The sequence below is a fragment of the Oncorhynchus nerka genome, linkage group LG3 (assembly GCF_034236695.1).
Source record: "Oncorhynchus nerka isolate Pitt River linkage group LG3, Oner_Uvic_2.0, whole genome shotgun sequence".
In the NCBI taxonomy this organism is placed as follows: Eukaryota; Metazoa; Chordata; class Actinopteri; order Salmoniformes; family Salmonidae; genus Oncorhynchus; species Oncorhynchus nerka.
In genome coordinates this window covers 69,500,794-69,644,972 of record NC_088398.1, presented here as the reverse complement: position 1 = coordinate 69,644,972, position 144,179 = coordinate 69,500,794, and the positions used below count along the sequence as shown (strand labels likewise).

At 43.8% G+C, this 144,179-nt stretch overlaps 4 protein-coding genes and 1 long non-coding RNA gene across 10 annotated transcripts; 2 read left to right on the top strand and 3 right to left on the bottom strand.

Annotated features, from left to right (window-relative positions):
• Positions 1–23,654: 23,654 nt before the first annotated feature.
• Positions 23,655–86,650, top strand: cmss1 (cms1 ribosomal small subunit homolog). Its single transcript, XM_029640079.2, has 10 exons — positions 23,655–23,935; positions 81,043–81,176; positions 81,272–81,349; positions 81,476–81,614; positions 84,219–84,278; positions 84,610–84,712; positions 84,823–84,883; positions 84,995–85,082; positions 85,218–85,306; positions 85,449–86,650. The coding sequence occupies exons 1-10, from the start codon at positions 23,887–23,889 to the stop codon at positions 85,530–85,532; spliced, it is 885 nt and encodes a 294-aa protein (XP_029495939.1). The 5' UTR covers positions 23,655–23,886; the 3' UTR covers positions 85,533–86,650.
• On the bottom strand, positions 40,574–71,855 carry LOC115112983 (filamin A-interacting protein 1-like). 2 transcript variants are annotated; one of them, XM_029640121.2, is made up of 5 exons: positions 71,580–71,855; positions 59,723–59,908; positions 58,891–59,067; positions 58,507–58,685; positions 40,574–43,714 (listed from the first exon to the last, which is right to left on the bottom strand). In XM_029640121.2, exons 2-5 carry the CDS (start codon positions 59,879–59,881, stop codon positions 40,912–40,914), a joined length of 3,318 nt encoding a protein of 1,105 aa, XP_029495981.2. In that variant the 5' UTR covers positions 59,882–59,908; positions 71,580–71,855; the 3' UTR covers positions 40,574–40,911. The 2 variants fall into 2 exon arrangements, 1 of the variants encoding a protein (XP_029495981.2); XR_003861057.2 differs by lacking the exons at positions 58,507–58,685; positions 58,891–59,067; positions 59,723–59,908; positions 71,580–71,855 and adding an exon at positions 45,446–45,581 and having other exon boundaries at positions 43,627–43,714.
• Positions 86,651–86,739: 89 nt separating the features above from the next.
• tmem30c (transmembrane protein 30C) lies at positions 86,740–91,517 on the top strand. Its single transcript, XM_029640064.2, has 8 exons — positions 86,740–86,821; positions 87,188–87,400; positions 89,094–89,210; positions 89,349–89,456; positions 89,562–89,652; positions 89,820–89,969; positions 90,472–90,684; positions 91,061–91,517. The coding sequence occupies exons 2-8, from the start codon at positions 87,203–87,205 to the stop codon at positions 91,246–91,248; spliced, it is 1,065 nt and encodes a 354-aa protein (XP_029495924.1). The 5' UTR covers positions 86,740–86,821; positions 87,188–87,202; the 3' UTR covers positions 91,249–91,517.
• A 389-nt stretch (positions 91,518–91,906) lies between these two features.
• LOC115112936 (discoidin, CUB and LCCL domain-containing protein 2-like) lies at positions 91,907–135,260 on the bottom strand. Of its 2 annotated transcripts, XM_029640020.2 has the most exons (13): positions 134,808–135,260; positions 123,314–123,538; positions 122,913–123,050; positions 111,283–111,407; positions 101,207–101,340; positions 101,080–101,120; positions 100,563–100,903; positions 99,109–99,256; positions 96,726–96,857; positions 96,545–96,638; positions 95,862–95,911; positions 95,660–95,794; positions 91,907–93,886 (listed from the first exon to the last, which is right to left on the bottom strand). In XM_029640020.2, the coding sequence occupies exons 1-13, from the start codon at positions 134,908–134,910 to the stop codon at positions 93,474–93,476; spliced, it is 2,079 nt and encodes a 692-aa protein (XP_029495880.2). In that variant the 5' UTR covers positions 134,911–135,260; the 3' UTR covers positions 91,907–93,473. The 2 variants fall into 2 exon arrangements, with proteins under 2 accessions (XP_029495880.2, XP_029495888.2); XM_029640028.2 differs by lacking the exon at positions 134,808–135,260 and having other exon boundaries at positions 122,913–123,001; positions 123,314–123,393.
• Positions 135,261–135,529: 269 nt separating this feature from the next.
• LOC115112989 (uncharacterized) lies at positions 135,530–136,732 on the bottom strand. Of its 4 annotated transcripts, none has more exons than XR_003861061.2 (4): positions 136,512–136,732; positions 136,098–136,372; positions 135,903–135,956; positions 135,530–135,794 (listed from the first exon to the last, which is right to left on the bottom strand). It is a non-coding gene; the product is annotated as an uncharacterized LOC115112989 (long non-coding RNA). The 4 variants fall into 4 exon arrangements; XR_010460344.1 differs by lacking the exon at positions 135,903–135,956 and having other exon boundaries at positions 136,098–136,196; positions 136,305–136,372; XR_003861058.2 differs by having other exon boundaries at positions 135,530–135,956.
• Between the last annotated feature and the right edge of the window lie 7,447 nt (positions 136,733–144,179).

Here is a 144,179-nt window from a genome sequence, read left to right as displayed (position 1 = left end):
CAACGTTAGGTATTTTTAACGTTAATAATCGATCAAATTGAAGACGGGACTTTCTGTGTTCAATAAAGGAAGACAACAAGCTGACGCTACTTTTCAAGTCATGAGCCTCTCTCAAAAAGTACACTTCAAATGACACTCATTCAAGATGGCCGTACTTCTTCATTACACAAAGGAATAACCTCAACCAATTTCTAAAGACTGGTGACATCCAGTGGAAGCGGTAGGAACAGCAAACAAGTCCCTTGGAAATCTAGTTTCCCAATGAAAAGCAATTGAATAGACAGTGACCTAAAAAACAACAAATCTGAATGGTTTGTCCTCGGGGTTTTGCCTGCTTCATAAGTTCTGTTATACTCACAGACATGATTCAAACAGTTTTAGAAACTTCAGAGTGTTTTCTATCCAAAACTACTAATACTATGTATATATCTTATATTCTGGGGATGAGTAGCAGGAAGTTGAAATTGGGCATGCTATTTATCCAAAAGTGAGAATGCTGCCCCCTATCCCAAAGTAGATTTATTAAGAACAAATTCTTATTTACAATGACAGCCTACCAGGGAACAGTGGGTTAACTGCCTTGTTCAGGCAGTTTTACCTTGTCAGCTATGGGATTCGATCCAGCAACCTTTCGGTTACTGGCCCAATGCTCTAACCCTTAAGCTACCTGTCTCCCTAAAGTTAGGTGAAAAAAATACAAAATTCCCTTTTTTCAAATCCAATCAGTTTTCCATGTTGATTCAACGTCATCAGATTGATGTTTTGTTGTTGAAATGACATGGAAACTATAATGACACAGGACGAGACCCAGATGCAGACACAGGAGGCAGATGGTTCAAGTCTCTGATATTTATTAGAATACAAGCGGCAGGCAATAGGCAGGTTGAGGACAGGCAGACGTTCATTAACCAGGACAGAGTCTGAAAGGTACAGGGGGTTAGGTAGGCTCGAAGTCAGGGCAGGCTGAATGGTCAGGCAGGTGGGCTCAGTGTCAGGGCTGGCAGCCTACCGGGGAACAGTGGGTTAACTGCCTTGTACACTGGCAGAACAGGTCGGAGCCGGGAGGGCTAAGGGGATAAAGAATATGTACATAAAGATATATGAATGAGTGATGGTACAGAGCGGCATAGGCAAGATGCAGTAGATGGTATCGAATACAGTATATACATATGAGATGAGTATGTAAACAAAGTGGCATAGTTTAAAGTGGCTAGTGATACATGTATTACATAAAGATGCAGTAGATGATATAGAGTACAGTATATACGTATACATATGAGATAAATAATGTAGGGTATGTAAACATTATATTAAGTAGCATTGTTTAAAGTGGCTAGTGATATATTTTACATCAATTCCCATAAATTCCCATTATTAAAGTGGCTGGAGTTGAGTCAGTTTGTTGCCAGCAGCCACTCAATGTTACTGGTGGCTGTTTAACAGTCTGATGGCCTTGAGATAGAAGCTGTTTTTCAGTCTCTCGTTCCCTGCTTTGATGCACCTGTACTGACCTTCTGGATGATAGCGGGGTGAACAGGCAGTGGCTTGGGTGGTTGTTGTCCTTGATGATCTTTATGGCCTTCCTGTGACATCGGGTGGTGTAGGTGTCCTGGAGGGCAGGTAGTTTGCCCCCGGTGATGCGTTGTGCAGACCTCACTACCCTCTGGAGAGCCTTACGGTTGCGGGCGGAGCAGTTGCCGTACCAGGCGGCAACTGTCAACTAAAACCCTCAAACTTTTACAGATGCACAATTGAGAGCATCCTGTCGGGCTGTACATATTCTTTATCCCCTTAGCCCTCCCGGCTCCGACCTGTTCTATATCATCTACTGCATCTTTATGTAATACATGTATCACTAGCCACTTTAAACTATGCCACTTTGTTTACATACTCATCTCATATGTATATACTGTACTCGATACCATCTACTGCATCTTGCCTATGCCGCTCTGTACCATCACTCATTCATATATCTTTATGTACATATTCTTTATCCCTTTACACTTGTGTGTATAAGGTAGTAGTTTTGGAATTGTTAGCTAGATTACTCGTTGGTTATTACTGTCGGAACTAGAAGCACAAGCATTTCGCTACACTCACATTAACATCTGCTAACCATGTGTATGTGACAAATAAAATTTGATTTGATTTGATTTAGAAAAACACGCTGGTTGGCTTGACAAGACAAACTGGCAACAGACTAACAGAGAACACAGGTATAAATACACTGGGGACAATGGGGAAGATGGGCGACACTTTAGAAGGGGTGGGGTCAAGCACAAAGACAGGTGAAACAGATCAGGGTGTGACAGGAAACTACTTTGATTCAACCAGTGTTTTCCCAGTGGGTACTGTTCTTACTGTAACTACTAGTTACAGTAATTTACATATTGTGCAATAGGTGAAAAATATTTACTTGTGTTCCTAGAATGAGAACATGATATACAGGCATAGAACAAAGTAGACAGATAGAGAGCGAGAGGAGATTCCTCTGTCTCACACAAGCATGTACCCACCCACCCACACACACACACACACACACACACACACACACACACACACACACACACACACACACACACACACACACACACACACACACACACACACACACACACACACACACACACACACACACACTGGCCCTGTGGTGGGGGGAAGGGGCTTAGAGCTTCTTTAAAGATGAAATCCAACATAATTTACACCGTGCTGCTCCCCCTTGTGCTCCAGCTATAGAGCTGTGAGCCAGCCATGACGAGGAACCCATACTAATGACAGATAAGCTGGGTTTTCTACTGCTTTCTAGAACTCCATCCATTGACAATTGATAAACATTTTCCCCTACTTTTCCCTGACCACAAACATGTCTCTCTGACATGGAAAAGGGGAGAGAGAGAGAGAGAACACAAACTCCTCTCTGTAGTAAAGGAGACAATGTGAGTGTGGTGAGTTGAAATGGCTTTTCTCTCTCTCTCTCTCAGAAAAGTACAAACATTTCCTTTTATGAACTCTAACTCAGCAAAATATTTGAAATGTTTGCATGTTGCATTGGTATCTTTGTTCAGTATAATAAAAGGGGTAATGTTTCTGTTATTTTGACAGGTAGCTACTGTAGGTCTTTGGGGATTCATTCATGCTTAGAAATGTTCTCTTTCTCTGGTAGGTGGTGAAAGGTGTGGGGAGTGTGTTTCTCTGGTAGGTGGTGAAAGGTGTGGGGAGTGTGTTTCTCTGGTAGGTGGTGAAAGGTGTGGGGAGTGTGTTTCAGGTTTTACTACTTGTACTGTAGTAACTACTCTACTCCAACAAAAATGCTAACTTGAAGGTTCCTTCTCGAAATGAAATAAGAAATAATAAAATATAAAAATTAAGTAAATGTCTTAGTATAATATAATAAACATTTTATTATAAATATAATACACTATTTACATGTTTTTTTTAACCTTTATTTAACTAGGCAAGTCAGTTAAGAACAAATTCTTATTTACAATGATGGCCTAGGAACAGTGGGTTAACTGCCTGTTCAGGGGCAGAACAACAGATTTGTACCTTGTCAGCTCAGGGATTTGAACTTGCAACCTTCCGGTTACTAGTCCAACACTCTAACCACTAGGCTACCCTGCCGCCCCACATGTGCTTTGGGGAACGAGGGATTGGGGCCAAGTGTTTGAATTGTGCATTATTTTGCAATCATTATACAAGTATGGTAGCAGCAGTTGGGATGTGTATGTAGTGTGTGTGTGGTGTGTGTTTGAAGGTGCAGAGAAGAGCAGGTGGTCAGACCAGTTCAAGTGTTCAGTCATCTGATGGCTTGTAGACAGAAATGGTCTCTGAGCCTGAGAACAGCTCATGGCTGGGGTGTGTGGTGTTCTTGATGATGCTTTGGGCCTTCCTGAGACAACGTTTCAAGTATATGTTCTGGATGGGTGGGAGGTGCAATAACCTGTACCAAGCTGTGGTGCAACCGGTCAGGACTCTCTCTATGGTGCAGCGGTAGTATTTGGAGAGGACCTGGGGTGGCATGCCAAATTTCTTCAGATGCCATAGGAAGTAGAGATGCTGTTGCGCCCTCTTGACAAGAGTGGTGTTGTTGTTGGTCCATGTCAAGTCCTTATGATGTAGATGCCCAGGAACTTAAAACTGCTGACTCTCCCTATCGCAGTCCAGTTGATGTGTTTTGGGTCATGTTCCCTCCTTGGCTTTCTGAAGTAAACAATCAACTCTTTTCTTTTGCTGACATTGAGGGAGAGGTTGTTGTCCTGGCATCAACATGTCAGTTCACTTATAAGAGATATTCCCTATTGGCTGACTCGTTGTTGTTGTTGGTTATCAGGCCTACAACCGCTGTGTCATCAGCAAACTTAATGATGGCGTTGGTGTTGTGCAAAGCCACACAGTCGTGGGTGAACAGGGAGTACAGCAGAGGGCTGAGGACACACTCCTGGGGGGCCCCTTTGTTAAGAGTCAGTGTGAAGGAGACGTTGTTGCCAATCATCAAAGCCTGTGGTCTGCCGTCAGGAAGTCCAGGATCCAGTTGCAGAGGGTGGTGTCCAGACCCAGGGCTCTGAGCTTGGTGTCGAGCTTGGAGTGTTGAATGCTGAACTGTAGTCAATAAACAGCATTCTCACATTCAGTTGAAGTCAGAAGTTTACATACACCTTAGCCAAATATATTTAAAAAATCAGTTTTTCACAATTCCTGACATTTAATCCAAGTAAAAATCCCCAGTCTTAGGTCAGTTAGGATCACCACTTTAGTTTAAGAATGTGAAATGCCATAATAATAGTTGAGAGAATGATTCATTTCAGCTTTAATTTCTTTCATCACATTTTCAGTTCTGTACACACATTTTCTATAGGATTGAGGTCAGGGCTTTGTGATGGCCTCTCCAATATCTTGACTTTTTTGTCCTGAAGCCGTTTTGCCACAACTTTGGAAGTATGCTTGGGGTCATTGTCCATTTGAAAGACCCATTTGCGACCAACTTTTAATTTCCTGACTTATGTCTTAACATAAATTTCCTCACTCATGATGCCATCTATTTTGTGAAGCGCACCAGTCTGTCCTTCACAGTTGGGATGGTGTTCTTCGGCTTGCAAGCCTCCCCCTTTTTCCTCCAAACATAACGATGGTCATTATGGCAAAACAGTTCTATTTTTGTTTCATCAGACCAGAGGACATTTCTCCAAAAAGTACGATTTTCTCCCCATGTGCAGTTGGAAACTGTAGTCTGGCTTTCTGATGGCGGTTTTGGAGCAGTGGCTTCTTCCTTGTTGAGCGGCCTTTCAGGTTATGTTGAAATAGGACTCATTTTACTGTGGGTATAGATACTTTCGTACCTGTTTCCTCCAGCATCTTCACAAGGTCATTTGCTGTTTTTCTGGGATTCATTTGCACTTTTCGCACCAAAGTCCGTTAATATTTAAGAGACAGAACGCGTCTCCTTCCTGAGCGGTATGACGGCTGCGTGGTCCCATGGTGTTTATACTTGCATACTATTGTTTGCACAGACGTACGTGGTACCTTCAGGTGTTTGGAAATTGCTCCCAAGGATGAACCAGACTTGTGGAGGTCTACAATTTTTTTTCCTGAGGTCTTGGCTGATTTCTTTTGATTTTCCCATGATGTCAAGCAAAGAGGAACTGAGTTTGAAGGAAGGCCTTGAAATACATCCACAGGTACACCTCCAATTGACTCAAAGGATGTCAATTAGCCTATCAGAAGCTTCTGAAACCATAACATAATTGTCTGGAATTTTCCAAGCTGTTTAAAGGCACAGTCAACTTAGTGTATGTACAATTCTGACCCACTGGAATTGTGATACAGTGAATTGTAAGTGAAATAATCTGTCTGTAAAAAATTGTTGGAAAAATTACTTGTGTCATGCACAAAGTAGATGTCCTAACCGACATGCCAAACTATAGTTTGTTAACAAGAAATGTGTGGTGGTTGAAAAGCTAGTTTTATTGACTCCAACCTAGGTGTATGTAAACTTCCGACTTCAACTGTAGGTGTTCCTCTTGTCCAGGTGTTTTGCTGCTCTGTGAATAGCGATGGAAATTGTATCTTCCGTAGTGGTTGGCAAATTGGAGTGGATCCAGTGTGCCTGGCATGCTGGCCTTGATGTGGGCCATGATCAGCCTCTCCAAGCACTTCATGATGACCGGAGTGAATGAGGCGGGCGATAGTAGGGCCCTATATAATCTGTTGTATTTTTAGGCAGGCGATAGTAGGGCCCTATAAAATCTGTTGTATTTTTAGGCAGGCGATAGTAGGGCCCTATAAAATCTGTTGTATTTTTAGGCAGGCGATAGTAGGGCCCTATAAAATCTGTTGTATTTTTAGGCAGGCGATAGTAGGGCCCTATAAAATCTGTTGTATTTTTAGGCAGGTGATAGTAGGGCCCTATAAAATCTGTTGTATTTTTAGGCAGGTGATAGTAGGGCCCTATAAAATCTGTTGTATTTTTAGGCAGGTGATAGTAGGGCCCTATAAAATCTGTTGTATTTTTTACCTGATTCTGTTTAGTTTTATCCCAAATTCCTATTTCTCCATTTTGTTTTTCCTGCTTTTGGTTTCCCCCTGTTTATTTATGCTTTTGCAAAAAAAATCTGTACAAAAAAAATGAAAAACAACTATAATGGATGTTCAAAGTCCACAACAATGCATAAACAACATCAGGAGACCACTTTTGAGGTCTGGGAAAATTTGGAAAAATGTCAATTTTTGGGTGTAGTTACCCTTTAATTCCAGTGTGCACCTAGCAAGAAGCTGTTTAGCGTGTTTTTGTAGCTCACGTGATAGTAGACATTGCAAAAGAAATACCCACTGGATTGATGCAAATAAGATCCTTCTGCCAGGTAGGCATAGGCTACTTTGTATTTAACATTTAATTGAGAAGGTTTTTGGGAAAGCCTTTCCATCTACCAGAAGACTTTTCATTAGCATTATCGCCAATAGCCACACAAAGTGGTAGACGTGCGTACCGCACGTACAGAGACAGGTAGAATTCTCATTGCCTCTTTAGAAAGTTTTAGGAAATACGAATCACTGATGCATTCTATTCTTGTCTTATGATAAACTTTGGAAAATGAATACATTTTCAATTCATTTAGTTGATTCCCTACTAAGTTCAATACATTTTTGAATATTGTTGAATTCTGTTTTAATGTCTGGATTCTGTGATTCCATCCATGTTCTCCGCATTGCGGATGTTATAGGGCCTTTTGTTAGTCATTTGGGCATGTCACCTTGTTTTTCTTGGGCACTGGGACAATGGTGGTCTCCTTGAAGCAGGTGGAGACTACAACTTGGGACAGGTTGAAGGTCCGAGAATACGCCCGCCAGCTGGTCAGCACAGATTCTGTGGACACGGCCAGAGTGCCATTTAGGCCTGCAACTTTGTGATTATTCACTCTTTTAAGAGTTTCATCAGTCTCGGAGAGCAACAACAGCTGGTTGTCCGAAAGCAGTGAGAGGCTTCCAGTATCGTGTGCCTCAAAGTGCTCGTCTGGCAGGGAGGCTTCGGTGGGCACCACACAGCTGGATTTACCTTTGTAGTCCACGATAGTCTGTCCTTGCCACATGCATCACGAGTCTGAGTTGCCAAACATCAATTCAAGTTTGAGTCTGTAAGGTCTTTTTTCATCCCTAATGAATTTGCAGAGCTCATACTTGCTAGCCTTGTACGCATCACGCATCACGCACCACCAAGCCCTCGGGTTTCGTTCTGCTGACACTGAATGCTGCACTACAGGCTCTCAGCAAGGTACGGATATGTCCGTTCATCCAGGGTTTTTGGTTAGGGAATGTCCGGTTTGATATTGTGGGTACAACATCATCAACACATTTCCTAATAAAGCATATGACTGACAATGTTTATTCCTCAATGTTGATGAATGAGTCCTGGGTGGATGAATCTTTGAACATATTCCAATCAGTATTCTCAAAAAAGTCATGCAGCATTGAGTGTGCGTTCTCTGTCCAGCGCCTCACTATTCTCTGTGTTGATGGCTCCCTCTTAAGTTGCTGCTTGTAGGCGGGGAGTAGGAACAGAGAGACATGATCTGATTGGCCGAAGTGGGGGCGGGGGATGTATCATGAATGTTTGTATATACATGGACTAGCACATTGCTTCCTCTTGTGGGGCAGGATACATGTTGGTGAAATTTTGAAAAAATTGTGTTTTAAACGTGATTGGTTGAAATCACCCATGACAATAGAGATTGCGATTGGGTTCGCAAATGAATGCTGGCTAATGATCTTGAACATTTCGCTCGGTGCCGACCTGGTGTTTGCTTGTGGTGGTATGTACACAGTTGTGATAATAACACATGAATTCCCTCGGCATATAGTGGGGTCGGATTTTAGCATCAGATACTCCAGTTCGGGTTTACAGGGGCTCGAGATGTTTTCAACTTCGGTACACTGAGAATTGTTGATGAGGAAACATGTGCCTCCATCACCAAAAAGTTTGGATGTCAAATATTTGCATGGAAAGAGAAGCCAACCACACAGCGCGGCTGAAACTTGTAATAATAACACAATTAACTTGAAACTTTATTGACCTCCGTCAAGCAAACACCCACAGTGCCAATCCCAATAACCTCCAGTCTGAATAGATGCCAGGGGATTGTTTTCCAAATGATATTTGATGGATTGCTGCAGAAATGTAGATTAATAAGGAAGATCATGAAGCTATTCTCTGTCTTGGTGTTGTACTGGGGGCAGGGGGTCCTGTGTTGCCATGGTATTATCATCCTCATTTGCATATGTCACTAAGGATGTTATTGCACGAGCTGTGAGAAGATGAAATGCCAATAGCACGGCTATTGTGTGTTCTTTCATATTTGAAGGTTTGGTAAGAAATAGAAACACCATGCTTTGAGGATATGGCAATATTGGATATAGAGAGGATAAGGAAAATAATACATTAAAAGTTGAGAAACCTTTACGGACACTATGGAAAATAGTTTTGAAACAGTGGCCAGTTGGTACACCAGTCCCATTCATTTCAACACCATCAGCAATTATTTACTTCCTGTTTATTTCCTGGCCTGTGGGTGTTGTGTCATTAAATGCCAGCTGAGATGAAGGCTCTTTGATCTTTAGCGATATCACTTCCTCATTTAATGATGGCCAGCGCTGTATTCTAATCAGGAAAGGGAACAAAATATCACTGGCACTCTGATCAGGTTTTTGAAAGGTCTTTGCTCACCTCTCTAAATTGCATTGTCAACAAGCAACCTTAGATACACCTGAACACTCACACACAAACATACTAGAGGTCGACCGATTAATCGGAATGGCCGATTAATTACGGACGATTTCAAGTTTTCATAACAATCGGTAATTGGCAATTTTGGACACCAATTATGGGTGATTACATTGCACTCCGCGAAGAGACTGCGTGGCAGGCTGACTACCTGTTATGCGAGTGCAGCAAGGAGTCAAGGTAAGTTGCTAGCTATCATTAAACTTATCTTATAAAAAACAATAAATCTTAACATAATCACTAGTTAACTACACATGGTTGATGATATTACTAGTTTATCTAGCTGGTCCTGTGTTGCATATAATCGATGCGGTGCCTGTTATTTTATCATTGAATCACAGCCTACTTCGCCAAATGGGTAATGATTTAAGCGCATTCGCGTTCGCGAAAAAAGCGTTGTTGCACCAATGTGTACCTAACCATTAACATCAATGCCTTTCTTAAAATCAATACACAAGTATATATTTTTAAACCTGCATATTTAGTTAATATTGCCTGCTGACATGAATTTCTTTTACCTAGGGAAATTGTGTCACTTCTCTTGCGTTCTGTGCAAGGAGAGACAGGGTACATGCAGCAGTTTGGGACGCCTGGCTCATTGCGAACTGTGTGAAGACCATTTCTTCCTAACAAAGACCGTAATTAACTTGCCAGAATTGTACATAATTATGACATAACATTGAAGGTTGTGCAATGTAACAGCAATATTTATTCTTAGGGATGCCACCTGTTAGATAAAATATGAAACAGTTCCGTATTTGAAAGAATGAAAGAAAGAATAAACATTTTGTTTTCGAAATGATAGTTTCCGGAGTTGACCATATTAATGACCTAAGGCTTGTATTTCTGTGTGTTATTATATTATAATTAAGGCTATGGTTTGATATTTGATAAAGCAGTCTGACTGAGTGGTGGTAGGCAGCAGCAGGCTTGTAAGCATTCATTCAGACAGCACTTTCCTGCATTTGCCAGCAGCTCTTCGCTGTGCTTCGAGCATTGCGCTGTTTATGACTTCAAGCCCATCAACTCCCAAGATTAGGCTGGCAATACAATAGTGCCTATAAGAACATCCAATAGTCAAAGGTATATGAAATACAAATGGTATTAGTCCTATAATTCCTATAATAACTACAACCTAAAACTTCTTACCTGAGAATATTGAAGACTCATGTTAAAAGGAACCACCAGCTTTCATATGGTCTCATGTTCTGAGCAAGGAACTTAAACGTTAGCTGTTTTACATGGCACATTGCACTTTTACTTTCTTCTCCAACACTTTGTTTTTGCATTATTTAAAACAAATTGAACATGTTCCATTATTTATTTGAGACTAAATAGATTTTATAGATGTATTATATTAAGTTAAAATAAATGTGTTCATTCAGTATTATTGTAATTGTCATTATTACAAATATATATATAAAAATCGGACGATTAATCAGTATCGTCTTTTTTTGGTCCTCCAATAATCGGCATCGGTATCGGCGTTGAAAAATCATAATCGGTCTCTAAAACATACACACACACACGGACACACACACACACACGCACTCTCACGCAAACACACACACGCACGCACGCACGCACACACACACACACACACACACACACTGTATGATAATGTGAATGGCTGGAATACCCATGGAAGATGGAACCTTTATTATAATACATTTATTCTACTCATTTCCCTTTATCTAATACCTTATCACATAGTGAATGTAGCCTCAAAGTAAATCCACCCAGTTTGCAGTGAACATATTGCAGTCAAAAAGCTGTAAGACCTGAAGTGTTGACCAATGAGTTCCAGCCCTGATTGCTGCGCTGATCTGAACCATGTGCTTAAACATTTGATGTGGCTGACAGGAACTGCACACAAATGCATACAGGCAAAACGCACATGCACACATGTAAGCATGCAAATACACACACACAGGTCAGGTACTGCAATCCATTGGAATAGCAGAATGATCGAACAGCAGAGTGCCACCGAGTCCCCCAAGACAAAAGAACATAAACTACAACACACGATGAATGAAACAACAATAAAGATCCCTGCCAAGTCTTTAAAATGCAGCTCGGCTCCTTGTGGGTTAAGCCCAACCAGATGCTCATGACTGCAGCTCGGCTACTTGTGGGTTAAGCCCAACCAGATGCTCATGACTGCAGCCCGGCTCCTTGTGGGTTAAGCCCAACCAGATGCTCATGACTGCAGCTCGGCTACTTGCGGGTTAAGCCCAACCAGATGCTCATGACTGCAGCCCGGCTCCTTGCGGGTTAAGCCCAACCAGATGCTCATGACTGCAGCCCGGCTCCTTGCGGGTTAAGCCCAACCAGATGCTCATGACTGCAGCCCGGCTACTTGCGGGTTAAGCCCAACCAGATGCTCATGACTGCAGCCCGGCTCCTTGCGGGTTAAGCCCAACCAGATGCTCATGACTGCAGCCCGGCTACATGCGGGTTAAGCCCAACCAGATGCTCATGACTGCAGCCCGGCTCCTTGTGGGTTAAGCCCAACCAGATGCTCATGACTGCAGCCCGGCTCCTTGCGGATTAAGCCCAACCAGATGCTCATGACTGCAGCTCGGCTACTTGCGGGTTAAGCCCAACCAGATGCTCATGACTGCACGGGTTAAGCCCAACCAGATGCTCATGACTGCAGCCCGGCTCCTTGCGGGTTAAGCCCAACCAGATGCTCATGACTGCAGCCCGGCTCCTTGCGGGTTAAGCCCAACCAGATGCTCATGACTGCAGCCCGGCTCCTTGCGGGTTAAGCCCAACCAGATGCTCATGACTGCAGCCCGGCTCCTTGCGGGTTAAGCCCAACCAGATGCTCATGACTGCAGCCCGGCTCCTTGTGGGTTAAGCCCAACCAGATGCTCATGACTGCAGCCCGGCTACTTGCGGGTTAAGCCCAACCAGATGCTCATGACTGCAGCCCGGCTCCTTGTGGGTTAAGCCCAACCAGATGCTCATGACTGCAGCCCGGCTCCTTGTGGGTTAAGCCCAACCAGATGCTCATGAATGCAGCTCAGCTACTTGCGGGTTAAGCCCAACCAGATGCTCATGAATGCAGCTCAGCTACTTGCGGGTTAAGCCCAACCAGATGCTCATGATTGCAGCCCGGCTCCTTGCGGGTTAAGCCCAACCAGATGCTCATGAATGCAGAGGGAAATTGGAGACACAGGAAGTTGTTTGTGGCAAAGTTTAGTGGAGCTCAAGGTCACTTCCAGTTTGTTTGTTCTTCCTCAGACACAGCTGTCCAATCAGAGATGTCACTGGTGACCCCTGACCTCTCCACAGCAAGATGTTCAAATGTTCATAAATGACCAGCATGGTCGAATAATAATAAGGCATAACAGTTGAAACTGGAGCAGCAGCACAGCCAGGTGGACTGGGGACAGCAAGGAGTCATCATGTCAGGTAGTCCTGGGGCATGGTCCTAGGGCTCAGGTCCTCCGAGAGAGAGAAAGAGAGAAGGAGAGAATTAGAGAACGCACACTTAGATTCACACAGGACACGGAATAGGACAGGAGAAGTACTCCAGATATAACAAACTAACCCTAGCCCCCCGACACGTAAACTACTGCAGCATAAATACTGGAGGCTGAGACAGGAGTGGTCAGGAGACACTGTGGCCCCATCCGAGGACACCCACGGACAGGGCCAAACAGGAAGGATATAACCCCACCTACTTTGCCAAAGCACAGCCCCCACACCACTAGAGGGATATCTTCAACCACCAACTTACCATCCTGAGACAAGGCTGAGTATAGCCCACAAAGATCTCCGCCATGGCACAACCCAAGGAGGGGCGCCAACCCAGACAGGATGACCACATCAGTGAATCAACCCACTCAGGTGACGCACCCCTTCCAGGGACCGCATGAGAGAGCCCCAGCAAGCCAGTGACTCAGCCCCTGTAATAGGGTTAGAGGCAGAGAATCCCAGTGGAAAGAGGGGAAGCGGCCAGGCAGAGACAGCAAGGGCGGTTTGTTGCTCCAGAGCCTTTCCGTTCACCTTCCCACTCCTGGGCCAGACTACACTCAAATCGTATGACCCACTGAAGAGATGAGTCTTCAGTAAAGACTTAAAGGTTGAGACCGAGTTTGCGTCTCTGACATGGGTAGGCAGACCGTTCCATAAAAATGGAGCTCTATAGGAGAAAGCCCTGCCTCCAGCTGTTTGCTTAGAAATTCTAGGGACAATTAGGAGGCCTGCGTCTTGTGACCGTAGCGTACGTGTAGGTATGTACGGCAGGACCAAATCAGAGAGATAGGTAGGAGCAAGCCCATGTAATGCTTTGTAGGTTAGCAGTAAAACCTTGAAATCAGCCCTTGCTTTGACAGGAAGCCAGTGTAGAGAGGCTAGCACTGGAGTAATATGTTCAAATTTTTTGGTTCTAGTCAGGATTCTAGCAGCCGTATTTAGCACTAACTGAAGTGCTATAAATATCAAACGAGAGAGCTAAGAGGTATGTATCAGATGCTCAACATGCTTTGCTCACACCTCCTGTAATGGTCCGGCCCTAAACCACACAGTAACAACACTAGACACTATGAAACAAAGCTTTTACTATCTCATCCTGGAATATATAAGGTCTTGTCATCTTACAAGAAACATGGTATAAAGGAGACCGACCTTTTTGGGGTCCGTCTAGGTTAGAGAGCTGGTAAGCCCATCCACCAAACTACCAGGTGTGAAACAGGGTAGAGACTCAGGGGGTATGCTAATTTGGTATAGAGCAGACCTAACCCACTCTATTAAATTAGTCAAAACAGGAACATTTTACATCTGGCTAGAAATTAATAAAGGAATTATCTCAACAGAGAAAAATGTCCTCATGTGTGCTACCTATACACCCCCAATAGAATCCCCAAACTTTAACGATGACAGCTTCTCCATCCTAGAGGGGGAGATCAACCATTTACAGGCCCAGGGACATGTACTAGTCTGTGGCGACCTAAATGCCAGAACTGGACAAGAACCTGACACCCTCAGCAAACAGGTGGACAAGCACCTACCTGGAAGTGATAGCATTCCCTCCCCCATATGCCCCCCTAGACACAACTACGACAACATAAACGGGTCACAACTCATGCAGCTCTGTCGGACGCTGGGTATGTACATAGTCAATGGTAGGCTTTGAGGGGACTCCTATGGTAGGTACACCTATAGTTCATCTCTTGGCAGAAGTACTGTAGACTACCTTATCACTGACCTCAACCCAGATTATCTTAGAGTGTTCACAGTCAGTCCACCGACACCCCTATCAGATCACAGCAAAATCACACTCAACTTGAACAGAGCTATGCCCAATCATGAGGCATCAAATACAAAGGAGCTGAACAACAAGAAATGCTAGTGTGAAAATAGTGTGGAAATCTACCAAAAAACAAATACATTTGTATACTTGGCAGTAGAAAACCTAAACAGTATATTGACCTCTCAGCTTTCCTACCAAATCTAAACAATTCAAACAGAAAATTTAGAACAATGACAAATGGTTCGATGAAGAATGAAAAAACCTAAGAAAGAAATTGAGAAACCTGTCCAATCAAAAACATAGACCCTGAAAACCTGATCCTGATTCACTATGGTGAATCACTAAAACAATACAGAAATACACTACGGAAAAAGAAGGAACAGCCTGCCCGAAATCAGCTCAATGTAATTCAAGAATCCATAGAATCTAACCACTTCTGGGAAAATTGGAACACACTTGTCATGACTTCCGCCGAAGTTGGTCCCTCTCCTTGTTCGGGCGCCGTTTGGCGGTCGAAGTCACCGACCTTCTAGCCATCGCCGATCCACTTTTCATTTTCCATTGGTTTTGTCTTGTCTTCCATCACTCCTGGTTCCAGTTCCATCAATTACATGTTGTGTATTTAACCCTCTGTTCCCCCTCATGTCCTTGTCTGTAATTGTTTGTTGTAGTGCTTGTATGTGCTGGGTTTTGTTTGACCAGTTTATTGTATTTATTCTGTTTACAGTGGTTTATGGTTATTAAACACAACTGGTGTAAATCAGTTTCCGCCCTCCTGCACCTGACTTCTCTGCCGCCAGTAGCATCACATTACAGAATTACGGACCCACTACTATGGAGTCAGCAGGAGCAGGTACCCCGGTATTAGGGGTGGAGGAGCGCATCCGGGAGCACGCAACAATGCTCCAACATCTTGGCACGGCCATGGACCGTGTTGTCCAGACAATGGACCGCTGGAAGAGACAGGGAGTTCTTCCAGCACCTCCACCAGCACAACCGGAGTCTCCATTGAGTGCACCTCTTCATCCTGGTCCCAGTGGGATTCGTCTCTCCCTGCCCCAGGAATACGATAGGAAGGCTCCGGACTGCCAGGGGTTTCTTCTCCAACTGGACATATACCTGGCCACCGTCCACCCGGCTCCTTCGGGCCCGTGAGAGGATGTCCGCTCTCGTCTCGTGCCTCACCGGGAAAGTCCTGGAGTGGGCCAACGCCGTATGGAGAGAGGGAGATGAGGCGTTGGACCAGTTTGAGGAGTTCACCCGCCCGAGGGTCGAGCGGCGGATGAGCGCCTCTTCCTTCTGAGGCAGGGAAATCTGGCGCCCAGGAGTTCGCCCTGGAGTTTAGGACCCTGTATGCCGGTGCAGGATGGAACGACAGGGCCCTGATCGACCATTACCACTGCAGTCTGCGCGATGACGTTCAGATCGAGGGTCTGGTGGTCTCACCCAGAGGTCTCTGTTGCTTCCCGCATTCCCAGCATATGTTGCTCGTCGAATCAGGCGAGGCTGGGAATTTTATAGACCGATTGTTTGCCCATAGTTTAGGGATCCCCATTGTTCCTGTGGCTGTGCCCTTCCCCGTTCACGCCTTAGATAGTCGACCGTTAGGGTCAGGTTTGATCAGTGAGGCCACCTCTCCTCTGGGCATGGTGACACAGGGGGGACACAAGGAGATAATTAGTCTCTTCCTTATTGACTCTCCTGCGTTTCCTGTGGTGCTAGGCCTACCCTGGTTAGTTTGTAATGAACCCACTGTTTCTTGGCCACAGTGGGCTCTCAAGGGGTGGTTGCGGGAGTACTCGGGGAGGTGTTTAGGGGTTTCCGTTGGTGCTACTACGGTGGAAAGTCCAGACCAGGTCTCAATTACCACCCCATCGACGGGGTGTTTGTGCGATAAATCTCCTGGTAGACGCTGCACTTCCCAGGAGTCACGTGTATCCCCTCTCACAGGCGGAGACGGAGGCTATGGAAACTTACTTGTCACAGAACAAACTAGAATGCCATTTGGCACTAAACATACAGTACACAGTGGCAGAACTGTTCCTGTTCCCAAGAAAGCTAAGGTAACTGAGCTAAACGACTACCGCCCCGTAGCACTCACTTCCGTCATCATGAAGTGCTTTGAGAGACTAGTCAAGGACCATATCACCTCCACCCTACCTGACACCCTAGACCCACTCCAATTTGCTTACCACCCAAATAGGTCCACAGACGATGCAATCTCAACCACACTGCACACTGCCCTAACCCATCTGGACAAGAGGAATACCTATGTGAGAATGCTGTTCATCGACTACAGCTCGGCATTCAACACCATAGTACCCTCCAAGCTCGTCATCAAGCTCGAGACCCTGGGTCTCGACCCCGCCCTGTGCAACTGGGTACTGGACTTCCTGACGGGCCGCCCCCAGGTGGTGAGGGTAGGCAACAACATCTCCACCCCGCTGATCCTCAACACTGGGGCCCCACAAAGGTGTGTTCTGAGCCCTCTCCTGTACTCCCTGTTCACCCACGACTGCGTGGCCACGCACGCCTCCAACTCAATCATCAAGTTTGCGGACGACACAACAGTGGTAGGCTTGATTACCAACAACGACGAGATGGCCTACAGGGAGGAGGTGAGGGCCCTCGGAGTGTGGTGTCAGGAAAATAACCTCACACTCAACGTCAACAAAACTAAGGAGATGACTGTGGACTGTGGAAACAGCAGAGGGAACACCCCCCTATCCACATCGATGGAACAGTAGTGGAGAGGGTAGTAAGTTTTAAGTTCCTCGGCATACACATCACAGACAAACTGAATTGGTCCACTCACACAGACAGCTTCGTGAAGAAGGCGCAGCAGCGCCTCTTCAACCTCAGGAGGCTGAGGAAATTCGGCTTGTCACCAAAAGCACTCACAAACTTCTACAGATGCACAATCGAGAGCATCCTGGCGGGCTGTATCACCGCCTGGTATGGCAACTGCTCTGCCCACAACCGTAAGGCTCTCCAGAGGGTAGTGAGGTCTGCACAACGCATCACCGGGGGCAAACTACCTGCCCTCCAGGACACCTACACCACCCGATGTTACAGGAAGGCCATAAAGATCATCAAGGACAACAACCACCCGAGCCACTGCCTGTTCACCCCGCTATCATCCAGAAGGCGAGGTCAGTACAGGTGCATCAAAGCTGGGACCGAGAGACTGAAAAACAGCTTCTATCTCAAGGCCATCAGACTGTTAAACAGCCACCACTAACATTGAGTGGCTGCTGCCAACACACTGACACTGACTCAACTCCAGCCACTTTAATAATGGGAATTGATGGGAAATGATGTAAAATATATCACTAGCCACTTTAAACAATGCTACCTAATATAATGTTACATACCCTACATTATTCATCTCATATGCATACGTATATACTGTACTCTATATCATCTACTGCATCCTTATGTAATACATGTGTCACTAGCCACTTTAACTATGCCACTTTGTTTACATACTCATCTCATATGTATATACTGTACTCGATACCATCTACTGTATCTTGCCTATGCTGCTCTGTACTATCACTCATTCATATATCTTTATGTACATATTCTTTATCCCCTTACACTGTGTATAAGACAGTAGTTTTGGAATTGTTAGTTAGATTACTTGTTGGTTATTACTGCATTGTCGGAACTAGAAGTACAAGCATTTCGCTACACTCGCATTAACATCTGCTAACCATGTGTATGTGACAAATGAAATTTGATTTGATTTGATTTGAATACGTGACCACTGTGACTGAACCAAAATTAAGTAAATCTTTGACTATGTACAGACTCAGTGAGCACAGTCATGCTATTGAGAAAGGCCGCCGAAGGCAGACATGGCTCTCAAGAGAAGATAGGCTATGTGCTCACTGCCCACAAAATGAGGTGGAAACTGAGCTGCACTTCCTAGCCTCCTGCCAAATGTATGACCATATTAGACACATATTTCCCTCAGATTACACAGACCCGCAAAGAATTTGAAAACAAATCCAATTTTGATCAACTCCCATATCTACTGGGTGAAATTCCAGTGTGCCATCACAGCAGCAAGATTTGTGACCTGTTGCCACAAGAAAAGGACAACCAGTGAAGAACAAACACCATTGTAAATTTTGTACTTTAACTATTTGCACATCATTACAACACTGTATATATATATACACACACATAATATGACATTTGGAACTTTTGTAAGTGTAATGTTTACTGTAAAATTTGTATTGTTTATTTCACAAAGTGTTTATTATCAATTTCCCTTGCTTTGGCAATGTAAACAAATATTTCCCATGCCAATAAAGCCCTTTGAATTGAGTGAGAGAAAGAGTGAGTGTGAACGAGTGTCACTTGGCTGAGTACGAGTGTCTCAATGCTACAGTCAGGAGAAACAAACAAAGAAAAACAAACAAGAGACAACAGTAAACACTAATCTACCTCATTAAAAACTTAGTGTGTGGTGCTACATACATGGAGATGGAACTGACATAGATTTAGTTGTGATTCTCATTCCATTTGTGAGGAGGGGATTAGAACTGTGTGTGTAGAGGCTCAGTGAAAGGAAGAAAATACTAAGGGAGGGAGGGTGAGGGACAGAAATGGAGTTGGAAGGTCAGAGAGAAAATCAGAATAGGGAGTGTTATAAGTTCTGGGAGAGGAAAAAGAGAGAGAGAGAGAGAGAGAGAGAGAGAGAGAGAGAGAGAGAGAGAGAGAGAGAGAGAGAGAGAGAGAGAGAGAGAGACATTTGTGGGCACACAGTAATTAGCACTGAACGATTTCAGTGCTAATTAGACTTCTCTCTCTCACTCCTTCTCCTCTGTTGTTCTCTCTTAGTGCTCAGTGAAGAAATGGCCAGCATCAGAGAGGACGATATTCCAAAAATGATCATTAAAAAGGGAAAGTGATGAACAGCTGCATCCAACTAAATCAACACATTAACACAGATGCACCGCAGTCTGCAATCACCCACAGATCCACAGACACAGCTGCTAAAGCACCTAGTCTTGAAGACTTTCATCCTTTATCTCTCCCTGACAAAACAAGCTTTCAGGAGAAAGTCTGGTGATCTTTTTGATTCCCACAGTTTCTTATTGATTTTCTCTGTATCAGGAGAGTCATCTGCTCATGTTTTGGTAAGAGTCTGTTTCTCTCTCTTCTCATATGAGTTAACAGATGTTTTCTTCAAAACTAATCATATTAGCTGTTGTGCCAAACAATAGGAATGGCTGATGAACTTTGAAAGAAAAGTAGATTTCCCTATTGTTCCCAGTGGCAGAGAGCCGGATTGTTCCTTTTCACACACACACAGTAACGAGAAGCTGTAGATTCATTGTACCTCACTAATTCACAGCCAACACTCCCAGAGAGGAGGAGAGCTGAGGCAGACGTCTGTCTCTTTCTGGGGATGATAGACCAGTTAATTACATGTGGAGCTGCCATTTACGGCCCATTGTCTCATCTGAATGTTGGCTGCACTCAGCGCAATGTGTTCACTTTGTCCTTCCTTTCTTTCCCTTACCTATTTTCTTTATCTCTGCTTTCTGGGGGTACCACAGCACAGCCATCCTGACTCTGTATAATTTCCTCAGTAATCAGCCTGTTCTCTCTACTTGGTGGCGAAGCTTTAATCAAATGTCTCGCAGCCTCTCCCAGCCAGAAAATGTGTTATTCTGACAGAAACACACAATTACTCCCGGAAGACTTGTCCCTCCCTCCACACCTCTCTTCCACAGCTGCAGAAAGGAGGGCACCATTCCAATCACATCCTCCTTTTTATTCTTGTCTTTCCCCCCCTTTCTTTCTTTCTCTCTGTGTGTAAAACTAATGAGAAGGCCCATCTCTGTGATGATGACAGAACAGAGTGTGTAATGTAAACTGCAGAGAAAGACACCCCAGGGAACAGGCCGCTGCAGCCCAACGCCCTGAGGAGGCATTACCTCTGATGATGATGACTAATGCATGTGTAGTGGTATTGTACTCTTCTGTAATTGCCTCTGTCATCTCCCAAAGGTCAGAAAGTGGAGCTGTATTATGCAAAGCCTCCCCTTTGCCTCTTGACGCATAATTAAATTGGAGTTTGAGATATAGTTCCACTGCATGTGAAACAAAAGCCACTATCTCTACTCAGTTTATGAAGTAGGCCTATAGGAGGCCACCCTGGGACAATGTGTTCTGATTAGGACAACCACCTTTTCAACTGGGCATTTTGCTCAAAACCTCCACTTAGAAAGTTAAAAAATTCAACCAGACATAGATTATACATTGATTGTACAAAACATTCTGAATTAAATACAGAATAGAATTGGTTTAGCAATATGGCCTATTTTAGAATCAGAGAGTGAAATAGTTATACACTTGTCTCCAACATGTAGGCTCAGCTTTCCCAAATAGTCCCATTACAAGTCAGAATGATGAACAAACTTAATTTCAATTTACCTGTTGTCCATCGATTTTGTCCCTGTCGGAGGTCATCTGGTACAGACTATACATAGGGAAGTGTTATCAACCTGACCTTCAGTATGCTGGCCTGTATATCAGTTTGTATTTGTGTTTATTTTGTCAATATCGATACAATTCGCATGTGACAAACACTTGCAAGATATGGCCGAGCCTAACCGAATCACAAACCAATTGACAAACACTTTCAGGTGATTGCAAGGAAATGTGTTACGGTCGACTTAGTTCGGTTTACATTAGGTTATTATTTACATATTGTGCATCGCATAACAGTGCAGCAAAAAAATGGAGTAAACAGCACTTTCCTGTGGATACCCCTTCTCCACTTCCTACCGCCAAAAGGACCAATAGCATGTAGCCAACAACCAGTAAAGTACGTGTAAATATCATGTTATTCAAATTCTGGCTTGTAGAGACTATTGCATCTTTTTAGGTCAACTTTGGTTAGACTGAAAAACGTAAGTCTGATGTTTAGGCAAGCCTAGATAGAGTGCGTTTCAAACTCTTAAAAAGACACCCCATCTCCCCAGCCCTCAAATTAAGTGGACACTTCTGATGACGTATCATGACGTCTGATGAGTATACACTTACAGGGCAAGGGGTGAGGGAGGAAGGAATGATTTAATGTTTTATTAGCAACAAATCAATACAGAAAGTACATGAGGGAACACAAGTATATAGATTATATAAAATGGACAATCGAGCTAGAGGGTACAATATCACATTACAATTACACAAGGACCTTAAGGGACATACATACATTTACAATTCTAACAGCTTTTTTGTAAGTAGAGTATTTAACTGTCTTAAAATACAGTTCAATTTATTTTTGTAGGGTAACTAAAATGTGATTTTTTGTTTGTAAATTTACATTTGTGTATATGAAATTTGGCCAAAAGAATAATGAAATTAATTACATAAAGATGTTTCAGCTTATTTCTATCGTATGTAAAGAATCCAAGCAGTACAATTTCAATTCAAGGGCTTTATTGGCATGGGAAACATGTTTTAACATTGCCAAAGCAAGTGAGGTAGACAACATACAAAGTGAATATATAAAGTGAAAAACAACAAAAATTAACAGTAAACATTACACATACAGAAGTTTCAAAACAGTAAAGACATTACAAATGTCATATTATATATATATATATATACAATGTACAAATAGTTAAAGGACACAAGATAAAATGAATAAGCATAAATATGGGTTGTATTTACAATGGTGTTTGTTCTTCACTGGTTGCCCTTTTCTCGTGGCAACAGGTCACAAATCTTGCTGCTGTGATGGCACACTGTGGAATTTCACCCAAAAGATATGGGAGTTTTTCAAAATTGGATTTGTTTTCGAATTCTTTGTGGATCTGTGTAATCTGGGGGAAATATGTCTCTCTAATATGGTCATACATTGGGCAGGAGGTTAGGAAGTGCAGCTCAGTTTCCACCTCATTTTGTGGGCAGTGAGCACATAGCCTGTCTTCTCTTGAGAGCCATGTCTGCCTACGGCGGCCTTTCTCAATAGCAAGGCTATGCTCACTGAGTCTGTACATAGTCAAAGTTTTCCTTAATTTTGGGTCAGTCACAGTGGTCAGGTATCTTTCCACAATAGTGTAAAAACTTCATAAATGTGTTGAATTATAAATCTACTGATGTCTTGCCACAGTTTTCTTACACAAATACAATGCCAAAAAAGAGGCTACACTGTTTCTGGGTGGTCATTACAAAAGGAGCAATTTGAGTTGATGTTTTCCTTAAACTTTTTCATATAGTGGTTGACAGGATAATATTTCTGAATCATTTTAAAGGAAACTTCCTTAATTTGGTTAACAAGTAGGTATGTGTGTGGCAACATCCAAACTTTTTCCCAACAGATATTATCAATAAATCCATTCCAATAAGGCATGACATAAGGTAGAGAACATCCTGCTGAAACAAGGGTGGTATCACTCTGTTGTTGAATGGACCAAAAGAGAAACACATCTTTCCAACTGATGAGTCAACAGGGTCAATAGAAGGTAGGCTCTGAGGGTCAGGTCTTGACACGTTCCTGAATAACAGAGCAACACCTGAGGAAATGGCATCTAAAACAATTGCAAAATCTTTAGGTGTTACAGGAACCTTGTAAAGTGCTAAGAATTCGGAAGGAATTATTTTTAAATGGACCGCCCTTGCCAGGAAATTCGTCCCTCGTTCATCCCGCGATGATTGTGTTTTCAGCCACCGGTAGGTAGCTTGTGGCTGCTTTATATGAGCTACAGTCAATTGTGATTTCATGTCTACTTATATTAACAATATAATTATTAATATACCCCTACTCTATGATAGCTATCAAATTAATTAGCTAACTAACATTAGCCTGCCTAGCTACTTCTGAAGGAGGAATTTTTTTCTTCTACAATTTCCAAAAACATTACTTTTATGAGACGTGTTTGTGCATTAGTTGCACAATTTAACTTATTTACATTCGTTTTTACTTACACTTGTATGTTGACTTCATATTGACATTTTAATTTATACATAAACTTGTCATGACATGCCCTGCGTTAATTATGCACATTTATCTTGAATCTGTAGATGTTAATGTTAAAATACAAATATTTGAGTTACGTTATACCGCAATGTCACATACCGTTTCTCAGCGGTTTAGCAATTATTTATTGTAGCCCTTCTTGAAACATTTACAACATAACAGATGCCACTTTCGTGACTGTTTCTTTTGCAGGGGCTTTGCCAGTGTAGACTCAACCTAATGTAGTAAGTGTAGAGTTGATGGCTTGTCCATAATATCCCGGTAACACTTCCGTTTAAACTGTTCACAAATGTCATGCGATTGTGAACAACCAGAAGCCACAGCGCAGCGGTAGTTTTGGATTTGAAGATGGGGGACGATTTAGGTGATGACTGGTGGGAACAAAAGGGCAATTCGGGTAAGTTATAATATTTCTAACAGCTGGAAGTATGTGTGCCTTTGGCTGAGCAAGATACCGTCTCATATATGTCATTGCACTGGGTGTTTTTAAAAATATCTGTAGGACAGCTAACAGATAGCTAGTAGCTAGCTAACGAGACTCCCATGCTTGGCTATTCTGTCCATGTTTAGCTGAAGGCCTTCAAAGCAATTGCTCAACTGTCCTCTTCCGAGCACGTTTCGTGTATTTTAATATTATGCCTGCGCTGTGTTCGTCCAGAAAGTTGAGCTAGTTAGCCATAGCAACATGCGTGTATGTTCTGTTTTACACGTGTGTCTAGTTGATGGAGCTCACACAGAGGTGTATTGTGGTAGTTGATGTTCGACGCGTTTTTAGACCTGTACCACAGATCTCGATAGTTTAATATTTCCAAAATGTAAATATGTTACGAACAGAGTGGACTATGTTTTGTAGACTCTACCCTTTGCAAAAGTAAAAATAAATGCGTTTATGAGTACAAGGGCGAATTATTATTACACACGCGCAGTTCAAAGAAGGCGTTCCCTAACAGAAAAATGCAAATAATGGTAGGACTTGCCAATATCAAAGATTTTTATAACTAAACCAAGGTAGACCACAGCCTGTCGTTTCCAATGGGAACAAATGAGCCATAGTGGGCAGAGCCAAGCACGCAAGGAGGGAAGCAGAGCCAAGAGATCCTATTGGTGCGTTCTAGCGTCATCTGCATATCTTATTTATGGAACAACTACTCTTTGATGTGTGTGTGTAACTCAATTCGCTTTTGCACTCCTTCTAAACAATGCAATAGTGGGGGGGTTTTATCGCCAAGGTTAAAGTTTACAAACCTTAGTACACTGCTCATAACATATTCTAGTTCTGGAAACAGAACTGTATTGAGATCAAATGTTTCATCGATGAGAACATTTACGGAATGTCGGCCAAAATCCATCTAGTTCAATCTTCTCCCACTGCCCGCCAGTGGGTTTGTGGAAACACCAAGCGGATGCTTCACATTTAAATATCCAGTGAAATATCTGTTTCAATTGTTCTACAGTTCATATCTGTGCCAATGTCATGCTTGGCTCTGCCCACCTCCTTGCTTGCATTGCGGACTATGATTAATTTGCTCCCATCGGAAACAACAGGCTGTGGTCAATCTTGGGTTAGTTATACAAATCTTTGCCTGAAGCAGAGAGAACTCTAATCCACTCTCTGTACAGGATATAATGTGCCGAAGAGACCGGCCTTTCTGCCATCTTTAAATATGAATATTCTATCATGAATGTTAATGCGCTTGAAGAGAACAGAGGATTTGCTCCTGATTATATCACCTTCACAGCTGTCCTCCAATCACAATAATTATTCAAATATTTGAACTTTTTTCTCCACAAAACATGTTGGTATCCGGTTGCTAAGCAACCATATTGTTTGTCCAGATGAAACCAGTATGTCAAAGGTTTCTAGCTCACATCTACATTCTCAAACTAAATACACACTGCAGTTCCAACCACAAAACGTCAAAATACAACAGCTTGTCTAACTAACAGCAACATTATTGTTTTTGACTTTGTTATAAATTCTAATTCTACTTTTGAGGCTCCACATGTTGTCATGGAAAATATGAACGCTATTTCCAAAACCAATGAGCATCCAGCACATATTGAATGTTGAGATTGATGAAAGGCCAGTCTCTTTGGCAATGACAGAGAGGTAAAGAATGGAATTTTAGCTAAAGAGACTGGTACTCGGACTATAGTCATTAGTTGGTAGTAATAAGGAATTCCTCTCGACTACGCCTACAAATTGGGGAAAACCAACATTCTTTCCCGTTGACCTCCTGTTGTAAAAGAGGCAACTTTTTCGTAGATTTTTTGTTATACAGAAATAACTAAACATCCCGAAAAGCTGCTGTGGTGTTCAATGTACATGTAGCCAGGTCAATTCCCAACCCATGATTGCAGTTCCTAGGGCTTCCACTAGTTGTCAACAGTCTTTAGAAAGAGTGTTAGGCTGGTTTTTGAAAAAATGAGACCGAAATTGTAGCTTTTTCTAGGTGGCTGTAGTGTTTCCAAGCGTGTGGAAGAGAGCACGTTCTTTGGTATTTTTCACCGGTAAAGACAATAACTATTCTGTCTCAAATTGTATAGTTTATTTGCGTATTAGGGTACCTAAGGTTTGATTATAAATGTAGTTTGGAGAAGTTTATTAGTTTTGTATGAATTTTGATGGAGGGAAACTGGGTTACATTGTTGACTGAAGTGCCAGCTAAACTGAGTTTTTATGGATATAAAGAAGGACATTATCGGACAAAAGGACCATTTGTGATGTAACTGGGACCTTTTGTAGTGCCAACAGAAGAAGATCATCAAAGGTTAGGCATTTTTTACATCGCTATTTCTGACTTTCGTGTCGCCCCTTCCTGGTTGAAATGTTTTTCATGTGTTTGTATGCGGGGCGCTGTCCTCAGATAATCACATGGTCTGCTTCGCCGTAAAGCCTTTTTGAAATCTGACACAGCGGCTGGATTAACAAGAAGTTAAGCTTTATTTTGATGTATTACACTTGTGATTTTATGAAAGTTAAATATTTATAATACTCTAGTTTGAATTTCGCACTCTGCAGTGCGTCCCACCTGCCCATAAGAAGTTAATTGTAGCTGTATAGTCTTTGTTTGTGTTGTTGTTCTTGGCTAGCTTAACCTTTTCACATGTGAGTTCCAAATATCTCTAACGATCGCCCCAGCGTGAGTTGTTTAAGAATATAGGACAAAACAAACATCATGACGAGACACCACAACACTACATAAAGAGAGACCTAAGACAACAACATAGCAGCAACGCATGACAACACAGCATGGTAGAAACACAGCATGGTAAAAACACAGCATGGTAAAAACACAGCATGGTAGAAACACAGCATGGTAGAAACACAGCATGGTAGAAACACAGCATGGTAGAAACACAGCATGGTAGAATCACAGCATGGTAGAAACACAACATGGTAGAAACACAACATGGTAGAAACACAACATGGTAGAAACACAACATGGTAGAAACACAACATGGTAGAAGAACAAAACATGGTACAAACATAATTGAGCACAGACAACAGCAAGAAGCTAGAGACAACAATGCATCACACAAAGCACCCACAACTGCCAGTAAGAGTGTTCATGATTGAGTCTTTGTCCAGTTTGAGTGTTTTTTTGCATCTTGTTCCAGTTGCTAGCTGCAGCGAACTGAAAGAGGAGCGACCCAGGCATGCGTGTGCTTTGGGGACCTTTATCAGAATGTGACTGGCAGAACGGATGTTGTATGTGGAGGATGAAGGCTGCAGTAGGTATGTCAGATAGAGGGGAGTGAGGCCTCAGAGGGTTTTATAAATAAGCATCAACCAGTGGGTCTTGTGACGGGAGATTACCAATTTACAGAGTAGAATAGAGTGCAGTGATGTGTCCTATCAAAGTAAGTATTTTCTGTATGTCGTGGTGATCCTACTGTAGCATACAGTATGTATGGATGGAGCATATTGTATTTACAGTTTTAGCCACATGTTTTCAAGCACTGGTGAAAACAATATTGCATAGATTGTAATGGACACCTATGATGTGTGAAAAAGGTTGTACTGATTTATATTGAGATAATGCTATTTGCCATGTGTGGCTCCATGTTTGTTGACATTATACAATTCATTCTGGGTGTCATTTGAACGTCTGTCAGACCAAAGATGTTATAATGAGGTGAAGGGTAACCCTCCGGAAGGGAAGTGAATGATCATAGATGACACACCCCCTTCAACATGCATACTGCAAACAGACCAAACTCATCTTGTCTCCTCTTATTATCTTTGGTTGACGGGAGAAAAAGAAAAAAAACATGGCGGAGCGCACAAACTACCCATCAGATTACTTTCAATTTCTAGAAAGTGTTTTACAAAATTATTTTTTATCAATTGTGAGCTCACCCATGATTAATTCTAAATAGTAATGGCTATTTGCTAATTCATATTGTGTTTTCTGACAGCCAGTTATCCAAATATGACTGCTTGTGTTACGTCAATCTTTCTTCAGTTAGAGCTAGGACTAATGTAGCCTACGTTTTCGGGTTTGGATGATTGTGTATGCTATCTCTACTTCTGTGAATGTCTGAACATCGCATCCCAAAATAAACTGGTCACATTCAGGACATAACTTCGTAAGGACTGTGTTTGTGCAAAATATTTCTATGAAAAAATAGTGTGGCAAGCTTAAATGCTGACTGTTGTGTCAATATAAACTGGATATTCTAAATAAGTGTTCTAATCACACCGGTTTGAGCGTACACTACCACGACTTACCGTTCTTTGTGCAGCTTCAATTGTCAAACAAAATTGGAAATTGTTACTCCTCCGTTGGTAATTTTCTTCCCGCATGTTTTGCAAGTTGAAATCCATTTTTTGTTGATACAGTGTCATCTTTATATCCGAAAATAATAATTTGGGGTATCATCTTTCCAAGGGCTCCATCTGAATTCACCTGCCAACTTTCCTCTGCACTGCCACGCACTTTTTCTCAGCTGGCACAATTTGATTGGTTGCTGTCCGATTCAAACTGTAATCCATGAAATTAAGAGTTGATGCACTGCACACGTTTTTTAATAGCATCATTTTTAATATTTGGACTTGCGGAGGGTGTCTGGTCGAGTCATAAGGTCCAAGTCAAGTCATGAGTCATTGGGGTCAAAGTCGAGTTGCAAGTCATCATATTTGTGACTCGAGCCCACACCTCCTGGTTATAAGTGAAATAATCTGTCTGTAAACAATTGTTGGAAAAATTACTTGTGTCATGCACAAAGTAGATGTCCTAACCGACTTGCCAAAACTATAGTTTGTTAACCTGTTGCTTCTACTCGGGACGCTTGCGTCCCAACTAGAGCTCTGGAAATGCAAATGCGCTACGCTAAATGCTAATAGTATTAGTTAAAACTCAAAAGTTCATTAAAATACACATGCAGGGTATCGAATTAAAGCTACACTCGTTGTGAATCCAGGCAACAAGTCAGATTTTTAAAATGCTTTTCGGCGAAAGCATGAGAAGCTATTATCTGATAGCATGCAACACCCCAAAAGACCCACAGGGGACGTAAACAAAATAATTAGCATTTCGGCGTTATACAAACCGCACAATAAAATAGAAAACATTCATTACCTTTCACCATCTTCTTTGTTGGCACTCCTAGATGTCCCATAAACACTATTTGGGTCTTTATTTCGATTAAATCGGTCCATATAAAGCCTAGATATCGTTATATGTAGACTGTGTGATAAACGAAAAAAACATCGTTTCAAAACGTAACGTCATTTTTTAAAATTCAAAAAGTCGACGATAAACTTTCACAAAACACTTCGAAATACGTTTGTAATGAAACTTTAGGTATTAGTAAACGTTAATAAGCGATAAAATTCATCAGGAGGCGATGTAAAGATCATTAGCTGTCCGTCTGGAAAAATGTCCGGCTAGAAACTCAACGAAAATATCCGGTCCTAGACCGGAGGAGATACGGTGTCCTGTATGTGTTTGACCAAGAAAAAACTCGAAGGGAAATGACAAGACTCTAGACACCGTGTGGAAGCTGTAGGTACTGCAACCTCAGTCAATTAATTGTGGTTCACGTTTATCAATGGGTTCAAGTAGAGCATGGATATATTTTCCCATTTTCAGTGATCAGTTTTTCCTGTGCTTTTCGATGTAAATGCCGTTCTGGTAAAGCCACAGCAGTGATTTAACCAGTTTTTTAAACGTCTGAGTGTTTTCTATCCACACAGACTAAGCAAATGCATATACTATATTCCTGGCATGAGTAGCAGGGCGCTGAAATGTTGCGCAATTTTTAACAGAATGTTCAAAAAAGTAGAGGGTCGACTTAAGAGGTTAACAAGAAATTTGTGGAGTGGTTGAAAAACGAGTTTTAATGACTCCAACCGAAGTGTGCAAACTTCCTACTTCAACTGTACTTGTCGAGTATGAACATGCTCCTACTTAGACAACTTTAAAGGTGCTAAATATTTAGGGTTGTGTCGACATACAGTATGATTACATTTAATATAGTGATATTTGACATTGACAATATATTGTGATGTGCAAGAATATACTCTATTTGAGCTTTACCAATCAATCTTGCAGTTGTATCAGTTGCGCTGTTTCAATATGTTGTACATTAATTAAATAAGCTTTATTTCTTCTTCCATACAAATATTATTTTAATGAGAATGCAACTATAATATTTTAAATAAGCACAAAAATTGCCCAGTCTGGAATGACTGTCATTAACGGCGCAAAACTATTATATCGGATATGGTGGTATTTGGAGTAACCTATCATAGAAGAGGTCTCCCCAAATATCTCCCAACCCTACTACACATAGGAGTTTTTTTTCTAGCATTGTATTTTTTTGCATAGTGTAGGGAATCATTGTACCATCAAATCACTGGGACATATCTTTTTACAGATGTTTGAAGCTGGTAGCCTAAAACTAAAGTTACTTTTGGTTCAACAACTTGAAACAGCTGTAAAAAATATATTTTTTGTCATTGAAAATATGTCACAGTGATTTAGATGGTACAATGATTCTGTACACTATTCAGTGCTTGTTTTCACATATAAACTGAAATTGAGCAAACAGTGTAGAATTTTATCTACCAGAGCAGTTTCCACTAGATATTACAGCCACAAAGTTTGATAACAGATGTTGCTCTGGCTGGAGAAATCAATAGGCGAATATCACAGCCAATCACAACACTGGCAGGTAAGTAAAACAGTGTGAAACACAATTAGCACCAGATATATTATGGACGTTTTCTGAAAATAAAAAGTAGCACCTATAAAAGAGATTTTTACATTTTAAATAGACCATCAGGAAATTGATAGATTGCGCCAATGGCATAATACATTCTTTATTGATTTACACAGCACTAGTGCAAGCATTTGGTTTCAAATATTATATCACCTGCACTGTTCGCTGCTCTGGCCCCCCAATGGTGGAACAAACTCCCTCACGACGCCAGGACAGCGGAGTCAATCACCACCTTCCGGAGACACCTGAAACCCCACCTCTTTCAGGAATACCTAGGATAGGATAAAGTAATCCTTCTCACCCCCCCCCCCCCCCCTTAAAAGATTTAGATGCACTATTGTAAAGTGGCTGTTCCACTGGATGTCTTAAGGTGAACGCACCAATTTGTAAGTCGCTCTGGATAAGAGCGTCTGCTAAATGACTTAAATGTAAATGTAATGTGTTATTTCCCTAGTTAGTAAAATAGGGAATTGTCTCAGATGTCGTTATATCTTTTCCATCTGCAATGTTCTGAACATTTCCCCTGAATTCACCCCAGCCGTGTCTATTGTGCTCAGGATGTGGTAGGTTAGTTTCTCATGTTGAACACAGTCTGACCGTTCAGTGTTTTCCCAGATTGCATGGCGGCGGCATGCGGCTGTCCTTTGCTCTGTCCAGTGTTAGTAGTGCTGTTTGTCCCTGTCGGCATACTGTAGCCTTTGGTTTGGGGATCCTGGTGGGGCCGGGCTTTAGAATTGCAGGAACCTGGCGAGTGGAAATAGAAACGTGTCAACAGGAGTCTTTCCTGATCAGGTCCTCACACACAACAGGGTTTCTGTTAGGACCGGCAATATTTTTCATTTACTGGACCCATGTGCGTTGGGTGCGTAGCCTGGTTAGGGTGTCCACCCACGGTGCTCAGAGTGACAGAAATCACATTTTAGAATATGGTAATTGATATGAACAGAACATGCAAGTCAAGGATGCAACGATGTGTGGTCCTTCTTACCGAATTCTGATGTGCTCTTTAAACATATAACTGTCCACATTTACGTTTCCTCAGCGAACAAGAGGAATAACAAACAGCAAGATTACTATGTCAATCTACTGTAGTAGAAAATATTAGGCTACATATTCTATTGGTCAGCTTGTTTGGTGAGTGCGAGCCTTTTCCAAACAGACTCTTTGACAGTTGTGGGATGATATACCAAATTCATAGGCTATTTTGAAGCAAGGCAAGACATGCATCATAACATATATTAAAATGTCCAGGCTTCGAACAATAATTATGTTTTCAAAATGCATACTTCCTCCAGCTCATTGCAAAGTGGTGTATGACGCGCTGATGAAGCCTGCCTTCCGTTCGTGTTTGATGCTGCGTTCAAAACAACTCAAATCTGAAATCTCCGACTTCCAACTTCAGTTCGTTCAAGGCAACTGGGAGAGAAACAAATTGCTACTGGGGGGGAAAACTGAGGGAAAAATAGTTTTGAACGGTCATCCAACTCGGAATTCCCACTCGGGAACTCGGGCCTCTTTCTAGAGCTCTGACTTTCCGACCTGAAGATCACGGAGGTCATGATTTGACCTCGTATTTTTCAGAGATCCCAGTTGTCTTGAAAGCACCACAAGATGCTGCAGCATCAGCTCTTGCTCTGTCTGACAGATTTTCCACTCAGACACTATGCTGTATGTGTGTGATACATAACGGATATACTGTACAGGTGTCAATTTTATTCCACTAAATTATGCAAAATAACCTGCAGACCGATAAGCATGACCAGTCAAATTTATTTCCAACTGCTATTTCCATCCACCAATAGGCTAAAAAGCATTATTTTGCAATGGGATGTTTTCTTGGCCAGAGTCTATTTTATTTATCTGCTCTATTTGTGCACCAAACCCTGACACGCATACACACAGTCATGATGGTTTTTGCACTGATTGAAAATAGAAAAAACCCAGAGTCTCTCATTTTTTCCATTGCTTGACTTTGACAGTCTGTCAGTAGGGGTGCAGCTGAACCATTCTGGCTGCCATAGCTCTGACATCACCCACTAGCGCTGCCATTGTAGGGCTTTGCATCATCACACACTGCCAAAGCAGAGTTCAATCAGTATTTGATCTGATGCTTCAAAGACACCCAATAACTGTCACATCAAAATGACTGAGTACCTGAGGAAGGTGCTCTTAAATTAGCTTCTTTGTCTATATCCATCTCCTTTACCCCCCCTCCATCTCCCTGTGTCTATATCCATCTCCTTTACCCCCCCCTCCATCTCCCTGTGTCTATATCCATCTCCTTTACCCCCCTCCATCTCCCTGTGTCATCTGCCATCTCCTTTAAATCAAATGTACGAAGGGCTGTATAAATACATCAGCTGATATCTCAAAGTGCTGTACAGAAACCCAGCCTAAAACCCCAAACAGCAAGCAATGCAGGTGTAGAAGCACGGTGGCTAGGAAAAACTCCCTAGAAAGGCCAAAACCTAGGAAGAAATCTAGAGAGGAACCAGGCTATGTGGGGAGGCCAGTCCTCTTCTGGCTGTGCCGGGTGGAGATTATAACAGAACATGGCCAAGATATTCAAATGTTCATAAATGACCAGCATGGTCCAATAATAATAAGGCAGAACAGTTGAAACTGGAGCAGCAGGATGGCCAGGTGGACTGGGGACAGCAAGGAGTCATGTCAGGTTTACCCCCCTCCATCTCCCTGTGTCTATATCCATCTCCTCTACCTCCCCATCTCCCTGTGTCTATATCCATCTCCTTTACCTCCCCATCTCCCTGTGTCTATATCAGTCTCCTTTACCTCCCCCCATCTCCCTGTGTCTATATCAGTCTCCTTTACCTCCCCCATCTCCCTGTGTCTAGATCAGTCTCCTTTACCTCCCCCATCTCCTGTGTCTAGATCAGTCTCCTTTACCTCCCCCATCTCCCTGTGTCTAGATCAGTCTCCTTTACCTCCCCCATCTCCCTGTGTCTAGATCAGTCTCCTTTACCTCCCCCCATCTCCCTGTGTCTAGATCAGTCTCCTTTACCTCCCCCCATCTCCCTGTGTCTAGATCAGTCTCCTTTACCTCCCCCCATCTCCCTGTGTCTAGATCAGTCTCCTTTACCTCCCCCCATCTCCCTGTGTCTATATCCGTCTCCTTTACCTCCCCCCATCTCCCTGTGTCTCTCCATTTCCCTGTGTCAATTCCAATTCAATTTAAGGGCTTTATTGGCATTGGGAACATATGTTAACATTGCCAAAGCAAGTGAAGTAAATAACAAACAATAATATTAACAGTAAACATTTCACTCACAGAAGTTTCAAAAGAATAAAGACATTTCAAATGTCATTATGTCTATATACAGTGTTGTAATGATGTGCAAATAAAGTACAAAAGGGAAAATAAATAAACATAAATATAGGTTGTATTTACAATGGAGTTTGTTCTTCACTGGTTGCCCTTTTCTTGTTGAAACAGGTCACAAATATTGCTGTTGTGATGGCACACCCAGTAGATATGGGAGTTATTCAAATTTGGTTGGTTTTCGAATTCTTTGTGGATCTGTGTAATCTAATATGATCATACATTTGACAGGAGGTTAGGGAGTGCAGCTCAGTTTACATCTCATTTTATGGGCAATGGGCACATAGCCTGTCTTCTCTTGAGAGCCAGGTCTGCCTACAGCATCCTTTCTAAATAGCAAGGCTATGTTCACTGAGTTTGTACATAGTCAAAGATGGTGATGCACCGATATGACATTTTTAGTCGATACCGATATCCAATATTTTCCTTGCCATAAAAAAACAACAATACCGATGACCAATATTTACAATTTTAGCAGCCTTTTTTAAGCATTCTAGTACAGTTAAATAGTTAACACACACAAATGGACGCAGCAGTCTAAGGCACATAGGGCGGCACACAATTGGCCCAGCTTCATCCGGGGTAGGCCGTCATTGTAACTAAGATATTGTTTTTAACTGACTTGCCTGGTTAAATAAAAGTTACACACCATACATACCACACTGACCAAAAATGTATTTTGTTGGTGTTTACTTATGTCCCCATTACCAGTAAAACACAATCAAAACCTATTTCTTTCACTTACTTGCTGTGCTGTTTCGTTGTTCATTTGTTCAGTCGTTTCATTCTCAACCAAGATTTCATCATACATGTCAAGCAGTGAAGATTCAGCTCTCTGTCCGTGGCCTCGGTGCGCACTATGTCCGTTTCCATTTTGTCTATGTAACATTTCACGTATAACCCTGTTTCTTGCGGTCCTTGTAACTAGCATCGAGCATGGTGGCGTCACAGTAAAGAGGCTCAGAGAGAGAACTTGTTCACAGCCTCGAGTACTTTTGTAAGTTTTAACCCCACGGTTTGTTGGCAGTTTTGTTGAGCAGGTGTTTCAATGCCATGACAGAGGGTGTCACATCTGCTGCAGACGCAGTTGATGAGCTTATTTCTCCAGTCAGTTGTTCGAATGGCACTAGGATTGTGTTCATGTTTCAAACATGTTCTCAAATGCCATTGAAATGGCAGCAGCGGTATGAGAACTAGCACATTCTTGAGCAACACGGCTTTCTTCTGTATGAAATCCTTCTCGACCCACTGTGCTGCCAGACTCCGCATGCTCATGGGGCTGACATCGCTGGTCCAAATATCAGTCGTGACGCCCATAGCAAGTAGCATAATGAATTCTATTATTTTGGCGCTAATGGATGTCACCTTTGAGTTGTCTCGCGGATCATTTCTTACTCTTTCAAATGACTGCTCAACTTGTTTAGTTGTTGGAAGTGTGCACTTAGTATTTTTCTGCTTTTGTTCTGTGTATCGATGTGTTTTCCGTGGGGTCGTTACGTTATATATGCACATCAGCTTTGTCATTGGTTTTGCACATCGGCGTTAAACTAGACATCGGGCCGAGGTTGGCATTTTTTGCGAATTTCGTCAGATTCCGATATGCTCACCGATATATTGTGCATCCCTAGTCAAAGATTTCTTTCTGCCACTGTGTACACTCTGTTTATGGCCAAATAGCATTCTAGTTTCCTATTTTTTTTTATTTTTTTTTTGTTAATTCCTTCCAATGTGTCAAGTAATTATTTTTCTTTTATCATGATTTTTGTTGGGTCTAATTGTGTTGTTGTCCTGGGGCTCTGTGGGTTCTGTTTGTGAACAGAGCCCCAGGACCAGCTTGCTTAGGAGACTCTTCTCCAGGTTCATCTCTCTGTAGGTGATGGCTTTGTTATGGAAGGTTTTGGAATCGTTACATTTTAGGTGGTTGTAGAATTTAACGTCTCTTTTCTGAATTTTGATAATTGACGGGCATCGGCCTAATTCTGCACTGCATGCATTATTTAGTGTTTTACGTAACGCGGAGGATATGTTTGGTGAATGCTTTGTCCCATTTTGTGAATTTTTGGTTGGTGAGCAGACCCCAGACCTCACAACAATAAAGGGCAATGGGTTCTATAACTGATTTGAAGTATTTTTAGCTTGACTTCAGATTCAGATGTTTTTCCCCCAACACCACTTTCCATCAATTTGTATAGCAGACCCTCATTCCAAATGGATTCAAATGCTTTTTTGAATTCATCAAAGCATGAGAATACTTTGCGTTTGTTTGTCAATTTGGATATGCATGGTGAATACGTGGTCTGTTTGATAAAAAGCCAATTTGACATTTGCTCAGTACATTGTTTTCACTGAGGAAATGTATGAGTCTGCTATTAATGATAATGCAGAGGATTTTTCGAAGGTTGCCGTTGATGCATATCCCACTGTTATTGGGGTCATTCGTCTCCACTTTTGTGGATTGGGGTGATCAGAGTGTGGTTCTAAAATATTGGGGAAGATGCCAGAGCTAAGGATGATGTTAAAGAGTTTTAGTATAGCCAATTGGAATTTGTGGTCTGTGTATTTTATCAATTCATTGAGGATACCATCAACATCCAGTCCTTTTTGGGTTGGAAGGTTTGTATTTAGTCCTGTAGTTCATTCAATATAAAGAGAATCCAGTGGGTTCTGGTTAGAAGTCGACCGACTATGATTTTCCACCGCCGATACGATTATTGGAAGACCAAAAACAGCCGATACCGATTTAAAATAAATATATATTTTAAAATAAATATTTGTAATAATGACAATTACAACAATACTGAATGAACACTTATTTTAACGCAATATAATACATCAATAAAATCAATTTAGCCTCAAATATATATTTTTTATAATGGATAAAAAATAACGGATAAAATAATGAAACATGTTCAATTTGGTTTAAACAATGCAAAAACACAGTGTTGGAGAAGAAAGTAAAAGTGCAATATGTGCCATGTATAAAAGTTTACGTTCCTTGCTCAGAACATGAGAACATATGAAAGCTGGTGGTTCCTTTTAACATGAGTCCTTAACATTCTGACTGACTGACTGAGTTTGTGGCTGTAAGGCCTCTGATGTATGGCCTGAGTTAAGCCATAATCGTTCCAAAATGTCATCAGGCCTGGTGACGGCCTCGCCAAGTGATATCATAGGCACTGGAAACGCTCCATCTATGTCAGGTTCTGTCTGTCTGCTCCTGATGGCTCCCAGCTAGTCTTCTCTCCTCTGGTGTTATAATGGTGTAGGATTCAGCTTGTCACCATAGATACAGGATACTGCATTAGTCTGTTTCTCTGTTCTTCAGCCGAGTCTTTCTTTTTCTTTTAGATTTTTTACCTTTATTTAACTAGACAAGTCAGTTAAGAACAAATAGAGTAGAGTACGTATGCTCTGTGTCTGTCTCCGTCACAACTTTGTGTGTGCTTCTTATCCTTGACTATCTCTGCTTAGGCGATATGTTTGTTTGTGGTTGAATTGCTTGCCCAAATAAGGCTACAGATTCAGTTTATTTATTTTCACATTGGAACACTGATCCTCGAAATAGATCACGTTTGGGAAAAAATGTTACCATATAAAGTAGGCCTAACCTCCCCGGGTGTGACACCCCTTCCCTTTGCTCTAGTCTACTTCACAGTGCTGCTCCCCTTTGCTCTAGTTTACTTCACAGTGCTGCCCCCCTTTGCTCTAGTCTACTACACAGTGCTGTCCCCCTTTGCTCTAGTCTACTTCACAGTGCTGTTCCCCTTTGCTCTAGTCTACTTCACAGTGCTGTTCCCCTTTGCTCTAGTCTACTTCACAGTGCTGTTCCCCTTTGCTCTAGTCTACTACACAGTGCTGCTCCCCTTTGCTCTAGTCTACTACACAGTGCTGCCCCCCTTTGCTCTAGTCTACTACACAGTGCTGCTCCCCTTTGCTCTAGTCTACTACACAGTGCTGCCCCCCTTTGCTCTAGTCTACTACACAGTGCTGCCCCCCTTTGCTCTAGTCTACTACACAGTGGTGCCCCCCTTTGCTCTAGTCTACTACACAGTGTTGCCCTTTGCTCTAGTCTACTTCACAGTGCTGTTCCCCTTTGCTCTAGTCTACTACACAGTGCTTTTTATCTGAGCTGAGATTTCCTGTGTTTCATTGGATATGACTGCAGCCGCCACACTTACACAAGGGCCTACAGAGAATACACGCATATGCTCATGCTGGGGTTGTGGTGTGGTAGAGATGAATTGGTGATGACATCAGCCTGTGAATCTCACTGATCCAAGTGCACACATGTTGTAATTCACTGCAGTTTTTTTCTGTCCCATTAATCCCTATTGGTTTGTGAGCATCTTAACACAGAGGATGGTGAAATCCTCTGTGTTAAAAATCAATTCTGACACTTTTCAACCTCATTCATCATGTCTAGCACCAAACCATTGTCTACGTATGTGAAAACAGTACATTTATATGATCTGTGGTTAAAAAGATGATAAGAAAGTCCTAAAAAAATGCTTCTGTGACGTCACCGGGTAGGATTAAAAGTAAAAGACGGTGATTTTCAAAACCTGGAAGTTGTTTCTAGCCCAAGGGAGGGGATTTTCTTGCTCCCTACGCCATCTCTAATGTCAGTGTTTGAAAATAACAGTATAAAAAATGTCATCGGGTAGAACTTTTTAGTGAATTTTTTTCCTACAAAATGTACTGTTATCACATTTATTGACACCGGTATTGTGCTGTAGATAATGCAAAAATTAGGTTGAAAAGTTGCGGAGTTGATCTTTTAGGTCTCAGTGAGTATTAAAATGGAGAGCATTAAAAACAATATCCAACTTCCAACTGCTATTTTCAACCATTTCGGAGTTATAAGGACCACGTTTACATGCGCTCAGTATTCTTATTAGTAATATCACTCATATCACTCTTCAGGTCTTATTCAGGATAAGCTGTTTACATGCACCTTTTGATATCCCACCCGCAAGTATCCCTATAGCCATGAATAAACAGAATATTCCTCATTTAAGTTCATATGAGTTAAATGGAATAGTAACTGAAATATGGAGGCCTATAACCTCTCACATGAAGCATAATATAATATGAACTCCTGCAGAATATTGCATTTCTTGCAGTAACATTATAGAATAAATGTTCATTTTGTCTTGGGAACAGGAGTGGAGAAATTATTTCTTTCAGCGTCTCTTGAGAAAATGTCAATGTGTCTGTAATGTGTTGTCTTTGACAGTAATGCAAGTAGACATTATTTCAACAGCACAAACAACCTGGTCTCAGAGCATTTTGTATTATTCTGTAAGTAAATCGGAGACATTTCATATGATATGTTACAAATTACAATTCATTAGGTGTTAGGGTTAAGTTTAGGAGTTGAAGGGGAAGGGTTTCCTAAAAGGGTTAGCTAACATGCAAAGTAGCTATAAAGTAGGTAAAGTTGCTAATTAACTAAAATGCTAAAGTTGTCCGTGATGAGATTCAAAACAGAACTTTACCGGTGTTGAACTACATTACTAATGCATTCATTCTATCAATTAAGACGTTCTGGTGAGCATCACTTTATTTAGTCTCAAAGGGCAACCGGTTGTGACAGAAGAGAAGCTGCATGTATCTAACTATAGTTGACAAACAATAGTCTACCAAATGTCAGAAATCATAAATTTCCCTACCAAATATCCAAAATGGTTAGCAGAAAGTTGTCTAAATTATGGGTGAAAGTAGCCAGTAGTCTATACGGTCCAGTATGGAGGATCAGCAAAATACATGATTATGGAATTATAATGGTGGATGGAACTATGCAGGTAGCCTAGTTTTGAAGTGATTTGTTTGTCATCCATGATATGCAAAACTGAGCCTGCGTAGACCGCAGTAAATGGGATAAGATGTTTACATGCCACAGTATCCCGTCTAAGATCCGCATATCCCAGGCATCTTATCCGGGTTTAATAACTAATCAAAAGGGAACCATTGTCCTCTCCCAGAAGCTTAGCTGGTGCGTGAAACCCGCACCGCGGGTTTCTCATAACCCGTTTTCTCCCCAATTCCAATCTTGTCTCATCGTTGCAACTCCCCAAAGGGCTTGGGAGGTGAACCCTATGGTACTCCCGATCACGGCTGGTTGTGATACAGCCCGGGATTGAATCCGGGTCTGTAGTGACGCCTCTAGCACTTCAATGCAGTGCTTTAACTGCGCCACTCGGGATAGCCCAAGGATATGATGATTTTTATATGCGTCAACTCAAAATCGGGATACTTAAGTATCCCGATTTAATAGTGGGATATTGGTGCACATGTAAACATTGTCATTGTTTAAGTATTTCACAGTGAATGAGACTCATCAGAAAAATATATAGGCTAACCACGTTTGTTAATTAGGCTAAGTAATATAAATGTATCCTAGACTTATAGTCACATATTAATTAGGAAATGGCCTTTAGTAAATGGACAACAGGGGAAACAACAAAAGAAACCAAACTGTTTTTAATGGTTAAATGTAACAAGGTATAGGGAATTATTAAATGCACATATCAGAAATGTGGGAGGCTATATTTGTAAGTAGTAGTCTTGAATAGATTTAGGTGACCATTTCACATTCAGTGCAGGTGTGAGTCCAGACAGGATTAGATAAGTGCTTTCTCATGCACACAGTTATGTAACAATACACTTATTATGATGATGATGATGATGTGGCTGTTCAGACAGGCTGGTTAGGGCTGATGCTCTGTTGCTTTTCTGGTGAAAGGGACTCAGGGTTGGGTAAGGGAAGCTAGGTCACTAGAGGCTGGATGGAGGTGGGCGTTTCAATTATAAGGGCAACTTACTGTAATGTATGAGGGTCGTGCGACAGGGGTGTTGGCAGGGGTTATGGTGACGCTACTGGTGATCTTGCTGCCGCCTTTGATGTGGCAGCCATTGGTCAGTACTGGCGTCCTTGGTTCCTGTCCGGGGGTGTGGTACGGTCCCCCAGACTGGCTCTGAGTTATACCGTTAATCGACTGGATATAGGGGCTCCCAAGATGGATGTGGATCTTGTTGTCCTCTGTGGTGATGACGCTGGGACCAGTGCTGTTAGACCTCTGGAGCTGCCAACCGTTCCGCCTCTCCGGGCTCACACGAAACATGGCTTGACCTATGACCTCACTGGATTCAAGCGATCCAGTACTGACTGTTACCATCTGGATGGGAGAGCCGGTGTAGTCAGGTGACGCTGACCTGGAGGAGTCTGGGGAGTTTACAGTGATGGGGGTCATGGTGAGAGGGGAGAGGGCTCTTTCAGGGCTGCCAAATCCCTCTGGGGGCAGGGAGCTCTTTGTTCTGGCCACTGGGGAGATGGTAGCGTTTGGGATGATGGTGAATCTCTGTTTTGGTGGGGCTCCGCTGGTGGGGATAACTGCGGTGCTGGTATAGGATGTGGTATTGTCGGCGGTGGGGCTGCTGATCTCCAGTGTGGCCGTGTTATGCCCATGGTCTGGTGTTACCTTGATGTGTAAGGACTGCCCCGGGGTGTGTGCAAGCGTCACATCTCCTTTCTGGACAAAGTTACCCTGTAACAATTTGCCGTTAATGGTATGGGGGTTGTCCTTGTCGTTAGGTGAAAGTTTGCTGAATGGCCTCACATTACTGTTTTGGTGGTTCAAGCTTTCAATGCTTGTTAGCGGAGGCGAGTTGCACTGAAGGTCAAGATCCTCATTTTGATTTGGGTCCTCTCCATCGATCTCCTCATACAGTTTACAGCTGAGCGCCAGCGGAGTCAGGCTCTTGTAGTCAGGTGGCAGGGTGTCTGCGGGCTCCGTCTGCACCTCCTTGGTGGACAGGTGGAGGTCTAAGAAGCGTCTACCAGTCATGCCGGGCCGGAGGCTCTTGCTGACTCGCCGGTACCTGTCCAGCTCATGGGTCAGTCCCTCCATCTCTCTGGCCAGCTCCCTGTTCCTGACCTCCTGCTGGGTCAGCCTCTTCTGCAGGGTAGAGCTGTCCATCTGCACCCGACAGATGGAATCCTCTGTCCCCATCAGCCACTGGACCTTCTCCTTGAGAGCCTCCACCTCCCTTTTGAGGAGGACAGACCTGACCTGCTCCTCCTGAAGTCGACTGAGGAGGAGGTGCTCCTGGTTTTTCTCCTTCTTCTCTGCCAACTGGTACTTAGAGACCTCCTTCCTGGACTCCTCCAGCTCCACTGCCAGGGCCCTGGCTCTCTCCTGCTCCTTGAACCACCTCATCTCCAGGGAATCAAAGTCCTCCTCGGCCTTCATCAGCTCACCCTCCACCACTCCCTTCTGCATGAGTCTCCTGCTCAGTCTGTCTACCTCCTGGGTGAGTTCTTTGACTTTATTCTCTTCTTGTTGGTAGCAGTGGTTAGTGTTGTCCAGCAGGGGGATATTGACTTCTCTACAGAGCTCCCCCCCTTTGACCTCCAGGACCTGAATGATCTTTTTCATGGTGCTAACTTTGCTCTGCAGACCCCCGCTCCTGTCCTCCTCTGCCCTCAGCCTCAACCGCAGCTCGTCCCGGTCTTTTGCCACTCTCTGAATCCTCTCCTCTAGCTCTGCTTTAGACCTCAGTGCCTTGCGGCTCTCCTCAATTAGTTTATCTGTGGCTGTCGACACGCTGTCACGCTCAGCCTGCAGTTTCCCATCCTTCTTCTCCTGGAGTTTCTCTTCTGTTTGCTTGGCTCTCTCGACCATGTTCTTCCTCTCTTCAACCAACACCACTGTGAGTGTTCTCAACTTGGCAAAGTCTAGTCTCAACGCCCCCTCTGATCTTTCCAGCTGGCCCTCGATGACTTCCAGTTCCCTCACCCGCACCTTGAGGGTATTCAGCTCTCCAGACAGCTGCTTTGTGCTGGCCCTCTCCTTCTCCAGGCTTCCCTTCAGTGCACTGCACTCCTGCCTGCTTTTTCCCAGAGCCTCCTCCAGTCTGTCCAAGTCACTGATCCGATCATTCAGCTTGTCCACTTCGGCCTTCAGGCTTCGGCTCTCACTGGACTCCCTCCCCAGTTTGCGGTCTAGGTCCCGGCATTGGTCTCCCATGCGGATCAGCTCCTCGTCGTTTCCTTCCATCTCCACCACTCTCCTCCTCAGCTGTTCCACTTCTGAGAGCAAGCCAGAGGTTGTTGTGCACCCTTCTCCCCTATGGCTTAGCCTATCCCTCAGCTCCTGCAGCTCCTCCTCTGCCCTCTTGAGGGCGCTCCTTGTCCCCTCCAGCTGATCCAGCTGTCGGCTGAGGGCGGCCAACCGCTGACGCAGCTGTCGGTTCTGGGCATCCTCATTGGCCAGTTTGGCCATCATGGCTTCCTGGTTGAGGTGGGAGTGGGAAGCTTGTTCGCGTAACTCTGCTTCCAAGCGAATTACTTTAAGCTCCTGCTCTTTTGCCCTGGAATGGATGGAGTTTAGCTCCTGTTGGGCGTGGCCGTCAATGTCCGTCAGTTCCTGGACACGTTTGCTCTGCTGTGAAAGCTGATCTGTAAGGTGTTGCTGCTCATCAATGACCAACAATGCAAAAGACTTGAGTTTAGTCAGCTCTTCCTTTAAAGCAGAGACTTCTTTCTGGCTCTTTTCCTCCTTTCTTTCCCTATAGGCTTTCTCCTGGATGAGCAGCAGCTTCAGCCTGTAGAAGAGGGAGACAAACAAAATGTAGTTTATATTGAAAGGTGTGGTTTAACTTAGTGATGTAGGCTAACATATTTAAACATCTACAACTAGACTTCTGTTCAAGGTTTACGAGCCTTTACATTCAATTAAGACAATGGCTGCCTGCATTTGTCTCTGAATGCAATGTTTTCCAATGTGGAAGTCCTCCCACACTCTTTTCCCTCTGTCTACTACAGTACACTACTGAGCTGGTGAGCTAACGTTCAGACAGGAAATGTACCATGTCCTTGACGGAGACATAATTTCCTCCCTGTTCCCTGGCCCTCCGTGCTCTCTCTAGGATCAAACTTTGTTCCTAGATGGACAACTGCGTGTTATCCATCTAATTTTCCTCCGGCCTCCATGGCCCTGTGTTTACAAGGATGTTTTGACTGGTGTCACAGATGGTGCTTGGTCAGGGAGCTGTTGGTTAATTAAGGGGTTCCTCTACCCCTTAGTACCCTCTACTGCATCTTGTCCTGCCCGTGTGTGTACCTACTCTGATAGGAATTCTCCCTTGTTCCACAGGCAATTACAGACTGGCTACATTTACAAAGTCCTCCAGGTTTCACCATACACATCGGCATAAACATGTTAGACATAAATACACGCACTTTACACATGCATGCACAGACACACACACTGACATTAGCATGCACAAAGCTGATGCAAGTTGACATATTTTTTAACTTTAATTTCATATTAATTTTTTGTCTTGTGGTTACGGATGCCTATAGTGTTTCTATAGGGCTAGCGTGCAGAGTTACATCATTGAGGAGTTCTGACGTTTTCTGTGAGGTCTTGCATTGATGTATTATGTTTGATTAATTTGCAATGCAATTTAGTAGTTTATTTTCTATAAATATTTGGTTGTTTTTATGAGCATTTTCTTGGCATGTCATAAGTTTTACGACAGTACAGAAATGCTAATGAGCTTGATAACTGTCAGTACTCAATGGGGATTTTCTTACACACACACAAGCCCAAAACACAGCCTAATTCTACAGTAGCTAGACAAACTGGTCACAAAGTTTACCCTTCATTTTGAACTTTTCCATGATTCCTTCATGGAAAAACTGAATGCTGTTCTCTATTAGTGCTATTTAACTTAATACGTTTCAACTTGGCACATCTTCTCACTGAAAATTCCCAAATGATTTATCCCCAACATGGTTCGGAATGCTGTAAAATCCATGCCGGGAGCGTTGTGGGATATGTGAACTGAGTTTGGGATTAGCTCATCGCTCTACCGGTAAATGTGATTAGTGATAGTAACCATACTCAACATTTTGTGTGTCTGTGTGTGAATATGTAGGCTAATGTAGCCTATCATTTCTAGTAATATCAATGAAGAGGAATATTTGATCATGATTTAGCAGCTGTATTACTGTTATAGGCTACCTTTTTCTCTAGACTGGTTGTCTTTTTTCCTAGACTTGTCTGATAAGTCAAATGTATGGGTGCAATTTAATTTGTGTGTTTGACAAATACTTTAAGCCTAATTTAGCATGTTACCATTATTTTGTGTCATAAATCTAGGCTATGTGTAGGCTAATAAGAGCAGAACTAAATCCATCACTGGATAGCTAAATAATTACTTGTAATTTTAGGAGGAATTTGCGGAACCTAAAAGAAGGCTAAACCATTTCACACACTCATACACACTATTCTGTAGCATTTTCCTTAGTTCATCTGGGTTTCTTCCTACCTTATCTGTAACGTCTCGGATCAATTCCTATTCCCTCAGCTCACCCACCTCTCCTTCCCGGCGTTACTCGCAATGTGGGCATTCCAGGCAGAAAACTAACATTATGAGATGTGTTCTCAACACACTCCCAGCCAGACAGCACAGCCCTACAGCACATTACATCATCAACAAGACCTTATAAGGGGCTCTGACAGCCTGTGTGTGTGTGTCTGTGAATGCATTTTGAAAGATGTGTGTTTGTCATGTTTGTTACTTTTTTATCTCTGTATTCAAACATATATATTTGTGTGTTGGATATCAGCCCATTCCAGATGAGGTCATGTTGCAGCCATGCCAGAGGCTGAAGGGAAGGACCGAGGTAGAGAGTGTACTCCGAGAGAGAATGAATGATAGAAGAGGGACCTCACACTCCATCTCAGTTCTAACAAGTTCTTACTTGGCAATGCTCACATTAGTGTAGAGTACAGTAAGGACAGTGCTGTGTGTGTGGAGCTACACGTTTGTGCTAGCCGCTGAGCCTGATAACCTGACTGAGGAATGACATCATCATAGGTCTGCAATCACGTGTGTGTGTGTGTGTGTGGAGCTACACGTTTGTGCTAGCCGCTGAGCCTGATAACCTGACTGAGGAATGACATCATCATAGGTCTGCAATCACGTGTGTGTGTGTGTGTGTGTGTGTGTGTATATGTATGGTCTCTTTCTCTCCATCACCCTCTCTTTCTAATATATGGGACAGATGCATTGTGAGGCCTATGGCAGCTCTAATCCAAAAAAGGTGTTCTATAGGTGTACAGAAATGCTTTCTCCTCAGGAACCCTGGCCGAGGAACAACACGCACGTGTACAAAAAAATACACTGTGCACCACACACAGTACCAGTCAAAAGTTTGGACACTTACTCATTCAAGGGTTTTTCTTTATTTTTACCATTTTTGACATTGTAGAATAATAGCGAAGACATTAAAACAAAGAAATAACACACATGGAATTATGTAGTAACCAAAGAAGTGTTAACCAAATCAAAATATATTTGAGATTCTTCAAGAAGCCACCCTTTGCCTTGATGACAGCTTTGCACACTATTGGAATTCTCTCAACCAGCGTCACCTGGAATGCTTTTCCAACAGTCTTGAAGAAGTTCCCACATATGCTGAGCACTTGTTGGCTGCTTTTCCTTCACTCTACAGTCCAACTCATCCCAAACCATCTCAATTGGGTTGAAGTCGGGTGATTCTGGAGGCCAGGTCATCTGATGGAGCACTCCATCACTCTTCTTCTTGGTAAAATACCCCTTACACAGCCTGGAGGTGTGTTGGGTCATTGTCCTGTTGAAAACAAATGATAGTCCCACTAAACGCAAACCAGGTGAGATGGCGTATCGCTGCAGAATGCTGTGGTAGCCATGCTGGTTAAATGTGTCTTGAATTCTAAATAAATCATAGACAGTGTCACCAGTAAAGCACCATCACACCTCCTCCTCAATGCTTCACAGTGGGAACCATACATGCGGAGATCATCAGTTCACCTACTCTGCGTCTCACAAAGACACAGCAGTTGGAACCAAAAATCTCACATTTGGACTAGCCAGACCAAAGGACAGATTTCCACTGATCTAATGTTCGTTGCTCGTGTTTTTTTGGCCCAAGCAAGTCTCTTCTTCTTATTGGTGTCCTTTAGTAGTGATTTCTTTGCAGCAATTCAACCATGAATGGTCTGCCTAACCACTAGGCAGGGTAGCCTAGTGGTTAGAGCATTGGACTAGTAACCGAAAGATTGCAAGTTCAAATCCCCGAGCTGACAAGGTACAAATCTGTCGTTCTGCCCCTGAACAGGCAGTTACCCCACTCTTCCTAGAAAATAACAATTTGTTCTTAACTGACTTGCCTAGTTAAATAAAGGTAAAATAAGAGATGTCTGTTACTTGAAGTCTGAAGCATTTATTTGGGCTGCAATTTGTGTGGCTGGTAACTCTAATGAACTTATCCTCTGCAGCAGAGGTAACTTCCTTTTCCTGTGTCGGTCCTCATGAGAGCCAGTTTCATCATGGCACTTGATGGTAATTGCAAATGCACTTGAAGAAACTTACGAAGGAACATTTCAAGAACTTTGAGTCTTAAAGTAATGATGGACTGTCGTTTCTCTTTGCTTATTTGAGCTGTTCTTGCCATAATACGGACTTGGTCTTTTATCGAATAAGGCTATCTTCTGTATACCACCCCTACCATGTCACAACAAAACTGATTGGCTCAAATACAAATGAACTTTTATGAATGCACACCTGTTAATTGAAATGCATTCCAAGTGACTACCTTATGAAGCTGGTTGAGAGAATGCCAAGTTTGCAAAGCTGTCACCAAGGCAAGGGGTGGCTACTGTGAAGAACCCCATATAAAATATATTTTGGTTAAACTTTTTTTTTTGTGGTTATTACACGATTCCATATGTGTTATTTCATTGTTTTGACGTCTTCACTATTATTCTATAATGTAGGAAGTTTTTAAAAAAAATAAAGAAAACCCTTGAATAAGTGTGTCCAAACTTTTGACTGGTACTGTACATGTGGTTACATGTTCTCAAAAACACATACTCTTACATACACTGAGTGTACAAAACATTAGGAACACCTTCCTAATATTGAGTTGCACCCCACCCCCCTTTTGCCCTCAGAACAGCCTCAATTCGTCAGTTCATGGACTACAAGGTGTCAAAAGCATTCCACAGGGATACTGGCCCATGTTGACTCCAAACCTTTTCACAGTTGTCAAGTTGGCAGGATGTCCTTTGGGTGGTGGACCATTCTTGATACACATGGGAAACTGTTGAGCATGTAATACCCAGCAGCGTTGCAGTTCTTGACACAATCCAACTGGTGCTCCTGGCACCTATTACCATACCCCTTTCAAACGCACTTAAGTATTTTTTTTGTCTTGCCCATTCACCCTCTGAATGGCACACACGAACAATCCATTTCTCAAGGCTTCTCCATGTTCACTGATTCGAAGTGGATTTAACAATAAAGGATCATAGCTTTCACCTGGTCGACCCTTGTCATGGATAGAGCAGGTATTTTGTACACTCTGTTGTATACTGAGACACGCACTCAAACACACACTTACATATACTGACACATACATATACTGATATCTCCCCCTTATTCACTCACAGAAAGATGCATTAGGAGCGCTCTCTGTTCCTCATGGGAACTGTTGCTCTAGAGGAATACAGCATTGTGGCTAAACACTCAATCTACTCTGAAGAGGAAATGGATGTTTCTCCCTTTTGTTTTTACAGGGGGGGGGGGGTGAAATATGTCCCCTGTGACATGCCGTCATCACACAAGCATTTCCAAAACCGCCTGAAGGCCCCCAGTTCCCTGGAGATGTCACTATTTATAGAAGGGACTGTTGGTGAGTGTGTATGTTTGCGAATTCGTCAACATAGGACTAAAACTCTGGCCATTGACCCCCCCACACACACACACACACACACACACGAGGAAGTCGCTCATGTGACATCCATTAAACGTGGACCAATCTGATTAGCAGCATGTGGCTCCAATTCCAGTATGCTACAACGCTGTAATAGCCATGATTCTTTCAGGTTGTAGTTTAGTCTGACGGTAGGAACTACTGGATGTTGTGTTACTACTGTTGCTTCCTAAGTGTGTTCGCTAGAGACGGAGCTTTTTACATTTGATTTCTATAACCCGTTGCTGCAAAACTTTGCCTGGACCATTAGCCTAGGCGTTTTACCTGTTCAGGCCCCATGGTCAGGGAAACACTCCTGTTCCTACCTAAAGAGTACTGTAAAACTTTGCCCTGGACCATTAGCCTAGGCGTTTTACCTGTTCAGGCCCCATGGTCAGGGAAACACTCCTGTTCCTACCTAAAGAGTACTGTAAAACTTTGCCCTGGACCATTAGCCTAGGCGTTTTACCTGTTCAGGCCCCATGGTCAGGGAAACACTCCTGTTCCTACCTAAAGAGTACTGTAAAACTTTGCCCTGGACCATTAGCCTAGGCGTTTTACCTGTTCAGGCCCCATGGTCAGGGAAACACTCCTGTTCCTACCTAAAGAGTACTGTAAAACTTTGCCCTGGACCATTAGCCTAGGCGTTTTACCTGTTCAGGCCCCATGGTCAGGGAAACACTCCTGTTCCTACCTAAAGAGTACTGTAGAACTTTGCCTGGACCATTAGCCTAGGCGTTTTACCTGTTCAGGCCCCATGGTCAGGGAAACACTCCTGTTCCTAAAGAGTACTGCATAATAAATTATTTGGAAACGGAAGGATTTAGGTGCGGATCAGACAGTGCTCCTCATTCAATCCACAGCCCTGTAAATACTTCAGGAAGACGTTGTTCCTTCCTTGAAGTAGCCTATACGCCCTGACATCACTGGATAGGAGAAAGCTATGTAATTGAAGCCTTGCCGATCGAGACACATATAAATCCTAGGAAGGGAGGAAGAGGGAAGGGAGGAAGTATTTTTGAAAGTATTCAGAGGACCACTAACTCTAAGCACAGGGTTTAATGGGATCCTGTTTCCCTTCAAGGAGGGTCTGGCTGCGTCATTGCCTGTCCACAATTACACGGATGATTGGAGCCCTCAAAGGCATTTCCAGGAAAGCCCTCAAACATGGCTTCCTCGTAGTAGGCCTGTTATGAGAAGAGCTCTCGCTCTCAATTCAATTTACTTTATTGGCTTGACGTAACAATGAACATATTGCCAAAGCTTACTTTGGATATTTACAATATGAAAATAATAAGAATCTAAATTGTCAACGGGACGACAGTAACAACAATAACCAAGGGCCAAAATAACCATACATTCAACAATAAGTATACAGTAGAGGACATGTGCAGGTTGGTTGGTCTGTCAGACACTGTCCCTCATCTTATGCCAGGCAGCAATGTAGTGTGCTGCCAACCCACAACCTGTCCTCCCCCATCAGGACGGGCAGCCTACTCTTATCAGAGAGGTCTTTGAAACCTTGAATAAGGGTTTCAAATTTGGATAAATGACACTCAATTGTTTTTATATTTTTTACATTTTGTCATGTTGTTTCTCTCTTTCTGTCTCTCTTTCTCTTCTTTCTCTTGGTCTCTCTTTCTGTCTTCCTCTCTCCCTCTTCTTTGTCTCTCTCTTGGTCTCTCGCCTTCTCTCTCAATTCAAGGGCTTTATTGGCATGGGAAACATATGTTAACATTGCCAAAGCAAGTGAAGTAAATAATAAACACAAGTGAAATGAACAATACAAATGAACAGTAAACATTACACTCAGAAGTTCCAAAAGAATAAAGACATTTCAAATGTCATATTATGTCTATACACAGTGTTGTAACGATGTGCAAATAGTTAAAGTACAAAATGGAAAATAAGTAAACATATATTTACAATGGTGTTTGTTCTTCACTGGTTGACCTTTTCTTGTGGTAACAGGTCACAAATCTTGCTGCTGTGATGGCACACTATGGTATTTCACCCAGTAGATATGGGAGTTTATCAAAATTGGATTTGTTTTCGAATACTTTGTAGATCTCTCGCCTTCTTTCCACTGTTTGAGAGGTAGAATTTGTAGACATTTAGAGAATTGTTTTGAACCACGGTTGATGAGTTCACCAGTTGGCCAGCACTTGATCCCGTTCCAGGGTCATTTAGAAGGCTGAGCAGATATGCACAGTGAACCGCTGTTCACTAGTTATCGTACACTGCCGTAGCTGTGTGTTTTCCACTCTACTTAACATAATACTAGAACTCAGGCGATTGGACAGAATGCTTTTTAAACAACACTTGTGACTTTAATGAAACCGATAGATGTTTGTACAATGCAGTATCTGTTTGTAATTATCTATATGTACGTGTCTTTTGTCCCTGCCAGTGGTAGTAGTCCTTAGTCAGCAGTGGGTGTGTATCTGGGCTTTTACTCCATCAGTGTTGCGCCTGTCAAGGGCTCCCTGTAGTCCTAAATGCCTCTAATCTGCTCTCTTCCTAATTAGATCCAACTCTCCATCGAGTCATGTCATGCCAAACTTCTCCACAGGGTGTTCACTTGTGATTTAGAACTGCTCTGTGTTTGTGACTAAACTATTGCGTGGTTTGGGACTGTGTATTTTGAGCTTGGTACGGTCCAGAGCCTGTCCTCAGAGTCCTCTACGCAAGGCAACTGAATGAGCCCAGCAGTTCAGACTATGGATGCACATGTTTTTGCCTGTATCAAGTCATTAACCAATATCTTAGACCATACTAGTAGTAATCTGAATGAACCAAGCAGTTTAGACCGACAGAGTGAGTTTGCAGTGAGAGATCCCCACATCCCGTACACATTACATCCCGTACACATTACTGGCTGGGCTGATGGATGCATAAGCATGTTGGACGGACAGAACAGCTGGCTGTTTCCATGACGACTCGGCCAAGTTTACAGTGTCCAGTCTCTCGGGACGAGCAAGCAAAACATTTTGTTCGGTGTCTAACCCAGCACTGATTTAAGAGGGGGAAATCCTTTCTCACTCACTCATCTTTCCCTCTGCCTTGGGGACTTGGAGTGCCCATCGGTTGTTAGGTGATGATGCCATGCTTTGATGAGATCATCTGATCAATAACTATCATCATTTTGGGGACAGGCGTTTGAGATCACGAAAGAGTTGGGGACGTTTGGGGTGTGACCGAGTCCTGTAGAATGCACGTGTGTGTGCGCTGAACATCTGTGTGTGACAGACCCTACTGTCTAACACGGTCCAGTTCAGAGTGAATGACAGGTCCTACTGTCTGTAACACAGTCCAGTTCCGAGTGAATGATGACAGGCCCGTGTGCCAAATGGCTTATTTGCATATAGCCCTACTGTAGCTCTGATTGGCTATGGTGTAACGGTCTGTGTAGAGTCTGGTGCTGGACAAGACTGACACAATCTTTCCCACTCTATACTGATATAGAATTTTCACTTGCCTTACTCTACATCATTTCCAAACAGTTCATGAAAGTGTGAAAATGACCATATCTAAGTGCTTGCTTCTCAAATGTAAGAAATTAGTCCTATTCTTTCTGGGGGTGTATATGAACAGATTTTGATAAGATTTCATGTCCCTAAAATGCTGTCAATTTGAAGTATAACTATAAGAAATCTAAGATGTGCCAAATATATTCTATCCAGTTTAAAGCTCCAGCATTTGGTTAGCAAGGTTAAGATCAAGCTTCTTGGTTGCAAAAGAGACATTCTAGCCTGAGGACCAGTCTCTTTAACTAACAGTTGATCCTGATTCAATGACCCTCACAGCTATCCTCCAATCACAACGATTTTCCAAATATTTGGAACTATATCACTTTTTTTTTCCTCCATAGAACATGCTGGTATCCGGTTGCTAAGCAATTGTTTTGTTTGTCCAGATGAAACCAGCTAGCTCATGCCTTAATTCTCAAACTAAATACATACTGCAATTCCAACCACAAAACCTCTTTGCTTTGATTTTAAGCATCAAAATACTATCCTAGCTAACAGCTAAAGGTTTATTTTTTACTTTATGTTGATGTTATTTCCAACAACCAATTCCTCCATAAATCCTGAGATTTGCCAAAAGACCAGTCACTTAGGCAATGAAATGGAGTGGCAAGGAATGTACTGTTAGCCAAAAAGACTGGTACCCAGAATAGAGACATTCAATCCCCTCCTGGATCAATATCCCTGTTGCCTAAATAGTTTTTATTTATAAAATAAAGTGAAATATCGGCCCTTGTGTGGGCTTCAGGTATTACTGTGCTATGCCCCCCACCCCTATCCTTTCGACCAATCGATTGGTTGATATTTTTAAATGTGTATTTTTCCATATTTAAACACACCGTGTTTTAATAAAATCAACTATATGCACTGAGCTTGTCTGATACTTTAAGCACACTGTTTGAAATAATGAAGACACACAATTTACTCGAGGTAGCCCGGCGGGAATTGATTTGGGCCGGGCTTGGACTTGCAGAGCAGTGTAAAAAAAGAAATCAAACATTTATTTAAAAAAGGACAGCGGGTGCCTGTGTGACTGGCACATGTTGTCTCTCTGTCCTCCCTCCTGCAGTGACCAGGGACCACAGCACATCAGCAGTGTTTGTGTGATTGTCTCTCTGTCCTCCCTGTTGCAGTGACCAGGGACCACAGCACAGCAGCAGTGTTTGTGTGATTGTCTCTCTGTCCTCCCTCCTGCAGTGACCAGGGACCACAGCACATCAGCAGTGTTTGTGTGATTGTCTCTCTGTCCTCCCTCCTGCAGTGACCAGGGACCACAGCACAGCAGCAGTGTTTGTGTGATTGTCTCTCTGTCCTCCCTCCTGCAGGGACCACAGCACAGCAGCAGTGTTTGTGTGATTGTCTCTCTGTCCCCCCTCCTGCAGCGACCAGGGACCACAGCACAGCAGCAGTGTTTGTGTGATTGTCTCGCTGTCCTCCCTCCTGCAGCGACCAGGGACCACAGCACAGCAGCAGTGTTTGTGTGATTGTCTCTCTGTCCTCCCTCCTGCAGTGACCAGGGACCACAGCACAGCAGCAGTGTTTGTGTGATTGTCTCTCTGTCCTCCCTGTTGCAGTGACCAGGGACCACAGCACAGCAGCAGTGTTTGTGTGATTGTCTCTCTGTCCCCCTCCTGCAGCGACCAGGGACCACAGCACAGCAGCAGTGTTTGTGTGATTGTCTCTCTGTCCTCCCTCCTGCAGCGACCAGGGACCACAGCACAGCAGCAGTGTTTGTGTGATTGTCTCGCTGTCCTCCCTCCTGCAGCGACCAGGGACCACAGCACAGCAGCAGTGTTTGTGTGATTGTCTCTCTGTCCTCCCTCCTGCAGTGACCAGGGACCACAGCACAGCAGCAGTGTTTGTGTGATTGTCTCTCTGTCCTCCCTCCTGCAGCGACCAGGGACCACAGCACAGCAGCAGTGTTTGTGTGATTGTCTCTCTGTCCTCCCTCCTGCAGTGACCACAGCACAGCAGCAGTGTTTGTGTGATTGTCTCTCTGTCCTCCCTCCTGCAGTGACCAGGGACCACAGCACAGCAGCAGTGTTTGTGTGATTGTCTCTCTGTCCTCCCTCCTGCAGTGACCACAGCACAGCAGCAGTGTTTGTGTGATTGTCTCTCTGTCCTCCCTCCTGCAGTGACCAGGGACCACAGCACAGCAGCAGTGTTTGTGGCCACAGTCTGTGTTGCTGAAGCTGCAACATGATTACAACCATTTCTAGTTTCTTGTGTTTTTTTCTCTGACTGAAAAGTTAACTTAGCGAAATCCCTAGTTTGTTTAGTCAAAACATTCCCTATTCCCTATTCCCTCAGCCCTTGCTCTCTTTAGGTGACACATGTATGCATCACATGCCCGTGGCCAATAGGGCCTGACCTATAGCATATCATAATCACATCAATAAATTGGTTATAAACAAACTCCAACACCATAATATGTGACAGCTTAATAGATATGAAGGATGTGAAAAAAACTGGTTGCTCAGGAGGGAAAGGGGAAGTCTGATGTGTGGAAGACATTTTACTTAGTTGTGGAGGATGGTTTTAGGAGGAAACGTTACATAGGTGCTGTTAAATTACAATATAAAAACACAATTCTGACTGTTTGGAACAATGTAAACAACACTAAAGTGGGTGTTCTAACAAAAAAAAAGTTTTATTTGGGAATGCAATTGCTGACATGTTGCAGTTTATTTATTATTTAGGCTAATTGTTCAAGGATCGTTTCATTTTAAAACTAAAATGCTTTATTGCATTTCAAAGCATGAGTGACTCATATTTTGAAATATAGGCCTAAGTAAGTTACGGTATTAAGACGGCTAAACAGGATGTGCTCTTAGTCCTACTGTATAGCTCGATTTTGGCTCTACAAGTCTACTATACTAAACCTACTTATGACGATGAAGAAGGAAAGAAATTCCACAAATCAACTTTTAACAAGGCACACCTGTTAATTGAAATGCATTCCAGGTGACTACCTCATGAGGCTGGTTGAGAGAATGCAAAGCTGTCAAGGCAAAGGGTGGCTACTACTTGATTCCATCTGTGTTATTTCATAGTTTTGATGTCTTCACTATTATTCTACATTGTAGAAAATAGTAAAAAAATAAAGAAAAACCTGGAATGAGTAGGTGTTCCAAACTTTTGACTGGTACTGTATATGTGGATGATTTCTAAAGCCAGGCACATTTAACAGCTAGGCTATTGATTACAGACCTAATTCAATTGGTTTCCCCTCTCCTCACTTTTCTTATACAAAAAGTCAGTCTGTTTTCTCCTCTCCTCACTAAACTATTCGCGACTATAGAAGTCTGTCAACCAACAGCCTTATTGACCGGTGGGGGGGGTCAGGATACCCCGGTATGGTACAGAAACTACCGGTGGGGGGCCTCAGGATACCCCGGTATGGTACAGAAACTACCGGTGGGGGGCCTCAGGATACCCCGGTATGGTACAGAAACTACCGGTGGGGGGCCTCAGGATACCCCGGTATGGTACAGAAACTACCGGTGGGGGGCCTCAGGATACCCCGGTATGGTACAGAAACTACCGGTGGGGGGCCTCAGGATACCCCGGGATGGTACAGAAACTACCGGTGGGGGGCCTCAGGATACCCCGGGATGGTACAGAAACTACCGGTGGGGGGGCCTCAGGATACCCCGGGATGGTACAGAAACTACCGGTGGGGGGGCCTCAGGATACCCCGGGATGGTACAGAAACTACCGGTGGGGGGGCCTCAGGATACCCCGGGATGGTACAGAAACTACCGGTGGGGGGGCCTCAGGATACCCCGGGATGGTACAGAAACTACCGGTGGGGGGGCCTCAGGATACCCCCGTATGGTACAGAAACGGTATGAACATCTGGATCCCGCCCAACACTAGATCATGCTATAACGCGCTGAGATTACATCATCCATCTCTTTCATTTTCCAGAGGATGGGGAAAGAGGGAGGGAAGGGGGGACCGATATTAAGTGGATGTCTTTGAACCCCCGAGTGGATGAATTGAGAGAATGAGGAAGAGAGATTTAAGAGGAGATGAGTGGGAGACATTCCTCACTGAGGCACTGAATATTATGAGAGGGAGAGAGAGACTTAAGATCAGTGTGTTAATTACGCAGAAGATGGGATTGAGTGATGATTAAAGAGAGCAAGAGAGATGAAGGGCAGATTAAATTTGAGATACGTTCCCTGCTCAGTGTCATCTCCTACTTCCAGTATTTACTTTTCCACCTCCAGCACTAACAACCATGTGTAGTCTCTTGTCAAGGTGTAGACATTTTGTCTCTTGCTGTAATGTTTGAGAGTGCCACAGACCCGATGTCCAACCTTCTCTCTGTCAAGCTCCAGGGAGTAGCCTGTTTATTTTTAGAAAGGGAGAGAAGCCGAGAGGATAAGTAATGCAGTAAAGATGGTCTGATTGAAGGAGTGTCTAATATCAAAGATAAACATGTGAGGCTTAGAAGTGCCTGTGTGGGGCCTCCCGGGTGGCGCAGTGGTCTAGGGCACCGCATCGCAGTGCTAGCTGTTCCACGAGAGACTCTGGGTTCGAACCCAGGCTCTGTCGCAGCCGGCCGCGACCGGGGGGTCCATTGGGCAACGCACAATTGGCCTAGCGTCGTCCGGGTTAGGGAGGGATATCCTTGTCTCATTGCGCACTAGCTTCTCCTGTGGTGGTCCGGGCGCAGTGCATGCTAACCAGTTGCCAGTTGCACGGTGTTTCCTCCGACACATTGGTGCGACTGGCTTCCGGGTTGGATGCGCACTGTGTTAAGAAGCAGTGCGGCTTGGTTGGGTTGTGTATCGGAGGATGGCATGGCTTTCGACCTTTTTCTCTCCCGAGCCCATACGGGAGTTGTAGCGATGAGACAAGATACTACTAAAAACTATTGGATACCACGAAAGGGGGGTAAAATGTAGAAATAAATAAAGAAGAGTGTGTGATCTCACTCTTTTAGAATGTTCTCAGTTCACCTGCATATGAGGGAGAGAGAGATAAGCACTTTATACCTCAGGGGTCAAGTTATAGTTCAGAAATCTGCATTTTCAAAGCGCAAATCTGCATTTAGACAGTTTCACCTATATTTATATTTATATTATATTTTTTTATTCAATAGAGTGATCAGGGGCAACTAGTGTTCATTCACAGAAAATACATTAGTGCAACACATCAGGAAGACAAAGCTTCATTTTCATCAGATGATCATAGAAGTGCAACACTATTTGGCTAGCAGCCACAAGTGAACAAGCTGAACATGGTCATCATATTTATAGTGTTTATCATAGGAAATGTAGCAGGTTACATTCTTCCTAATGTTTAGTTTGAAGTTAATCTTGCATTTTACCAGAGAAAAGTGTACAGCTCAGTCAGAGCACTGTCTGCTGGTAGAATAACCATTCATTAAGTTATGTGAGCAGAGAAGTGCGACAAGCACAAAATTAGTTAATGCTGAGGAGAAATTACAATAAGAAGCATTTTAGAGCTGTGTTTACAAAACGCAGCAAGGTATTTTTTTACGTGTGAAAAAGGCATAATTCTGCATTAACACAACCCCTGTCCTCTTGCCTGTCCTATGCCTACAATGAGCTCTTGGAAGAGATCAAGTAGAGAAATGATAGACTGGTTAGCTGACGACAACGCCAGGAAAACGATGCATGCACTTCAAAGGGTCAGAAGACTGTGTGTAGTGACTCTGTGTGTAGTGACTATGTGTGTAGTGACTCTGTGTGTAGTGACTCTGTGTGTAGTGACTCTGTGTGTAGTGACTCTGTGTGTAGTGACTCTGTGTGTAGTGACTCTGCGTGTAGTGACTCTGCGTGTAGTGACTCTGCTTGTAGTGACTCTGCGTGTAGTGACTCTGCGTGTAGTGACTCTGCGTGTAGTGACTCTGCGTGTAGTGACTCTGCGTGTAGTGACTCTGGATGGCCAGATAGCTAGCAACAAATGACAAGATGCCATGTGGGGAATCCTAAGTGCCTTGTTTGAACTTGCTCTTGATACCATGTCTTGTTTTGACTTAATATGACTAAAATGTGCTAGTTAGCGAGGGGCTGGTCAGTGTCACTGACCTCTCTCGGTCCTGCTCCAGTAGGCAGGTCAGGTCGTCGCTGCGCTGCATGAAGGCGTGGTGCTGCTCGTCCTGCTCCTCCAGCCTGCAGAGGGCGCCACCATGGGAACGCTCCACCTGCAGCAGCTGCTCCAGCATCCGCCTGTAGCTCTGGTTCCCAGTCTCCACCAACCGGTCCAGCTAACTCAGAGCGAGAGACGGACATGAAGACTAGGCTAAACTTAAAACACTGTGGTTCTCATTGTGTCGTTTGAAACTGTCAATGGGTTAAATATGTTGGTTGGTTTATCATTCGCTATCTCTACTACAAACCCATGGCTCAAAGCATACACACTCCTAAGTTTGACTGATGGCTTTAATAGAAATAGGGTTTATAGCCTGTTACCTCAGCCATGGGTTTCTCATAGACATCCTGCTGTTGGGCCTCAGAAGCCTGGTCCTGGAGTGAGTCTCTCTGCAGGGCTCGAAGCACCTCTCCTGTGGTGACAAAGCCATACTGGGCCTCCAGCAGAGCCAGATCCATTTTCTCTGCTTTCAGGACCGTGATCACCTCATCTCTTGCCTGGTGAGATGGATAGATATAATAAAAATGGAGGGATGAAGAATGAAAGAGATGAAGAGATTGGACTCCCAACAGAAGGAGAAAATCTGTCCTATACAGCTGTGGTGTAGGCTGTGTTTGTCATGCTCTGTGAGGCATGTCTCAGAGTGTTTTTCCCATGGTTTTAGACAGTCACAATAGGCTCCTCTGTTAGTCTGAATCATTCTGTCTCTACAGCTCAAATACAGCTGAGCTCAAAGTTTAGAACAAATGTCCCAGTGATGACGTCAATGCGTGATGTATGACGGTTACCACAGCCACAATCATAAACCTTGCCTATTTCTACATTTTCTCTTATTAAAATGGGATTTGAAACCTAACCTTAACCACACTGCTAACCTTATTCCTAACCTTAAATTAAGACCAAAAAGCAAATTTGTACGCCATAGCCAATTCTGACTTTGCGGCTGTTGTATCTAGTGGAAACAATGTACGTCTCGCATTTTTACTTATACGGATTTGACCAAATTGTGGTTTTGTCTGAGCTATAGCCTCGTACGACCATCCTGATCTGGTGAGCTTACAGAGCGCAGCGGTCATGACTGGATCAGGCTAATAGGTTAACTCCACTTCTATAAACCTAGGTCCAGATACACTAGGACTGGTCTGTCCTCACCTGCAGCTCTCCCTCCATTATACCGAGGAGGAACACAAGGTCATCCCTGGACAGGTCTTTCCCCCTCTCTCCTCCCATGCTGTCCCTCAGGACAGTGCCCTTGAGAGGGTCTAGGTGGGCCACGGAGTTCTGTGAACCATAGCTGTTCCGGGCAGCCATGTTATAGCTGTTGCTATGGGGACGCACCTGCGAGGGAGAGAGGGGTAGTGAGAGATTTAGGGACATGGAGAGGAAGTGTGAGAGGGAGAGAGTAAAGGGAGGTTATTGCAGTGACGGGGACAGAGGTTTCATTTGAAGCTGTGCACTCAAGTAGGCCTTGTTTGAATGAACTAGTGCCTGTGTGTATCAGTTACAGCTTTAATGACTTTTTATTACAGCTGATGTAAACAGTGAGGTACGTAGTCATAACCAGCCGCCCAGGGCTTAAAAGATAGGCAAGCATGCTTGCTTATGTTTCTCAGGCCATCTATAGTTTCTCTGTTAGCACATAATTGACTGGGGGGGCTGGCTGTCTGCTTGACCAAGGGCTTAATTACAGACCATATGAACTGCCGGTCTGTCTCTCTGTGTGTGGATGTGTGTCCTCAACAGGTTACAGCAACGGCAAACAATGCTGGTCCAACCGCAGAATATCCTTTTAATCAAGTAGGCCCAACAGTATGTCTGTACATACTCATTTAGAAGGAGTAACATTAAAGCATCTGAGAGAATCATACTAATACCCAGCCAAAGCATTCTATGTTTAGAATTTAAGGGTCACGCACATCACGAGCCAGTAGGTGAGCTCATACACAGAACACACACGCATGCACACAGTTAGGCCTGGTAACACACGCTAACGCACGTACACAAATACACTATAAACAGGACAAGAGTTTCCAGAGTTACACAGCAGTGAAAGATTAGTCTGATGTCCTAACAACACAAGAATGGGGGAGTAGGAATGTAGGCTACGGCTGCTGTCATCAAAACAGTCCAATAAGGTCGTTTGAAAGAGGAAGCCAAAGTAGACAGATTATTAAAGGGGGTTTTGTGTGTGTGTCTTGTGTGTGTGTGTCTTGTGTGTGTGTGTCTTGTGTGATTTGTCAAATCAAAGTTTATTGGTGCATACACAGTTTAGCAGATGTTCTAGCAGGTGCAGCATAATGCCAATGTTACTAGCTCATAACAATGTCGTAAAATGTCAAACAAGTACACAAATAATTACAATGTAAAAAGGTATAGCAAAAACAAGTCGTGACATCCAATTTTGTGTGTGTGTGTCAGAGCTGTCTGTCTAAGTTGTTATCCTCTCCTTATCGACTACTAAGACAGATGGAGATATCTGGCCTTCATTTCCTCTGGCCTCCCTCGCTCCACTCGTTTACTGGGATGGAAGGAATGATAAAGTAAGCCTTTAATGAGGTCCCATTCTAACAGCAAGTACTTCCAACCTAGGACTCACAGCCGCAAATGCCAGTACACACACACACACACACACACACACAGAGCACACACACACACACACAGGACACACACACACACACAGGGCACACAAACACACACAGGGCACACAAACACACACACACAGGGCACACAAACACACACACACACACACAGGGCACACAAACACACACACACACACACACAGGGCACACACACACACACACAGGGCAGGCACACACAGGGCACACACACACACACACAGGGCACACACACACACACAGGGCACACACACACAGGGCACACACACACACACACACACACACAGGCGCGCACACACACACACACAGGACACACACACACACACACAGGACACACACACACACACAGGACACACACACACAGGGCTGTGACGGAAATGGGAAACCATGCGTTGACGGTTTTGGATGGAGACCGGCATGAGAATGACAAAAAACTGTCAAAACCATTGATTAAAAAAATACGTGTAATACAACGTTTTATTAATGTTATTTTTTTGTAGGTATACTTTACCCATAGCGGGAGGGTTAACTATTGATTATATGGTATTGTTTTTCTAACTTAGTCTGTCTATTAAACTGTATACATCTTTTGATCAGCAAATCCCTGAAAAAATACAAATTTGAAGGTCAATTCAGTTCATTGGGTGGGGTGAAACGTGGGGCCCTGGGGGTAACTATAGCACCTATTAGAGAACTACCGATAGGGATTTTGTTGGGTCCGATGCCAATACCACATTTGGGGGGGGGTCAAGGATGCCAATGGCCAATGTTGATGACATTTCCCAGAGACAGCCATATATGTATTAATGCATCAAATTTAAAATCAAACAATACATTTTACTTTGATTTTACCAATCTAACAACATAATGGTAATCGTTTTATTTAAATGGGAAATCTCTTGATAAACTGGGTCAATCAAGATGGCATAGGCATACTCACAATACAGGTGAATGCATATTCAATAGAACTGTGTGCATGCATGACTTTATTAAGCTTGTTTTAGCTGATCAGTGGAGACTATGGTGCTACAGATGACAGTCTGTTTGCTTTCCATTTGGGGCATTAGCCTACTGATCAACAACATTTGAATAGAAGCGTCACTCCAGCATGTCATGCCTGTATGGAAGGACATCATCTGGTTAGAGCCAGTTTGCGCTGTTCTGTGAAGGGAGTAGTACACAGCGTTGTACGAGATACGCCAAACACCGACACCTGACATTCCATGACCGTCACAGCTCTACACACACACTCCATCTCTGTTACCAAGGGAATGGACTGAGTGAACAGGTACCATCTAGGAGGATACACAAACCAGGCTGAGGCCTGCACAAGCAACCGTCACATACACAGGCCTACATTGTCAGTAGATTTGTGTGGGGTTTTTGAGCTGAATATTTTAACAGGGTATGTTAATAGAAATGATGTTCTATCTGCTGGCCTGGTCTGTGTTTCACGTGGACTAGTTCATGTTCTCTTGTCCATCCTGCTTTCCATTACACGTGCACTTCTGTGTTCCCTGTGCCCAATGATGAGCGACACAGCTGAGTTCTGCACGCACGCACACACAGGACACACACACAGATATGCACTCCGGCTTATAGCCTTGCCTATACGCTTAATCTCTAGACAAATGCAGACTCATTTGCTCATACACAACAAACGCCTAAGTGTAAGTTCAGCCCAATACATGTCCAGTGTCTGTGTTCGTCACAGACCCAGTTGAGGGCTTTCCCCTGGCAGACAGAACGGCAACGCCACATGCCCATTGGCTCCTTGGTTTATTTTCTTAACCACGGAGAGCTGCCCGCGTCGACCCGGTCTTCCCCTTCTACAGGCTGCCCCGCGATCCAAAATCATTAACACTTTGAAATAAAAACATGGTCACGTGTACACACCCTTTCAGCACCCAACCCTTAAATAACTCTAATATTGTACATGGTGAAACACACACACTTTCACCACTCGCCTGCCATCTTAAATACCATCTTAAAGCTTGATTAATATAAACATGACTTCAGTCTATGAATGCACATTTATTCACTGACGTTCTGAACCCTGTTATGTAACCATTTAAACTAATTAACCATGGAAAGGTCTAGTACATGTTTAATAAACCATTAATAAAAGGCTGAGAGAAGGCCTGGCTTGTCCAGCCTGTCGCTACCAATTCCCTCCCAATACCCCGATTTAATACCCACCTGTTATGGGAGGCTTGGGTTCAGGTTAAGGTTCTGTCCCGCTCCTCTCGTGCCAAGGTTAAGATGGCACCAATCAACTTTCCTTAAATCAGTGTTTTATAAAAGCTGACGTGTAGGTGACGGCGTGCCCGGTTGTAAGACTTATCACAATAAGTTCTACCTCTGCTTCCTCAGTCCTACCAAGCTGGTGCATGAGTTAAAAAACAAACTGAATGTGCAAACATTCAAGACAACCTTAGAGTTAAATGGAAGAGTGTTATCGATCCTCGAGTAGATGCTGGTAGATGGTCAGGATTATGCCCTGGCGTACACGTTGGGGGATAGGAGTTTTGGGGTGTAGGTGGCTACTTGTAGCTGTCATGGTCAAGATTATGCCCTACTGTGGTCACTGTTGAGGGAGGATGGACGAGTTGGTTCCCTCTGTCAGTTTTCTGCTCAGCTCCCTAAAAATGGAACAAGGATGTCATCACCTTCCCCTAACCTCTCATCTGTTAGAAAATGTCTCAGTTACCTCTTTCTCAGCAGGAGAGTCCTTCACTTCTCTCTTGGTGTCTCAGTTTTCTGCTTTTATAGAGAGCTAGTAAACGTGTCAGACATATTGGAACTGTGTGCAGTAGATCACCTGTTTGGAGCAGAAGTTCTAGAACCCAACAACACATTTGATTTCTGGAACCCAACAACTCCTTTGGTTCCAGGAGCAGGAGTTCTAAAACCCAACGGTCTTGGTTCCAGCTGCAATTGTAGAACCCAACAACATTATTGGTTCCAGGAGCAGGATTTCTAGAACCCAACAGTCTTTGTTCCAGGAGCTCGCTTACCCACAACCAACACAACAAAGGGAAAATAATGGCTCTCCCAACAATTCCATCATTCTTGCTTGTTTAGTAAACATTTGCTGCAGTCATGCAGATTAGGAAACGTTCATCCTGCATGACTTGTTTACATGACATTGTTTGAATCAACTTCAAATAAGTTGGTGTACAATTATTTAGGCAACGTTTCTGTGCCATAGATATAGCACAATATAGATTACATCACAACTTATCTTAAGGTTTTCTACTGATCGTAAAACACTTATATTAGTGACATGAGTCCGAGTTACGTTTCAGACAGCCAACCATTACCACTGAGATCAAAGCCGTAAAGCTGAGCTCTGATGGAAAAACACAGCACATGAATTAGCTGAACCCTGTTGGCCTTTTATGAAGTCATGTGTTGAAGAGCTGTTAATGCCTATTAATGTGGTTAATCAATAGGATGCAGGGGAGTCTCGGGTTGTGTCTTTGCCTTGACTGCAATGCATGAATTACTGAAGCTATGTTCACTCATGTTAGCTGACAAGTTCGTATTCAGCGGCCCCCAGAGAAGTAAGGTTTTATGGAATCTCGGGGGTGAGGCAGTTTTCAAAGATATGAAGTTTTACAATATCCTCTTCATGGAATTGGACCAGAGGAACAAGTCATGAGCAATACAGTTTTCCCAAATATTTAACATTAAACAGTGGGTTTGCACCGGTGATAGCTGTTTGCATCTAATGACACGCCCACCAGAGAATCCTTTTTTAAACATCCTCTTCCTCTCCGTCTTCTGAGGCGTTTGTTTTTGAACTGCTGTCAGAAAGTTCCATATTTCACTTGGCCATCCTCGTCCCCCTCCCTTCATGGCCACTGATAGGTCTACTCCATCATATCCCCCGCAGCATTCCAATTCTTTCAGATCAGCGTGCATGAAGGAAAAGTGAGGAGGAAATGGATCTATTGGGTACAGTCCAGGAATTGTCTATGGTGAATGTTGTGAACCACCTTCTACCTTTTTAGAAACAGTATGAGAGAGCAATCACAATTCATGGGAATGAACTAAATTGCTGCCATTGCGATGAGTCGCCTTGCACAACAGATTTGCTGTGTAGGTTTTACTAGTCTCATACTGCTAGAATGGTTAGACGTTCTATAGGCTTTACCGTTTATGAAACAGTTCTTTCTTTGTGGGGTTTGTCTCCCTGTTTCTTGTCTTGGAGCATTCCAACTACTGGCCTCTGTTTCACACATGCATGGCTAGTGCTACACTCACATACTCTCATGACTGATGCATACCAAACTTCCCATCGGCTTAATGTGCGTTATTTATTGTTCTTATTTTGGCAGAACTGCCCTCTCAGTGGGTAATATATTTTTACAATTTGAGTGGTTATTTTCTTGGCTGGGTGTAGTCTCTTGGCTTTTAACAGACCTAAAACCACTCTTTCAGACTGTAGAAATACAGGATATAAGCCTGTCAACCACAACACTGTAACATGGAAAAGCAGAGTCCATTTGAAGGTCATTGTGATGTAATGACATGTCGTTTACATTCTGGACTGAGGATATAAAATGGGGTGTGTCCTCTGCTGCAAAATAAAGACTGACTTTCTGTCAAGAGAGCTTAGTACAATCTCTGGGTAGGGGAACCATGTGAAAGTCTCTGTGTGTGTGTGTGTGTGTGAGATGGATGGATGGATGGATGGATGGATGGATGGATGGATACAGTATGCTTGCAAGGTAGTCAGGTTTGCACATTCACACACACTTGCTGTCCATCCATAGCCATCAGATTAGATTCTACTGGCATTGCATCAGAGTGCTACAGAGATGATTGATAGAGACAGGCTGGAGTGATATTAAACATCACACACTATCTGTCAGGGGGAAAGAGAGCACTCAGAGATGTGCTTTGGCCCTCATAGACACATGGATATCACATGCAACCGCTCTGACATCACAGGTCAACCCCAAGGCTAACTATCCTGGATGTTACATCACGAGAGGGGGCAAGAGAACCAAATGACGCTACACACACACACTTTGTGCACTAAAGTATGTGTTACTGTCTTACTAAGAAAATATAAGTAAATCAAATCAAATGTTTGTCAAATGATTTGTAATCAACAGGTGTAGTAGACGAACACTAAAATGCTGACTGACGGGCCCTTCCCAACAATGCAGAGAGACAAAAATGAGAAACGATAGAAAAATAATAACGTTAGGAATAAATCAAATCACATTTGGTTAACAGATGTTAATGTGAGTGTAGCAAAATGCTTGTGCTTCTAGTTCCGACAGTGCAGTAATATCTAACAAGTAATCTAACAATTTCACAACAACTACCTAATACACACAAATCTAAGTAAAGGAATGGAATGAGAATATATACATATAAATATATGGATGAGCAATGACAGAGCAGCATAGGCAAGATGCAATAGATGGTATAAAATACAGTAAATACATATGAGATGAGTAATGTGAGATATGTAAACATTATTAAAGTGTTATTAATGAAGTGACTATTGATCCATTTATTAAAGTGGCAAGTGATTTCAAGCCTGTATGTAGGCAGCAGCCTCTGAGTAACAATAACTATATACACTAAGTACCATCAGTCGATATGCAGTACTGGTACCCCGTGTATATTTCTTATTCATTTTAAATCATTGGGATGTTTTGACACTTGCCTGAATTAAAAGGCTTGCTCCAGTTCATTACCATCTGTCTCATGTGAGAGCTAATGTGTTGGTCAATCCAATAGGGGGCAGCATTTGGCCTGTTCTGCTGGGATGACACTCGTGATGAGGGAACTTTTATCATCCATTGTACTAAATAGACTGTAGGTTAGTGGTTGATCCATTTCACAGTCTACAACCTGTGCCTATCCCCTTTCCTGAACTTGTCAGTTCCTAACATTCCATTTAACATTAGATTTATACCCTTAAACTACATAAAAAGAGTCATGGTTTACCCTTTTTCAAATGGGGAGGAAAATGTCTCCTGACCTCATGAGCAGAGAATCTCTCCAAACACGTTTCCTCAATCTCGGACATCTCTCACTGACACTTAAAAGGGTTGTTTACATTGCCTGTAGGGCGCTAAATTCACTATTGATTTAACAATAACGGATGTTCAATACTGTCTAAAGGAGGAAGAAAGAACAGGCCTCAACGTCAATATATTCTCTGGACTGCATTTCTACTTGACCTGGGATGAAGTATAGATTTTTAACCACTTCAAATTGATTAAAAAAAGTAATCTAGAATTTCTGAAACACGGAAACGTGATTTTGCTGACCTGAAAGGTCAAAGTGAACATGATGAGAAATGGGCCTGGGATATCATAGTGCTCAGTGGTACTGTAGCATTAGGAAACAAATCCAGTTTACCTGGCAGCTGTGTACTTGTAGTCTAGCCAGGAGAGTGGAAGACGGAAAGATGCTTTAAAAGGAATTGTGTTGATGAGTTAGGCTTTATACACCTCTTTTGCAGGTGCTTAGGGTGATTTATATTGTATTAGGAGGTTACGCACCTCGTCCACTACTAATGGATGTTAAAGTTAAGCATATACCATCTCAAGTGAGATTAATCTTGTTGAAATTGCACACGCACAAGCACACAGCGGTTGATATCCTGCAGGCCTGAGTGGTATCTTTAATCAGACTAATAGTTAGCCCTGTTAGGCCTAAGTGCCCTGAGTAAAGCTCTTAATCACTATCTGCCCCGCAGGGATAATCACGCTGTGTGTGCATGTTTTTTTTGGTGTGTGTGCATGTTTTTTTTGGTGTGTGTGCATGTTTTTTTTGGTGTGTGTGCATGTTTTTTTTGGTGTGTGTGCATGTTTTTTTTGGTGTGTGTGCATGTTTTTTTTGGTGTGTGTGCATGTTTTTTTGGTGTGTGTGCACCTTTTTTTGGTGTGTGTGCATGTGTTTTTGGTGTGTGTCTATTTTCAAGAGCCCACCTGGTTTTTATACAGTACTCAAAACCAGCCTGTGATTTGACCATGACTTTACAAACAGTGCCCAGTGAACAACATGGTGCCTGTCTGGTTTCAGCTGATTTCTGCCTAAATCTATTGATCATCTCAAAAACCAATTAACATTATTGATTCCCATTTAAACCAGGCATCTCCATTGATCCCGGTCTCTCCCTCCTGTGAACTCATTTACCTGTTAGCCTTATCTGTGACCAGAACAGCCTATAACCATCTGGTCTGACCAGAGAGGATCGGGGGGTTAGGAAATGAGGGCATTAATGTGGTCCCGTGTGGCTGCATATGGCTCTTGCAACGCCAGGGCTCCCACTGGGTACCAGTATGAAAAAAGTAAGAAAATGGATGCACTCACTACTGTACGTCTCTGGATGAGTGTCTGCTAAATTACTCAAATGCTGTGGGTCATTTTACCTACCCCTCAACTCTGTAGGATATTGTCTGGAAGGAACTTGTGCAGTGTGTCTCATTTTTCCCTGTCCACCAACTCTCTGCTCTCCATTCTCTTTCTCATACCACCTCCCTCCCCCTCTCTCCTCTATTCACCTCTCTCTGTCTCGGTCGATCTGTGTCTCTCTCTGGTGTTGTTGGGGTCAGAATGTGGTCCTGGGTGTAAAATAGGCTCTCTAACTCTGTGTCTCTAATGAGGGTGTTTAGGGCACTAAGCCCGTGTCATTTTGGGATGTCCCAATAAGCAACATGACATGGTAGAGAAGGATGCCAATTATCACCCCCCTCTGACCTTTCACCTTTCCAGCCTGGACGACCTGTGTGTGTTTGGTAGGACTGGCCTAGAAGTGTGTGTGTGTGTGTGTGGCGGGATGGGCCCAGGTTGCTCCCAAAATGGCAGTGACTTTTAGGAGCGACCTCTGTGTGATGCATCATTGGGGGTATTTTTACTGTTCACACGTCACTCTGTGTAAATGAGGGATTTAATGTGCCCAATGCCCGTCGGTACTTTTTGACAAGAACAGAACACAGACAGGCATACATACACACAGCCTAGCAGTGTTTCCCCTAGCTTGTTTCTCCCTTGGCGGGGCTTAAAGGGCCTCTGAAGCAATCTGAAGAAACATGTTTGCTTTTTATGGAAATGTTGGTCTTTCTGTGAGCTGTTATGTATTTTTATTAGCATATTTACATACTAGGCTACAGTAGTTGTGTAGGTATAGTATGTACTGCATGTATTTGATCATTGATAGCATCCTCGCTAGTGGCTTTAAATCAGTCCAGTTGCTCTAAGGGGTTTTTGTGCTAGCATTAGCATAGTGTGCTTGAGCGTTAGAATGTTGTATTAATAGAGCTCTTTTCCTAGAGTCACCTCCAGGTATTCTGGAGGGAAATTTGATCTCTCCGCTGTTCCATGGGGGAGAAATATATCCCTTGTACCGAGGCCCTCAGTTCCCCTACTGACCATACTACACACAAACATTCACACAGGTTCACATTTAAAACATGCACACACACAGACACACACACCTAGAGATTAGAGGTTGACCGATTTAATTAGGGCCAATTTCAAGTTTTCAGAACAATCGGAAATTGGTATTTTTGGGCGCCAATATGCCAATTTTTTTAAATTATTATTTTTTTTTATACCTTTTTATTTAACTTCTTACCTGGGAATATTGAAGACTCATGTTAAAAGGAACCACCAGCTTTCATATGTTCTCATGTTCTGAGCAAGGAACTGAAACGTTAGCTTTCTTACATAGCACATATTGCACTTTTACTTTCTTCTCCAACACTTTGTTTTTGCATTATTTAAACCAAATTGAACATGTTTCATTATTACCTTGAGGCTAAATAGATTTTATTGATGTATTATATTAAGTTAAAATAAGTGTTCATTCAGTATTGTTGTAATTGTCATTTTTACAAATAAATAAATAAAAACTTGTCCGATTTGAATCGGTATCAGCTTTTTTGGTCCTCCAATAATCGGTATCGGCGTTAAAAAATCATACTCGGTCGACCTCTACTAGAGATGGTCACAGTTATTCAAAGTCGAAATATTTGAACGGACATTAGTATTCAAATACTTGCAAGAGTATTCATTAAAAATATATATATATTCATAGGCCTATTTTAACAATGAAAAAGCATTGTCTAAATAAATTAAATCTATGCGACATTGGTACACACATTACATTTGGAAATTCAATAAAACAACATTTTTGAATGTAGTTTTGACATGCGCTGTCTATAGTCAGTGGCCCCATGTGTAGGCAGCAACACGGGAGATCTTTAATCAATGCAAGATGGAATTAAAATGACAGAATGAAGTTACATGAGGAGCTACAATGAGAAACCATCAGGTAGGCTGTTTCATCTAAATGGACTTGTTGTAGACTAGGATGGGAAGTGCATTAAACAATCAGTAACCATTTTTGCCTAGATGGCAAACTAGCTAGCTGGCTATCTTAACTAGCTTTTTTAACATTGATTTGATGCTGTCAAGGCAGGCACTACCAGCTGGAATGATAGATAACTTATGACATCTACAGGTTTGTCTAACTAACGTGAGTCTGTATGGCTACTCTCTCCCGTGTCAAACTCGACTATCCATTTATCTGAAAAATGTACATGTTATTTGAATAGTGAAATGATTTCAAATGCCCATCCCACCCACACCACACACACATACACACACACACACACACACATATGCCTTTCCTGTTTTTAGACCCCCGCCGTTATAGTGTTTGGTTTGTCAAGGTAAACCTGACCTCCAGCATAATCCTAAAATCAGTCAGACACTCGCTGAATTGGCTCAGCACACACACACACACACACACACACACACACACACACACACACACACACACATGCACTGATACTGCTTGACCGGTTGTCAGGGGGGTCTTTGTGGCTTAGAGTTTGGGTTTGTCTCTCTGCACTCATTAGACATACAGTTCTTGGTTCATTGTTTATTCTACATTCCCTTGGCACGCACACAGTCTGGGTTATTCAAAGTCAACCAGGGACTGGTGTTTGGTGAGTGTTTCCCAGCACCAGACAGAAGAAAGGGCATAACTTCAGTTTCACACACTCAGTCACACACTCGGATCCTCATACATGGACTGTGTTAAGAGTATGAAGGCAGTCAAACTTAAGAAGCAGACAATCACAATTTTTAGAACTGAGAATAAAACGGCAGCTAAAATGAGCTCTATCCAAACCGGCTCAGGGCAACCGCAGACCGGCCCAGGGCAACCGCAGACCGGCCCAGGGCAACCGCAGACCGGCCCAGGGCAACCGCAGACCGGCCCAGAGGAGGTTCTATTTCTATGAGAGCAACTCTGTCTACAAAGCCAGTGTTCAGACAGACCATTTAACTGGTCTAACTTTGTCTGTCATCCTGGGTTAACACCAGACCAGTTAATAGACAGGCCGACGTACCTGCAGGATTGATGGACCAGACAGGTGAGGCCTTGGCTGTGCTACTCCGTCTGGTACTCCTTCTCCTTCACTGTCATTCAATAAAGTGATCCCCCTCCTTTCCCCCCTTATGCGCTCTTCTGGTCCGCGTTTTGTCTTCCCCTTTATTCTCTTTTCTCTCTTTGTGTCCTCACATTTCCTCAAAGATGTCCAGATAGAAGGAAAGAGAGGGGCATGTGTGTGTCTGTGTGAGACGGAGAGTGTGTAGTTTGGTCCTTAAAGACTGGATGGGGAGGGTGGACGGATGGAGAGAGGGAGCGATTGCCCTGACAGATGACTAAAGAAGGATAGAGTGAAGGGGTGGGGCCAGGGAGGAGTGGATAGGATCAGACCTACCATGTGGAAATGAGTTGGCCCTGCACGCGCGCACACACACCCAGACCCTCTTTCCTGCTATGACTAGGGCTGTGGCAGTCATGAAATTTAGTCAGCCGGTGATTGTCAAGCAAATAACTGTCGGTCTCACGGTAATTGGTCATTAATTAACATAAACACGTTTAGCATCTCCTGGCTCCCACACACTGATGCAGACATTTGGAACATCTACATATTAAAAAGTATAATAAATCCATGTAATATCACTTACACCTCCACAATAAGTCCATGATTTATTTTAGACAGGTCTAAAGAAGCACACTATGAAGAAAATGTAGTCTATTTCAGAAGAACAGAATAGCATAATCTGAGTTGTCTTTATGTTAGGTCCTGATCTGGCTATGCCAAATGGCTGTGGGCTACACTAGTTCATTTAGCAGACAAGATTTGCTTAGAATTCTGTGGCATTATTTTATGGTAAGAAGAATACAATTGAACAAAGCTGAATAAAATAGAAAGGATATTTTCTCCAAACGATTTGAGGGAGTGCGCACATGTGGCTATTCTTTGTTGAGCAGTTAACAAAGATGGCTATTCCTATATGCTTAATTTAGAGTTATTAATGTAACTTCTGTTGTTCTACAAACGTTGGGCTATATGTTTTGATATTTAGTACATTGTAAGGCTGCGTGATGCTACTGATTTTGAATAAAGTTGCTTGAAAGGCATGATCTCTGCTTAGTTTTTTTTAGCATGCTGTACACTCCAATAGTCTCTCATTCACAATTTGACAAGCACTTGATAATGTCTAGAGTTTCACAGAGTGTGGCCGTAATGCACCCTAACAATTGATGCCTTTTGCGGCCAGTGGGCGTTGTGTCTGTCTCCCTGAGTGCTCTGTGCTCCATCACGTGATCGGTCTTTCTCACAGGCTACAAGTGAAGACCGACACATTGTGGATGCAACTGTGCGCGTCCTTATCCAATTCCGAGGTGGATATTGAAGGTATTGGAAGAACTCTCCACATTTACTTTTCGTCAGCCAACAAGATGAGTAGGCCTAACGAACAGCAAAACCACTAGCCTATGTCAATCTACTATCCCCATAGTACAAACGTCGACCTATTCTGTGCGAGAAATAAATATTCCAAACATAGTCTGGGACCGTTGTGAGATGCGATAGATGCCAAATTAATACAACCACTAGCATAAAAAAACTGACAGATCAGAACATTTAGCTTAAAATGTTGTCTATTTCTGCACATTATAAGCACAGTGATCATTACTTTTAGACATGAAGGTCAGTTAATCCGGAAAATTTCAAGTACTTTGAAAGTTTCTTCAAGTGCAGTCGCAAAAACCATCAAGCGCTATGATGAAACTGGCTCTCATGAGGACTGCCACAGGAATGGAAGACCCAGAGTTACCTCTGCTGCAGAAGATTAGTTCATTAGAGTTAACTGCACCTTAGATTGCAGCCCAAATAAATGCTTCACAGACTTCAAGTAACATACACATCTCAAATTCACGACTACGTGAATCAGGCCTGCATGGTCGGAAAAGAAACCACTACTAAAGGACACCAATAAGAAGAAGACTTGCTTGGGCCAAGAAACACAAGCAATTGACATTAGAGAGGTGGAAATCTGTCTTTTGGTCTGACGAGTCCAAATGTGAGATTTTTGGTTCCAAACACTGTGTCTTTGTGAGGCTCAGAGTAGGTGAACGGATCATTTCCGCATGTGTGGTTCCCACCGTGAAGCATGGAGGAGGAGGTGTGACGATGTTGGGGTGCTTTGCTCGTGACACTGTCTGTAATTTGTTAAGAATCCAAGACACATTTAACCAGCATGGCTACCACAGCATTCTGCAGCGATACGCCATCTCACCTGGTTTGCGCTTAGTCCCGCCATCATTTGTTTTCAACAGGACAATGACCCAACACACCTCCAGGCTGTGTAAGGGTTATTTGACCAAGAAGGAGAGTGATGGAGTGCTCCATCAGATGACCAGGCCTCCACAATCACCTGACCTCAACCCAATTGAGATGGTTTGGGATGAGCTGGACTGCAGAATGAAGGAAAAGCAGCCAACAAGTGCTCAGCATATGTGTAACTCCTTCAAGAATGTTGGTAAAACATTCCTTGTGAAGCTGGTTGAGAGAATGCCAAGAATGTGCAAAGCTGTCAAGGCAAAGGGTGGCTACTTTGAAGAATCTCAAATATATGATATATTTTTATTTATTTAACACTCTTTTGATTCCATATGTGTTATTTCATAGTTTTGATGTCTTCACTATTATTCTACAATGTAGAACATAGTTTTTAAAAATTAAGAAAAACCCTTGAATGAGTAGGTTTGACCAAACTTTTGACTGGTACTGTTTACTAAATAATATATGTGTGAAATTTGTTTTGATTTAGAATGGACCGTTATCATGCACCTGTATCAAAACCGGGGCAGCTGGAAAAAATGTAATCTATGAATTTAAATAGCAAATAGAGGATGCTTTTCCTCGTGGTTTATTTTCATGCCAGCCAGGTAGACTCTATTCCTGTTGTACATATAATTAATGACCTTAGTATTAGGAAAGTTGAGAAATAAATATAGTAGGCCTAGCCTATAGAAAGCTGATCTTCTTTTTTAGTGGAGGTCATGACTCTTCGCGCGCAATTGCATAGCCTATAGAAATATTGCGCAACATGAGCTCATGGGCTCTCATGAAGTGTTTGATTAGATTTTTGATCATATTTGCATTGATGTCAGATTGATTAGAGGGACAATAGAGTGCTGAGAACAAGCAGTTAACATGTTTGATAGACTACTTAATGAATATCAGCAGCATCAGAGTTTACTGTGACTAAACGGTCATGTGGAATTTGACTACTTTTGTGACTCTTGACCGGTGTGGCGGTAATACGGTCTCCGCAACAGCCCTAACTCCGACCCCCCCCCCCCCCAGTGCCTTAAATAAAATAAAAACTACCCTCTCTCCCTGGACAGATGGACTGACTGAAAAGTGATGGATGGAGAAAGAGGGACCGATCAAGATGGCGAGATGGGGGCAGAGAGGAAAAAACAGGGTGACCAATATGGAGAAAGTGGTTAACCTTCACTCACACTCTCTCCAGTCGGTCCGCAGTTGGTCGACGGTGTGTTGAGTGCAGTTTGTCATTGTAGTATTTTGAGCTGCATGTCTGACTAATGCACGTCACTGTCAGCTATGCTGGACACTCAGAGCATGAACCAACCATCTTGCAAAGTGTCCTGTGAGTGTACTAAAAAGATCAATGGACACCCATGTGTTACTCCAAATATATACTACTGCATTACTCTAAATCAGAGGTCTTCAACAGGTCGCTGGTGAGCTACCATAGTTCACCAATGAGGAGCTCGCCAAATAATTCTGTAAACCCATGCAATTTTGCAGGATGGTTGGTTCATGCTCTTGAGTGTTCCATCACACAGTGTCACAGTGTCAACAAATCTCACAAGTATCAGACACCGCAAGCTCCCAGCTACTATGTAATCAATGCAACGTTTACATTAACCTACCCCTGGTTGACCACTATTGGCTTAAAAAGCCAATCCTAACACAATGTCTGCTAATACGTTTCCAGCAATATTAAACCTGTCTGTCACTACGTGTGTAGCCAGTTGATGTGATAACTGTCTTGTGGGTTGAAATATTTTTTCTCAATTAAATGTTAACTGCAAAGTAGGCTTACCTGGCAGAAGTATATAATTCATATCTATTATTTGCCATGAGCAGCAGCAGTACAGAACCATCACTAGATGCACCATTAAAGGACCAGATATGCAGTTAAATGTGAATTACACTAAAAAAAGGGAACAGGGGGAGTAGGTAGCTGACTAGTGGATGTTCAGCAGCCTGATGGGGGAGTAGGTAGCTGACTAGTGGATGTTCAGCAGCCTGATGGGGGAGCAGGTAGCTGACTAGTGGATGTTCAGCAGCCTGATGGGGAGCAGGTAGCTGACTAGTGGATGTTCAGCAGCCTGATGGGGGAGCAGGTAGCTGACTAGTGGATGTTCAGCAGCCTGGTGGGGAGCAGGTAGCTGACTAGTGGATGTTCAGCAGCCTGATGGGGGAGCAGGTAGCTGACTAGTGGATGTTCAGCAGCCTGATGGGGAGCAGGTAGCTGACTAGTGGATGTTCAGCAGCCTGGGGGTGGATGTTCAGCAGCCTGGTGGGGGAGCAGGTAGCTGACTAGTGGATGTTCAGCAGCCTGATGGGGAGCAGGTAGCTGACTAGTGGATGTTCAGCAGCCTGATGGGGGAGTAGGTAGCTGACTAGTGGATGTTCAGCAGCCTGATGGGGGAGCAGGTAGCTGACTAGTGGATGTTCAGCAGCCTGATGGGGGAGCAGGTAGCTGACTAGTGGATGTTCAGCAGCCTGATGGGGGAGTAGGTAGCTGACTAGTGGATGTTCAGCAGCCAGCAGGTAGCTGACTAGTGATGGGGAGCAGGTAGCTGACTAGTGGATGTTCAGCAGCCTGATGGGGGAGCAGGTAGCTGACTAGTGGATGTTCAGCAGCCTGATGGGGGAGCAGGTAGCTGACTAGTGGATGTTCAGCAGCCTGATGGGGGAGCAGGTAGCTGACTAGTGGATGTTCAGCAGCCTGATGGGGGAGCAGGTAGCTGACTAGTGGATGTTCAGCAGCCTGATGGGGAGTAGGTAGCTGACTAGTGGATGTTCAGCAGCCTGATGGGGAGCAGGTAGCTGACTAGTGGATGTTCAGCAGCCTGGTGGGGGAGCAGGTAGCTGACTAGTGGATGTTCAGCAGCCTGGTGGGGAGCAGGTAGCTGACTAGTGGATGTTCAGCAGCCTGATGGGGAGCAGGTAGCTGACTAGTGGATGTTCAGCAGCCTGATGGGGAGCAGGTAGCTGACTAGTGGATGTTCAGCAGCCTGATGGGGAGCAGGTAGCTGACTAGTGGATGTTCAGCAGCCTGATGGGGAGCAGGTAGCTGATGATGTTCAGCAGCCTGATGGGGAGCAGGTAGCTGACTAGTGGATGTTCAGCAGCCTGGTGGGGAGCAGGTAGCTGACTAGTGGATGTTCAGCAGCCTGATGGGGAGCAGGTAGCTGACTAGTGGATGTTCAGCAGCCTGATGGGGGAGCAGGTAGCTGACTAGCGGATGTTCAGCAGCCTGATGGGGGAGCAGGTAGCTGACTAGTGGATGTTCAGCAGCCTGATGGGGGAGCAGGTAGCTGACTAGCGGATGTTCAGCAGCCTGGTGGGGGAGCAGGTAGCTGACTAGTGGATGTACAGCAGCCTGGTGGGGGAGCAGGTAGCTGACTAGCGGATGTTCAGCAGCCTGATGGGGGAGCAGGTAGCTGACTAGTGGATGTTCAGCAGCCTGGTGGGGGAGCAGGTAGCTGACTAGCGGATGTTCAGCAGCCTGGTGGGGGAGCAGGTAGCTGACTAGTGGATGTTCAGCAGCCTGATGGGGGAGCAGTAGCTGTAGCGGATGTTCAGCAGCCTGGTGGGGGAGCAGGTAGCTGACTAGCGGATGTTCAGCAGCCTGATGGGGGAGCCTGATAGCGGATGTTCAGCAGCCTGATGGGGGAGCAGGTAGCTGACTAGTGGATGTTCAGCAGCCTGATGGGGGAGCAGGTAGCTGACTAGCGGATGTTCAGCAGCCTGATGGGGGAGCAGGTAGCTGACTAGTGGATGTTCAGCAGCCTGGTGGGGGAGCAGGTAGCTGACTAGTGGATGTTCAGCAGCCTGATGGGGGAGCAGGTAGCTGACTAGTGGATGTTCAGCAGCCTGGTGGGGGAGCAGGTAGCTGACTAGTGGATGTTCAGCAGCCTGATGGGGGAGCAGGTAGCTGACTAGTGGATGTTCAGCAGCCTGATGGGGGAGCAGGTAGCTGACTAGTGGATGTTCAGCAGCCTGGTGGGGGAGTAGGTAGCTGACTAGTGGATGTTCAGCAGCCTGATGGGGGAGCAGGTAGCTGACTAGTGGATGTTCAGCAGCCTGGTGGGGGAGCAGGTAGCTGACTAGTGGATGTTCAGCAGCCTGATGTTCTGGGGTTAGAAGCTCTTGGCTCCAGTTTTTGTCATGGTGCTCTTGTACTGCCCGTTTCTTAGTGATGGAAGCGGGGGGAACGGGCTGTGGCTCGGGTTGCTGAGGTCTCTGATGATCTTGGCCTTCCTGCGACACCTGGTGTTGTCGGTGTTCTGGAGGGCAGGCAGTGTGCACCCAATGATTGGTTCGGCTAAGCATACCACTCTCTGTAGTGCCTTGCGGTCCACGGTGGTGGAGTACGTGTACCAGGCTGTGATGCAGCCAGACAATATGTTCTCAATGGGGCTCCTGTAGAACACTGTGAGGGACCTTTGGGACAGGCCACATCCTGAGGTTGAAGAGTTCGCCACGGTGGGCTGAAAATAGAATGTTTAATATTAATAGTATGCAACATTTTGAGAATCGATTATGGTTTAAAAGCCAGGACGTTATTTAGCTCTTCATTTGGTAGATTTCGATGCACACTTTTCCACAATCCATTCAAGCCGCCAAACAAAACAATCTGTCTTCTTAATTGGGAAGGTACCCAAAGCTTCTGCAGTGCTGTTCAAATGTAGGCAAAGTAGATTGTGTTCTCCTTAAAATGATAACGAGTATTGCATCGTCTTTAAAACAAAAGTCTTTCAACAAAATGTTTACCCGAAGCGTGTGTCTGTTTTCTCACTGTAAAAGGGTTTATTGTTCTCTTGGCCTTCGTCAGAGCTTTTAAACTAAATACTAAACCATCTTTTGATTTCAGAATGTGTGGGCACTGGGGACTCAGGATGTGGCTGTGTTGTTGATGTCATGTTAATCAGGCCGTTTGATTGGAACATATGGATTGTTTTAGTTTTGTAGGCGTGGCTACCTATTTAATGAATGGATTAAGCCTTAGCAGTCATTCTGATCTCGTTCCCAATGATCAGTGCTTTGGTTTACTATGTTGCTGTCCAGCAGTTCTGAATGTGTGATGCACCCGGCTGTCCACGTTCTTCTGTACAATAGTGTTTTGATTTGAACATCTGAAGTTACAGCACTTTGGTTTCACTAATAAATATGTTGAAATTGAACCAAATTCTGTTTCTGTCTTCAGTCCTTTTTATATAGGATTGAGGGGCGATATGGGCTACTAAGGTATATGTCTAATGTGATAGTCTGCCTATAACCAGCCTGAGTAGGTGTAACTCCATTTAGGTTGAATGTGATAGTCTGTCTATAACCAGCCTGAGTAGGCCTGTAACTCCATTAGGTTGAATGTGATAGTCTGCCTATAACCAGCCTGAGTAGGCCTATAACTCCATTAGGTTGAATGTGATAGTCTGCCTATAACCAGCCTGAGTAGGCTGTATTGTGTTGCTGCCGTGGCGTACTGCATACTTTTTACTAAACGCTAAATGGTATGTGACAACGAGTAAATAGTATGCAGTTTAAGTATGTATAGTATGGATATTCGGACATGGCCTCTGTCTATAAGGGCCCAGATACAGACACACAGTCACCTGTATTGTAGAGGGCCCAGATGCAGACACACAGTCACCTGTATTGTAGAGGGCCCAGATGCAGACACACAGTCACCTGTATTGTAGAGGGCCCAGATGCAGACACACAGGCACCTGTATTGTAGAGGGCCCAGATGCAGACACACAGGCACCTGTATTGTAGAGGGCCCAGATGCAGACACACAGTCACCTGTATTGTAGAGGGCCCAGATGCAGACACAGGGGGAATCAGGTGTTGGAGTCTTATAAACATATCAACTGATAAACTATTCAGCCTACACATTCAGTCTAGAAAACACCTCTACTCGTGTTGATCAATACCTTATGACAAAGAAAAAACAGGTTTTTAAAATGTTTACAAATGTATAAAAACTGAAATATCACATTTACATAAGTATAAGTATTCAGATCCTTTACTAAGTACTTTGTTGAAGCACCTTTGGCAGCGATTACAGCCTTGAGTCTTCTTGGGTATGACGCTACAAGCTTGGCACACGTGTATTTGGGGAGTTTCTCCCATTCCTCTCTTCAGATCCTCTCAATCACTGTCAGGTTGGATGGGGAGCGTTGCTGCACAGCTATTTTCAGGTCTCTCCAGAGATGTTCGTTCGGGTTCAAGTCCGGGCTCTGGCTGGGCCACTCAAGGACATTCAGAGACTTGTCCCGAAGCCACTCATGTTGTCTTTGCTGTGTGCTTCGTGTCGTTGTCCTGTTGGAAGGTGAACCTTCACCCCAGTCTCGGTTCCTGAGCGCTCTGGAGAAGGTTTTCACTAAGAATCTCTCTCTGTACTTTGGTCCGTTCATCTTTCCCTCAACCCTGACTAATCTCCCAGTCCCTGCTGCTGAAAAACATCCCCACAGCATGATGCTGCCACCACCATGCTTCACTGTAGGGATGGTGCCAGGTTTCCTCCACACATGACGCTTGGCATTCAGGCCAAAGAGTTTAATCTTGGTTTCATCAGACCAGAGCATCTTGTTTCTCATAGTCCATTAGGTGCTTTTTGGCAAATTCCAAGTCGACTGTCATGTGCCTTTTACTGAGGAAAGTCTTCCGCCTGGCCACTCTACCATAAAGGCCTGATTGGTTGTCCTTCTGGAAGGTTCTCTACAGAGCAACTCTGGAGCTCTGTCAGAGTGACCATCGGGTTCTTGGTCACCTCCCTGACCAAGGCCCTTTGCAAAAATTTCAACAACAAAAAAACTCTTCGCTTTGTCATTGTGTGTGGGGGGGGGGGGGGGTCTGAATACTGAATATGGTGGGGCCAGTCAGTGTTGTGAAATGTCCAGATTTAGAGATAGGATCGTGGCGTTTGCCTGTTTTAAATTTAACCAGAGGTATTTACGAGCAGGCATTCTCTTCTGTCCTCCTTTCCCATGGGGCCTAGGCATGACTTCACAGCATTGGGGTAAGAGGCGAGGATGAGAGCTAGCCAGGCATTTGGTGTGGCTGTATGTTACAACATTGTTTTCCAAGGTGACAAAGTATACTCCTCTTGGTGACAATGCTCCTTGTAACTATGCCTGTCCAGTGAGGTTGATTAAAGTCACACTAGAAGTTGCACTTTGTGCTCTTTCAGATTCCCCCGTGGGAGAGGAGAGTGAAGAACCGGAGAAACAGCCCACAGAGCAAGCATCCCCACGGGAGAAGAAAGGAAAGAAGAGGAAGAGTGTAATAGACACCCCAGTTCCGGTCAAGAAGAAGACTGCACTGGTATGTAATAGTTTGTTGTAAACTTCACCCTTCTGACATCAATGTGTTTTGTTTGGATTATGTACTGCTTCTCTCAATTCTATTTGTCTACACAGAAATCACAGACTGACTGTTTTATGGCTCAGGAGAAGAAAGAGGATGAAGGAGAAAAAAAGCCCAAGAAAAAGAGAAAGGTAAGATTGAGGATGGAGGGCATTGAAGAGACACCTGCTGTACCAAAGTGGAACTGCAGTTAAAATGTGCCTACATTCAATTGCATTGGAGTTAGAAGTGGGAATTTTGGCTTTGTGTGTATTCAGAAGAAGAAGAAGACGATCACAGACGTCCTCGCCACCTCGGACCCCAAACCGGGCTCTCCAGTTGACCTGCAGAGCCTGGTTCTAGAACACTTCAAAGACAAACGCTCCGTCATCGAGCTGGAGGAGCTCAAACTACAGGGTGAGTCACCTTTGACCTTCCAACTGTCACACCTGACCTCTGTCTGCTGTTAGGTCTAAAGCATGAAACACACTGGTACTCACTGCCGATAGGTACTTATCACAGTGGGAGGCCATTCCTTCTCTTGCAAGAACAAAAGTGGTACCTGCTCTGTCCTGACCCGGTAGTGACGGACCTGCCAATTCTACTTGTAGAAATGTGCGCCAGTGGCCAACAACTTTACTGAGCCAATCAGAGAGCACAAACTCTCACGTGGGGGAGCCAACAACAAAAAAGGAAAAAAGGTCATTTTCTCTGTACATCCACGGCTGAGCCAGTCACACTTCATATGCAATGTACCGTAGGCTAGACGCAATGCACACAACACTAAATACTTCCTCCAAGCTAGCTAACCACTGTAGCAAGCAAATATTGACATCATTAAATCACAATAGTTTCCATGAAACAGTTGCCTGTGTTGGCTGCAGAGTTTGTGCAGTGTCCTTAGCTAACATTAGCTAGCTAGCTAAACATTTGGCTATGAGCTGGCACTGGCAGTATGGGATTATGGAGAGTGAATTAAATTGTTTCTTTGTCATCTTGCTAGGTAGTTATCAAGCTGTGGTCATCTGGCTAGTATCAACAATGGCTTTCTACAAAATGGCAACATTAGCACAGATCGCTTGGAATCTAGACCATAAGCAATGCACATGGATATGCATTGTCAAACTAGTGGTTAAGAGCGTTGGGCCAGTAACCGAAAGGTCGTTGGTTCAAATCCCTGAGCCGAAAAATCTGTCTGTGCACTTGAATGGGACACACAACCATCATTTCTCCTGTTAGTCGCTCTGGAAAGGAGAATCTGCTAAATGACTAAAATGTTTTTAAAAAACAGTACTTCCACCTTCTGGTTTGGAGTATTTGAATAAGACTGAGTGGCTGACGAATTCAAAGTACTTTGCTGTGTGAACACAAAAGAGATTGACTGCCGACACCTGTACGGTAGGCAGCAAACATTGGACAATCATACTGATTTAAAGCTCAGACACGCCAGTAGGTCTGTCTAAAGGCGTCCGCATGCTTCCCAGCTGAAACATTTCAGAAGAGGTCTTTCATGCAGTATATTATAATGACATTTTGTGATGTTTTGGACTTTTTCCGTTTTGAACTTATTGTTTTTTTTTTCGTCTGTTCGGTCACACAAAATGTTTTCTCAGGCAATCCGAAGTCGGTAGCCGAAGTCTACACCCTTTCACCTTTTCATTTTTGATTGGTCAACAGTAGAGATTTGTTGTCATTCACTGAGAGACGACTCATTTTCATGCACATTTTTTCCTTCACCTGGATCGGACCCTTTTCTTTTCAATTTTCACCTAAAATGACACCCAAATCTAACTGCTTGAAGCTCAGGACCTGAAGCAAGGATATGAATATTCTCGATCCCATTTGAAAGGAAACACTTTGAAGTTTGTGGAAATGTGAAATGAATGTAGGAGAATATTACACATTAGATCTGGTAAAAGATAATACAAAAAACACGTTTTTTTCATCTTTGAAATGTAAGAGAAAGGCCGTTATGTAATCTTAGGGGTCTAGGCACAATTTAGATTTTGGTCACTAGATGGCAGTAGTGTATGTACAATGTTTTAGACTGATCAAATGAACCATTGCGCTACTGTTCAAAATGTTGTATCAAGTCTGCCCAAATGTGCCGAATTGGTCAATTGATTCATTTTCAAGTACATAACTATAGAGAACATATAACAATCATATGGTAATAAAAATGGACGTTTACACACTCCCAGGAATGTCAGAGACAATAGATAATTAGCTTCCCTGTAGAAAAGACACTAACCTTCACACATCTAGATGGGGGGTGGCACAGCAGGGGTTCAAACTGTAGAACCCAGTAAAATGGATTTTATCATTTCAAAAACTAGCTACATTTTATCTCGTACACCTGGGATGACAAATCAGAGCAAGATTACTGAATGTAAGTACATTATTTACCTTCAGAGGTGAATGTATCAAACCAGTTGCCGTGCACTCTCCTCAAACAATAGCATGGTCTTTTTTCACTGTAAAAGCTACTGTAAATTGGACAGTGCAGTTAGATTAACAAGAATTTAAGATTTACGCCCATAAAGACATCTCTATGTCCTGGGAAATGCTCTTGTTACTTACAACGTCATGCTAATCACATTGTCCTATGTTAGCTCAACCGTCCTGCGATCTTGTAGAGGTTTTAAGAAATACTGCACTTAACAGCTTAGTTCAATGTAAAATTGTGTGATTAAGATATCCTCGGCAAAACATCAAAATGAGTGACATATTTCTTGAGTTATCGTAGATTCATTCTGACTATTGAGGAAGTGTATACTGGCTGCGATGTCTCGAAATGGACAAACAGTTCTCTTGACATTTTTTTCTTGTTTTTGAAGCTGTCCTTTTATGGGAGTATGCGAGCACACTCGTTTGGTTTGCCTAGCTGTGTTCGGATAGGTGCCAGCCGAACTGAAGCATGCTGACGCCTTTATTCTCTCTCTCTCTTGCATTCTTTCTCTCTCACTCTTACTCACTTTCTCTGAATTTCCTAATGTGACTTTCTTCTCTGGTTACTCCCAGAGTCCTGCTTCGTGAGGAGTAATGACCTCACACACAGCCTCTCCTCCTACCTGAAAGAAAGTGAGTTCAAATCAAACCATCACACCGTACATACCTAAATACATAACATTTTACATGTACATTACAGACCTCTCACCAATACATGACTCCTTTTTAAACTCCATGTTACACTAATAGGACTGCTGACCCATATGTGCTCTACGTCTTCTGTCATGTTCCTAGATGTGTCCTTGGGTATTAACTCAGTAGTCTGACGTTGGCTTCCCCTCCTAATCGTCTCTCCTTCATCTGCACTGCTGTAGTAGAGAAAATGAGGAGAGGAAGCCACTTTAGACTATTGACATCTGTCCCTTGTACCACAATATGTTTTTCCCTTTCTCTTTTCGCTCAGTTTGTCCCAAATGGGCTAAGGTCCAGAAGCAGCACACAGAGAAGAGTTCTGTGGTTCTGCTCATCGTCTGTAGCGCCGCGCTAAGAGTCATCGAGCTCATCAAGTGAGTGACAACGCACATCTCCCTCTTACCATTTATCATATTTTATTGTATATTCTTTATGGCACTTCTCAGCTTAATATAATGCTCCCTTATTTTTACATCTTCACCAGACAGTTAACCACCTTCAAGGGAGAGGCCAAAGTGCTGAAGCTGTTTGCAAAGCACATCAAGGTAACAGACCTTACTGTACAATAGTTTCCTATGAATATTAATGTGTACAGATGAGCCATTCTGTGAGTGAGTAAAGCCAAGCGTGACCGTACTCTGTCTTTCTGTCCCCAGGTAGAGGAGCAGGTGAAGCTCCTACAGACGGGGGTGACACACATTGGGGTGGGGACGCCAGGGAGACTGAGCGCCCTCATTGAGAAAGGTACAGCTTGTACTTAGTGTGGCTTAATTTACAGTGACTTTATTCTGATCTTCTAACCTTCAATCGGAGGTGTGCACTAATTCACTCCTCTTCAGGGATTAAACCCCTATTTGACCCCTATCTGACCTTTTCCAGAGGGTCTGACCCTGCCTCCCCTGCGTTTCCTGGTTCTGGACTGGAACTGGAGAGACCAGAAGCTTCGCAGGATGGTGGATGTTCCTGAGGTGAGACTACAACGCCCCCTGCTGGACCAGTAACAGTAACACTTTACACAGCATTGAAAATATACTCTAGTAGTACATGGGCTTTCTGCCAGACAGACTATATAGAGTTTCTTAATAACACAGCCCTCTTTTTCACTTCCAGGTCAAAGGTGACTTGTTGAAGCTGCTGGATATGGGAATCTTGAAAGGATGTAGGGAAGGAAAAGTGAAAGTGGGACTGTTCTGATACAACCACACACCTAGTGCCATAATCTGCCATTTTATTTGATTTTTTTCACCTTTATTTAACTAGGTAGGCCAGTTGAGAACACCTTTATTTAACCAGGTAGGCCAGTTGAGAACACCTTTATTTAACCAGGTAGGCTAGTTGAGAACACCTTTATTTAACTAGGTAGGCCAGTTGAGAACACCTTTATTTAACCAGGTAGGCCAGTTGAGAACACCTTTATTTAACCAGGTAGGCCAGTTGAGAACACCTTTATTTAACCAGGTAGGCCAGTTGAGAACACCTTTATTTAACCATGTAGGCCAGTTGAGAACACCTTTATTTAACCAGGTAGGCTAGTTGAGAACACCTTTATTTAACCAGGTAGGCCAGTTGAGAACACCTTTATTTAACCAGGTAGGCCAGTTGAGAACACCTTTATTTAACCAGGTAGGCCAGTTGAGAACACCTTTATTTAACCAGGTAGGCTAGTTGAGAACACCTTTATTTAACCAGGTAGGCCAGTTGAGAACACCTTTATTTAACCAGGTAGGCTAGTTGAGAACACCTTTATTTAACCAGGTAGGCCAGTTGAGAACACCTTTATTTAACCAGGTAGGCCAGTTGAGAACACCTTTATTTAACCAGGTAGGCCAGTTGAGAACACCTTTATTTAACCAGGTAGGCTAGTTGAGAACAAGATCTCATTTACAACTGCGACCTGGCCAAGATAAAGCAAAGCAGTGCCACAAAAAACAACACATGGACACAAGTTACACATGGAATAAAATAAAGTATAGTCAATAACAATAGAAAATATATATACTGACATACAAACACACACCCAACCAAGTCAGACTGGACCTCTTCTCATCATGCTCTTGTTCACACGCGTGCACAAACACTCACACGCAACAAAGTTTATTAGGGCCCCTCAAACCAATCCTGTCTCCATAACAGACCGACTGCTGGACATTTCAACCATCTACCCTATCCTGTTTTTACCCTCTCCCTCTGTGACACTGTGTTCTTGTTCTATTTTAAGTGACGTAAAATATCTGATATGGTTTATACAGTGTTGTAGTTCAACAATAACACAGCCCAACTGTGATGGTTTGAATAAAGACATTTGAATGGAACCAGACTCTTGTTTGTTCACACCAGCGGGAAGCCCCTCCCACTGAGTCTGTGATGTAATGAGTTGTTTCCCCCAGTAGGTAGTCTGGTTTGTCATAACATCCTGTGTGTAAGTGTGTTCTGGAACAGACAAAGGCAACTAGTTCAGTGGGGAAGAAATAACGGATCGTAAGGTACTGTCGGAAAATAAATCTGAGATATTTTAGTACTTGGATGATAGGCTGTAATACATCAGTGTGTATGTATGTATGACTGAATCGCTCGGGAAGGAGTGAGCGAAGAACAGTAGAAAAATAACAAAAGAGGAAGTAGAGCAGAGGATTCTGGTTAATGAGTAACTGCCAGCAGCCTGTCTCAAAGGTCTTCCCCACCCTAGCCCTAAGCCTGCTGGGAAAAGGCTCTTGGCAGGCAGGGGAGCGAGGTAGAGAAATGCTGATAAGACTGTGTTAAAGAAGACCGGAAGAGAAGAGAAGGAAGACTCCTGTTCCTTGCTTGTTTTCTTGTTGTCTGACGTTCCTGGTCTCATCACCCTTCCCCAGCCGGAGCTCTCTGTCATGGGCAAGGCGAAGGCTAACGCTGGGCCCCTGGCCCGGAGGCCTGATAACTCTGCTTTCAAACAGCAGAGACTGCCTGCCTGGTCCCCCATGCTCACAGCTCAAACCGTCCTGCCTTTCTTCTACGGTATGGCCATTGTGTGTGTGCTGCTGGGAGTGTGGCTACTTGTCACCGTGCAGAATACACATGAACTGAAGGTGAGTAAGCGATCCTTTCAGATAAAATATATTTTTATTCTACCGATACACACAATCACTTGAAATGGAGTAGGTAACACCCTCCAGAGCACATAGCTTATCTAACCATGAACACAAGATAAGAGGTAGAAAGTTTCAGGGTATTCTGATATAAGAGAGAGGACTTCCAGGGTATTCTGTGAAGAAGTGAAGCTACAGTATAATAAATGGCTGTGGGAAACAAACATTCTAAGATTCATATAGATTTTAATGTGTTGCCTATACAGTGCATTCAGAAAGTATTCAGACCCCTTGACTGTTTACACATTTTGTTATGTTACAGCCTTATTTGAAAATAGGATTAAATAGTGTTTTCTCTCTAAATCTACAATCTACATACTACCCCATTTAAAAATAAAACTGATATCACATTTACATAAGTATTCAGACCCTTTGTTGAAGCACCTTTGGCAGCGATTACAGCCTTGTGTCTTTTTGGTATGACGCTTGGCACACCTGTATTTGCACAGTTTCTTCCATTCTTCTCTGCAGATCGTCTCAAAATCTGTCAGGTGGGATGGGGAGCATCGCTGCACAGCTATGTTCAGGTCTCTTCAGGGACGTTAGATCGTGTTCAAGCCATGTCTCTGGATAGACCATTCAAGGACATTCAGAGGCTTGTCCCGAAGCCACTCCTGCGTTGTCTTGGCTGTATGCTTAGGGTCATTGTCCTGTTGGAAGGTGAACCTTCGCGCCAGTCTTGAGAACCTGCTCCAGAGCGCTCAGGACTTCATCAGGATCTCTCTGTACTCTGCTCCGTTAAACTTTCCCCCAATCCCAACTACTTTTCCTGTCCCTGCCGCTGAATAAAATCCTCACAGCATGATGCTGCCACCACCATGCTTCACCGTAGGGATGGTGTCTTGTTTCTTCCCGGTGTGACACGTAGAGTTCAATTTTGGTTTCATCAGACCAGAGAATATTGTTTCTCATGGTCTTAGAGTCGTTTATGTGCCATTTGGCAAACTTTTACTGAGGAGTGGCTTCCGTCTGGCCACTCTACCATAAAGGCCTGATTGGTAGAGTGCTGCAGAGATGGTTGTCCTTCTGGAAGGTTCTCCCATCTCCACAGAGGAACTCTGGAGCTCGGTCAGAGTGACAATCAGGTTCTTGGTCACCTTCCTGACCAAGGCCCTTCTGCCCCAATTGCTTAGTTTAGTTGGATGGACAGCTCTAGGAAGAGTCTTGGTGGTTCCAAACTTCCAAACCTCATGGCTTGGTTTTTGCTCTAACATGCGCTGTCAACTGTGGGACCTTTATATAGACAGGTATGTGCCTTTCCAAGTCATGTCCAATCAATTGAATTGAACACAGGTGAGCTCCAATCAAGTTGTAGAAACATCTCAAGGATGATAAATGGAAACAGGATGCACCTGAGCTCAATTTTGAGTCTCATAGCAAAAGGTCTGAATACTTATGTAAAAAAAAAAAAGTATTTCTGTTTTTTATTTGGAATAAATTAGCAAAAGAATCGCTTTGTCATTATCGGGTGTTATGTGTAGATTTGATGAGGAAAATATTTTATTTAATCCATTTTAGAATAAGGCTGTAACGTAACAAAATGTGGAAAAAGTGAAGGGGTCTGAATACTTTCCAAATGTACTGTATATATTTCTCTCTCTCTCCTGCTATATCTCCTTCCCTCCCTCTACAGGTAGACTACACACACACAGGGTCATGTGATAAGTGTTTTGAGATGCGTAAAGACCGTGCCAATGCGAAACAGAGCTGCAACTGCACTGTGGGGTTTAACATTGAGAACACGTTCAAGGTGTGTGAGTATGTGTGTTTGTCTTGGTCTGTACACTTCAACAAGACCACAAGCTAATGTACTGTATGTGTCAGTGTTAAAAATGTTGGAAACCAAATCCAAGTAAGACTGACGGTGATGATGTGTTTCCTGTCCCAGGGAGATGTGTTCTTCTATTACGGCCTGATCAACTTCCACCAGAACCTCCGGCAATACATGGACTCCAGGGATGATGGACAGATGATTGGGAGAAATAAAAACCTCAAGGTAGCTACTGTTAATCTATCAATCTATTCTTCTCTCTCTTCATCCTCTTAATTTCCTGGTTCATTCTGAGCTTTTACATCAAATCCTTCTTGTCTGTCTCTACAGAACCCGAGCTCCTATTGCGAGCCCTTCATAAAGGATAAGAACGGATTCCCTATTGCCCCTTGTGGGGCTGTGGCCAACAGCATGTTCAACGGTATCACACCATTACTCAGCAACATCAGTTTGTCATCAGTCTCTGCTAATAATGTCACTGCATTAATATCCAGTGATATGATCAAATCTTTCCCTGAAATGAAACACCTGGTTTTGATTAATTGACTGATTTGATTTCTTGATGAGTTTTGTTTGTGTTTTTCCCAGACTCCTTCACTCTGATGTACCACTCAGCAGCGGGCAGTCGGGTGGTTCCTCTATTCAGGAAGGGCATCACCTGGTACACCGACAAGAACGTCAAGTTCCGCAACCCACAGGTGGAGAACAAAACCCTAACGTTAGCACAGGTGTTTGAAGGTGTGTCTCACAACACACCCACACAGTGTGTTCACAGCATGTTCAGCGTCACAACACACCCACAGTGTGTTCACAGCATGTTCAGCATCACAACACACCCACACAGTGTGTTCACAACATGTTCAGCGTCACAACACACCCACACAGTGTGTTCACATGTTCAGCATCACAACACACCCACACAGTGTGTTCACAACATGTTCAGCGTCACAACACACCCACAGTGTGTTCACAACATGTTCAGCGTCACAACACACCCACAGTGTGTTCACAACATGTTCAGCGTCACAACACACCCACACAGTGTGTTCATGGTCATCATTATTATTAATACCACATTTTAATTTAATAGACATATCGCTGCTCTCTTGCCTTTCCAAATGTTGTATGACTGTTGTCAAAACCTTTTCCAAATCATGTCTCAATGTCGTATAACTGTTGTATTGCTGTTGTTAAAACATTGTCTGGACTCTAGATGTAACCGTTGTCTGTGTGTTGTCAGGCACGGGCCAGCCTCTGTACTGGCAGAAGCCCGTATATGACCTGGACCCCTGGGACCGCAACAACAACGGCTTCATCAACGAGGACCTCATCGTGTGGATGAGGGAGGCTGCCTTCCCCAACTTCAAGAAGCTCTACGGGGTCCTGAACCGAGCCATAGAACCCTTCACCGATGGGCTGCCGGCTGGAAACTACAGCGTCCTTATCTCCTACAGTATCCTTTGTTATGCATATTACTGTTACCAGGGAGACATTGAGATTTGAGTCAATTGAAAATTTTATTCCAAAAGCATGTTCCTATTTCCAACCCTTAGGTAGATTGGGGTTAATGTAGCTAGTTTCTCTTTGGATGGTAGTGAAACCATAGGTTGTGGCTTGGAATATTGGATGTTTATTTGCTCAGTTACAAGAACAATGGAAAGTCACAGCACATTAAGCACAAAAACAACAGCTATTTCCTTTACCTGTGTGGAAAACATTATGGTAGCACATTAATAGTACGTCTACTATTTAAATCCTCTGTTTAGATGAAAGGTTTGTGTTCACCTTATGTGGCTATGTTTATCCTTGACCTCTGGCTCCCTCTCCAGACTTCCCAGTGGAGTACTTCCAGGGCAGAAAGGAAGTGGTCCTGTCCACAGTCAGCTGGTTTGGGGGTCAGAACAACTTCCTGCCCATAGCCTACCTGGTCACAGGCTGTCTCATCCTGCTCCTCGCTGTCATCCTCACCGCCGTCTGGTGGAAGTTTGGTAAGAACGGACGGAATATGGAGGAGTGATGGAAAAGAAGAGGAGACATATGGAATTCATAATACTGTAGATACAGTGAATGTGATTATTAAAATGGTCTAAATTTATGTAGTTCTGGATTAGAGATGGGGTTTGTGTTTTCAGCATCATAAATGCTTGTACTTGGTTTAATTTCCCTACATGACCATGTGGTGGCAGTAGTGCGGTTAGAATGAAATGAGGTGGGAAACCATAGGAAATAGTTTTCAGTGATAATTTATGTCAGTGCTTGAATATGCATTAAAGACATGCTCTGGAACTTTGGTGACTAGTAAGTATTTTTTAAGCCTCCCACTGGGTAGTTCATAAACTGATAATCTATTAGCAGAATTACTGTTTTACCTCAATTCGCACCTGTTTTTCTAGAAACGGTGCTGTGCCATTTCCCCTACGTGTTCCAGCCCTCTAGCAATTTGAGTTCAACCAATGAGCTTTAGTCTCGCGCTCGATGTGTGACAGCAGATATCTGCACGTGACGTAGTATGCAATTTTTCGGGACCACCTTTGGCTTGTAAGTACTATCAGAACTACTGGCTAAAAAGTACCAGAGAATCCCTTTAAGATGTGAAATATGAAGAATTCATTGATGTTTTATTTTAGTCACTGTAGAAATGTGTAAAAGTTTTTTAAAAGCTTTAAAAAAAAAAGTTACTTTTTAAAAAAAGGCTTTATTTCTCCTTGTACAATCTGTGAAGACAGAAACACACAGTGACCAGGGAACACACTGACCTACGGCCAGCCTTACATACTGAAGCCCTAACCTTTAACCTAAAGTTCAACTGGTCCAGGTTCACATTTGGTGTTCAGGACAGGGATTGACCGGACTAAATGTGCTCCACTGCCTACAAACATAACTAATCAAACATAGATGCAGTACACTCGTAGGGCCAGTCGTACAGACATAGCTAGCCACACACAGATACTCTCTTTAGGACAGCCATACAAAGACACTCATGAAAGCCATTACATACATTGATGAGACAGTGTACAGTAGAGACAGCAATTCAGACACATACTAGAATGAGGCGTTTCTGTAACTTCTGCATGCTGATTGGTCACAAGTGATAATGTTCTCTCGCCGTATCGTCTTTGTCAGGACCCGTACCATACACACACCTGATGCGGTAACCTAGACTACTCCAGTGGATCATCTTCCTCTAGCACACAGAAGTCCTACAACCTCTGGATTCTCTGGGAATTTACAGACGGTGGCCATGATAAATGATGCATAATAACAAAACATAAGGCAATGTTTAGTCTCACTGACATATTTTCGAGACAGTCCTTCTGTTGGACAGCTCCTCTCTAGGATCACCATGAGGGCAGATTCTTCCTCTTCAAGTAACTGGTCCTAGTCAGGCAGTGTCTGAACCCAATGGCACCTAAATGTTATGCAGAGGTCCTTTTTGACTGTCAAGTGAGGCAAGGTGTCCATGACAACAGTGTAACCATCATTATTTGAAGCTGATTCGTCACCGCTTTCCATAGTGTTTTTTTTTCAGTAGGAATTATAAAAGAAAAATAAATAATTTTTCAGAAACTTCAACAGGTTTTTGGTGTGGGTTTCACTCTAGCTTTTTGTATAAGGTGATTGGTTAAACTCAAACATTTTGACAGGTCTGATTTTGTGAACTGAAAGCTGAAATAGTTCAAGCCTCCAATCAAAGCGTACCGTAGTAAACTGAGGAAGCTCCTCTTTAGACAGGTGACCTTTGGCCTTTATGCAGAGAACACTTCAGTGGTAGAAACATTGACTTTCTATAGAAGGCAACCACTTCAGAGAACCTATTGTTTGGAGAATTGTTTCACTTTTAGATTGACACGAAAGGAACTAATATATACTCAGTTTGACAAAACATCAAATTAAGAGACACACAGAGGGGACTTAGCCTGGCTGAAACAGTAGTGAGCTCTCCACCTCTCCTTGTTTCTTCTCTCTTTCTGTTCTCTCGCTCTCATGTAGACATTCATCTTTGTGGTTTCAGTGATAGGACTGGTATGGTACTATGCTAGCACTCTCCGGCCATGCACGTACAGGTAGACACATATAGACTCCTCTGCAGACACACTCACATACAGACATCTAACTTGAAGCTAATGTTCTTTACAGTTTAATTCACCCTCCCTCTCTCCATCATCCCCCTCTGTCAATGGGGGGGTGGGGGTTTATGGTTATGGCCTTGTCAATCAAAGTACTCACTCCACCTCTTCAGCTCTACTCCACTGGCTTCTGAGAGCTGCTCTGAGGCACCTGATAGGCTAAATCCTTAGTGGGTGTGGCCTGTCCTGTACTCTTGGGCGTGTCATACATTGACCTCCCCGATTGCCCGCTGTCTGTTCTCGTGAGAAGGGAGGTGGGACCACGGCCCATGAAGCTGGAGACTGTGATTGGCTGGTTCAGTGTGGAGCTCCCTGATAGGTGGCTTGCAATGTCAATCATAATGGGCGTGGCATACTCTGCACCGGAGGCGGGCAGGGGTTGAGCGTAGGCATGGTAGATGTCTGTTGCCATGGGAGCGTCGTAGAGGTTAGGGTCCGTGTAGCCGGGGTCAGAACCTTCCTCTGGCTTGAAAGTTGACCTCTGACCTAGTGATGTCATGACACCGCTGACCAGGGGCTGGGCATACTCTAATGGAAGAGAGGGTGTGTTCAACATACAAACAACTGTGTGGCCGTGTCTGAATAACCATACCTGCGAACTAAATAGTATGCATTTTAAGTATTCAAAAATAGGAAGAAATAAATATAAATTTCAAGGATGCTTTAAATGCCAGGATGTTATACTAATTTTAGATTTTCTTCTAGGAGAATTCAGTGTGGACTTTTGAGGAAGAGAATAGTCTTTCCAGACTTGTGTGTCTGACAACAGCTGATAAGATGATAAGGGGACGTTCTGTACCCAAATCAACACGATTATGCATTAGATTACACATTTTCAGGAGCCTAGTATGTTGTTTACTGCGTTCGTTTTTAATAAACGGAACGTTCTAAGTAGTATATAGTACAATTATTACACAGTATAGCGGTGTTTGAATACCCATACTAACATACTGTCTACAACATATTTAATGAGTGTATATACTACATACCATTAGTTAATTTTAGTATACTGTAAACGAACGGTATCATTTCAGTTGAGCATACTAGAGGTACGCTTGTCTAGCGGAAGTTGATGCAATTGCTAGCTTGTTAGCATAACAAATTACTATCTCGCCATTTTACGACTTCGGGTGTGTTCGTAAATTCAATCTGGAGTCCCAGAGTGCGCTCTGAGCGTTTGTAAATTCACAGCGTTGTCAGTTCGTAAATTCAAAGTTTCTCTCTTGGGAGTGTTCAGAGAGTACAGTGGACGCTCTGGCCGAGGAGCAGGGTTGATCCGAGCGTTCTGACCATCATCACAATGGCAGTCAAGCACCCAAGCTAACTGGCTAGCTACTTCCAGACATAAATGAGAGAACACTTCACTCTAACCATTTTATCTGCCCTAGCAGAGCTGGTTAGGCTGTTTTCATGTTATTCAGAGCGTTGGTGACTGTAACTGTGCTGCTGGCAACCATTTTAATGATGTGATTTTGCCAACGTTTACTGACACCGGTCATATTCAACTGGTGTTGAGCGTTTGTAAATTCATCAGTTATTCTGCACTCTGACACCGGTCATATTCAACTGGTGTTGAGCGTTTGTAAATTCATCAGTTATTCTGCACTCTGACACCGGTCATATTCAACAGGTGTTGAGCGTTCGTACATTCATCACTTATTCTGCACTCAGACGAGTCTGAAATCGGAGTAGATAGCCAGAGCGAATTTATGTCCATTGAGAACGCACAATGACTATACCACTTTGCTAAGAATGACGTGAATAATAAAGTCAATAAACAGTAGTTAGTTGGATAGCATATAGTTAATAAACTTGCAAGTTTGATGTATTAGTACCTAGCTAACATGGGTATCTACTACTGTCGTGATATACGGTTCATAAGGATAGCATAGCCAACAAATTGTCAGCCAACTTATTTAAAAAGTCCATTTTATTACATTGCTCAACATTGTCATAATTAGTTAAAGCAATGAATTTGTATCCGCTCGTCGGACTTCGGCTGAATATTTTCTTAAAATCTGAAAACGTTGTGAAGCCAGGGCCATTTTCTGAAGAATTGCATTATGGGCCCTAAAAGCATGGCAATAGTGTCCATTGCTTGTATATCTTGTAGGTAGTATGACATCCGGGAACTTTTGGCATACTAACTATATCCATACTATGACTAATAAGCATACTATATACTCGATTTACATCACAAATAGTCTGGTTAGTGCGGTTACTATGAGTATTCGAACACAGCTTAAGTCTTTTTAGTAAGTAGTAGGCAAGATAGATTTGGGACACGGCCTGTGTGTGTACCTGCGGGTTCGGCCCGTAGTCTGGGGGTGTTCCCTCTCACTCTGAGCCGGCCCACCTCACTGCTGCTGTAGCGGACTGACTCCTCCCCCTCCGCCATCTTGGATGGCAGGAACTGCTTCATACTCTTCCACCAGTCTGGACAGAGACACACGCAATAAACATCTAAACACACACACACACATACTGAGAGTGTTGTGTTTACCTGCACGGTCCCAGTGAGACAGGTCATAAGCTCCCTCTGAACTACTCTTCCTGAGGAGAAAGACGAAACAGAAAGAAATGTAACATGCTGACCACACCGCAAGCATTGCAAAAATAAATGTACACTGTTAATGCGCTGCAAGTCTCGCCTCTCCCATCTCATTGGTTTTAGGAGCATTAACCCACGTGGGTGATTGAAAGAAACTGAGGTCCACATCTTAAACACACCTTAAAGTTGGTTGCCAACAACCATATAAAGTCCACAGAAGAAGAAGACTGAAGGAGGGATTACTAGAAACTAACTAGGCTTCCCCTTTTATCTGTGGATTAATTGTTAGAGTAGAGAACACACAATTGTGTGAATCAAAATGGGTCAAAATTCTACAAAGATCCAGAAAAAAAAGACTGCATTTCAGGAAAAATAACAACCCAAATGTTTATATCACAGGACAAATTAGCTAGCAACAGTATGTGTTTTGACCTGACCTCAAATTAATATAGTTGGTTCAAAGTGTGTTTTCACACATCAACCTGCGTGTCCTGATCGTGTCTAGTGTGGATGGACAAAATCAACATGCGGGCAATGGCGCGTGCCCGGCCTAGTCAGCATGTACGTCTGGTAGTTTGTTGGGATCTACTGAGTGGATATCTGTTTAGTTGTTACTAGTTATAGTTCATCCTCACCTGTTCTTCCAGTGCCAGGCACAGACCGTGGTCAAGATGAGGGTGGTCAGAATCATGACCAACACCGGCACCAACACCGTTGCAAACGCCATGTCTACGACCACAACACAACCAGTGTGAACCAACCACAATCAACAACACTACTAGACATGGACTCTTTTCCCTTTCTCCTCTCGCTCACCGTTGCTGGTGCATGGAGGCATGGTGGTGTTTCTGATGTCAGGGGTGTGGGTGGTCCGGCCGTACATTGGGGGGGTGTCTGTGGCCACTGAGGGAGGGGGAGGCCGAGCGGGGTGGTATATCCGGGGCCTCGCTGTCCAATGGAAGAAGAGACAGAACGGTTAGGATCACATGACTCCAATAGAGTAGACTAATCTTTGTTATTCATTTTGCAGCACTTATAAAACACAATGAACACATGACAAATATAAGTTCCTACCAATGATCCTGCTACTTAGTTTAACAATGTTACCCAGCCTGTGCTTACGCTTGAACTTTATATTGCCAAAACAGCAGATCATATTGAATGTTCAAATGGATTATATATATTATCTGTAAAAGATGGTCATCAGCGTCCTATCCACCCTGAAACAGTTTCCTCAGGAAGAACAGGCTCTTATTTCCCTTTGTTCAGATAGCATCCACATTGGCCTCAATAGGATCCCTCAACTCCAATAGCTAGGTTGCCATCCAATGAACAAGGTGCATAAAGATGTCGGAATTCAGATATGACGTCATTGTTTTAGCACTATCCACAGAGTTATTCAACTACACATGGTTCAATGCACTGTTAATCAGCACAATCAAATGTTGGGTTTCTTCAAATTGCTGGCTTCTTAGAGCTAAAATTGTATACATGTATACTGTGCTAACGAAGAGCAATGTACAATAAGGCGAACTTAGCAAACAAGGTATTTGTGGTACGTACATGGTATTTGTGGTACGTACATGGTATTTGTGGTACGTACATGGTATTTGTGGTATGTACATGGTATTTGTGGTACGTACATGGTATTTGTGGTACGTACATGGTATTTGTGGTATGTACATGGTATTTGTGGTACGTACATGGTATTTGTGGTACGTACATGGTATTTGTGGTACGTACATGGTATTTGTGGTACGTACATGGTATTTGTGGTACGTACATGGTATTTGTGGTATGTACATGGTATTTGTGGTACGTACATGGTATTTGTGGTATGTACATGGTATTTGTGGTACGTACATGGTATTTGTGGTACGTACATGGTATTTGTGGTACGTACATGGTATTTGTGGTACGTACATGGTATTTGTGGTACGTACATGGTATTTGTGGTATGTACATGGGGCTGCCATCTTTATGCACCTCTCCACTATCGGCGACAGATTTATATGCGAATATTCGAAAATAAAATATGCTAATTTTCCCACCAAACTGGTTTGTTGCAGATAAAAATCAGTGAGTGATGATGTAGTGCACACACTTCAGTTTACATGTACTGATTAAACATGTAAAGTTCAATGTGTTTCCATCGCATTTTCAACACTACCGAGAGTTAGACTGTTGTGTTACATAACAAAATGTACCTACTCTGGACAAGGCACATGTGCTCTAGCCAACAGCTGGCAGATTATGAGGGTAGTCTGTGGGTAGGCTATGAGGGTAGGCTAGTCTACATGATGACATTATTATGGATAAGAGCCAGAATATTCTTATTTGTCAAACGGCAGTCGAGCGTCGATCATCATGTCACCAGAATCAGACCCTCAATATTTATTGGAAAGGAGCATCAAGATCACCACCCTGTGAAATTCATCATGAGTTATATCATCTGTAGCCTAATAACCTGCATGGTTTCCCAAGTCATAGTGGGAGGACCACACACCGTGTCATCGCGTGACTTCAAGTTTACTTCAATATGGTTATTATATCAATATTTGCGCATAAAGACATTTCTGTAATGAATACTCAGGGAGAAAAAGGTGTAGATTCACACGCAGATTGCAGCAGGTGTTTATTGCACCTTCGCAGAAGGCATGCAAGGGTCATAAACAGGTAGGCAAACAGGCAGGTGAATCAACTAGGACTGAAGGCTATATGGTTCTCACAAACGGGCTAGAGAAAGGCTGAGTAGAGTCAAAATGAACAATACCTCACAAAGGCACAACAGAATGAACGGAACTACATAAGGAGCTGATGAGACCAGGTGAGTAACTAACACAGGTGAAATCAATGAACAAGAATTAGACAGGGCTACGTTCAAGAACACAAAGAAACAGAACACAAGGTTGACTAAGAAAATAAATACAGAACCTTACAATTTCTCACATAATTCATTTTACCAACACAAAAAGATCCCACCATGTCGAATGAACAAATAAACTGTTGACATTTATAAAATTGTATGGAAACTTCCTGCTCCTATCACAGCTCCCATGAATTTTTTCATAAGGTATGACCTTACTCGCATAAAAACTGGATGGAAACGTGGTTAGTGACACACAATGGTAAAATAACTGAAATGCACTGATTGGCTACAAAGTCAAAACATCTGCATGTGATTGGCTGGTTTGGTTACCTTGATGGAACTGGCATCCGAGCAGCTCAAACTTGAGGGCAATTCGCTGGTGCCACTGGGTGGGGCTTATCCTCACATACCGCGCCTCGATTGGTGGGATGAAGTTATTGCGCACCTCCTGGAGGTAATTGGTGTTCCCTTTAAAAATCTATCAGGAAACAGAAACAGACTTCTGTAGCAATAGCTAATAGGGTTCCTAATAATATACTACACTGAAGCCATGTTTCCAAATGATATCTCATGTTATCTTGCCTGTGCCTACTGCCAACAGGTCTACTGTATTGTATATTTTATGTATGGTGTATAACAAATGTTTGATTGCTGCCTTCTTGGGACAAGTCTCTTGTAAAATAGATTTTCACTAGTATAAGTAAGGATAAAAAACCCTGATTACAGACCCTGACCAGCACAAGCACTCAATCAATCTCCATCCATCTTTAATGAGCTGCTGTCCTGACTGAGTCTGACTGACCACAGCACTTAACAACCACAGTCAGCTCTCATGTTTCCTGCCATAAACAACCACAATCAATTACTGATGCCATAGAAACAAATGACTCCATCTTGCACTCCCGTATTTTGTCTAAAGAGGCTTTCTCTCTCCTTAAAGGTCATGAACAGTCAAAATCATGTTTTCCATGAAATGTGATATTTGAAGGAAACGGGATCAAAGTATGACGACCAAAGTATGAAAAATGACTTGCTTCTACAATGATAAAGTTTATCACAAAGTTACTGGTCCTCTCCTCCATGTCAAATACTTGGATTAATGATTAAGGGGACACCTTAAACTCTCATTTTAATACACCAAAGGTAACATGATATTCTCTAACCTCTAACCTTAAATAAGTACTGCCTTGTAACCAACATTGGAGAAGGCGTTTCCAGACGGGCGTGGTTTATATAGCTAGATAGCTACTCTACTGGTGCTAAAATACTTAAATGTTTCCCCTTTCATCTGTGCCTGGTGCTAGCTAGTTACTGGCTAGCTAGGTCTTCATCTGTTCCTGGTGCTAGCTAGTTATTAGCTAGCTAGGTCTTAATCTGTGCCTGGTGCTAGCTAGTTACTGGCTAGCTAGGTTTTCAGTCAGCATGGAAAAAGGGGGGTCCTTCAATACTCCCACCCAGTTGTCAACACATCCGTCAGTGCTGAACCGCATCACAAGAGAATAAAAACTACATCATTGATGCAATTTCAATGTTGTTTGAGTTGCTTTGTGTATCACTAAACTAGTTTGAGATGATTTTTCTGCAAAACTGCTCACTGCATCCAAATTGCTTGACATAGGCGTTGCAAAGAGCTGTCAGTCAAGGCCAGCTCATGAATATAAACTCCCCGCCCACTTAGCCTGTCTTTTCAAACATCCTGGTAGTTAGCCATGGGGGGAAAAGTACTTTTCAAAATGACTATTCAGGACCTTTAAGGTTATTGATGAGAGGGATATTTTCATCACCTTGTCCTGGGTAGCATCTGCCTCCCGATAGATGTTCCAGTGCTGTCCGTCATTGCTGTAGAGGACCCGATAGGCTGACACGTAGAACTGGTACTCCAGGAGGGAGGAGCCTGTAGTGGTGATGCCTGTGATCCTCTTCTCCTTCTTCAGATCCACCTGTAGCCACTGCTGCTGGTTGCTGTGAGCCGACGCCCAGGGAAGCCCCGCCCCATTAAGGCGGGCCCCGGTTGGGCCCCACTCACTGGGTTTGCCAATCACGTCACTCCATTCCCACACCGAGGAAGCAAAGAGCTGGGAGTCCCTAACAACGCCCGATTCTAGACCTAGTGTCCCATAGCAACCTGAGAGAGAGAGAAACTGTGAGTCTGTATTAAAGTGGGAGGACACATGGCTGTTTTGGATATTGTAGAAGTGATTGTGGTGGCAGGTGTAGTTGAAAAGGATACAGAAGCATGTGTGGCTATGGTGGTTGTGGTATTATGGTCTGTTTTTGTATATTGTAGCTGATTGAACTCACCACTGGTCTTGAAAGTGAAGAGGCTGTTGGACAAGGGACCACTGGAGAGAGATTGACATAATGATGGAGAGAGATGGAAAGGGAAGAGAATGCAGAAGTATTCTCCCAGACAGACAGGAGTACTTACACAGTGGAGGAGACGTTGTTAGCCAGAGAACCATCGTAGTGAGGGATGCCCTTACTGTTGACCACACTGATCTGACCGCCCACAGAGTTAGACACCACACCTGCATGGATGGCTGCTAGACACACTGGAGATGACTGAGGGAGGGGAAGGAGATATTGATTATGATCCATTCATGACTGTTTGGAAGATGTACATTTAGATGTATGACCATCTTCATAAAATGACTGCTATATCAATTGAATCCCTGCTGTTGCAGAGAAGGGGTTAGAACAGGAAGAGAGAGAGATCGCGAGAGAGGTAGATACGAGAGTGAAAGAGGTAGAGAGAAAGGAGAGAGAAGAATGGACAGAGAGGAAGGGAGCAGTGTGTCGGTGGTTGTGATTATTCCACTGTCAGCTGAGAGGCCATATATCCCAGTGAGGGACAGCAATGGGTTGGATAAAGTTTCAGTGAGATAGATCACAGAGTCTCAGCCCACAGCCCCACAGATAACAGGAGATAAGTCAGCATGACGACATTACTTCCTGGCAGGGGGAACACTGAGTGGCATGAAGAAAAGAACGCTGATCCAAGGTCTGTTTCAACTCTTTAGAAATGCTTCCTTCCCTCCTTCCGTCAATTAATCTTATATTAAAATCACTGAAAAAAGTTGGATTGTTGAAACTCTTTCCTTATTTCTCTTTAGTAAACCCTTAGCATTCCAGTAACTGACTCACTAATTTGCTGACATCATAAAATGAATCCATTGATGCATATATTAGCAAAACACACACACACATGCACGCACACACACTAGTGAACACACACTTAGTGAGACCAGTTCCCAGCAGTGGGCAGCTAGCTGGGTGAGTGAAGTGGGAAGTGGGATGGTTTTATACACACACTGTCAGATGATAAAGACACATACACACACACACACACACTCACTTTAACCACATAGTTGAGGCACCCACAACACTTGCCCTCTCAGCTCTAAAACATCCCAGTAACATACACCACATCCGAAGCAGCACCCCACCAAACCAATAACACAAGCACACTGCACTAAACCACCCCACCCAGCAACTCGGAGCACAGACCACTTGCATACACACGCACACACACATAAATACACACACACACACGCACACAAAGACACACACACACACAAACACTCCCTCATTACAACACATTATAAACCAACCCAAAGGGGTAGAACTAGAGAGGGACAAATTCCGACTGAGAAAGTTGACAGAGAGTGTGACCAAGTAAAGGAGAGGTGCAAAGATAGAGGGACTGGGTGAGGTGCACTGACCCCCACTGTGACTTGAGGTGTGATCTAGAGGGTCCAAAAAGTTGGACTCGTTCTAAAATGAATCCGTGGCTTTCCCACCCGGCCCGATATTACAGACTACAAAGGGAAGCACAGCCGAGAGCTGCCCAGTGACACAAGCCTACCAGACTAGCTAAATAACTTCTATGCTCGCTTCGAGGCAAGTAACACTGAAACATGCACAAGAGCATCAGCTGTTCCGGACGACTGTGTGATCACTCTATCCGCAGCCGATGTGAGTAAGACCTTTAAACAGGTCAACATTCAGACGGATTGACAGGATGTGTACTCCAAGCATGCGCTGACAAACTGGCAAGTGTCTTCACTGACATTTTCAACCTCCCTGTCCGATTCTGTAAAATCAACATGTTTTAAGAAGACCTCCATAGTCCCTGTGCCCAAGAACACCAAGGTAACCTGCCTAAATGACTACAGACTGTAGCAATCACGTCTGTAGCCATGAAGCGCTTTGAAAGGCTGGTCATGGCTCACATCAACATCATTATCCCAGAAACCCTAGACCTACTCCGATTTGCATACCGCACTCCACACTGCCCTTTCACACCTGGACAAAAGGAACACCTATGTGAGAATACTATTAATTGACTACAGCTCAGCATTCAACACCATAGTGCCCTCAAAGCTCATCACTAAGCTAAGGACCCTGGGACTAAACACCTCCCTCGGCAACTGGATCCTGGACTTCCTGACGGGTCACCCCCAGGTGGTGAGTGGAGCAGGTTGAGAGCTTCAAGTTCCTTGGCGTCCAAGCACACCAAGACAGTCGTGAAGAGGGCACGACAAAGCCTATTCCCCCTCAGGAGACTGAGAAGATTTGGTATGGGTCCTCAGATCATCAAAAGTTCTACAGCTGCACCATCGAGAGCATCCTGACGGGTTGCATCACTGCCTGGAATGGCAACTGCTCAGCCTCTGACCGCAAGGCACTACAGAGGGTAGCGTGTATGGCCCAGTACATCACCGGGCCAAGCTTCCTGCCATCCAGGACCTCTATACCAGGCGGTGTCAGAGGAAGGCCCTAAAAATTGTCAAAGGCTCCAGCCACCCAGGTCTTTGTTCCCAACAGGCTTCTAAACAGCTTCTACCCCCAAGCCACAAGACTCCTGAACATTTAATCAAATGGCTACCCGGACTATTTGCATGGCCTCACCTCCCCCTTCTATGCTGCTGCTACTGTTCTGTTATTATCTATGCATATTCACTTTAAAAACTCTACCTACATGTACATATAACCTCAATTACCTCGACTAACCGGTGTCCCCGCACATTGACACTGTACCGGTACCCCCTGTATATAGCCTCGCTATTGTTATTTTACTGCTGCTCTTTAATTATTTGTTACTTTTATTTCTTTATTTTTTTTAGGCATTTTCTTAAAACTGCATTGTTGGTTAAGGGCTTGTAAATAAGCATTTCACTGTAAGGTCTACACCTGTTGTAATAGGCGCATGTGACAAATACAATTTGGTTTGATATGGATTAGAGGTCAACCGATTAATCGGAATGGCCGATTAATTCGGGCCGATTTGAAGTTTTCATAACAATCGGAAATCTGTATATTTGGACACCATTTTGGCCCATTTTTTTTTACACCTTTATTTAACTAGGCAAGACATTTAAGAACACATTCTTACTTTCAATTATATCCTAGGGACGATGGGTTAACTGCCTTGTTCAGGGGCAGAACGACAGATTTTTACCTTGTCAGCTCGGGGGATTCAATCTTGCAACCGTTAACTAGTCCAATGCTCTAACCACCTGCCTCTCATTGCACTCCACGAGAGCCTGCCTGTTACGCGAATGCAGTGAGAAGCCAAGGTAAGTTGCTAGCTAGCATTAAACTTATCTTATAAAAAACAATCAACCAATCAATCATAACCACTAGTTAACTACACATGGTTGATGATATTACTAGTTTATCTAGCGTTGCATATAATCGATGCGGTGCGCATTCACGAAAAAGGACTGTCGTTGCTCCAACGTGTACCTAACCATAAACATCAATGCCTTTCTTAAAATCAATACACAAGTATATATTTTGTAAACCTGATATTTAGTTAATATTGCCTGCTAACATGAATTTCTTTTAACTAGGTAAATTGTGTCCCTTCTCTTGCTTTATGTGCAACAGAGTCAGGGTATATGCAGCAGTTTGGGCCGCCTGGCTCGTTGCGAACTGTGTGAAGACTATTTCTTCCTAACAAAGACAGCCAACTTCGCCAAACGGGGGATGATTTAACAAAAGCGCATTTGCGAAAAAAGCACAATCGTTGCACGACTGTACCTAACCATAAACACCAATGCCTTTCTTAAAATCAATACACAGAAGTATATATTTTTAAACCTGCATATTTAGCTAAAAGAAATACAGGTTAGCAGGCAATATTAACCAGGTGAAATTGTTTCACTTCTCTTGCGTTCATTGCACGCAGTCAGGCTATATGCAACAGTTTGGGCCGCCAGGCTCGTTGCGAACTAATTTGCCAGAATTTGACTTAATTATGACATAACATTGAAGGTTGTACAATGTAACAGCAATATTTAGACGTAGGGATGTCACCCGTTAGATGAAATAAGGAACGGTTACGTATTTCACTGAAAAAATAAACGTTTTGTTTTCGAGATGATACTTTCCGGATTCGACCATATTAATGACCAAAGGCTCGTATTTCTGCGTGTTATTAAGTTATACTTAAGTCTATGATTTGATACTTGATAGAGCAGTCTGACTGAGCGGTGGTAGGCAGCAGCAGGCTCGTAAGTATTCATTCAAACAGCACTTTCGTGCGTTTTGACAGCAGCTCTTCGCTGTGCTTCAAGCATTGAGCTGTTTATGACTTCAAGCCTATCAACTCCCAAGATTAGGCTGGTGTAACCGATGTGAAATGGCTAGGTAGTTAGCAGGGGGCGCGCTAATAGCGTTTCAAACGTCACTCACTCTGAGACTTGGAGTAGTTGTTCCCCTTGCTCTGCAAGGGCCGTGGATTTTGTGGAGCGATGGGTAACGATGCTTTGAGGGTGGCTGTTGTCGATGTGTTCCTGGTTCGAGCCCAGGTAGGGGCGAGGAGAGGGACGGAAGCTATACTGTTACACTGGCAATACCAAAGTGCCTATAAGAACATCCAATAGTCAAAGGTATATGAAATACAAATGGTATAGAGAGATAGTCCGATAAATACTATATTAACTACAACCTAAAACCTCTTACCTTGGAATATTGAAGTCTCATGTTAAAAGGAACTACCTGCTTTCATATGTTCTCATGTTCTGAGCAAGGAACTTAAACATTAGCTTTTTACATGGCACATATTGCACTTTTACTTTCTTCTCCAACACTTTGTTTTTGCATTATTTAAACCAAATTGATCATGTTTCATTATTTATTTGAGGCTAAATTGATGTTTATTGATGTATTATACTACCGTAATTTCCGGACTAAAAGCCGCTACTTTATTCCCACACTTTGAACCTCGCGGTTTATACAATTTATGGATTTTTCCCGCTTTCGCAAGATTAATGTGACGTAAATCGAGCGCGCTCAAACTTCCCATCATTCTGATTACGGTAGTAATTTTGTCACCCTCATCATGGCAAAGACACGGAGAAATGCATATGATGCAGCTTTCAAGTTGAAGGCGATCGATCTGGCTGTTGGAAAAGGAAATAGAGCTGTTGCATGGGAGCTTGGCCTTAATGAGTCGATTATAAGACTCCCCACGTCTACCTTTGACTCATTCCTCTCTGCCTCCTTCTTTCCACTCCTCTCCTCTTTTGACCTCACCCTCTCACCTTCCCCCTCTACTCACAAGGCAGGCAATACGCTCAACCTCATCTTTACTAGATGCTGTTCTTCCACTAACCTCACTGCAACTCCCCTCCAAGTCTCCGACCACTACCTTGTATCCTTTTCCCTCTTGCTCTCATCCAACACTTCCCACACTGCCCCTACTCGGATGGTATCGCGCCGTCCCAATCTTCGCTCTCTCTCCCCCGCTACTCTCTCCTCCTCTCCTCCTCATCCTATCATCTCTTCCCTCTGCTCAAACCTTTCTCCTGATTCTGCCTCCTCAACCCTCCTCTCCTCCCTTTCTGCATCCCTTGATTCTCTATGTCCCCTATCCTCCAGGCCGGCTCGGTCCTCCCCTCCTGCTCCGTGGCTCGACGACTCATTGCGAGCTCACAGAACAGGGCTCCGGGCAGCCGAGCGGAAATGGAGGAAAACTCGCCTCCCTGCGGACCTGACATCCTTTCACTCCCTCCTCTCTACATTTTCCTCTTCTGTCTCTGCTGCTAAAGCCACTTTCTACCACTCTAAAGTCCAAGCATCTGCCTCTAACCCTAGGAAGCTCTTTGCCACCTTCTCCTCCCTCCTGAATCCTCCTCCCCCTCCCCCCCCCCCTCCTCCCTCTCTGCAGATGACTTCGTCAACCATTTTGAAAAGAAGGTCGACGACATCCAATCCTTGTTTGCTAAGTCAAACGACACCGCTGGTTCTGCTCACACTGCCCTACCCTGTGCTCTGACCTCTTTCTCCCCTCTCTCTCCAGATGAAATCTCGCGTCTTGTGACGGCCGGCCGCCCAACAACCTGCCCGCTTGACCCTATCCCCTCCTCTCTTCTCCAGACCATCTCCGGTGACCTTCTCCCTTACCTCACCTCGCTCATCAACTCATCCCTGACCGCTGGCTACGTCCCTTCTGTCTTCAAGAGAGCGAGGAGTTGCACCCCTTCTGAAAAAACCTACACTCGATCCCTCCGATGTCAACAACTACAGACCAGTATCCCTTCTTTCTTTTCTCTCCAAAACTCTTGAACGTGCCGTCCTTGGCCAGCTCTCCCGCTATCTCTCTCAGAATGACCTTCTTGATCCAAATCAGTCAGGTTTCAAGACTAGTCATTCAACTGAGACTGCTCTTCTCTGTATCACGGAGGCCCTCCGCACTGCTAAAGCTAACTCTCTCTCCTCTGCTCTCATCCTTCTAGACCTATCGGCTGCCTTCGATACTGTGAACCATCAGATCCTCCTCTCCACCCTCTCCGAGTTGGGCATCTCCGGCGCGGCCCACGCTTGGATTGCGTCCTACCTGACAGGTCGCTCCTACCAGGTGGCGTGGCGAGAATCTGTCTCCTCACCACGCGCTCTCACCACTGGCGTCCCCCAGGGCTCTGTTCTAGGCCCTCTCCTATTCTCGCTATACACCAAGTCACTTGGCTCTGTCATAACCTCACATGGTCTCTCCTATCATTGCTATGCAGACGACACACAATTAATCTTCTCCTTTCCCCCTTCTGACGACCAGGTGGCGAATCGCATCTCTGCATGTCTGGCAGACATATCAGTGTGGATGACGGATCACCACCTCAAGCTGAACCTCGGCAAGACGGAGCTGCTCTTCCTCCCGGGGAAGGACTGCCCGTTCCATGATCTCGCCATCACGGTTGACAACTCCATTGTGTCCTCCTCCCAGAACGCTAAGAACCTTGGCGTGATCCTGGACAACACCCTGTCGTTCTCAACTAACATCAAGGCAGTGGCCCGTTCTTGTAGGTTCATGCTCTACAACATCCGCAGAGTACGACCCTGCCTCACACAGGAAGCGGCGCAGGTCCTAATCCAGGCACTTGTCATCTCCCGTCTGGATTACTGCAACTCGCTGTTGGCTGGGCTCCCTGCCTGTGCCATTAAACCCCTACAACTCATCCAGAACGCCGCAGCCCGTCTGGTGTTCAACCTTCCCAAGTTCTCTCACGTCACCCCGCTCCTCCGCTCTCTCCACTGGCTTCCAGTTGAAGCTCGCATCCGCTACAAGACCATGGTGCTTGCCTACGGAGCTGTGAGGGGAACGGCACCTCAGTACCTCCAGGCTCTGATCAGGCCCTACACCCAAACAAGGGCACTGCGTTCATCCACCTCTGGCCTGCTCGCCTCCCTACCACTGAGGAAGTACAGTTCCCGCGCAGCCCAGTCAAAACTGTTCGCTGCTCTGGCCCCCCAATGGTGGAACAAACTCCCTCACGACGCCAGGACAGCGGAGTCAATCACCACCTTCCGGAGACACCTGAAACCCCACCTCTTTCAGGAATACCTAGGATAGGATAAAGTAATCCTTCTCACCCCCCCCCTTAAAAGATTTAGATGCACTATTGTAAAGTGGCTGTTCCACTGGATGTCTTAAGGTGAACGCACCAATTTGTAAGTCGCTCTGGATAAGAGCGTCTGCTAAATGACTTAAATGTAAATGTAAGACTTTGTAAACAGCAGCGTGAGGAACTGACTCAGTGCAAAAAGACAACAAACCTTTCAGAGGGAAGAAAAGCAGATGGCCCAAAGTATTTGCAGCCACTCGACATCAGTGTAAATCGTGCATTTAAGGTGGCGCTCCGTGTTCAGTGGGAGGCTTGGATGACAAGTGGGGAGAAATCCTTCACTAAAACGGGCCGCATGCGAAGAGCAACTTATGGTCAAGTCTGCCAGTGGGTCCTGACAGCGTGGAGCATTGTCAAAAAATCCACTATCATCAATGGGTTTCGAAAGGCTGGACTGCTGCGTGTTGAAGGGGTATGATGAGATCAGCGGGGTATTTGCCTCCGGATGAAAGTGACGAGAGCGACAATGAAAACGATCCAACATCGGATGAAGCAATTCTGAGGCTATTCAACTCCGACACCGAAGGAGATGACTTCAGTGGTTTCAGTGCACAGGAGGAGGCTTGGTAGGCTACTGTTTCAATTTTTGTTACAAGCCGTGTTTCGTTAAAGCCTATTTATTTTTGTTACAAGCCGTGTTTCGTTTAAAGGCTGTGTAAAGTTCATTTGTTTCAATGTACCGGTAGGCACCTGCGGCTTATAGATATGTGCGGCGTATAATGTACAAAATACTTTTTTTTTTATAATTCAGTGGGTGCGGTTTATATTCAGGTGCGCTTAATAGTCCAGCAATTACGGTAAGTTAAAATAAGTGTTCATTCAGTATTGTTGTAATTGTCATTATTACAAATACATTTTAAAAAATTAAAAGAAATCGACCGATTAATCGGTATCGGCTTTTTTTTAAGGTCCTCCAATAATTGGTATCGGCGTTGAAAAATCATAATCGGTTGACCTCTAATATGGATAAATACATATTCTAAAAAAACAGAACCGTTCCGAATGGACCAGAGGACAGTCAGACCCGTTCCGAAAAAGACTGTGGAAAAGAGACCCAAACAGTCTGTTTATAGTCAGTCTGTCTATTGTTTAATTAGTTTTTTTTACTTTCCTAAAACAGTAATTGTCTACCTCAAGGTTCAGCTGTCAGAGATGTGAGGGCTAAATGCACACATATAGGCACAAAGTACTGAGTAAAGGGTCTGAATAATTATGTAAATGTGATATTTACGTTATTTATTTTTTGAGACATTTGCAAAAATGTCTAAATAACTGTTTTTGCTTTGTCATTATGGGGTATTGTGTGTAGATTGATGAGGAATAAAACAACATTTTAGAATAAGGCTGTAACATAACAAAAAGTCAAGTACTTTCCAAATGCACTGTATATCAGACCTGACCAAGATCCGAGAGAAAAGTCTCGAATTTAGGACCCAGACCCGCTCTGGTCCCAGGTCGGATCTCATGGTTTTGTGCCGGTTGGACCTGTAAAGAGCTCTAGTCTGGTCCAATGAGCAACACTCCATGGCAACTAATGTCAGACTGACTCTAGGTGTAATGGTTGTAACCCCTTACATCTCTGTTTGGCTGAACATGGAAAACCAGGGATCCTTTTCTGCCATGTAATCTACAACACCGCCTACACAAGCTCACAAACACCACCAGTCAAAACAGACACACACACATACACACACCACAAGCTCACAAACACCACCAGTCACAACACACACACCACCGTTCACAAACAAACACACACACAAGTCCGCTCAGCACCCTTCTCCAGCTGGGCTGAATTAGTAGACCGTTCCTTCGGCCAAACAATTAGCTCACCTCCCTACAACCCCTTTCCCTCCCCTGTGCTTTGGAGACACACACACACACACACACACACACACACACACACACACACACACACACACACACACACACACACACACACACCCTTCCGCTCTACCGTGCCTCTGAGCCACCCCTGGGCCTCCCCTCATCAATAACACCCTCAATCTAGCCCTCCCTCCCTTCCTTCCCAACCCCATGGGCCCTCTGACCCACCCAGGTATGAGGTCATCAGCCAGAGACTACCTCAGCCCCAATGACCTCAGACACAGTCGGGGCATTGTGAGGTCATCAGCCTGGGACGTGCCTACATACCGCTGAGAGAGAGGCCCTGTTTACATAGTCCTGAGAGAGGGAGAGAGAGAGGAGACAGAGACAGAGAGAGAGAGAAAAAAGAGACAGGATGAAAGTTGGGAAGAGAGAGAGTAAACCGATAGAAAGAGAGAGTAAAAGAGATATAGGACAAGAAAGAGAAGGGAACATGACCATGAAGTGAGTCATGGCTCTGTGGCCAGTTAGTTCCTGTGGGGTAGAGGTGCTGGTGGGTACAGAGGGATCAGCAGGATAGACAGACTGTGTGTGTGGGGGGTGGAAGGGTGTGCACACCACAATGACTGGGACACGCAGACTGCCACACACACACAGACATACACTGGCGCCTGTACACACATGCAGGCCCACAGACACACACTCACACAGGCACCTAAATGTACGCATGCAAACACACACACCCTTATCTGTGTAATGTGCATATACTCACATCTCTGTAGCCGTGGGGTATGGTCCCAGAGATCTCCCCAACAGACGTCAGGCATCCTGCTGGACAGTATCTAGTGAACTCTGCCTCAGTGAAGTGGATTCCTTTGTCTAGACAGGTGATCAGATCTACAAAGACATACACACAGATCACATTAACTCAGCTCTCGTTCTGTACTACACCCTGTCTAGGTACACACACACACAAGTGCAACAGATACACACGGACAGACACATATGGACACACAAGTACGCACGGACACACACACACTAAGGGGATAACATTCTAGACAAACACTGAGGGGATGACCACAAGATTAGAAAACCCATCCATTCACTGAGGGTGACAAATGGAAAACTCCCCCGCCTGACCATGCTACGGTATGGTTTGACCACACTGGACTGTGGGGGATATTGGTCATGTCTGGTCAGGTCATGACCACATGATCAAGTAGTGATTCAACCTGATGTGTAACCAAAGAAACAACCAGTCACCAAAGACAGCATTGGTTCTGACGATCATCGGATGTGGCAGGGATTGCAAACTATCACGGATTCAAAGGGAAACCCAACCGCGAGTTGCCCAGTGATGTGAGCCTACCAGACAAGCTAAATACCTTCTATGCCCAATGCCTTCTACGCTCGCTTTGAGGCAAGCAACACTGAACCATGCATGAGAGCACCAGCTGTTCTGGACGACTGTGTGAACTTGCTCTCCGTAGCCAATGTGTGTAGGACCTTTAAACAGGTTAACATTCACAAGGCCAGGGGGCCAGACGGATTACGAGGACAGGTACTCCGAGCATACGCTGACCAGGTGGAAATTGTTTTCAATTACATTTTTCAACCTCTCCCTGACCCAGTCTGTAATATCTACATGTTTCAAGTTTCAAGCAGTGCACGAGAACACCAAGGCAACCTGTCTAAATGACTATTGCCTCGTAGAACTCACATCTGCAGCCATGAAATGATTTTAAAAGGCTGGTCATGGCACACATCACCACCATCATCCCAGACACACTGGACACACTCCAATTCATTTACCGCCCCAACAGATCCACAGATGACGCAATCTCTATTACACGCCACACTGCCCTATCCCACCTGGACAAGAGGAACACCTATGTGACAATGCTGTTCATTGACTACAGCTCAGTGTTCAACAGCATAGTGCCCTCAAATGTCATGACTAAGCTCAGGACCCTGGGACTGAACACATCCCTTTGAAACTGGATCCTGGACTTCCTGACGGTCCGTCCCCAGGGGGTGAGGGTAGGCAACAGCACATTCACCAGGCTGACCCTCAACATGGGGTCCCTTCCTGTACTCCCTTCTCACCCACGACTGCGTGGCCATGCACTCCTCCAACACCATCGTAAGTTTGCTGACGACACAAAAGTGGTAGGCCTGGTCACCAACCACAATGAGACAGCCTATAAGGAGGAGGTCAGTGACCTGGCAGTGTGGTTCCAGGACCCAACCTCTCCCTCAACGTCAGCAAGACATAGGGGCTGATCGTGGATTACAGGAAACGGCGGGCCGAGCACGCCATCATCCACATCGGCGGGGCTGTAGTGGAGCGGGTCGAGAGGTTCAAGTTCCTCAGTGTCCACATCACTAAGGAACTAACATAGAAGAAGGCACGACAATGCCTCTTCCGCCTCAGTTGGCTGAAAATTATTTTTAATCCTGAAAAAGCTATACAGCTGCACTATTGAGAGCATCTTGACTGGCTGCATCACCGCTTGGTATGGAAACTGCTTGGCATCCGACCGCAAGTTGCTACAGAAGGTATTGCATACGGCCCCATTCAGGACCTTTATAGATGTTCTCTCTGCTACTGCACTGCAAGCTGTACCGATGCACTAAGTCTGGAACCAATAGGATCCTGAACAACTACTACCTCCAAGCCATAAGACTGCTAAATAGTTAGTCTGGGTATCTATTTGGTTAACTATTTAACTATCTGCAATGACCCCCCATTTTGCACTAACTCTTTTAACTCATCACATACACTGCTGCTACTGCTTATTATCTATCCTGTTGCCTCGTCACTTTACCCCTACCTATATGTAATTATCTACAGTGCCTTGCAAAATTATTCATCCCCCTTGGCATTTTTCCTATTTTGTTGCAATACAACCAGTAATTTCTTTTTAAAATTGTGGGATTTCATATAATGGACATACACAAAATAGTCCAAATTGGTGAAGTGAAAAAAAATTACTTGTTTAAAATTAAAACAGAAGTGGTGCGTGCATATGTATTCACCCCCTTTGATATGAAGCCCCTAAATAAGATCTGGTGCAACCAATTACATTCAGAAGTAACATATTTAGTTTAAAAAAAGTCCACCTGTGTGCAATCTAAGTGTCACATGATCTCAGTGTATATACACCTGTTCTGAAAGGCCCCCGAGTCTGCAACACCACAAAGCAAGGGGCACCACCAAGCAAGCGGCACCATAAAGACCAAAGAGCTCTCGAAATAGGTCAGGGACAAAGTTGTGGAGATGTACAGATCAGGGTTGGGTTATAAATAATTTCAGAAACTTTGAACATCCCACGGAGCACCATTGAATCCATATTTTAAAAATGTAAGAATATGGCATCACAACAAACCTGCAAAGAGAGGGCCGCCCACGGACCAGGCAAGGAGGGCATTAATCATAGAGGCAACAAAGTGACCAAAGATAACCCTGAAGGAGCTACAAAGCTCCACAGCAGAGATTGGAGTATCTGCCATAGGTGTAACGCTAGTCGTCGGTGGAAGGAAGAGTGGACCAAAGCGCAGCGTGGAAAGTGTTCATGATATTTATTTTCAAGAAACACTCAAACAAAAATAACAAATCCAAAAACAAAAGCGAACAGTTCCGTCATGCACAGACACTAAACAGAAAATAACACCCCATAAAACCCAAACGGAAAATCACAACTTATATATGATCCCCAATCAGAGACAACGATAGACAGCTGCCTCTGATTGGGAACCACACTCAAAAAAACAACAAAGAAATAGAAAACATAGATTGTCCCACCCGAGTCACACCCTGACCTAGCCAAACATAGAGAATAAATAAGGATCTCTAAGGTCAGGACGTGACAATAGGACCACTTTAAGCCATACACTCCACAGAGCTGGGCTTTACGGAAGAGTGGCCAGAAAAAAAGACATTGCTTAAAGAAAAAAATAAGCAAACATCTTTGGTGTTCGCCAAAAAGAATGTGGGAGACTCTCCAAACATATGGAAGAAGGTACTCTGGTCAGATGAGACTAAAATTGAGCATTTTGGCCATCAAGGAAAACGCTATGTCCGGCGCAAACCCAACATCTCCCATCACCCCGAGAATACCATCCCCACAGTGAAGCACGGTGGTGGCAACATCATGCTTTGGGGATGTTTTTCCATCGGCAGGGACTGAGAAACTGAGAACTGGGACAGAGGTTCACCTTCCATCAGGACAATGCATACTGCATACTGCTAAAGCAACACTTGAGAGGTTTAAGGGGAAACATTTAAATGTCTTGGAATGGCCTAGTCAAAGCCCAGACCTCAATCCAATTGAGAATCTGTGGTATGAATTAAAGATTGCGGTACACCAGCGGAACCCATCCAACTAAACGATATCATAACCGCCATCGATAAAAGACAGTACTGTGCAGCCGTCTTCATCTACCTGGCCAAGGCTTTCGACTCTGTCAATCACCATATTCTTATCGGCAGACTCAGTAGAGTAGCCTCAGTTTTTCTAATGACTGCCTTGCCTGGTTCACCAACTACTTTGCAGACAGAGTTCAGTGTGTCAAATCGGAGGGCATGTTGTCTGGTCCTCTGGCAGTCTCTATGGGGGTGCCACAGGGTTCAATTATCGGGCCGACTCTTTTCTCTGTATATATTAATGATGTTGCTCTTGCTGCGGGCGATTCCCTGATCCACCTCTACGCAGACGACACCATTCTGTATACTTCTGGCCCTTCCTTGGACACTGTGCTATCTAACCTCCAAACGAGCTTCAATGCCATACAACACTCCTTCCGTGGTCTCCAACTGCTCTTAAACGCTAGTAAAACAAAATGCATGCTTTTCAACCGTTCGCTGCCTGCACCCGCACGCCCGACTAGCATCACTACCCTGGATGGTTCCGACCTAGAATATTTGGACTGTAGCCAACCCCCAATAAGTACCTAGGTGTCTGGCTAGACTGTAAACTCTCCTTCCAGACTCATATCAAACATCTCCAATCTAAAATCAAATCTAGTCAGCTTTCTATTCCGCAACAAAGCCTCCTTCACTCACGCCGCCAAACTTACCCTAGTAAAACTGACTATCCTACCGATCCTCGACTTCGGCGATGTCATCTACAAAATAACTTCCAATACTCTACTCAGCAAACTGGATGCAGTTTATCACAGTGCCATCCGTTTTGTTACTAAAGCACCTTATACCACACACCACTGCGACCTGTATGCTCTAGTCGGCTGGCCCTCGCTACATATTCGTCGCCAGACCCACTGGCTCCAGGTCATCTACAAGTCCAGATAAAGCTCCGCCTTATCTCAGTTCACTGGTCACGATGGCAACACCCACCCGTAGCACGTGCTCCAGAAGGTGTATCTCACTGATCATCCCTAAAGCCAACACCTAATTTGGCCGCCTTTCCTTCCAGTTCTCTGCTGCCTGTGACTGGAACGAATTGCAAAAATCGCTGAAGTTGGAGACTTTTATCTCCCTCACCAACTTCAAACATCTGCTATCTGAGCAGCTAACCGATCGCTGCAGCTGTACATAGTCCATCGGTAAATAGCCCACCCAATTTACCTACCTCATCCCCATACTGTTTATATTTATTTACTTTTATGCTCTTTTGCACACCAGTATCTCTACCTGCACATGACCATCTGATCATTTATCACTCCAGTGTTAATCTGCAAAATTGTAATTATCCACCTACCTCCTCATGCCTTTTGCACACAATGTATATAGACTATTTTCTTTCTTTCTACTGTGTTATTGACTTGTTTATTGTTTACTCCATGTGTAACTCTGTGTTGTCTGTTTACACTGCTATGCTTTATCCTGGCCAGGTCACAGTTGTAAATGAGAACTTGTTCTCAACTAGCCTACCTGGTTAAATAAAGGTGAAATAAAAAAATGTTTTAATAAAACTTCAAGGAGCTGAAGCAGTTTTGCCTTGAAGAATGGGCAAAAATCCCAGTGGCTAGATGTGCCAAGCTTATAGAGACATACCCCAAGAGACTCGCAGCTGTAATTGCTGCAAAAGGTGGCTCTACAAAGTATTGACTTTGGGGGTGTGAATAGTTATGCACGCTCAAGTTCTGTTTTTTTTGTCTTATTTCGTGTTTGTTTCACACAAACAAATACTTAGCATCTTCAAAGTGGTAGGCATGTTGTATAAATCAAATGATCCAAAACCCCCAAAAAACGATTTTAATTCTAGGTTGTAAGGCAACCAAATAGGAACAATTCCAGGGTGGGTGAATACTTTGGCAAGCCACTGTATCTCCATTGCCTCGTACCCCTGCACATCAACTCAGTACTGCTACCCCGTGTATATACTGTAGCCATGTTATCATTTCTCTGTGTATTTATTCCTTGTGTTATTCTTTTTCTATTCTTTTTCAAATTTTCTCTCTGCATTGTTGGGAAGGGCCCTTCAGTAAGCATTTCACTGTTACAAGGCATTTGACAAATACAATTTGATTTAGAGCAGAGTGGCTGTTCAAACTGCTAACCACCATCCCATCACACACACACACCCCCCTCCCCGTCTAAAAACAGATGAGTCCCTTTCTTGATTCAAATCAAATGTTATGTGTCGAATACAACACTTACAGTGAAATGCTTATTTACAAGCCCTTAACCAACAATGTAGTTTTAAGAAAATACAAATAAAATAACAAATAATTAAAGAGCAGCAGTAAAATATAAATAGCGGGGCTATATACAGGGGGTACCGGTACAGAGGGGGCTATATACAGGGGGTACCGGTACAGAGGGGGCTATATACAGGGGGTACCGGTACAGAGGGGGCTATATACAGGGGGTACCGGTACAGAGGGGGCTATATACAGGGGCTATATACCGGTACAGAGGGGGCTATATACAGGGGGTACCGGTACAGAGGGGGCTATATACAGGGGGTACCAGAGTCAAATTATATATATATTTTTTGCTTTCCTTGCCTTTCCTATACTGGTGAGCCAGCATGCAGGCCCAGGAATTGTGAAGGCAGGGACAGACCGGTAGGTTTGTCAAGCATCTGCCGGACTAAAATGTAGATGGATGGGTGTTACACCGGAACTAGTACACTACAACTGGGGAGTATGGGGACATCATTAAGTGTGACACAAGATGTACCATGTATGAAATGATAATGGCGAAGTAAACATTGGACATTTACACAGGCAGTAATGTTGTCAGACTCCCTTATTTCGCCCACACACCTCTGATCAAAGTGCCACCCGTAATTTGCAAACCGAGTGAAAACTGCAAACCGATTCTACATGTAAAAGCGTTCGAAAATTACTTCCATCAGTCGGTTGGTCGCTTAGATAGCTATTCTAGGTAGATATGCTTGGCCTGCCCTGCTAGGTGGCTCTGCTAAACCAAGAGGATGATGAGTAGGCCAGGTCTACATTAGCTCAGTACTACCTGTATACTGGAGCTCACAGTGATGTTGTCTCAATATAACACTCTCTGACGTGCGAATGAGCAATAACAAATTAATCTGTCTTTCACCCTATCTCTTTCCGTCTCCAGTAATTTGATATCCTTCTTTCAGAGTATAGGAATAAAAAATAAAAACTTGGGCAGGATCAATCTCCAACCCCCCTCCCCCTCTCTCCTTTGTCTCTTCAATTCAAATGGACTCCTCCCTTCTCCCACCTTTCTCTCTCTCCCTTATCTCCATCACCCTGCTTCCCCTTTAGTCTCCTCCATCTTCCTTTCCTGTCAATCCACTCTATCAATTCAATTCCATTCAATTCAAAGGCTTTATTGGCATGGGAAACGTGTTAACATTGCCAAAGCAAGTGAGGTAGACAACATACAAAGTGAATATATATATATATATATCTCTCCTTCTCATCTGTCTCTTCCCTCCCCACAGTACTCCAGGGAGACTGGTGATGTAGACAGACTCCTGACGCAACAGAAGTGTGATCACACACGCTGGATCTGCACTGCCCTAATGGCTCTCAGTACACACACACACACCGGCTCTTCTAGTCTGCAGAGATGGACAGCTCTTTGGAGTGATGTGTGACAAAGCCCAGACACACAGAGATAAGGTAGGATTAATCTAAAGGTTCTGGATCAAATCTAAATCAAATGTTTGTCACATGCGCTGAATACAACAGGTGAAATGCTTACTAAAAAGCCCTTTTAACTCTATTTTCTTTCAACTGCATTGTTGGTTAAGAAAATATTTACAAAATAAACTAAAGTTTAAAAAAAGAATAAAAAATAACAAAATAAAATAACAATAATGAGCCTATACACAGGGGATACCGGTAACGAGTCAATATGCTGGGATCCAGGTTAGTTGAGGTGGGTCAATGCAAATAGTCCATGTGACTAATTGTTCAGTAGTCTCATGGCTTGGCGGTATAAGCTGTTAAGGAGCCGTTTGGACCTAGACTTGGTGCTTCGGTACCACTTGCTGTGCGGTAGCAGAGAAAACAGGAGTCTATGCCAATTTTGTGGGCCTTCCTCTGACACCGCCTAGTATATAGGTCCCAGTCTAGCGCACTACCCTCTGTAGCGCCTTACAGTCCGATGCCGAGCAGTTGCCATACCAGGCGGTGATGCAACCGGTCAGGACGCTCTCGATGGTGCAGCTGTATAACTTTTTGAGGATCTGGGAACCAATGAAAAATCTTTTCAGTCTCCTAAAGGGGAAAAGGCGTTGTCGTGCCCTCTTCATGACTTTGTTGGTGAGTTTGGACCATGATAGTTTGTTGGTGATGTGGACACACACACTGTTCCTGGCACTCTCACTGTAATGCACACACACTGTTGGAACTGTGCAACACAAACAGAGATAAGAAAGTGCTCTGCACAAAATGGTACAAAGTGCTAGAACTACAACAGCAGTGCACAAGTTATGTCTAGTGTGTATATGTGCATGTCTGTTCAGAGGTGAGTTAACAGCAAAACTCATCATTAAGTCATTAAGTGATACCATCCGATTGAACTTGTAGATAAGGCAACTTTTAAAGGCAATGTTACCGCGTTCGCAGGAGATTGCATTCAAGGTAACAATGCCAATGTCGGCTCAATTGGAAATTCCCTTTAAATGTCAAGCGTACAGTGCATTCGGAAAGTATTCAGACCACTTTACTTTTTCCACAGTTTGTTACATTACAGCCTTATTCTAAAACTGATTAAATTGTTTTTTTTTCTTCTCATCAATCTACACACAATACACCATAAGGACAAAGCAGATTAATAATAAAAAATAAAATAAAAACACATTTACAGAATTCAGACCCTTTACTCAGTACTTTGTTGAAGCACCTTTGATAGCAATTACAGTCTCGAGTCTTCTTGGGTATGATGCTACAAGATTGGTACACCTGTATTTTGGGAGTTTCTCCCATTCTTCTCTGCAGATCCTCTCAAACTCTGTCAGGTTGCTGCACAGCTATTTTCAGGTCTCTCCAGAGATGTTCAATCAAGGACATTCAGAGACTTGTCCCGAAGCCACTCCTGCATTGTCTTGGCGGTGTGCTTAGCGTTGTTGTCCTGTTGGAAGGTAACCCTTCGCCCCCAGTCTGAGGTCCTGGGTGCTCTGGAGCAGGTTTTCACCAATGATTTCTCTCTGTACTTTGCTCCGTTCATCTTTGCCTCAATCCTGACTAGTCTCCCAGTCCCTGACACTGAAAAACATCCTCATGATGCTGCATTCTTCACCGTAGGGATGGTGCCAGGTTTCCTCCAGACGTGACGCTTGGCATTCAACCAAAGAGTTCCATATTGGTTTCATCAGACCAGAGAATCTTGTTTCTCATGGTCTGAGAGTCTTTAGGTGCCTTTTGGCAAACTCCAAGCAAGCTGTCATGTGCCTTTTACTGAGGAGTGGCTTCCGTTTGGCCACTCTACCATAAAGGCCCAATTTGTGGAGTGCTGCAGAGATGGTTGTCCTTCTAGAAGGTTATCCAATCTCCACAGAGGAACTCTAGAGCTCTGTCAGAGTGACAATCAGGTTCTTGGTCATCTCCCTGACCAAGGCCCTTCTGCCCTGATTGCTCAGTTTGGCTGGGCGGCCAGCTCTAGGAAGAGTCTTGGGGGTTCCAAACTTCTTCCATTCAAGAATGATAGAGGCCACTGGTACCCTTCCCCAGATCTGTGCCTCAACACAATCCTGTCTGAGCTCTACAGACAATTCCTTCGACCTCACGGCTTGGTTTTTGCTCTGACATGCACTGTCAACAGTGGGACCTTATGTAGACAGGTGTGTGCCTTTCCAAATGATGTCCAATCAATTAAATTGACCACAGGTGTACTCCAATCAAGTTGTAGAATCATCTCAAGGATAACCAATGGAAACAGGATGCATCTGAGCTCAATTTTGAGTCTCATAGCAAAGGGGCTGAATACTTATATAAATAAGGAATGTGATTGAAAATGTTGGTGCTTTTTCATTCATACATTTCTGTGTTCTCCGTTTGTGCTTTTCTATAAACCAATGTGTGTTCATGCAAATTACTGATTGAACAAATCCTCACTATCAGTGTCTGCAATTTGGCAGTACACCCAGAACCTTGTTTAGGGAAAGGGATATCTCAGTTTCAAGGTCTTAGCTTAGAGAGAAGCCCTGTGAGGTATTGGTCTGTCACATGCATGACCCAGTATTGGTCGGTCACTTGAATGAAGCAAACGTTAATGATTAATTCATTATGAATAAGCTAAATCATGCAAATATGACTTGTCTGCAGTATATAGAAGAACTAAACAGGACTGTCTCGTTAGAGCTCCTGACAGACGTTCACTAAGTTTGTTTGAACCTCTCCAGTACGCTGACAATAAACAATGATTCATTTAACATTGACTTTGAGTGTCATGCTGTAAGAATTTCCACAACAGGTATTTCTGTTTTTGATTTTGTATACATTTGCCAACATTTCTAACAACCTATTTTCACTTTGTGATTATGGTGTAGTGTGTGTAGATTGTTGAGGGCATTTTTTGATTTAATCCATTTTCGAGCGAGGCTATAAAGTAACAAAATGTGGAAAAGGTCAAGGGCTCTGAATACTGTAGCAGGGTTTGTATTGAATCCCGGCCTAAGCCTCCCTGTCCTTCCATCTGCCCTCTCCTGAAACTATCCAGTAACTTCCTTCTCTATTCACCTCCTCATCTCTCACTATGCCACATCTTTACCTTCTCTCTGTTAGTCACACACTCACATAAAGACACGCACAATGCTCACACAGAGCTGAACTTCAGAATTAAAAACACACACATAATTTATGTATTATCCTTGTGAGGACCAAACAATTGATTTCCATTCAAAATCCTATTTTCCCTAAACCTAACCCTTAACCTAAGCTTAACTCCTAACCCTAACCCTAACCCTTACCCTAACCCTAAACCTAAGCTTAACTCCTAACCCTAAACCTAACCCTAAACCTAAGCTTAACTCCTAACCCTAAACCTAAGCTTAACTCCTAACCCTAAACCTAACCCTAAACCTAACCTTAACTCCTAACCCTTAACCTAACCCTAAACCTAACCCTAAGCCTAACCCTAAACCTAACCCTTAACCTAAGCTTAACTCCTAACCCTAAACCTAAGCTTAACTCCTAACCTAACCCTTAACCTAAGCTTAACTCCTAACCTAACCCTAAACCTAAGCTTAACTCCTAACCCAACCCTTAACCTAAGCTTAACTCCTAACCCTAATTGTAACCATAACCCTAAACCTAAGCTTAACTCCTAACCCTTAACCTAACCCTTAACCTAAGCTTAACTCCTAACCCTAATTGTAACCCTAACTCCTATGCATAAAATAGCCCTGTACCTTGTAGAGACTGGCGAAATGTCACCACGTGTCTGAATGTTCCTTATTTTACTATCCTTATAAGGACTTCTGGTCCTCACAAGGATAGTAAAACCAAAAATGCAGTAACACACGCACAGCTATATGTAGAGGTAAATGCCAGCCATCTGTGTAACACTCCATATTACAGCAGATCACTTTCCTCACGTTTCCCTGCAACTGAATTCACTCCATATATCTCCCACTCACTGACAGAAGGAGAGCAGCAGGAGACACCACTTACAGATGCCAGTCACTGTAATAGATGTAAAATAGTTATTTCTCCATTAAGGAAGAGAAGGAAGACAGAGGAGTCAAGGGAAAAGAGACGGAGAAGAGAAGCATCTTTAATATGACTCAAAAGAGACCCCTAATCATGCAAACACATACACACACACTGTTACCTTGGCAACTCTCTTAGTCATGGGGGCACAACGTTACTGTAAAACAATATTTTGTGATCTCAACTAAGAGTCAACACAGCCTATGATTGGGCCCTTAGTGACATTGTTATATCTGAAAGTTTGGACACCAGCAGCAGCCCTGCCCCCTCACTTTTAACCCCTGGTACCTGTGTGTTCTGTGGTGGAGTAGGCCAGGGAGAAGCCCCGCCCACTTTGGTGGGTCCCACTCATGAACTGGACGGTGACCTGGTTCCCACTGGACAGGATGAGATCAGGAACATTCAGGCCCAGACCACAGAACTTCACTAGAGGAGGAGAGGGTCAGTTCAATAGCATAGAACTCACTAGTTCCATTATCCTACCTCGGCAGTACAACTTCATCTTGTACTCTGAACTAGAGGTTATTATCTACATTCATACAGTGGTACAGACAGTGTTATTGTATTGATATGTCTGTCATATACTGTGCATAATCAATGGCAATCACTATATGACAGTGTCAGTATATTTCATACCCCTCCCTCTTCCTGATGATCTCCCTCCCTCCTTCCCCATTTCCCTCTCTCACCTATCTGGGTCCTATGAGGTCCTATACCATCGTAGATCCTGAGGTAGTTGACCTGACAGTTGTTTTCCTCTATGTCCAGGTCAGCGAAGCGGAAGTGGAGCCTCCGGCCCTGTGGCACGCTGATCTCCCACTCACACACCGTGTGGTTAGGGTACGTACCAGGGTAACCCAGAGACGACAGGCTCCCACTGCAAGGGCCCAAAACACTCAGGCCACAGCCATCGCCTGCAGGGACACACATACACACAATGAGTGATGGCTGGACACATATACATACATCACAGGAGGCTGGTGAGGGGAAGAGAGATCATAACGATGGCTAAAATGGAATGAATGGAACAGTATCAAGCAACTAAGTGTTGTATGTGTTTGATACCATTCCATTAAATCTGTTCCAGGCATTAGTATGAGCCATCCTCCCAAATTACAGTTCTACCAGCCGCCTGTGACATACAATTGGAGTCAGACTTTAACATACACTTAGGTTGGAGTCATTAAAACTTGTTTTTCAACCAATCCACACATTTCTTGTTAACTAACTATAGTTTTGGCAAGTCGGTTAGGAAATCTACTTGGTGCATGACACAAGTCATTTTTCCAACAATTGTTTACAGACAGATTACTTCACTTATAATTCACTGTATCACAATTCCAGTGGGTCAGAAGTTTACATACGCTAAGTTGACTGTGCCTTTAAACAGCTTGGAAAATTCCAGAAAATGATGTCATGGCTTTAGAAGCTTCTGATAGGCTAATTGACATCATTTGTGTCAATTTGAGTGGTACCTGTGGATGTATTTTAAGGCCTACCTTCAAACTCAGAACCTCTTTGCTTGACATCATGTGAAAATCAAAAGAAATCAGCCAAGACCTCAGAAAAAAAAGTCTGGTTCATCCTTGGTAGCAATTTCGAAATGCCCGAAGGTACCACGTTCATCTGTAGTATGCAAGTATCAACACCATGGGACCACGCAGCCGTAATACCACTCAGGAAGGAGACGCGTTCTGTCTCCTAGAGATTAGAGGTCGACCGATTATGATTTTCAATGTCGATACCGATATCGATTATTGGAGGACCAAAAAAAGATGTTGGGAGCTATAGGGGAACAGGCTAGGGGTTAGGAGCTATAGGGGAACAGGTTATGGTTAATGAGCTCTAGGGGACCAGGCTAGGGGTTAAGAGCTATAGAGGAACAGGCGGGGGTTAATGAGCTATAGGGGAACAGGCTAGGGGTTAGGAGCTATAGGGGAACAGGTTATGGTTAATGAGCTCTAGGGGAACAGGCTAGGGGTTAAGAGCTATAGGGGAATAGGCTAGGGTTAATGAGCTCTAGGGGAACAGGCTAGGGGTTAATGAGCTATAGGGGAACAGGCTAGGGGTTAAGAGCTATAGGGGAATAGGCTAGGGTTAATGAGCTATAGGGGAATAGGCTAGGGTTAATGAGCTATAGGGGAACAGGCTAGGGTTAATGAGCTATAGGGGAACAGGCTATGTGTTAGGAGCTATAGGGGAACAGGCTAGGGTTAATGAGCTATAGGGGAACAGGCTAGGGTTAATGAGCTATAGGGGAACAGGCTAGGGTTAATGAGCTATAGGGGAACAGGCTATGTGTTAGGAGCTATAGGGGAACAGCCTAGGGGTTAATGAGCTATAGGGGAACAGGCTAGGGTTAATGAGCTATAGGGGAACAGGCTAGGGTTAATGAGCTATAGGGGAACAGGCTAGGGGTTAGGAGCTATAGGGGAACAGGCTAGGGTTAATGAGCTATAGGGGAACAGGCTAGGGTTAATGAGCTATAGGGGAACAGGCTAGGGGTTAGGAGCTATAGGGGAACAGGCTAGGGTTAATGAGCTATAGGGGAACAGGCTAGGGTTAATGAGCTATAGGGGAACAGGGTAGGGTTAATGAGCTATAGGGGAACAGGCTATGTGTTAGGAGCTATAGGGGAACAGGCTAGGGTTAATGAGCTATAGGGGAACAGGCTAGGGTTAATGAGCTATAGGGGAACAGGCTAGGGGTTAGGAGCTATAGGGGAACAGGTTAGGGTTAATGAGCTATAGAGGAACAGGGTAGGGGTTAGGAGCTATAGGGGAACAGGTTAGGGTTAATGAGCTATAGGGGAACAGGCTAGGGGTTAGGAGCTATAGGGGAACAGGTTAGGGTTAATGAGCTATAGCGGAACAGGGTGGTGGTTGGGAGCTATAGGGGAACAGGCTAGGGGTTAGGAGCTATAGAGGAACAGGCGGGGGTTAATGAGCTATAGGGGAACAGGCTAGGGGTTAGGAGCTATAGGGGAACAGGTTAGGGTTAATGAGCTATAGAGGAACAGGCTAGGGGTTAGGAGCTATAGGGGAACAGGTTAGGGTTAAGGAGCTATAGGGGAACAGGCTAGGGGTTGGGAGCTATAGGGTTACAGGTTAGAGTTAATGAGCTATAGAGGAACAGGCTAGGGGTTAGGAGCTATAGGGGAACAGGCTGGTGGTTGGGAGCTATAGGGGCACAGGCGGGGGTTAATGAGCTATAGAGGAACAGGCTAGGGGTTAGGAGCTATAGGGGAACAGGTTAGGGTTAATGAGCTAATGAGCTATAGAGGAACAGGCTAGGGGTTAGGAGCTATAGGGGAACAGGCTAGGGTTAATGAGCTATAGGGGAACAGGCTAGGGGTTAGGAGCTATAGGGGAACAGGTTAGGGTTAATGAGCTATAGCGGAACAGGCTGGTGGTTGGGAGCTATAGAGGAACAGGCTAGGGGTTAATGAGCTATAGAGGAACAGGCTAGGGGTTGGGAGCTATAGGGTTACAGGTTAGAGTTAATGAGCTATAGGGGAACAGGTTAGGGGTTAGGAGCTATAGGGGAACAGGCTAGGGGTTAGGAGCTATAGGGGAACAGGCTAGGGGTTAGGAGCTATAGGGGAACAGGTTAGGGTTAGTGAGCTATAGGGGAACAGGCTAGGGGTTGGGAGCTATAGGGGAACAGGCAGGGGTTAATGAGCTATAGGGGAACAGGCTAGGGGTTGGGAGCTATAGGGTTACAGGTTAGAGTTAATGAGCTATAGAGGAACAGGCTAGGGGTTAGTGAGCTATAGGGGAACAGGTTAGGGTTAATGAGCTATAGGGGAACAGGCTAGGGGTTGGGAGCTATAGGGGAACAGGCGGGGGTTAATGAGCTATAGGGGAACAGGCTAGGGGTTGGGAGCTATAGGGTTACAGGTTAGAGTTAATGAGCTATAGAGGAACAGGCTAGGGGTTAATGAGCTATAGGGGAACAGGCTAGGGGTTAGGAGCTATAGGGTTACAGGTTAGAGTTAATGAGCTATAGAGGAACAGGCTGAGGTTAATGAGCTATAGGGGAACAGGCTAGGGGTTGGGAGCTATAGGGGAACAGGCTAGGGGTTGGGAGCTATAGGGGAACAGGTTAGGGTTAATGAGCTATAGAGGAACAGGCTGAGGTTAATGAGCTATAGGGGAACAGGCTAGGGGTTAGGAGCTATAGGGGAACAGGTTAGGGTTAATGAGCTATAGGGGAACAGGCTAGGGGTTGGGAGCTATAGGGGAACAGGTTAGGGTTAATGAGCTATAGAGGAACAGGTTAGGGTTAATGAGCTATAGGGGAACAAGCTAGGGGTTAGGAGCTATAGGGTAACAGGCTAGGGGTTGGGAGCTATAGGGTTACAGGTTAGAGTTAATGAGCTATAGAGGAACAGGCTAGGGGTTAGGAGCTATAGGGGAACAGGCTGGTGGTTGGGAGCTATAGGGGCACAGGCGGGGGTTAATGAGCTATAGAGGAACAGGCTAGGGGTTAGGAGCTATAGGGGAACAGGTTAGGGTAAATGAGCTAATGAGCTATAGGGGAACAGGCTAGGGGTTAGGAGCTATAGGGGAACAGGCTAGGGTTAATGAGCTATAGGGGAACAGGCTAGGGGTTAGGAGCTATAGGGGAACAGGTTAGGGTTAATGAGCTATAGCGGAACAGGCTGGTGGTTGGGAGCTATAGAGGAACAGGCTAGGGGTTAATGAGCTATAGAGGAACAGGCTAGGGGTTGGGAGCTATAGGGTTACAGGTTAGAGTTAATGAGCTATAGGGGAACAGGTTAGGGGTTAGGAGCTATAGGGGAACAGGCTAGGGGTTAGGAGCTATAGGGGAACAGGCTAGGGGTTAGGAGCTATAGGGGAACAGGTTAGGGTTAGTGAGCTATAGGGGAACAGGCTAGGGGTTGGGAGCTATAGGGGAACAGGCAGGGGTTAATGAGCTATAGGGGAACAGGCTAGGGGTTGGGAGCTATAGGGTTACAGGTTAGGGTTAATGAGCTAATGAGCTATAGAGGAACAGGCTAGGGGTTAGGAGCTATAGGGGAACAGGCTAGGGTTAATGAGCTATAGGGGAACAGGCTAGGGGTTGGGAGCTATAGGGGAACAGGTTAGGGTTAATGAGCTATAGAGGAACAGGTTAGGGTTAATGAGCTATAGGGGAACAAGCTAGGGGTTAGGAGCTATAGGGTAACAGGCTAGGGGTTGGGAGCTATAGGGTTACAGGTTAGAGTTAATGAGCTATAGGGGAACAGGTTAGGGTTAATGAGCTATAGAGGAACAGGCTGAGGTTAATGAGCTATAGGGGAACAGGCTAGGGGTTAGGAGCTATAGGGGAACAGGCTAGGGTTAATGAGCTATAGGGGAACAGGCTAGGGGTTGGGAGCTATAGGGGAACAGGTTAGGGTTAATGAGCTATAGGGGAACAAGCTAGGGGTTAGGAGCTATAGGGTAACAGGCTAGGGGTTGGGAGCTATAGGGTTACAGGTTAGAGTTAATGAGCTATAGAGGAACAGGCTAGGGGTTAGGAGCTATAGGGGAACAGGCTGGTGGTTGGGAGCTATAGGGGCACAGGCGGGGTTAATGAGCTATAGAGGAACAGGCTAGGGGGGTTAGGAGCTATGAGGGGAACAGGTTAGGGTTAATGAGCTAATGAGCTATAGGGGAACAGGCTAGGGGTTAGGAGCTATAGGGGAACAGGCTAGGGTTAATGAGCTATAGGGGAACAGGCTAGGGGTTAGGAGCTATAGGGGAACAGGTTAGGGTTAATGAGCTATAGCGGAACAGGCTGGTGGTTGGGAGCTATAGAGGAACAGGCTAGGGGTTAATGAGCTATAGAGGAACAGGCTAGGGGTTGGGAGCTATAGGGTTACAGGTTAGAGTTAATGAGCTATAGGGGAACAGGTTAGGGGTTAGGAGCTATAGGGGAACAGGCTAGGGGTTAGGAGCTATAGGGGAACAGGCTAGGGGTTAGGAGCTATAGGGGAACAGGTTAGGGTTAGTGAGCTATAGGGGAACAGGCTAGGGGTTGGGAGCTATAGGGGAACAGGCAGGGGTTAATGAGCTATAGGGGAACAGGCTAGGGGTTGGGAGCTATAGGGTTACAGGTTAGAGTTAATGAGCTATAGAGGAACAGGCTAGGGGTTAGTGAGCTATAGGGGAACAGGTTAGGGTTAATGAGCTATAGGGGAACAGGCTAGGGGTTGGGAGCTATAGGGGAACAGGCGGGGGTTAATGAGCTATAGGGGAACAGGCTAGGGGTTGGGAGCTATAGGGTTACAGGTTAGAGTTAATGAGCTATAGAGGAACAGGCTAGGGGTTAATGAGCTATAGGGGAACAGGCTAGGGGTTAGGAGCTATAGGGTTACAGGTTAGAGTTAATGAGCTATAGAGGAACAGACTAGGAGTTAGGAGCTATAGGGGAACAGGTTAGGGTTAATGAGCTATAGGGGAACAGGCTAGGGGTTGGGAGCTATAGGGGAACAGGTTAGGGTTAATGAGCTAATGAGCTATAGAGGAACAGGCTAGGGGTTAGGAGCTATAGGGGAACAGGCTAGGGTTAATGAGCTATAGGGGAACAGGCTAGGGGTTAGGAGCTATAGGGGAACAGGTTAGGGTTAATGAGCTAATGAGCTATAGAGGAACAGGCTAGGGGTTAGGAGCTATAGGGGAACAGGCTAGGGTTAATGAGCTATAGGGGAACAGGCTAGGGGTTAGGAGCTATAGGGGAACAGGTTAGGGTTAATGAGCTATAGCGGAACAGGCTGGTGGTTGGGAGCTATAGAGGAACAGGCTAGGGGTTAATGAGCTATAGAGGAACAGGCTAGGGGTTGGGAGCTATAGGGTTACAGGTTAGAGTTAATGAGCTATAGGGGAACAGGCTAGGGGTTGGGAGCTATAGGGGAACAGGCGGGGGTTAATGAGCTATAGGGGAACACAGGGGTTGGGAGCTAGGGGAACAGGGGTTTGAGCTATAGGGGAACAGGCTAGGGGTTGGGAGCTATAGAGTTACAGGTTAGAGTTAATGAGCTATAGAGGAACAGGCTATGGGTTCGGAGCTATAGGGGAACAGGCTAGGGGTTAGGAGCTATAGGGGAACATGTTATGGTTAATGAGCTCTAGGGGAACAGGCTAGGGGTTAAGAGCTATAGGGGTACAGGGTTAATGAGCTGTAGGGGATAGAGGTCGACCGATTAATCGGAAGTGCCGAATAATTAGGGCATTTTTGGATACCTTTATTTTTTTACACCTTTATTTAATCTTTATTTAACTAGGCAAGTCAGTTAAGAACACATTCTTATTTTCAATGACGGCCTAGTGGGTGGGTTAACTGCCTCGTTCAGGGACAGATTTTTACCTTGTCAACTCGGGGGATTCAATCTTGCAACCTTACAGTTAACTAGTCCAACGCTCTAACCACCTGCCTTACATTGCACTCCACGGGGAGCCTGCCTGTTACGCGAATGCAGTAAGCCAAGGTAAGTTGCTAGCTAGCATTAAACTTATCTTACAAAAAACAATCAATCAATCATAATCACTAGTTCACTGCACATGGTTGATGATATTACTAGTTTATCTAGCGTGTCCTGCGTTGCATATAATTGATGCGGTGTGTATCGTTGCTCTAACGTGTACCTAACCATAAACATCAATGCCTTTCTTAAAATCAATACACAGAGGTATATATTTTTAAACCTGTATATTTAACTAAAATAAATCCCGGTTAGCAGGCAATATTAACCAGGCGAAATTGTGTCACTTCTCTTGCGTTCATTGCACGCAGAGTCAGTGTATATGCAACAGTTTGGGATGCCTAATTTGCCAGAATTTTGCGTAATTATGACATAACATTGAAGGTTATGCAATGTAACAAGAATATTGAGACTTATGGATGCCACCCGTTAGATAAAATACGGAACCGTTCCGTATTTCACTGAAAGAATAAACGTCTTGTTTTCGAGATTATAGTTTCCAGATTCTACCATATTAATGACCTAAGGCTTGTATTTCTGTATGTTATTATGTTATAACTAAGTCTATGATTTGATAGAACAGTCTGACTGAGCGATGGTAGGCAGCAGGCTCGTAAGCATTCATTCAAACAGCACTTTCGTGTGTTTTGTCAGCAGCTCTGCTGTTTATGACTTCAAGCCTATCAACTCCCGAGATTAGACTGGTGAAACCGATGTGAAATGGCTAGCTAGTTAGCTGGGTGCACACTAATAGCATTTCAAACATCACTCGCTCTGAGACTTAGAGTGGTTGTTCCCCTTGCTCTGCATGGGTAACGCTGCTTCGAGGGTGGCTGTTGTCGTTGTGTTCCTGGTTCGAGCCCAGGTAGAAGCGAGGAGAGGGACGGAAGCTATACTGTTACACTGGCAATACTAAAGTGCCTATAAGAACATCCAATAGTCAAAGGTTAATGAAATACAAATGGTATAGAGAGAAATAGTCATATAATTCCTATAATAACTACAACCTAAAACTTCTTACCTGGAAATATTGAAGACTCATGTTAAAAGGAACCACGAGCTTTCATATGTTCTCATGTTCTGAGCAAGGAACTTAAACGTTAGCTTTCTTACATGGCACATATTGCACTTTTACTTTCTTCTCCAACACTTTATTTTTGCATTATTTAAACCAAATTGAACATGTTTCATTATTTATTTGAGGCTAAATTGATTTTATAGATGTATTATATTAAGTTAAAATAAGTGTTAATTCAGTATTGTTGTAATTGTTATTATTACAAATACATTTTAAAAATCGTCCGACTAATCGGTATCGGCTATTTTTGGTCCTCCAATAATCGGTATCGGCGGCGTTGAAAAATCATAATCGGTCGATCTCTAATAGGGGAACAGTCTAGGGTTAATGAGCTATAGGGAAACAGGCTAGGGTTAATGAGCTATAGGGAAACAGGTTGGGGGTTAATCAGCTATAGGGAAACAGGCTAGGGTTAATGAGCTATAGGGGAACAGGCAAGGGTTAATGAGCTATAGGGGAACAGGCTAGGGTTTAGGAGCTACGGGGAACAGGCTAGGGGTTAATGAGCTACAGGGGAACAGGCTGGGGGATAGGCTATAGGGGAACAGGCTAGGGGCTAGGCTATAGGGTTACAGGTTAGGGTTAATGAGCTATATGGGAACAGGCTAGGAGTTAGGAGCTACAGGGGAACAGGCTACGGGATAGGCTATAGGGGAACGCCTGATAGGGTTAGGAGAAATAGGGGAACAGGCTAGGGGTGTAGGATAGGGGAACAGGCTAAAAGCTATAGGGGAACAGGCTAGGGTAAAGGAGCTATAGGGGAACAGGCTAGGGTAAAGGAGCTATAGGGGTGCAGGATAGGAGTTAGGAGCTGTAGGGGAACAGGCTAGGGGATATGAGCTATAGGGGAACAGGCTAGGGGTTATGAGCTATAGGGGAAGAGGCTACAGGTTAGGAGCTATAGGGGAACAGGCTAGGGGTTAGGAGCTATAGGGGAACAGGCTAGGAGCTATAGGGGAACGGGCTAGGAGCTATATGGGAATGGGCTAGGAGCTATATGGGAACAGGCTAGGAGCTATAGGGGAACAGGCTAGGAGCTATAGGGGAACAGGCTAGGAGCTATAGGGGAACAGGCTAGGAGCTATATGGGAATGGGCTAGGAGCTATATGGGAACGGGCTAGGAGCTATAGGGGAACAGGCTAGGAGCTATAGGGGAACAGGCTAGAAGCTATAGGGGAACAGGCTAGGAGCTATATGGGAACAGGCTAGGAGCTATATGGGAACAGGCTAGGAGCTATATGGGAACAGGCTAGGAGCTATATGGGAACAGGCTAGGAGCTATAGGGGAACAGGCTAGGAGCTATAGGGGAACAGGCTAGGGGTTAGGAGATGTATGGGAACAGGCTAGGGGTTAGGAGCTATATGGGAACAGGCTAGGAGCTATAGGGGAATGGGCTAGGGGTTATGAGCTATAGGGGAACAGGCTAGGAGCTATATGGGAACAGGCTAGGAGCTATATGGGAACAGGCTAGGAGCTATAGGGGAACAGGCTAGGGGTTATGAGCTATAGGGGAACAGGCTAGGAGCTATAGGGGAACAGGCTAGGAGCTATAGGGGAACAGGCTAGGAGCTATAGGGGAACAGGCTAGGAGCTATATGGGAACAGGCTAGGAGCTATAGGGGGAACAGGCTAGAAGCTATAGGGGAACAGGCTAGGAGCTATATGGGAACAGGCTAGGAGCTATAGGGGGAACAGGCTAGAAGGGGAACAGGCTAGGAGCTATAGGGGAACAGGCTAGGAGCTATAGGGGAACAGGCTAGGGGTTAGGAGATGTATGGGAACAGGCTAGGGGTTAGGAGCTATATGGGAACAGGCTAGGAGCTATAGGGGAACAGGCTAGGAGCTATAGGGGAACAGGCTAGGAGCTATATGGGAACAGGCTAGGAGCTATATGGGAACGGGCTAGGAGCTATATGGGAACGGGCTAGGAGCTATAGGGGAACAGGCTAGGAGCTATAGGGGAACAGGCTAGGAGCTATAGGGGAACAGGCTAGGAGCTATATGGGAACAGGCTAGGAGCTATATGGGAACAGGCTAGGGGTTAGGAGATGTATGGGAACAGGCTAGGGGTTAGGAGCTATATGGGAACGGGCTAGGAGCTATAGGGGAATGGGCTAGGGGTTATGAGCTATAGGGGAACAGGCTAGGAGCTATATGGGAACAGGCTAGGAGCTATATGGGAACAGGCTAGGAGCTATAGGGGAACAGGCTAGGGGTTATGCGCTATAGGGGAACAGGCTAGGAGCTATATGGGGAACAGGCTAGGAGCTATAGGGGAACAGGCTAGGAGCTATATGGGAACAGGCTAGGAGCTATATGGGAACAGGCTAGGAGCTATAGGGGAACAGGCTAGGAGCTATAGGGGAACAGGCTAGGAGCTATAGGGGAACATGCTAGGGGTTAGGAGATGTATGGGAACAGGCTAGGGGTTAGGAGCTATATGGGAACAGGCTAGGAGCTATAGGGGAATGGGCTAGGTGTTATGAGCTATAGGGGAACAGGCTAGGAGCTATATGGGAACAGGCTAGGAGCTATATGGGAACAGGCTAGGAGCTATATGGGAATGGGCTAGGGGTTATGAGCTATAGGGGAACAGGCTAGGAGCTATATGGGAACAGGCTAGGAGCTATATGGGAACAGGCTAGGAGCTATAGGGGAATGGGCTAGGGGTTATGAGCTATAGGGGAACAGGCTAGGAGCTATATGGGAACAGGCTAGGAGCTATATGGGAACAGGCTAGGAGCTATATGGGAACAGGCTAGGAGCTATATGGGAACAGGCTAGGAGCTATATGGGAACAGGCTAGGAGCTATAGGGGAATGGGTTATGGCTTTTTTTTGGACCAGCGATAACAGTGGACAGTCATACATTATGGCGGCCTGGCTGGTGTTATGTAATATCACTGACACTGGCTGGACATTAGCCAGATGAACTGGACAAAAACACAGTGGCCTCCCCATCCCGCTGGACTTCGAGAGAAGCAGCTTTCGGGTCAGTTTACACCATCACTAATCAAACACTGTACTCAACCACCAACGTTTCCAACCGTGCAAGTGTCCGTTGGAGAAGTGTAATACATTTCTAAACCACGTGAACATTAACCTAGTTCGCGGGATTAAGAAGAGTTGTTAACTAGTTACTACCTGTAATGCCACGATAAATTGATATGAGGTTGTTTACCCCTCTCTACCACTTCAACCCCTTGGCAAAATTCTACCAAATTGTGATATCGCTGTCTCTTTCATTACCTGAAATCCTGCCCACAAATGACTAGTGTTATTTTGCACTGTCTACCCCTTATATATAGGCTGTGGGCTACACTTCAATAACCCATTTCAATGACTAACAAACTACTTGGAGAAAAGAGGAACTTTTCCAGTCTGATTCTGGCTACATATTTGGGATAGGGGAGAGAACGAGCCATGTAAGGTAGGCCATCTGGCGATATAGTCTCTGTTTGCTCCCTTGCTGAGGACAACAAAATCTCTGCCGCTTGACTATCGAGTGCAACCGAGTAGCCAAACGTCATTTGACCACTGCGTCATAACGACGTATAGCTAGTAAGACTATATATATCGAGTTTGTAACACTTTTATTACACTTGGTTACATTGAGTGGCACCGACAGACACCAACCTTGCTGCGCTCGACTGCTTCTGGCGGTGAGGATGATGACAGTCGACAAGAAGAAAAGCCTGGTCCCTGTCGGTCCCCTGCCCACCATTACCGCTCTGCCCATAGCAGCCTGCAGTCTGAATGCATAATGCACGCTTTCACACCGGTGAACTCCAAGTTTAGTCCATACAAGCAGTTTAAAACGCCGCTTCCCAAAACCTCGGTCTTCCGTCAAATTAACCCTTGCTTCCTTCCGCGCTCTGAAACCTCCGACACTCTCCACTCTTTCTGAAATCACTGCGCGGTCGCGTTCAGCTTCGTTTCCACAACTGAATCTGAAGAAACATTATCCAATCGGCTGTGGAACCACTTCATCCACTTCCGCCCCTCCTCCCACATTGCAATAGGATTCAGTAGGAATCCCCTAGTCCACCAAGTGGTGTGATGGAATAAAAAATATTAAACCGTGACTTTCCCCTGCGCGAGCAGCCTGTAACGAGTTTTCCCCGTTGGACATGATAGGCAGGGCCGGGTCTAGCATTTTGGGGGCCCTAAGCAATATTTGTTTTCCCTCCACCTCGAGGAAAATAACATTTTGTGGCCCCCCTCTTGAGAGTTCAGATAACATTTTAAGTTAATTTCCTGTAATTCTACACATTTGTCCATGCATGTACACAGCAAAATGGCCAGTGTTAATAAAAACATGTAAGGAAGAGTCCATGCACAATAGAATACCCATTTTCCAAAAGCTTTATTTCCAAATACAGAAAATGTACAGGTTACTCAGCATCAGCATCAGTGTTCTCGTCATCTCGTCTCAGGTCTGGGTCCGACCATAATATCTCATCACAGTCACACATTACGTTTGCTCTTGCCAGACAGCGTGGGCAAAATGCCTTAGAAAACCCTGGATAGACTCCACAGACACATCAACACAGGCGTCCACCATTGCCTCCAGGAGGTTTTGCTGTGTGTAAGGGTTGCTGTCATATACTCTCCACCGCCATGCTGAGAAAAATTAAGCAATCGGAATTGGAGAATATGCTGGTAAAAAAATAGTGAACCTGGGGTGGTCATTGAACCAGGTGCGAACCAGAGGAGACTATGGGAACTCACGTTATCCTAAATGACAACATATTAGACTTGCTCTGGTTGCCCTGGCTCCCCATCCTGTTGAAGAATGTTATTGTGTAATGAAAGATTGTGTACTGCAGTTACTGTAACACATTACTATAAAGTACTGTATTGATATGCTGGAGAGATGGGTCATACTCTACATATTGTAAAAATTCTGTACCATATAGCAATTACCTGCACATACTGGAATCGTTGCTCCTTAACTCTGTTTGAATTCCTTTCAAAAGGCACACAGTACAGCTGCTTTGTCCTTATGTGGTTCTTCTGAACGATCTGGTCAATGGTGGAAATGTTGACACTGTCAATTCCTTGGAAGACTACCAGGTTTTCAACTATTTGGGTTTGAATTTCCCTCAAACAGATGGCATTATTGGCAATCACCATATTCTCCAGGGCAGTCTCCTGCTCAGCTGTGAGAAGTCTCCGCCTACCTCCAATACCTCTCAGTCCTGTAAAAATGAAATCTGACCATTACTGACCTATGATCAGCCATTACTGTGGTTAAAAACTACGCTGAGAACAAAGTGGAGATTCAGTCTATATGAACAATGACATTACATGTATCACAGTAGCAAAAAGACTAATTACCCATTTTCCCTTCTGAAAGTACGGACAATGGATGCAACCGTGTAACGGCTTAGGTTGGGTTGCACTAGCTGTCCAGGTTCTCTCATAGTCCTCCCATGTATGAGCACATGATAAACTAGGGTGGCACAGATTTAATCTGAGATTACTTGTTGTTGTTGTTGTTGTTGTTGTTGTTGTCGCCCTCTTCCTCTCTGTTGTCTTGCAACGTCGGCATTGTTAGGGTCCATTGTTCCAAAGCACATGGAGATGCCTCTAGGCCCTATTTATTAATCCTGCAATTCTGATTGGTGTGTTAACAATTTTGAGGCTTAGTGTTTGCACCTGGAGAAAGGTGTGCTCTTTGATTTTAGATTGTAATGACTTGAGGTAATTGTACTGAGAGCATGTGTTTGGTGAATGAATGCAATTAATTATTTATTTGGCCACTTTTGTGTAAGGATTTGCAGAAAGAGTTTTGAATATTGAAACGTGTGGACGGTTATGGGAAATGTGTGTGTGTTCTTACATTTACATTTTACATTTAAGTCATTTAGCAGACGCTCTTATCCAGAGCGACTTACAAATTCTTGGTAATGACGTAAGGGTATGACGTAAGGGTATGGGTTTTTGTGCTAAAGGAACCTGTTTTCGTGTTTAAGTAATCAAGAAAATTCTTATTTACAATGACGGCCTACCCCGGCCAAACCCTAACACGGGCGACGCTGGGCCAATTGTGCGCTGACCTATGGGATTCCCAATCACGGCCTGGAATCGAACCAGGGTCTGTAGTGATGCCTCTATCACTGTGATGCAGACCGCTGCGACACTATAGAGCCCATGCTATGCAGGTAGTTTTTTAGTATTGTTTTTCATACAGTTGAAGTCGGAAGTTTACATACACTTAGGTTGGAGTCATTAAAACTCATTTTTCAACCACTCTACAAATTTCTTGTTAACTAACTATAGTTTTGGCAAAAGCCTGAAGGTACCACGTTCATCTGTACAAACAATAGTACGCAACTATAAACACCATGGGACCACGCAGCCGTCATACCGCTCAGGAAGGAGATGTGTTCTGTCTCCTAGAGATGAACGTATTTTGGTGCGAAAAGTGAAAATCAATCCCAGAACAGCAGCAAAAGACCTTGTGAAGATGCTGGAGGAAACAGGTACAAAAGTATCTATATCCACAGTAAAACGGGTCCTATATCAACATAACCTGAAAGGCCGCTCAGCAAGGAAGAATCCACTGCTCCAAAACCGCCATAAAAAACCCAGACTACCGTTTGCAACTGCACTTGGGGACAAAGATTGTACTTTTTGGAGAAAAGTCCTCTGGTCTGATGAAACAAAAATAGAACTGTTTGGGCATAATGACCATCATTATGTTTGGAGGAAAAAGGGGGAGGCTTACAATCTGAAGAACACCATCCCAACCATGAAGAACGGGGGTGGCAGCATCATGTTGTGGGGGTGCTTTGATGCAGGAGGGACTGGTGCACTTCACAAAATAGATAGCGTCATTAGGCAGGAAAATTATGTGGATATATTGAAGCAACATCTCAAGACATCAGTCAGGAAGTTAAAGCTTGGTTGCAAATGGGTCTTCCAAATGAACAATGACCCCAAGCATACTTCCAAAGTTGTGGTAAAATGGCTTAAGGACAACAGTCAAGGTATTGGAGTGGCCATCACAAAGCCCTGACCTCAATCCCATAGAAAATGTGTGGGCAGAACTGAAAAAGCATTTGCGAGCAAGGAGGCCTACAAACCTGACACCAGCTCTGTCAGGAGGAATGGGCCAAAATACACCCAACTTATTGTGGGAAGCTTGTGGAAGGCTATCCGATACTTTTGACCCAAGTTAAACAATTTAAAGGCAATGCTACCAAATACTAATTGAGTGTATGTAAACTTCTGATCCACTGGGAATGTGATGAAATAAATCATTCTCTCTACTAATATTCTGACATTTCACATTCTTAAAATAAAGTGGTGATCCTAACTGACCTAAAACAGGGACTTTTTACTTGGTTTGAATGTCAGAAATGGTGAAAATCCTAGTTTAAATGTATTTGGATAAGGTGTATGTAAACTTCTGACTTCAACTGTATCTGTGTTTTTGCATATGAATTGATTGATTAATATTAAGCTACACAAAGATAAATATCATAAATGTCTCTAAACTTATCCAATCAGCTAGTTAGATTTATTGCACCCATCGCAGAAATGGTTGTTCCGGTTTAAATGGTTTAGGTAGTCTCCTTTTCCAGATTTCATTCCAAATGCAGGTTGCAGATGATCACAAATTCCAACTGTTGGATATCCCAACTCTGGCTGAAAAGGAATTACACATCAACTTTGCCAGCTAGCATAATGTGACTTGCAGGCCTGATCTGGCCTGTCATTTGTAAACCAGGATTTTCCTAACACCACTCTGGTAGGGTAAAAACTAGGCCATGAAAGTAAGGTCTTATGATATATGTAATGTATTGTCATAAAGTAAAAAATGTAATGATAACATTCACCTAGGTACTCATTTGGTGAAAGCCACGGGTCTTTAAAAGGAAAGCATTCAACAACCATGTCTCTGTCATTAACAAATACATTCATGGGTGGTAACTCTACAATTCACTCGAAAAGAAAAGGTACCATGTGAAATAAGCAAATGAGGCTTTACACCATATAATGTTAAAACGACACCCAAAATCACTTACTGTAACCCGTTTTGCATAACATTAATAGGAGTTAACTCTAGATTAACACTAGTTTTGAATTTAAATAACGCTGTGAGTTTAAATAACGCCACAGTTTTAAATTTGATGTCTAATGCAGCTTTTTACACTGGGAAGTGTTACATTAACACTCTAAATGTATAACACTACAATCAGAGTGCTTTATACACTGTAGAGTGGGACCATATGTTATCTAAGGTAGTGGTGAAACACTGACAAATTTACTGTGCAGAGAAAATGTTGCAGTTTTAAAGCATGTTTTCTGCAGTTCTACACATTTTGCCATGGGGCGGAGAGAAAATGTTGCAATTTTAAAGCATGTTTTCTGCAGTTCTACACATTTTGCCATGGGGCGGAGAGAAAATGTTGCAATTTTAAAGCATGTTTTCTGCAGTTCTACACATTTTGCCATGGGGCGGAGAGAAAATGTTGCAATTTTAAAGCATGTTTTCTGCAGTTCTACACATTTTGCCATGGGGCGGAGAGAAAATGTTGCAATTTTAAAGCATGTTTTCTGCAGTTCTACACATTTTGCCATGGGGCGGAGAGAAAATGTTGCAATTTTAAAGCATGTTTTCTGCAGTTCTACACATTTTGCCATGGGGCGGAGAGAAAAATGGATCCAGTTTTACAGCACATTTTGTTCAACTACCCCTTTTGCCATGTGGTGGAGATAATTGTTTTCAGTTTTAAAGTACATTTGTGAGAGTGAGAGTGTAATCAATGGGGACTCCATGGAGGTCAGGGCCCCTGGGCACATGCCCTGCGTACCCTGTCGGTAGTATGCCTAGATTACTACTAAGTTTAGATAGATTGGTAAATTAGTCTAGCAAGCTTAAAATTGTTAGCTGACATGGCTAATTGAGTGACTGCCAGTGATGACATAAGAGAAAAATTGCTGATAAAGAACCAAAAATCGAACTTGCACCTTCAGTATTCTACTATTCTAACTCTCAATAGTAAGTTGAGACCCCGACTTATGTTGCTTATGCCTGGAGCTGGCCCTGGTGATAGGTATGAAACAGGTAATCAACATTTATAGCAGGACGAGTTGTCACAGGCCTACAACCTAAATAGCCCATACTGCCATACCTGCCCAATGTCCAGGCTCATGACCCAGACACAGTCAGGCCTTAGTCAGTGCTTAGCTTTTATGTAAAGATAGACAGCTTACTCTTTTATTGAAGAGATATAACACAAAATGGCTTGGTTATTGACTGTCTGTTGTGGTTAGTAGATTGTGTGCCAGTAATAAACTATTATTAATGAACGCCTACATTTTGGTCCCTGTCCAGTGTCCAGACGTTCCTGAGTCCCAGTGGTGCATTAGTTTAATATAGTAAACTTAAACTGAAACTAAAATGAGAACTAATCATGAAAAAAACGAATTAGTAAACTGAAATAAAATGATTAACAAATAAACCCATTTGAAAAATGAAAACTATTGTGGAATTATTATCTTTGACTCCAAAACTAAGCTTTTGGGAAGTTTTCAAGCAAATGAATTTGGTGGGAATAAATGTGACCAGTAAATGACTGTGTTTCAAATAGGCCTAGCTTGTACATCACTAACACTAGCTATCCCTAGCTAACATGCAAACAATTGTCTAGGTAGCTAACTTGGTTCTTCTTACATACACTACTAAAGTTACAGTTTTTCTCATTTGCTTAATCACAAAACATGTTCCTATCGCACAAAAACACAAGTCATTCCCAAAAACACACACGTTTCCCTTTCACCGTAAACACTATTCACCTGTTTCCACACGTTTCAATATTCAAAACTCTTTCTGCAAAACCTTACACAAAAGTGGCCAAATAAATCATTTATTCCACTATATATTCCTTCACCAAACACATGCTCTCAGTATAATTAACTCAAGTCATTACAACCTAAACTCAAAGATTACACCTTTCTCCAGGTGCAAACACTAAGCCTATAAATTGTTAACACACCCATCAGAATGACAGGATCAATAAATAGGGCCTAGAGGCGTGTCCGTGTGCTTTGAAACAATGGATCCTAACAATGCCCAAGTTGCAAGACAACAGAGAGGAAGAGGGCGGCGACAACAACAACAACAAGTAATCTCAGATGAAATCCGTGCCACCCTAGTTTATCATGTGCTCATACATGGGAGGACTATGAGAGAACCTGGACAGCTAGTGCAACCCAACCTAAGCCGTTACACGGTTGCATCCATTGTCCGTACTTTCAGAAGGGAAAACGTGTCATTTGACTTTTTGCTACTGTGATACATGTAATGTTGTAGTGCATACAGACTGAATCTCAGTGTAGTTTTTAACCACAGTAATGGCTGATCATAGGTCAGTAATGGTCAGATTTCATTTTTACAGGACTGAGAGGTATTGGAGGTAGGCGGAGACTTCTCACAGCTGAGCAGGAGACTGCCCTGGAGAATATGGTGATTGCCAATAATGCCATCTGTTTGAGGGAAATTCAAACCCAAATAGTTGAAAACCTGGTAGTCTTCCAAGGAATTGACAGCATCAGCATTTCCACCATTGACCGGATCGTTCAGAAGAACCAAATAAGGACAAAGCAGCTGTACTGTGTGCCTTTTGAAAGGAATTCAAACAGAGTTAAGGAGCAACGATTCCAGTATGTGCAGGTAATTGCTATATGGTACAGAACTTTTACAATATGTAGAGTATGGCCCATCTCTCCAGCATATCAATACAGAATTGTATAGTAATATGTTACAGTAACTACAGTAACTGCAGTACACAATCTTTCATTCCAGTACAGTAGTACACTACAGTACTGTATTTGTAGTACAGTAAAATGAATTTTTTTTTTTTTTTTTACTTCTGTAGAGAATCTTTAAACTGGATGCCATGGCTGACCCACAGGAGTACATCTTCATCGACGAGGCAGGGTTCAAACTAACAAAAGGGGGCACAACATTATTGGTCACCTGTACAATAACATTCTTCAACAGGATGGGGAGCCAGGGCAACCAGAGCAAGCCTAATATGTTGTCATTTAGGATAACGTGAGTTTCCATGGGGCTGCTCTTGTTCGCTCCTGGTTCAATGACCACCCCAGGTTCACTATTCTTTTTTTGCCAGCATATTCCCCATTTCTGAATTCGATTGCGTAATTTTTCTCAGCATGGCGGTGGAGAGTATATGACAGCAACCCTTACACACAGCAAAACCTCCTGGAGGCAATGGTGGACGCCTGTGGTGATGTGTCTGTGGAGTCTATCCAGGGTTTTCTAAGGCATTTTGCCTGTAGTCTGAGTTTTTTTTACAGCTTGTGTGTGTTGACTGAGGGCAAAGTTTGAATTGGGATCCAGAAGTTACATTTCTGTAAAATTGTGTGTGAACATTTGACAAAATGGTGAGTTGTTCCAGGAATTGTCCAAGCAATTGAGAAAAGTTGTAAAAAGCCTTGAATTGATGTGAACATGGACGATGGAGCGTTTCCTTCCACCATATTGTTTTGCACAAGTCTCTGCACTATTCCTTTTAAATCCAAGTCACATTGAGACTGACTTAACCATTTAAACCTATGAGCAGACCCATCATCTTATGAATGACTGCCCCCAAGTTGCAAGAAGTTACATCCCAAAAAACACACAAAAATCTATAGAATACAAATGGTTTATAGCCTTCCACGCATGCTTTCTGTCCCTAACCAGTTTTCCTTATAACCATTTACAGGTGATGAATTACCTGACCCCCTTATTCTCCCCAATTTCGTGGTATCCAATTGTTTTAGCAGCTACTATCTTGTCTCATCGCTACAACTTCCGTATGGGCTCGGGAGAGACGAAGGTTGAAAGTCATGCGTCCTCCGATACACAACCCAACCAAGCTGCACTGCTTCTTAACACAGCGCCATCCAACCTGGAAGCCAGCCGCACCAATGTGTCGGAAGAAACACCGTGCACCTGGCAACCTTGGTTAGCGCGCACTGCACCCAGCCCGTCACAGGAGTCGCTGGTGCGCGATGAGTTATAAGATATTTATTTAATATCTTCTTAACTTACAGTATCTTGCTCTTATCCATGTCTCATCATGTAACCTACCCAATTTTGTTATGTGGATTTTATTAAATTAGCATACAAATCTGTCGCCAATACGATGGAAACCTAGCTCCTAAAACTCAAATTGAAATTAAATCATATAAAAACAACATAGAAATATAATATTTTTACACATCTTAAAGTAAATAAAAGCTAGCAAATCAGCTCTGAAAACGAATTTATACTAAACTGAAAAATCTTTAAACTAATAGAAATAAAAACTAATATAAAAATACACAACTATAATAACCTTGACAAACACACACACACATACACATGTGTTTATAATGGCTCAGACACACACACACACACACACACAGACTTGGCAAAGAGCTAAGAATTTGACTTGCTTTGACGTGTGATGCAACTAACTGAGTATTCATTCGTAACTCGTAGTAACAAACAGTGTTTTCACCAGTGATTAATGTGCTCAGTGATTCAGAACTGTGTGGATGCACGGAGGGTTTGTGTGTGTCTTTGTGTGTGCGTCTAGGCCTACAGTTGAGGAATCTGAATGCATTCAGATGTTTTCTACGGGACATACATTTTTGCTGTGTAGAGGAGCAGTCCGAAATTGTCTCGTTATTGAATATTATGTCATCTCTCTATCTCCTAAGTGCATACATTTGTGTAATTCCAGTAACGTGTGTTATTAGTGTTGTTATCAGTAGAAGCCCTCCTGTGCAGGCCTTTCTAGGTATTGTTTTTAGCTGATATCCCCCTCTCCAACCAGCTAACTTCTCACATTGACCAAACGATTTGTCTAAAAGTAATACATGTTTCAATGATTTAAATAGCAGAAATATTGTTTCTGATGAACAGTCTGGCCTCAGTTCATCTGGAGTAAGTAGCCTTTAAACACTAATACAGAGTCATATATTATTCCAACACCTAAAGGT

Bases quoted from the DNA above. Each gene is read 5' to 3' on its own strand.
- LOC115112936 (XM_029640020.2), bottom strand. From the start codon at position 134,910: ATGGGCAGAGCGGTAATGGTGGGCAGGGGACCGACAGGGACCAGGCTT. The intron at 111,408-122,912 runs GTACCAGGGGTT...ATGTCTTTGTAG, and splicing joins CTCCACCACAGAACACACAG to ATCTGATCACCTGTCTAGAC. The intron at 96,639-96,725 runs GTGAGCGAGAGG...TTGTGGTCGTAG, and splicing joins GCCTCCATGCACCAGCAACG to ACATGGCGTTTGCAACGGTG.
- tmem30c (XM_029640064.2), top strand. From the start codon at position 87,203: ATGGGCAAGGCGAAGGCTAACGCTGGGCCCCTGGCCCGGAGGCCTGAT. The intron at 89,211-89,348 runs GTGTGTGAGTAT...TTCCTGTCCCAG, and splicing joins ACATTGAGAACACGTTCAAG to GGAGATGTGTTCTTCTATTA. The intron at 89,653-89,819 runs GTATCACACCAT...TGTTTTTCCCAG, and splicing joins GGCCAACAGCATGTTCAACG to ACTCCTTCACTCTGATGTAC.
- cmss1 (XM_029640079.2), top strand. From the start codon at position 23,887: ATGGGGGACGATTTAGGTGATGACTGGTGGGAACAAAAGGGCAATTCG. The intron at 84,279-84,609 runs GTGAGTTCAAAT...CTTTTCGCTCAG, and splicing joins CTCCTCCTACCTGAAAGAAA to TTTGTCCCAAATGGGCTAAG. The intron at 85,307-85,448 runs GTGAGACTACAA...TTTCACTTCCAG, and splicing joins GGATGGTGGATGTTCCTGAG to GTCAAAGGTGACTTGTTGAA.
- LOC115112983 (XM_029640121.2), bottom strand. From the start codon at position 59,881: ATGGCTGCCCGGAACAGCTATGGTTCACAGAACTCCGTGGCCCACCTA. The intron at 59,068-59,722 runs GTGAGGACAGAC...CCATCTCACCAG, and splicing joins TAATGGAGGGAGAGCTGCAG to GCAAGAGATGAGGTGATCAC. The intron at 43,715-58,506 runs GTCAGTGACACT...CCTCTTCTACAG, and splicing joins CTGGAGCAGGACCGAGAGAG to GCTGAAGCTGCTGCTCATCC.